Below are 114,279 nucleotides of genomic sequence, written 5' to 3' on the forward strand. Positions count from 1 at the left end.
CCGGATCTCTTGCGTCCGCCTCCGCCGTGCGACCTCCGCATTCTCCCGCGCCGCGCCGGATTTTGGGTACAAATGATCCCAGCAACTTGTATCAATTAAATGCTTTGCTTAGTCTTGGAAACGTCAAAGTGAAACCCCTCCACTGTGGGGATTGTTTCATAAAAGATTTCATTTGAGAGAAGATGGTATAATATTTTGGGTAGCCGTGCAATGACACTAGCCATTGTGACTGGCCTTATCATGTCATCCGACATTAATGGTGGAATGACGTGGTTCCTGTGGAGAATCGTGGGCCATCGTGTACAACGGAATAGGGCGTATGATCTTCCACTTGCCCATGTCGCCCCTAAAAAAGGGTGATGAACGGGTTGCCAGGTGGCACGGCTTTATACCATGCTGCCTGTCCTGGTCCGCTAGTTTATGGTCTTCTACCTAGTCTCAGTGCTTGACAGTTGGGCCCTATGACACCCAGGACACCCTCCTCCATCACGTGCCATGCGTCAGAAGGGAGTAGGTGTTCACATCAAACAGGGCCCTCCAGAAGGGCCAATGCAAGACCAAGGTTACCGGCTCCTGTACGTAGGTGTGTGTCCAGGCACTATGGTATCCCCTTACCTTAATAAAAGGAGGACTAATGCCTCCAAAAAGTGGTTCAAAACCTAAGATAAAGAGAGACTCCCCTCTAGTGGTCACAAAAAAGCTTGAAGAACATTATGTAAACTAAGTAACTAAGCAAGAACATAAAAGCAGGGTGTTACGCTCCCAAGCGACCTAAACCTGTCAATATCACTTGTCCATTGCTTGTACATGCGATTCACATCCAACCTCGAACACTTGCACCCTAACCAAATCTCAAGAGGGGGGGTATCTTTCCTTCCTGCTAGAGGAGCTCGTGCTTCAACAACTAGTGCGCCAGGTTGGGATGAACATGTTTGAGCTTGCGTTCTCACATCCTCCATTATCGCCAAAGGGCCAAAGGGATGCCATGGTTGGAGGGCATCGTCATGTCGATTATGAGGGTGAAGCCAGGGATAAGGAAGCGGCTAGCGAGCCTTTCAGTGTCGCCCAAACTCCGTCTTGCCTGTCGCATTCTTCGTCGAGACGCGTTGTGTGCCCTCGACAGACCAACCATCATCATCACCTCATTGCACGAGCGGTGACGGTCCTCTCGCTCGCCAAGGGGCTAGGGAGTGCCCAACTAGCTCGGCGACGACCGCTTCCATCGTCCCAAGTGAAAGGACACAACGCATTTCGGTGTAGTGCTACCTCAACTTTGATTCTACCACACTGGGGTGTGCTCCTTGCAGCGAAGGCACTCCTTCGTCATCCGCCACATCGGGCCGGCAGTGGCACTCCTGGGGGGCCAATGGATCAAGGATGTGGCCAACCTAGTGGGTGTCACTCACTGCCAAATTGCTGTGCGGAACCCCTGCTCCGGCTCCATGTCGACGTCCCATGTGGCGCCGAGAGTTGCACAGTCGCCCATTCTATCAAAATTAATTTATGAGAAGACATAAATCCAAATCAAGAAATTCATGCTGAATAAAAATCCAATGGATAGAGTATAAAAATACACAATATCACCGATTTGGATGGCGACGTCATTTCTATCTAAATCCAATCTGCAAGATATCAAAACATCAATGAGTACAAATCCAAATGCCAAGACTAATGTAGGATAGAACATATATAAATTAGAATAAATTTAGAAACATACCGATTATTCATTACTAGGATAGCATGGCGTCTATGCCTCTATATAAACACCAGCAAAGAACCATATATATAATGCCAATGAGCAAGACGAAGGAGAGAAAAGGTAAAGAGAAATTCAGAAATACTCGATCGATTTGCAGCCTCCTGTCATGGCACCTGTCAAGATCAACAAGTTTATCACTGCTACTTTCTTCATGGTTCTTGTGATCATGTCTTGCGCCCTCACATCCACACTTGCTTGTCGTAAGTTGCTAGTCTATCCGTTCCAAAACATAACTATCTTGCTAATTTAAACTGAAAATGTAGCTAATTTAAACTAGAAAGTTAACTATATTTTGAGAGATGGGGTACTCTTTACTCTTCTATGTTTTTAATTGTTTTCTCGATCACATAAAAGATGCAAAACACACCACCACTAGATGTGCACACATATAATATCATCTCTTTACTAGCGAGAGATAAATCTGCAAACCCTTATAGAATACTTATTTAATTAATGGGGTTGCTATTGTTATGTGCAGAGGGTGGGACGGAGTGCACCGTTGAAACGCCACACTGCACGATGGATTCGTGCAATGCAAAATGCAAGGCAGAGGCCACCAGCCGCAAGTGCAACAGTCTGACTGTTAGTTGCCACAAATATGCTACACTTGAGAAGTGTTGCTGCACTTTTCATGCAAATTAATATCAACAATGACATCAACATAGTAAAATAGTACTAGTGGTTGATGATAGGATTATTGCCGATGTTTAGATTAATCTCATGTAACCCCTTATCTATCTTTATTGCTTCCCTCTATAAATTGATCCAATAAACATGGCTAGTTTTATCAATCGTATCATGTATTCATGTGTAAGTGTTCGCATCAAGCAGGGCCCTCCAGATGGGCCAATGCAAGACCAAGGTTACCAGCTCCTATACGTTGGGTCCTACTTGTGTATATCCAGGCACTATTGTATCCCCTTAACTTTATAAAAAGAGGATCAATGCCTCCAAAAAGCAGTTCAAAACGTAAGACAAAGAGAGACTCCCTCTGGTAGTCACAAAAAAGCTTCAAGAACATTATGTAAACACTAAGCAAGAACACATAAATAAGGTGTTACGCTCCCAAGTAGTCCAAGCCTATCAATATCACTTGTCCATTGCTTGTACATACGATTCACATCCAAGCTCGAACACCGCACCCTAGCCGAATCTCAAAGGGGGGTATCTTACCATCCCGCTAGAGAAGCTCGTGCTCCGACAGCTAGTGCGCCAGGTAGAGGTGCACCTGTTTGAGCTTGTTTTCCCGCATCCTCCATTATCGCCAAAGGGAGGCCATGGCTGGAGGGCATCGTCATGTCGATTCCAAGGGGAAGGCTGGTGCTGAGGAGGTGACTGGCAAGTCTTTCAGTGCCATTCTATCTTGCCTGCCGCGTTCTCCGTTGAGGCACGTTGTGCGCCCTCGACGAGCTAACCATCATCATCACTAGGCCGCGCGAGCGGCGGCGACCCTCTCGCTTGCCAAGGGCACTGGGAAGTGCCCAGGTGGCTCGATGGTTGTTCCCACCATTTGGAGGGAGCAGGCACAACGCGTTCCAGTGTAGTGCTGCCTCAACTTCAATTTTGCCACACCGGGGGTGCGCTCTTTGTAGTGGAGGCACTCCTTCGTCATCACTCACTTCGGGCCGGCGGTGGCACTCCTAGGGGTTGATGGATCAAGGATGTGGCCGATCTGGTGAGGTGTTGCTCACCGCCAGGTTGCCGTTGGGAACCCTGCTCCGGCTCCATGTTGACATCCCATGTGGTGCCCGAGCTCCGCACAGTCATCTATTCTATCTAAATTAATTTATAAGAAAATATAAATTCAAATCAAGGAATATCATACTTAATAAAAATCCAATGGATAGAGTATAAAATACACAAGATCGCCGATTTGGATAGCGACGTCATTTCTATCTGAATCCAATCCACAAGATATCAAAACATCAATGAATACAAATCCAAATGCCAGAATTAATGTAGGAGAACACATACAAATTTGAATAAATTCAGAAACAGATCAATTATTCATTACTAGGATTGCTTGACGTCTATGCCTCTATATAAACACCAGCAAAGAACCATATATTCCAGTGAGCAAGAGGAAGGAGAAAAGGTAAAGAGAAATTCAGGAATACTCGATCAATTTGCAGCTTCTTATCATGGCACCCTTCAAGATCAACAAGACTATCGCTGCTACTTTCTTCATGGTTCTTATTATGTCCTGCGCCCTCACATCCACATCTGCTTGCCGTATGTTGCTACTCTTGCTCTTTGTTTTTTTTGGGAGCCGTTTTGGATTAAATCTCAAAATATATCCTATCAATTCTAACGCATGTACTCAATTTGGCACAATTATAAATCCTTCTTTATCATAATATAAATTTAGCTTCCAATTATCATCAATCCGGACACACTCATCTATAATGCTACCCTATCAAAACATTGATAAGTCCTAGTACTATGAGTGTCTTTAGGTATTAAACCAAACAAACCATTAATTATTTTCTCAATTATATAAAAGGCACGTAACATAACATGCGCATACCACATACACATGTATTATCACTGATTTAGCAACTAGAGATAAATCCGCAAACCCTCATAAAATACTTACTAATTAATGGAGTTGTTGTTGTCATGTGCAGAGGGTGGTACGGAGTGCACCGTTGAAGAACCACACTGCACAATGGATTCGTGCAGAGAAAAATGCAAAGACATAGGCCACCAACCGCAAGTGCAACCGAATGACAGCTAGTTGCCACAAGTATGCTAGACCTGAGAAGTGTTGCTGCTATTTTTATCCAAAGTAATATTGACCGTGATATCAAAATAATAATAATCTGCGGTTGATGACAGGATTATTACCGATTGTTAGATTAATCTCATGTAACCCCTTATCTATCTTTGTTGCTTCCCCCATATAAATTCATCCAATAAACATGGTTAGTTTTATCAAACTATATCATATGCGCTGCTTGGAGTTCTCTTTCTCCCGTTTCGAATAGTACATGTGGATTTACTTGTGTGCCTGTATAACTATATTGATGTCGATCTTTTTAAAAGATCTATTTATATCTTAGACTTAAAAATATACCATAGATTCGTATCACTTACTAGATTTGTATTACACGACTGCAACATAATTTGTTTTCTTGTTTTGCCTAGTCAAAAGGCTCCTTGATTCATGTTCGATAAAGCGAATAACATTGTGTTTCATCTCCAAACTTCCACGTTTGGACTTATCTTATAATACAAATTCGATGCAAAAAATCGCAATGAGAATGGTGCCACGTGGCAACACCGGTTTCGTGGAAGAGGCTCGACGAAAAGATCTTGCGTGTGCGCGTGCAACGATCTGCTCTTGCGTGCGTGCGTGCACCGGCCACCAGATGGAGTTTCTTCCAGAAGCTTCTTCACGAATGTATCAAGGAGCAATTAGGTCCATGGACCATGGCTCAGCAGGCAGTGCAATGGCACACAAGAAGATGCTGGATGAAACGAGATATTAACCATACATGTAGGATGTAGGAGTAACATATAAATATCCGGTGCTGCGGTGCATGCTGATCAATGCAAACATCCAGTGCATGTTGATCGATGCATGAATTGGTGCATGCTGATCAATGCAAACATCCAGTGCATGTTGATCGATGCATGAATTGGCACATTCAGTAGTCCGTACTCCCTATTTTGTACGCACAGCTTTGATTAATTTTCACTTTCTTTGTACTCTCTTCGTCTCAGAATATAGCAATCTAGTACTTAATGGGACATATCGTAGTATAATGAATATGGACATAAACTACACAAGGATATTTTTAAGCTCTTCAATCTCCCGTCTAGATTCACTAATGTTCATATAAATTTCGACATATATATGAAACACATATATTGATCCATGTATAAATTTATTCAAAACCCAAAACATCTTATACTATGAAATATAAATTTATTCAAAACCTCAAACATTTTATACACATACATTGATCCATCTATGAATTTATTCAAAATCCAATCATTTTATAATGTGAAATAGAAATTTATTTAAAACCCAAAACATCAGAGAAAATAAGCCCATAATTAAGTGGAAGTATATACTCATTTGTTGTATACCGCGTTTTTTCTAGTATACTACCAAAGTATACGAAATAGGCAGCATCTCTTCCATGAGAGAAAAGAAATGCTTCCGGAAAGGAAGCAGCAAAAACGGGACGGAAACGTTAGAATACGACTTCTCCGTGACAGCTCAGCAGCTCATTCTCCCTCTTCTGGTAGGATTCCCCGTCAGCATGTGGGCCCCACCGCACGCCGGTGCGCCACGTCAGCGGATGACAGTTGCAACTGACATAACTGCCCCCACCTGCCGTCTTCTCCTCCCCCCCCGGCCCGTCCTCTCCACGGTGGGCCCCACGTCGGGACAGGGTCAAAGTCCCGCTCTCCCTCGTGTGTGATCTGACGGAAATGCCCCCTGGTGTTTCTCGAAGGAGTAGGGGTAGTACCGTAATTTTCCGTGGACGCTGTCTTGGTCTGGGGAACGTGGGCTGCTCGCCGTCGCAGACTCGCGCCGGGGTCAGCCAGGGTGGGACCCACCTGTCAGAGTCCCGCGTTCCCAGCGCGTCGCGGCCGCGTGGGGTCCCTCTCTTCCCCCCGTTAGCCATTTGTTCCCATTCGGTTTTGGGCTTTTGGCTAATGCGTGATTAGTCAGACTAATTCGTGATTAGTGTGTGTATTATGTAGCTGATGTTACCATTAGTGTTTTTGGATCTAAGCGTGCAATTAATCTCTGTGCCTTGCTTTGTAGAGCAAAAATGCAACTCTTTGAGAAGCCTTACACATTAATGTTCTTTGTCTAATTATTGACTAGAGGAATATGGTTTTTTTTCCCTCAACGATTGCAAGACTTACTACTTCAAAAAGAATAAAACAGTTGCGGGTTTAGGATTTTCTATTCCAATCTGTTAGAGAATTGGATAGCAAAAGTGGTATTTGGAGTAATCAGATGATCAGCTACAAAGCACCACACTTGTACCTTACATGGCTCATGTGTAATTGATCTGTTTGATGGGCTACTATAATTAGTAGCAGAAAATGCAATGTACTTTTATATGAAAGATTTCTTCAATCCTTTCCTCAATTGGTCCATTGGGAATCCTCATGGCCCTTTAGCAGTTGGGACAAACCCACAAACCCATAATAATGGAAACATGTCAATTGTCAAAGCTCACAACTACTAATCACATCCCCCACAAAAAGCAAAAGCATCATTAATCATAACAAAGAAAAAACCTCCAATAAGTTGAGAGCAACTAACTAGTGACAAGTACTAATTAATTACCCACATCTCCCAAGGACCCAAATGCAAAACAACTCAACCCCTCCACACACACACACAGAAAAACGTGTACCAAAAAAACATTCCAAAACCAAAAATAATTATCAGCCTATAAATTTATTATTATTTATGTCCTCCACACACACACACCACCCAAAATCATCCGATTAATTAATTTGATTTAATGTAATGTAATTAGGGTGGTAATCTAAAATTAATCACCCCTCCCCCTCCTAATCTCACGCCCTCATATAAAACTCCCCACCCGCTGTTGCTTCCGCATCACCCATTCCCTTTTTCCTTTCTTGCGCCATTTCCCACCGCCGCCGCCGCCGCCCGCGCGCGCGCGAGATCTCGCCGGCGATCTCGCCGGAGGCGATGCCGGTGACGGAACACCAGGGCTCGTCGTCGTCCCCGTCGACCTTCTCCTTCGGCCGCTCCCTCCTCTCTCTGCGCCGCGACCACGTGGCCATGCCGTCGGGCGAGGAGGCCGACCTGGAGGCGTTCCAGCGCCATTTCGCGGCGAGCCTCGGCGAGCTCCTGCCTGGGGAGGTGGAGGGGGGAGGCGGCGGTGGTGGTGGTGGTGGTGGTGGTGGAGGGGAGGAGATCTTGTCCGTGGCGTGGATCCGGCGGCTTCTTGAGGCGTTTATTCTGTGCCAGGAGGAGTTCCGGGTGTTCGTGGCGCAGGCGCGACGCCGCGGCGCGCTCCCGGCGGCCGGGGAGAAGCTGGTGGTGGAGTTCCATGAGAGGGCGGTCAAGGCGCTCGATGTGTGCAACGCGGCGAGGGATGGCGTTGATCAGGTGAGGCGGTGGGAGCGGCTCGCGGACATCGCGGCGTCCGTGCTGCTCGCGCCGGGGGAGATCCACGAGGGCCAGCTCCGCCGCGCGCGCAAGGCGCTGTCCGATCTCTCTGTGCTGCTCGTGGACGACACCGCGGCGTCCGGGAGCGGTGGCGTCGCGTCGTTCCTCGCGTCCCACCGCAACCGCTCCTTCGGCCGCGCGCGCGCGTCCCCGTCCCGCGCGTCGTTCGCCGGCGCCACCTCCTCGTCCCACTTCCGCTCCCTCTCGTGGAGCGTGTCCCGCGCGTGGTCGGCGTCGCGGCAGCTGCAGGCGATCGGGGCCGGCCTGGCCGCGCCGCGCGCGCACGAGGCGGGCCTCGCGGCGCCCGTCTACGCCATGGGCTGCGTGCTCCACCTCGTCGCGTGGGCGCTCGTCGCCGCCGTCCCGTGCCCCGACCGCTCCACCGCGCTCCAGGCGCACCACCTCCCCGCGGCGCCGGCCCGCGCCGCGTTCCCGTGGGCGCCGCCGCTCCTCACCCTGCAAGAACGCCTCGCCGAGGAGGGAAAGCGCAAGGACAGGCGCAACTCCTGCGGCCTCCTCAAGGAAATCCATGTCCTCGAGAAGTCCACGCAGAAGCTTACCGACGCCATCGACGCGGCGCCGATCCCGCTCTTCGGCGACAGGGAGGCCGACGTGCGGGAGGCCGCGGCGGAGCTCGCCGCCGTGTGCGCCGCCATGAGAGACGGGCTCGAGCCGCTCGAGAGGCAGGTGCGCGAGGTGTTCCACCGCATCGTGCGCAGCCGCGTCGAGGGCCTCGACTCCTCCATGCGCAATGCCGATTGATCCATCCATCGATCGATCGATCGATCAGAATTTCTCGTTTTGATTGGGCAACGTGTTGGTCCTAGGTAGATTTCTTGTTCTTGATCTGCTTTGTTTGAGTTCCAATCGTAATCGAGTATAAATGTGTACTTTCGTGTAAAGAAAAGGGGATTAGAGAGGGCCATCATAATGTAAAGATGGCTGCTTTGTTCCTGTGCTCTTTTTTGTTCTCCTGCATTTGGTATATATATCTCATCAATTTTTTGTTCGTCATTGCGTCTTCGGCTAAACTTTGATGATTCAATTTATGTTCTAGAGCTCATCAAAGTAATTTTTTTTGGAAATTTAGTCCTTGTCATGGTTTCCTGACTGTTGCTGGATGGTGGTGTTGTATGTTCATATGATTTTGCTTTCAGAAGATTGCATGCCGACATTAGCCTGAGGTGTCATTCTGAAAGGGAGGTGTTGATGGAAATGCTGTCAAATATGAATATGTTTTTATTGTTCTTGACAGATTTAGTACTGGTGTTGAGGTACATGTCATGTGATCCATGTTCAATCTTGGAAAGGGTACATGTCATGTGATCTATGTTCAATCTTGTAAAAATCTGTCTTTTCATGAATAGGAAGAAACCTGAACAAGAAAGAGATGACAATTTTTTTTTTCAGTTTTGTGAATTCAATTGAGTCTTTTATGTTGTGGAGCATGAAAATTTGTGGAGTATTGGAGATTATCATCCAGTTCTGTCACCAAGGTGTAGGTGGCTAGCATTAGTTTGATTGTTTCTACAGCCATGTGATCCTGTCCTGTTTTTTTAAGACAAACCTGTTCAATTAGTTAGTTAGCTGTCCATTTCTCCACTTTTATACTCTTACCTGTTTCGAAGCATGTCTTGCCATACCGGTAATAGTCCTCTAGATAGTCAATGCCATGAAAATCACAGCGGCAAAACTGTTCCTGCTTTGAAGGCATCACTAAACTGGGAGGAATGTCTTCATCTTCAAGCAAAAGGTTGTGGATTTCAGCTGAATTAGTACTGCAGCAAAACGGTATCAATTGGGTTGCGCAATTCTTCGTTCCAGTTATATCTTCTGAAAATCTATTTTCTGCAATGTTTAGACTACTTGATGGTCTCCGTCTCTTTGAGCGTGTGTTAAAGACTCGCACCTACAAGTGCGTGCGTATGTTGTGCTTTTGTGGTGGTGCATTTTGTGTGGGGTCTTCCATGTGATTAATTTTTTTTAGAAAAATGAATGGTATTTTCAGAAGCTTCTGTTTTGTTTGAGCATGCATGACAATTCAGCAGCCACAGATCCCTGTGGTCACACAGCATTGTGGGTGCTGTTATACCTGTGACACAGAGTTGTTGATAACTGATACCTACTGCTTATGCTGAGAACCTGTCTGTCTCCAATGTGGTGGTAGGCTCCTCCTCCAGTTGTTGCTGCAATAACAGCAACAGATCACACTGAAACTCCCCTATCAGCAACAGGAGGAAGAAGAAGAAGATGCTTCAAGGAGGTCTCCCCCCTGTCTTCGTCGGCGGCGATGGTCCCGGCTCACCGGCGGTGTCACGTCGCTGGAGGTCGGCACGGCGACTCGGCTCATCCATGGTGTGACCTTGAAAGGCCTTGACCCAGTAGTGGTAGTGGTGGTGATGGAGATGGAAATGGCAGCTGAGCTGAGCTGATGATTCAACGGTCCAACTGAATTGTTCCACACGTTGGTCATCAGGACAGGGTTCAGACGTGCAGCCAACACGGCAGCATGTCTTGCCCACAAGGGACATTGCCCATGAGAGGGACAGGATAGGATCATACAGCTTTCAAGTTTGTGCATAATAAGTGCATCCAGCAATTGACCTGGTACCAGGAAAAAAAAAAGAGTGATTTCACTCGTTCACTCATCAACTTGATGTTTGGAACTTGGAAGGGAGAAAAATAAGGAATTCCATTTTCACCAACCAAACAGTATCATCTACCATGGATATTTGTCAGTTTCACCATGGGATGATGAGTGAAAAAAAAACAAACACATATCATGCTTATTTTGACATAAGCTCTGGCTGGCTGGCTGGCTGGCCATCCTAAACTGCAGTGTTACATACACCAAGAAGGATTATAACTGACGGCAAAAATCTACAGGAACTATATGGTTGAAATGAAATGAAGAAATCAGGACTATTTATACAATCAAATCTAACAGGCTGGAAAAATCGTTACTGCTAGGAACTTTACAGTGCTACCAATCTTGGTGTCGAATTGCGGTGAAAACTTTCCGCTAGGGTAATCTTTCTTGCTTGGTCAGTAGTGCACTATTGGTTTGATAAGGGCCAAAAGTGCAAAGAGGAAAACCCAGTCATCGAAAAAGTTCAGGGAAGGACCACATGATAAACTTGGCGTAGATGTCAGTCTCCAGGAACTCTATGTGCGCTGCTCTGCCAATCATGGTGTTTAGGTTCCGTCCTTGCGCGGACTGATCAAAGTTCACATCACAGCGCATGAAGATCCGGGTTTCAGATGTGGGTGCGCGCATCTGATCTAAGCAATTGTTGAGCATTTCTGTAAAGACTTGGCCCTTCCTTGAGTTATCTGATGATGCAGCCGGGCAGAGCTCGATTCTTGCTGAATGATATGGTACATAACCATCCTGGTATGGCAAGAAAATGTTACAAACTCATGATTTCGAAATAAAGATCATTAGAAATGCTGAAAGATTCAGAGCAGCCACAACTCTGATTCACATGTAAATTAAAGCTGTTAATCACGTGGAAAGGGGATAACCTGTGGTGAAGATAGAAGTATAATATTTTTGAAGTTCTCCAGTGTCTTCAACTGAAAAGGATTATAAAAGGGAACAGCTTATGGCCAATTCTAAGATCTGATATAAATTCGCAACAGATAGGATTACTGAATGCACTACAGAACGAAGCAGAGGGTGATACCATACCTTACAAAGTTTATAAAAGAATGTATTCTGGGGGTCTTGATCATCACTGAAAGTGAGTTGATGGATGCACTGTGCTCCCTTGAGCTTTTTTAGAAGCCAGAGGCCAGAGTTGAATAAAGAGTTTGAGCTGTACCAGTAGCCCAAGTGTGGGCCTGATATTGACATGTACGTGTACAGGTTCTTCAAGTATGGTTGTAATGCGGGTTCTATTCAACATGCAAAGATTGAGTTAGCACCATCGAGATGAACTTGCCTGGAAGGAATTTATTGAGTAAGTTGGATAATACCTGCAAGTGCAGTTCTGATGATAACGTTCCCAATGGAATGGCCAACAAAACTAAGCTTCAATTCTTTGCAGCCTCCGTACTTTGCAAGCTTATCAACTTTCTTTTTCAGGAATGCAACAACTTCCCCAGCAAGCCTACCACCCATTTCTTTAAAATCCCCAGATGTTTTATCTTCGTTAGCCTCAGACATTAAGCACTCAGCTCCAGGATCCAACAGAAGCCATTGATTTCGTACAAGACGTAAATCCAGATGGTGTCCCTGCTTTTTGTACACCATAATAAGTTTCACCCGAACTGCATTGTGACTCTAGTGAAGCTTTAATGAAATAAAGAGTACTTGCCTGAAACCCATGCACAAAAATGACAGCTCGCAATATCCGTCCTTTTTTACCAGCACTGCTTTTCAGTGCCAAAGAATCTCCTTGTAGTTTAGGTAGTACAATCGTATCCTTTTGTTCTGAAGAATTTGTTGCCAAATCCTTGCTAGAGCCATGTTGCGGAACAACCATGACATGTTGTTCTATAAGAACAACAGGAACACGTGAAGGATCTGCATATATTTGCATATCTTGAACGGACAGCGTGTTGATCTGCAGGATGCTTTAAATCAGTAAACGATTCTAAATTAACAAGTTTTTCACTCATAAAGTTATTCCAAAAAAATAACAAGCCGAACCTTCATTTGTGCTATACTTTTCCTGTGCAGTTCAGCCCGTGAGGCAGAATTTTGTACAGGCTGCACGCAAATGCAAAATATCAAGTATATAGAAAAGGAGGGAACACCGTTTTCCTATTGAAAATGGTTGTTATTTAATTTTAAGAATTCAAGAGAAGAAAATTACATCATCATGGAACTTCCTTGAGCCAGAAACTCTCAGAAGGGAATGACGGTGAGATGACTCATCGTCCGTACTACGTAAATAGCGGTGTGGGATCTCAATTTTTGAGTGAACAGTCCATATTGACCATTCTGATTTCCGGTCAAGAGCCCAAATATCACGCAAGTAGTCCAATATCTTGGTTTTATTTATCCTGTAGATGCAATAAATACATTGTTGGACAAATAGTAGATAAAACTCATAAGTCAACATGGACAAACCAAGCGGACAGTCCCTAGGCCCACTGAAGATATGTATGAAGTGAAAATAAGAGAAACAGTGAACTTAACCTATGAAATTTCAAGAAAGCATTCCATAGAAGTGAAAGTTGGCTGCTCACAGTTAGAAACAATTCTAACAACTCTTCCTTAGGAAGTGTATATAGCATAGCATCGTTGGCACCATCAACCGCACTGTTGGGTTTCTGTAGAAGTTGTACAAAAAAATATCAACAATCAGCAAGTCTCGTACAATAAACACATTCATAGATCACTTAAGACGGATAAAGATAGCATACCTCCAGAAAGTCATGTAAAATGCCAGCCAAGTGCCCAACACCCTTGGTAGTTGCCGGGAAAACTTTATTTGAATTAGGTAGACCTGATTTTGCAGGCTGAACTGCCTCATATTTACCAAGACTTAAGTCAGCAACATCTAAATCTTCTACTGTTTTACCAATAGCATCACTGATTTTCTTTAGTTCTTCGAGTAGCATTTCCCTAGAGGTTAATAATGCCTTCACAATGTGATGCGATGTTGGTCCTAAACCTTGGTCTGGTATCTGCATATTAAATGCCATTATTACTTTGCAGTCACCAAATGGAGAAAGAAATCACCATGATAAAGCATACTACATTATCCTTCATGCTGCAAGAACCAATTGATTGAGGAGTAAATGTTGGCTATTTCGTGATAGTAAAATGCTAGCCTCTATATGATCATTGATGCAGCTTAAATAAATTTACAGACAAAAATCCATTAGTATACTTTCTGAGTGATGAACCCTTAGAACCCTATAGTTAAATCTACCCTGCCGAAAATCTCAAGAAAATATTATTTTCCAAAGCAATGCTAGGGGTTGTGCCAGGAATTGGAGTAAAAACATTCTTATTTTCTGAAGTTAAATTTCAGGTGCTGGTTCAGGAATTCACCATCAATGAACACCGCCACATATAAAACTTCACCAGATATGAATACAGTCTGCAGTTACCTAGTTCTATGCTTGCGTCCAAAGGTGTTTAAAAACATTCAGTTATAAACTTAGACATGCTTCCATAGAAGCACCGATTTTTTTTCCCAAATGCCAATTAAGCTAAAGTTCCACAAACCTGTGTACCTTCAATGATGATTTAGTTGCACCAGCTTTGAGGTACACGATATGTAAAGTCAGATCAACAAGCACGGAGTGGAATGCGTCAAAGTGAACTGGACAATATGAGTGTGAACCAAGGAGTGCTCGACGTGGGACTCTAAATTCATGAACAGCAGCCGAAGAAGTGGCACTAGAAGCTTGAATATCAGACCTACAGAAGATAGCAGCATTAGTATTGATGACTTAAAATCCAAATTTCATAATATGAAATTATGAATGCGAACTCGACAATGTGCACTGTATCGAAAGCACTATATATAGGGTTACAAAGTATCTGCTCACCCATTCTCCAGCGTTGGGGCATATATCAGCTCAAATTTCAATATAACAGATGAAGCTGCTGGGCCCTTAAATAAATAAAGCAGATCCGCTGATTAGGCAACAGCAAAATTGATTGAGAAAGGAAAGGGGGTATTAAAGTGCCCAACCTCTTCTTCACTGTTGAATATGTTAAAAGACACCATAACTGATAGATAAATGTCTTGTCTAGCATATTTGATTCGAAATGGCTGCGTGTAGAAGCTGTTATCGGCATCATCTATTTTCCAAATGCCCAATGCATCGTCCGCACCAACATCAGAAGCTGCACAATCCACCTAGCATGTCATTACCTATCAGCTAATGATTGGAAATTTTACACTTTAAAATATGTATGTACTTTTTTTGGACTAAAAATTTCTTCAGCTTTTGAGTGTGTTTTATTCCCTTTGTAATCTGTAAATATTTCTTTAATTCTATAAAATCACACTGTTGGGCAAATGCCTGACAGTAATTTACTTCAAAAAAAAAAGCATAGACAATTTTTGTTGAGTGAGAACACATATTTTACAGTATTATACCGTGTTAAACACTGTAGCACACAGTTTGTCATGGTCAGGGGCTAACGATCATCCTTTAGTTGTACCCTCATTGCCCATCATTGTTTTGCACCAAAAAGGGCAATTATCATAAAGCTAGGTGCCAAACACAATTTGACCAATGAGCTCATCCATAAGGACTATATGTATTTCTCTACAGACATTCTGCATGACATCGTAATTAATAGAAACAAGAAAAATGATGTATGACAAGTCTGTATGGTAACTTTCCGTATACAGCTCAACAACCTCTTTGATGTTATATTAAGCATGATTCAATGGTAACAAAACAGGCTTGGTAATTTAATACCAACGAGATAGCACTGAAAATTGTAACAAATACCCTCCCCCGTTTTACCAGTTAGAATTATTCTCTTTTCACCATCATATGGTATATGATACACACAGTCAATTATTGGCAGTGATCAAGCGGTTCACTTTTATCAATATGGCAGTGGCTGTTACTACTCATCAAGCACATCGGTTGTAAAGGTCCAAGTTTCACCATACATTTCCATCACAAAGCATCTTGAAATCATGAAAGTAGTAGAAGTAGATGATGAAGCCTTCATATTCAACATCAGAAATGATGGACGCACCTTCATATTGCACGACCCTTGCAGGTGAAGCTGGCGTCTTGGAACCACCTTCCTCCCACGTTGCACTAATCTTCATTTGGTACCACCTGAACATAACACAAAACTACCCGTTAGAGAATGAAGCGACAAAACACCTTGGCATAATCAACAATTCCATACAATTACACACAAACATTCAACAGAAGCCAACATTTGCAGTAAACTGTAAAAAAAAATGTGGGCGATGTCAAAATTCAGCAGCTCGGGCACAATGTCCACAGTTCAAAGGAGTGAAGGAGTACAAGAAAGAACTCCAAAACAGCGAGCTGAACTGAAAGAAGACTGCAAATCAGCAAGAAATGTTCGAACAAGCGGAGCCCAAACATTTAGTTAAAAATGCAGTGTGATATAATGAAAAACAGAAGGAAGAATTCACCTAAAACTGCATGCATTTTCTCGATTCGTCACTCTAAAAATGTGACCCTTTAGCACAAGCCGCTCGAACTTTCCATTCTCAACCAAAAAGGAACAGAACCCAAGAACACATTCACGGAAAAGAGAAACCCAAAGAAAGGCCAAAAAGCGAAAAAAAGGATTTCACGCGGCCGTACCCTTGCTGGAACAGATCGAGGTTGTGGAAGCGGTGGATGTAAATGGCCACCTCGTGCACCGTCTCCATCACGTCCGGCGAACGGAAGGGGAGCCCGCTCTTTCCCTCCGCTCCGGCGGCGGCGGCGGCGGAGGCGTTGGCGTTGTGCACCCGCCTCAAAGCCGGCGAGACCCTCCTGACCGCCCCGCGCGGGCTGTCCTCGACGCCGCCGCCGACGAGGCACCTCATGCGGCCGAACATGGCGCGACGTCCCCGCGCCGCCTCGCCCGCCCCGATCCGCGCATCCCTGCCTCGATCCCCTCTCGCCTCTCGCCTCTTCCTCCAACTCTAGTCTCTAGAATCTCCAAACCCCCTACTCCAGACGACGGCGGCGACGGCGGCGGCGGCGGCTAGATGCCAACGCGTAGACCCTTCGCTTCAGCGGCGGAGGAGTGGCCCCCACTCCTCAGTGGGGTTGGCAAAATTCGCAGATCGGGAGGCGACGGCTGCGGCTGCGGCTGCGGCGGCGGCCAGTGGAAGCCCAAGCCAGAGGCGGCAGGAGCAGGCCACGCGGAGGCTGTCACGTGGGGCCCAGCTCACCGGCGGCGGCGGCGGCGGCGGTCGGGATCGGAGGCGGCGGAGTTGGGAGGGAAGCGCGCGGTGGCCGGCGGTGGGGGGGAGCTGGTGAGAAAGGAAGGAGACGTCACGGGGGTGGATTTTAATAGCCCGCCGCACTCACTGACATGTGGGCCCCGGTGGAATCCCGCCACAGTGGAGCCCACGTGTCAGTGGGCCATGGACCAGTATCTGACACGTGGAGCCTAGCGAGTGGACAGGCGATTATGGCCGTAGCTGGACGGGGTACAGCAGGTGGGTGTATTAGGGCGCGCGCTCCTCGGCCCCACTCGTCAGTGGCTCCCCTGGCGCCATCAAGCGCGTTCCCGGAAAGCGCCGTCGTAACGAGCACGCGCGCGCGAAACCCGTTTCCTCCGCGTGGAAGCGGGTTTTACAAATACGCCTTCGCTTTATTTTTAGTACGGGTGGGCCCCAGGGGACGAGGTGACAGCATGATTGGCATGTGCGTATTTTTGCAGCCTGACAGCGACACATCTCTCGTCGTCCAGACAAGAGAAGATGAGAAGATGAGATGAGAACGAAGACGGACACGGAATAAACAAAAGAAAAGAATTTTCGCGCTGGTACTTGGAGCTTACAGTACGGTACCAATCTTTCGAGTTTCGATCAAAAAGAAAAGAAAACGATGAAAAATCCTGCCACCCAATAGATGAGAATAGTGCGTGTACGCCGTACCTTTTTTTTTCCCTGGTGTAGTGTCACTGTCACTAGGGACTTTGAACGGGAAAATTCAGCGTCCGATTGATGACAGGATGAATCTTTCCAAATTTTGATAATATTAACTTTTTGGTAAATTGACAACATTATCAAGTTTAATAGGATTTGCTCAATATAATATTGTCAAAATTTCATAGACATTACCAAAATTTGGTAACAAACTAAATATAACTATATAATTAACAATTTTACTAAATAATGGTATGATTTGAAATAACATCAATCTGAACAAGTCCTGCGCTACTCGAATCATGTGGAGAACACGGAGAAAGGATTCTCGCGTACCAAACATGGGCGCCGAAAAACGAACCACAAAATGTGCCGTTTCAGAAAAGTAAAATAAAAAGCACACGGAGCCACCTGTCATCCATAGCGGTCCCGCATGTCAGACCGTGGCCATTACCGCAGGATAGACGGACGGAAGGATTGGATGCTTCGGCAGCCTACTTGGAAAAAGCGAAGCAAGCTCGTTTTACCACAGTAAGACAGGCTATAAGTAAACTACAAACATATTTTAATAAGATAAAAGAGTAAAGAGAACGGGCTACAGATCTGTAACCAGCTACAGCACGAACTCCGAGATGTAATGTGTGTATACCAGGTGAGACCATATATTAATAGTATAGTAAACATTATTGTATGAATTGGCTAGAACCGATAATGGGTTATAATATTAAACTTGCTCTAACAGCACAAGTACGGGAAAGCATGGTCGAGTGAAGTGGATACTATTGCTGCGTACTCCACTGGACTGAGGAGTGCAGGGAGATCGATCCACAAGGGAAGGGGGAATCTAGGGAAAAGCAGTAGGCATAGCCGTGGGGATCATCCATGATCGCGTCGCGCGCGTCCGGTTGGTTGCTGTCGGCTGCTTTTCTCTTCACGGCATCGCATCGCATCGCATCGATCGGGGCCTCACCTCACATGCGAAGCGGCGCTTGCACAACTGGACATCACGTAGTACTAGTACTACCTCCGTCGCTTACTTGTCTTTTTAAGTTTTTATTTGTTAATGTTTGATCATTCGTCTTATTAAAAAAAATTAGAATTATTATTTATTTTGTTTGTCATTTGCTTTATTATCAAAAGTACTTTACATATGACTTATCTTTTTCTATATTTGCACTAATTTTTCAAATAAAACGAATGGTCAAACGTTGCAAATATAAAGTAAAAAACGTCACCTATTATAGTACCAGGGAGTAATACACATGGTTACTTCTGCGCCATACTATGTTCCAAGAGAGAACACAACCGCAATTTCTGCTCCAACGCAGCATCAGTCGATCACATTCACAGACCAGCCAAACATGACACAACAAAGGTCACCGCTCACGGCTCACGGGCTACGTTGTGCGTGTACAACAAATCGCTGCAGGGAAGTGACACATAATGATAAGGGAACATGTCAACATTACAGTTATAAAAATACTACTACACTAGTGGTAGCACATTCTGATCCAAATCTTTTGTCACCTTGCGCTCTCAACAGAAACAGAGAGCTCTTCTCTTTTTAAAACAGAATCCACAGCACCAAAACCCGCCACTTCTTGCGGGCAAATCAAAATAAACTACACGCATAACAACAGCCCGATGGCGAACATACCGGTTCCCCAAATCCTCAAATTTGGGACCATGCACACTACAACACAGGCAAGCAAGTAATCATTCTAGAACCATTCCTTTATTTTAAGCTTTCACTTCTTGCAAGGCATGGGTCAATAAGGATTTAGGGGACTCCCAAAACAATGCAAAACAGCAAGTAACAGTCCAAGATCAGGATCAAACAGCAAATCGCTGCACGGTTTGATACCTTCCTTACAAATCTTATATGTGTAAACACAAAAAAAGAGAAGGGGAAATTATATCCCATTTAAAGTTTATTTAAGCACCCCAAATCCCTAAATTTACAAGCTTGGTAGCCAGAAGAGATCATTACACCTGTGCTATGGGACACCTCACTAGAGGGCCTGGTGGTAGTTCAACATTCACAGAGAACTTTACAGAGGTAGAATTTTTGCGGTTTCGCTAAGGAGGCACACAAGGGCGAAACGCTTCTGTCTCTAGCGTGATGATAGTTTTCTCTCTAGGTCGTATGGTTATCTTCAACAAGACCTGCTCCGCACTGATTTCCTCAGCTCCTAGGGTGAACATTCGTTTCAAGTTGCAATCATCTTGACTGGACCACTTTGTAGTTAAGAATCAAATCCTCTGGCTTCTTCCAGACATAAGCCCGCACTGTGGCCAAGCTCATTTCGGGTGCCAAAACCTGCTTCATATTAGTAATATTTATCACAGAGGTATAAGAACCTAATGCAAGAAAAGCATAATGATCTCCAAATTGAAATAAACAGGATTCAGCATTTGACCTTTTACTGACTGCTATAAGGAAAACTCAATCATACTTGCTAACAATTTATAGCAAATTTATCTTGAAACATCATTATTACTTGTTAGTCAGATAATGTGAAAAAGAAAATATCCATGAATCAAGCAGAACAGGTTAAAAAAGGTAAATTTACCGCACATAGTCACAACAAAAACTTATTGAAGACTATAATAACAATTAAGCATGGCTAGTTAATGTTGTATAATTTCCCCTTCAGTACACATGTTGTAAACTGCATATAAATATTACAATTTATTGATATAGCACAGTAGGAACCTCTCCTGATATTTTAAATCAGAAAAAAAAAGCCATAATAACAATTGATCAGAGGCTAAAACTCTGTTGAGAATGTGAGAAAAATACATGGTGTCCATAGGTGCACTAGACTTCAAAACATTCGGAGCAACAACAAATATATGCAGGGTTATAGAATTAAATGCATGGTTATAGAATTAAATCTGAATTCAAATCCATTATTGAGGATTATTGGGGATCACAATGGACAAAACAGGAAAACAGTGGGTATTAGTGATGCCTTTTTTGTTAGTGGTAACATTGGCCCTCAGCAAAGGGGAACAGTACATAGAAAGAAAGAAACAACAGTTGAATTTAGAAATACTTGCCTGGCTGTTACACAATATCTCTACAGAAGGTTTCAATTTTTGCCATGGTTTTAGTCCAAGCCGTGAAGAACTATCTAGCGCTGAAAATTGTGATTGGCCAGAAGTCAATCCCATTCCAAATGTGCTGTCAGCATTGCCATCCAGTGGTCTATCAAGTTTCTCGACCACATAGTTAGCTACCTGTACAAAGAAATATAGCTTCAATAGACATAACACGATAGTCTAGCAATAACAAAACAAAATTGCTATAAAAAATGGTAACATTTTTCCTACTCAATCTCAGTTGACTTCTTGTACCAATGTGGCCCTTCTCTGTTCTTTCGGTTTTTGTATTGATTAACTCTCTGCTTGTTTGTTGGTTTGCATTTGCACTAGAATCTCCTTACTAGGAATCAAGAATCATGTTATGACCTGTCCAGAGCTTAGCATGTTTTTGCTAGTAGATTTTTTTCATTCATGATAGTAGCCTTCTGTGATTTCACTTCTACTCCCTGTACCAAAATTTAGCTACCTTAGTACTTCAAATTTGAATTACAAAGGTAGCTATATTTTGGGAAGGAGGGAAGTAATTTGTGAAATTTGCGAATCAGATTTGCTAAAGAGGGCGGCGTCATATCAATCTGCATGGTATTTTTTGGGGGGAATTGAGTAGGTAATCAATCTTGTTAAGTCTTGTATATTGAGTGCTAGACAAACTAAAATCCAGGTTCCTGAAGCATAACTACCTAATATTATCTAGGTAGTAAGTTCGCAACAATGAATCAGGAAGCTAGCTACCAGCACAAAAAAAAAAAGCATGGTTAGGTAGCTATTTTCACTCTTCTGTCCATGCATGCAAGATGCAACAGACTAATGTCCATTTAGCTATTTTCACTCAATTGTTATGCATGGATCGCCAGCAAACGGCTAAATAAATTCTTTTCGTAGAAGAAATTCAGCGTTTGTTAAGGCCCAGGTTACGGAGCAGAGATCATGGATAACATATTCTCAGTTTCCCAAAAACCTTTCTTTTCCGTTTTGAGAGAGGGGGGGGTTTCTATTTATGGATTTCCTAAACTAGTTTCAGGGCTTATACGTTTCAAAGGAATTGTAAAGGACTGTCATTTGTTTCAAAGGAATGCACCAAAGGAAAATTTCCTATCCCTCCACTTTTTAGGGGGAAACGAAGGAAAAACATAATCCACTCCAACACAATGTTTTCAATACTTTGGATTATTTGCTACACAACCATAGGAAAGTTTCCTATGTTTTTCAATCCTTAGGTTTGCACATGTATTCCAATACTATTCCTACGTTTTGAAAATCCTACAAACCGAACGAGCCCTCATATTACACGAGTTTTCTTTTCTTTCCCCAAACAAACAATCAGTGCAGTCAAAATAAACAGAATAACCTAAAACCTAATTTATTAGAAAAACTCCTAAAACCAATTATCCTAAAACATATCAATAATTCTTCGCATCCAAGCACCTACTACCTTATACTCCCTCCGTCCCAATATGTAGCAACCTAGGATGGGATTAATCCTAGGACTACGAATCTGGACATAAGGTATGGTCAGATTCGTAGTCCTAGGATGGGTTCTTATGTCCAGATTCGTTGTCCTAGGAATCCCATCCTAGGTTGCTACATATTGGGAGTATATATCAAGAAATTTCAAAGCAATCTTACTTTGTGAATCCGCAATATCCGTGGAGCACTAAGTTTCCCTTGTGTTATGTTCGGTGCAGGTGACCCTTCAGCAGGATGCAAGTAGAATCCACACCTACATTAAAGAAAAGAAAATAACATCAGTGACTAGTTTGTTCCATGACAGTTATGTCTATGCAAAGGCACCCTGTGTATAACATCAACTTTTGCAGAAAACATCAATCCAAATCTCACTTGCTCGTACTTTCATTATTTTCAGTAAATACCCTAATAAGATCCACTATTAACATGAAAATGGGTCAAATCCAAAAAGGATATGCAGAATCTATTGTTTTACACCCTCAGGAATTTAGCACTGTGCAGACCTTAATAAATAGCAGATAATTTGATGCCTTGCAGAGATCTTAATCAAACCTTGTGGAAAAAAATTACTGGTGGTTCAAATATAGGAAATTGAATATATTTAAATCCTTTAAAAAGAAAGAATAGATTATGCCAGTATCTAATCATCATTGTATAGAACTATTAGCACTGGAACTTTCAAAGAGGGATATCAGCTAACCAAGCTATGCCACAAAATCGTGGCAGAAACCAAATACTCCCCCAGTCCCAAAATAGAACAACTTGTAGCATTCAAAATTTGTCCCAAAATATAACTTCTCAACCTACATTCTCTTCTCAACCAACCACAATCTTCCGCTATTCAAACTCTTCACCTATTGCCTTTTCTCAACCAATCGCAACCCTCCCTCATTTAATTCCACCTACTTTCTTAATTCCCATGTCCAACCCTAAAATTCCTTATACTTTGGAACGGAGGTAGTATATATATAATCACAATATGTTCAACGAAAGAGGCAAAATAGATGTTATAAACAGGCTTTGAGTAAATTAGTATCACAGAGGGGACATTTCATATCAAGTCCAAATTGCTAGAGAGCACAAATTTTGAATTTCTGCAAAGCGAATCTCCAAATTAAGGTATAATGCATCACGATATATGTTCACCAAAATTCGAGGAGGAATATTGAATAATCCACTCAAACAGCCATCCCTGTGTGCCCTCTAGCAAACAACATACCTAACGCTCATATGTTATACAGTTCACAAACAACAGCATCAACGAAATTTGGGCTTACTATTGCAACTAAAATGCCTTGACCTTCTAAAAGCCCGAGATTCCACGAAATACTACCTTCCAAGATAGTGCAGCATCTCGAAAGAACTCAAGCAATGGTCCAAAGATATAAAGAAAAATACCATCTTAGGAGAATAGGAAGTAGAAATGAGCAATTACTTTGTATTCTCTTTTGGAAATCGATTATGCTCAACACAGTCCACAATCCACCATGGGATATCGCTCTCGGTTCCATCTAAATCTGTAATTCTCTTTCTCCAAGGCCCTCCACTTGAACCTTCTGTGATGATTGATGGAGGCGAAACTGTGGAAAACTCAAATGAGGGAAGCATCTGACTTGCATGATTTTCAGCCCCATCATCAACCTCAGATCTTGGATGGGGCAAATTTTTCAAGGATACATCTTTTCCTGTTGAAGTGTCACCATTTGACAAGCCGTGTGAGCCAGATCTCTGCTTTTTTTTACTCCAATGAACTAACAAACCACGGAGAGTCTCCTGAGCCAAATTAATCTGCATTTTTTTAAGAGGGAATTGTTAAGAAGTTGAATCAGGTATGAATCAGATCTCACTTGCAAGTGGCAATCATATCAGGTGAATTTCATCATTAGGTGTCATGGATGGTTTGAACCAAGAATACAAACTAAAATATATCAACAAAAGAAAGAACTTTCTGTCTTAGTAACAGAATGATTGAACTACTGGTGCATCAAAAGTTTGAAGAATGATAAGCAAAACAACCAGTTGACAACATATGATTCTGTGCAAACCTTAAGATCTTCCTGTGCTCCTGCAACGTTTAAGTCAACTGCATATATTTCTGCAGAAAAGCATTGAGGTGTATCCAGGTGGACAGACAGGCATCCCAATCGAGCATCCATGGTAAACCAGGCAGGTATGCTAACCTAAAAGTAAAGACACAAATTACATACTAGTAAGCAGCAGATTTTTACTACACAGAGATCATGAGTTTATCAGTAATACCATCTCAAACAACTCTTTTTTCTTATCCTCAAAAGAAACCTGCACGAACAAAGTGGAGTGGCTTAACATTCTATCAAATATCAAATTCATTCAAAAAAAAATCAAAAGACACACAGTATGAACTACAGAGTGCCCGAAATTGGGACTGAAACTAGAATTGCTGCTGACTCTCAACATACTTAAGGATCTTTTCAGGGAAAGAGCTATTCGCTAAATTGAGCAAAAATAAGAACCTTGCCAAAGTCTTCAATAACAGCTCCTCGAGTAATCTCCCACAATTTGACAGAACCAGCAGTATCCTATGAAATAGGAGCAAGGCATATAAGTGAACTCTTTGTAATCTGCTAATGGTAGAGCACATGATGGAAATAACACTTGTAATCACCTTCGTCAATACATGTCTTCTATTATTCAGGATCTCATGCTGAGTTATTGCTGGAACTCCAGGAATAATTGAAGATGGTTCTTTGTGTATAGGGACCTAAAGTGGTATAATCATGATATAAGCACTCATTAAGCACCAATAAAAATGTTGCCCATAGTTAAACAAACTTTCTATGTTTACTCAGGCAACAGTTATTCTGTCAAAGAAATTGCCTGCTTCAGTGTGGCAAAGCATGGAATGAATTTGTGTCTATGACATGCTGGGTCACTATACTAAGACTTGTATCACGCCAAATATGTAGCAGCAAACCAAACAACAGCCTCCATGTTGTGGCTTGTGTGTTACTTTTAAAGATCAGTCAATCTCAAAGTTAAGTTCACAAGGTTTATACTGCAGAATCCCTTATACCCTATTTTATCTTCAATGTGCGCAAGTATGACAATCGCTATGGCATGTGAAACTGTTATTACTGACTTAAAAGTGTGTCTGCGAAGAAATACAAAATTATTGTTCATGATACAATTAATGAAAGATGGCAAATGTCATGCTTACAGGTGCTGATCCTTCTAAAGAAGCCCTTGCCCTGGAGAATGACAAATTGCCAGCTAAGAATGAAGAACCTTTTTGGAAAAGCTTTAGGGGTTCATGCGCTTCAGCTTTCCATCCATTCACAGAAGAATCAGTTGTTGCAACCCAAATCATATCATCCTGCAAGGACAATTGTAGAATCGGGTGCTCGTTTGTGCAGAGCAAGACACTCTCTCGATTGCTTAAATCTGTCAAGTACACCTGCCATCCAAGAAAACAGGAAGGTTCAGAATTCAGAAAAGAAGCAATTATGCAACATTTGAAACTTGACTCACCGACTGATCTCTTCCACCACTATAAACATGACTAAACGAAGGAGTGCTTGCAAGCGCCCAGACTGAATCAGTATGCACAGCATAAGAATGAATACATCGCTGCTGTCCCAGATCCCATAATCTGCAAAATCCAGAAACATGTGCAGACAAGATGTTACATGACTTCATGATCAGTGTGAAAGTACAGATATTTTAGTGTGCATACACACATACACAAGATCTGGAGTGGGCAAGACTAGAACTGTGAATTACCTTATCATTGAATCAGATGAGCCTGAAAGACAATACCTGTAAACATTTTACAGACCAAATTAAATTACTAGCTCAACAAATTAAATAACCCCAAATAATAATATTAATAATAATAAAATAAAAGGAAAAAACATTTTGTGTTAACCATTTGCAACCAAATATTGCTGTCAAACATGACATGTAAGCTACCACAACCACACCACACCATCTTAGTCACCAGTCAGCTGACCTCACACGATGAAATGAACCCCTCTAAAATCATCAAGCTGCTAGTAAATTATACATGAAAATGGGTTGCATGGCACATAATATGACTACGATGGTAACTAGGACAATCACCAGCAGTTAATGTCAAATCCAACAGGAATCCATTCACGTAAATACTGCTGAAATTTAATGGGGGCTAATTGATAAAAAAAAATGTTCCACAGGGCAAGCTTATCAAATAATACATGGTCCATTGCTAAGATCAACCATCTCAAATTTAAAAAGAGTCAGAGGGTAAGGGGTAAAATCTGATGGTCAAAAAAAGTACTTTTAAGAAGCATGCAGATGCAACTATATCAGGAATATATTTCACATTCCAGAAGATCTAACACCATGACAATCACTCCTTAGCACTCAATGGATTGTATACAATACAACGAAAATCTTCAATATAAGCCCTAAAACTAATACTCTGTGCAATCAAACCCAAAATTCCAATTATTGATTTGAACCCCTGAAATATTGAATTTGATGTAATTAAACCATTCAGGTTTAGGCCTGTTAATTTGAATCCCACTGTGCACCTTTACTACTAAAACTGTAAACTATATCATTCCTACTAATCTACAAGCAAGATGAGCAACTGAAGTTCGATAACTAAACAATTGTGTAGCCTTATTCAAGTTATCTACACAAAAGCCCAACAGCAAATTGTTGAACATGAGTTGCAGAAAATTGATCTCTAAGGTCCTGTTCTTTTCAGCTTATTCACCGGATTGCTGAAACATATTGTTTGTTCTATGCTTCGAAAAATACTTTTTTTTCTAGAAAAAAAGTTTCTGCTACTGTGTTGCTTCGACCACTTATTTTAAGCTATTTATTAAGTTTATTTCTTCAAATATTTAATTTATCACTATAACCTGGTAGATAATCTGTGGCAATAATCCACAATAATCTAAATCAAATCGGGAAGCACGCTAGACAGTTTCAGTAATAGTTTGTGACTGTGTCCCTATTCAGGTTGCCCATGTTGACACATATCTGTAGTTACATCACCAGTCTGTTAATCATGTGAGAAAAGGGTACTAACTAAATATATCCAGATAACAAAGAGCTAAAATGAACAAACAGAATAGTTGAGAGCTCAAACCAACAGAATAGAGCTTAAAGAACTTGATTGCACAGATTTGAATAGTTGGGGACTTCAAATCAACAAAACTGGAGTTGGACTTTAGGGTCTTGATCATACACTTGTAGTGCTATTTTCCCATAATATATCAACAATATTGTGTGCTGAACTAATTCTGAGTTTCAAAAAAAAATAGCACTGCTGACCTAGAGCTCTTTCATGGATGATGAATGCGATAGAAGACCAAAATACTTGACAAACACTAAATTTAGCGAGCGAAGTAATACCATATCCAACTACCAATGCGAAAGCCATCAATTTGGGCATGAACAATGGTGTGATGTCAGTCTGGGAGAAGATGCTACATAGGATGGTGTGGAAGAGAAAGAAAGCGGAGAGAGAAGGATGTTGTATCTTGATTAGCAGAGAGGATAGCTTAATAAAATACAATCGCTATGTATACCATCTATAGAGTCAAATCATTAATTATGCAAATCTATTACAGATAACTACTAAGTAGACAACCTATTGTAGAAGTTGTCTACATATAATCTATTATGACGTAGAACGATAATATAGACAGCGGCTGTCTAAACTACAGTTCATGCTCCGAAGAACATTTGGATATCTCAGAATTATGACAGATTTAGAATTACAGATACTAAAAACAAATGCAGAGCACAAGTAACTGCAGGAGATTGAAAGAAAGAACACCCATAACTTATTATCGTGGAATAAGAGGCTAGGATAGATTTAGATGACAGTATTGAAGTGGGGCAGCAATACGGGAACAGAAGTCAATTTTAAGGGATATTGTCAAGGAAAAGAAACATCATTGTCTAGATGAATCTACAAGAACATTTCACACAAACCTGCCAGTAGGATCAAGAAGTAAAGCCCTGATATTGTCAGTGTGCCCTCTCAATTTCATTTTCTTTGAACCAGTCCTGGGATCCCAAACGCGAACAACCTACACTAAACAGGTACATATAAGGAAATATCACAGGAGAGGTCTCTCAAAAGCAGTCCAAAGAAATTCGCACATTATGGTGCCTCCTAACCCCAAGGAAACTTGCATACTCATTCTCAAAGATGAAGAACATAATACCTTTTCAGTACCACCAGAGACAAGTGTGTTTCCTGTGTCACTCATGGCCAATGCATAAACTGAATCTTTGTGACCTTTGGCAGTGATTGGACTGTACCCATGTGATTGCCCATTGGTGGAAGCAAGGTTGCTGCTAGAATTTACATTGCACAAGGTTGTCAAAGCAGGCCCAGAGTTTCCATTAGGAGCTTCATCCTCTTTTGCATCTACAGATTTGGCCACAGGAGCAAGAGAAGAATCAAGGTCCCATATAAAGACCTCACCGCCAAGGCCACCAGAGGCAACAATATTGCTCTACATTGCAGAGAATAAAAAAAAACATGTAAAACAAAAGGGATAAAATGAGTAGTTCCACAGAAAAGCATAGTGCTGGATAATATACATTTTTTTCAGATGCAGCAAGACAAATCACATAATCGGAATGCTGGCGGAGAGTCCTGGTACAAGCACCATCTGATAAACAATTCCACACCTGTGAAACAATTAGGAATTAAAAAACATGTGGATCCAAAATGAATATATAAAAACTGCTGAAACAACAGACCTTTAGAGTGGTATCTGAGGAACAGGAAACAAGATTTTGGCCAACAATAATGGCATCATTAACCTGCATGATAAATATATCAGCTTAAATCATAGAAAGTACTTCAGAGATAATGAAAGCGTCCATGTTACAAAATTAAGCTCAAATCTCCTCAAGGATGAGTTTCTCCATCAATGATAGAATTCCATCCGAAACTATAATACTTGGATATTGAAAACTATGTAGTCTTCTTTCCATCTGATCCTCTTTTGTTTTGGGGCAAGATGCTTATACATCTTTATTCAAATAAAAGTGGCAATGGATCATCAAAAAACACGATAATGGATAAATGTTGCTATGGTATGCGTCATCATGTAACTTTGGGCTAGTAAAATTTCAAAACGTAATGGTCAAATAACAATATTAAATCGACTGGAGTAAAAACAGAGAAACGCATACCCAATCAACATGTGACTCAAAAGTTGCTGAGAAGCTTGCGACTCCATTTTTTGGTTCCCACCTCTTCAAGGTACCATCCCGACTCCCGGTAAAAAGATAATCACTCGTACCAGAAGTAGAGGCATTTAGGTATGACAAGCAGTTGATCCCAGCACAATGCTGAAAAATAGACACAATGGAATGCATGATGAGACATTTGCACTGAAAATGAATTCTTTTGAATCAACTGGATGCATCCGCGATTCTGAGGATAGCTAGTTCTGGAAGTGGAACTGACCTTTTTGTTATCAGCGTCATTCAGCACATATGTAAAGCGCTTCTCCTTTCTCGGTCGACTTGAACCTGCCGTGTTACCAGCACTTCCAACACGATGCATTGAAAGATGCCTAATTTATCTAAAACCGGAGCAGCTTATAGCCTACAAATCAGTGGCATAGAACTTCAATTTTACTATAGATGAATATATATCAAGCCAAGCTGCAAATATTCAGCTATTGAAAAATTCAGCCTGTATAGTTCACATGCTGATAAAATTCAAAATATTAAGGTAGAAATAATCCTGCCATCATTTTACACAAGGTACCCCCAATCAGGGCCGAACCTAACGTGGGGCATGGGGGTTCAGCCAAACTTTTTTTGGAAACAAACCTAACCTGCAGCTAGTAGTACTACTAAGGTTAATAAGGCAAAGAGAAAAGCCTCCGGATCCAAAAAAGAAGCTAGGATTAAGTCTACGAGAAAAAGGATGCGGGTAGTGGACGAGTAAAGAGGACGTGTCGTCCCACCGGCGAGGATGCGACAGACGAACGGACGCCGGCGACGCTGCTCGCCGGACGAGATCGGAGTTGGTGGGCGCAGGCGGAGGGGCCGAACTCGTCGCAAAGGGGGAGATCGACTAGGGCGCAGTGCCAGTTACGCTTGCCGCTATACGGAGATGGAGGCTTGGATTCGATTCCCCGATATCAAATCAAACCCCCCCGAAAAAAAATCCTCGCAATCCGAGCAGCAAAGTCAAGAGCAATCGGCAGCAGTCCCCGGCTCGAGATGGATCTCAACTCCACGGCGAGGTCGGCAGCACGAGGAAGGGGAAGGATGGGGGAGGAGAGGAGAGTACCGTACCTTCGATTCGACGGCGAGGTGGCGCGCGGCGGCGAGGCAGGGAGGCGGAGGGATCAAGCAATCGCCGGCAGCCGCGCCTGGTAGGGGAAGGGGTTGAGGCTTGAGGGGAGGAAGACGAACTGACGAGACGAGAGAGAGGGCTGAGGGGTGTGGTTATATGCGCACGATAAATTTACAGTGAACGTGCTATCAACGGGTGACATGGCAAATAGCAATGTTATACTCATATCTATTGCTATTGATCTCTTTGTTGTCCACGAAATTTATTGATCTCTCTTTTTCTAATAATTTAATTAGATAATATAAACTACTATTTGTTTGGCTTGGTAATTGCTGACATCATATAATGGATGGATAATATAGCCGTCCATGATGTCAAAGCTAATTGAATATCTTTTTTTTTCTTAGTTTATTTGGCTTGAGCTCTTTGATTGTTCTTGGGAGTTTCATACAATTTTAGCTCCAATATAAAAGTCAAAAATCTTTTTTCCAAGAAATGTCAAAAGTCTATTTAAACTACAAATTTGTCTCATCAAAAAACGTTAATAAGCTAGAGTGGCCTTTATAACTAAAGCGAGTGAAAACCACAATGTTTGTTTTATTTGTTCAAGGAAAAAACCCAGCTTTATAATATAACCAATGTAATATACGGACTTGTAATTCTTCTTTTAGTTAGACTCTTAATGGGTAAGTTTTCAACTAAAATGATCCAAATGGTATTATTAATTCATAATATATAAATGATTTCTAAGCCAAAAACATACATAAGTCCACTGACCACCTCCTCCTTCCTCTTTCCTCTGTTCTGAATAGGTCGGCTAGAGTGTTTCATTTCACTAGCTACCGTATTTCTTAACTTTTTCAAGTTTCTAAATAGGTCGGTTACAGTGTTTCGTTTCACTAGTTTACTATATTTCTTAACCTTTTTCTAGCTTGTAATTTTGTATCAGGACTCACTTCTATATTGGTGTAGACCAAGTATGCATCCCTTCCTCTGTATATAAAAGACGCAGTGTGAATATATTGAGTATATTCATATCACTAGCACTCGGATATGCACACTGTAAACACTGCTTCTAGTTACTATAGCTTCTACCAGAATCAGAACCTCCCATAAACAGTACAGCTTTTGATCCAGATTCTGATAAGCTAATCCAGAAAAATAAACTATAAACCAAAAGATTCTCACCAGCTGTTTCTTGGAATCTTAATCTCCCCTAAGCAGGGCCGCAGTCTAGGACTCCAGGTACACCGAACAGCCCAATAGGGGCACATGCATATACTTGTGTTGCTCAGGCTGAAATACTATCAATCACACGAAAAATCCGTTTTACACAGCACAACAATACGCCACCAAGAAACGAACGCGTAAAGCACACAAAAGACGCCTAACACGTCACACAATTACGTCATGTTCGCGTCGCCGAACTCCGGCGACCGAGCGGAGCAACACCGGCGTCAGTCACTTCACTGCCCGCCCGCCCCGCGCTGCTGCCGCCGCCTCCTGGCCGCCGCCGCGGCGAGCGCGAGCAGGATCACCGCGGGCCCCACCACCATCCCCAGCGGGAACCCGCCGCGCCTCCTGCGCCGCCGCCGCCGCGGCCCCTGCCCCCTGGGCCGGCGACGGCCACCGCCCCGGTTCGCGCCGTCTCCTTCTTCCCCCGACGTGCTGTAATCCTCGCTGTCACTGGACCGTGGTTTTGGCTGCTCCTCCGGTTCGCCGGCGGCTGGTGTCTCGTCCGCCGCCGGTGGCTCTTGCACCGGCGCCTGTTCTTCCGCCGGCGTCTCTGATTCTACTGGCGGCGTCTCCGGTTGAGGCTCTTGCTCCGGCTCGGCGGCGGGTGGTTCCTCCGCCGCCGGTGGCTCTGGCTCTGGCTCTGTCGCCGTCGGCGTCTCTTCAGCTGGTGGTTCTTGCACCGGTGGTTCTACGGCGGCCGGTGGCTTCGGCTGCTCGGGCTCGTCCACGGTGGCCGGCGGCTTGGGCTCCTCGACGACGCAGAGGATGTCGATCGGGTCGGGGACGTCGGAGGGGGGCTCCGGCTCGGCGTGAGGCGGGCCGACCACCTCGATCGGCGTCTCCACCGGCAGCTCCCGGTACGCCGGCTCGAACACGACGTCGCACTCGATGTCGACCACCGACGGCGGCGGCGGCGGCGGCGGCTCCTCGACCGCGACCGGCGTCTCCACCGCCACCTCCTCCTCCACCGCCACCTCCTCCTCCACTGCCACCGGCGTCTCCACCGCCACGTCGCGCGGCGGCTCCGGCTCCGGCTCCGACTCCGACGAGTCGACGTTGATCCAGTCCTCGTACTCCAACTCGAGGCTGGATAGCTCGTCCTCGTCGTCGTCGTCGTCGTCGAGCTCAACCTCCGTCTCGACGGCGACGTCGTCGTCCTGCCGCTCCCTCGGCCCGGACTCGACATCGAAGTCCTCGACGTCGGACGACCCACACTCCGAGTCCGCGCTCTCGACGTCGAGCCGCCGCCCCTCATCGCCGCCGCTCACCGCCGGCGCCGGCCGGAATTTCGGCATGATGACGACGAGCAACTCGTCGTCCTCCTCGAACCCGACGGTGATCCGCCCCACCTCGACGCCTGGCGGCACGTCGAACACCCTGCAGAACCCCTCCACCACCTGCCGGTGCGCCACCCGGAGGCGCCTCCCGACCACCGCCGCCTCCACCGCGAACGCGTCATCCTTCCTCGCGCCGACGACCACGCCCACCTCCCTCCCGCCATCGCCGACGACCACCTCCACCTCCTCCTTGTCATACCCTGCACACACACACAAAAACACAAAAATCTCACACCAATGTCAATTCAACGGCGGCGGCGGAGCATGGGTTACTACCGGGGAGGTGGGCGAGGACGAGGAAGGCGGCGTCGGTGTCGGAGGTGGCGAAGGCGAAGTCCTCGCCGGAGACTGGCCGGCGGGAGACTTGCACGGCGAGGTCCAGGTCCATGGCCTAGTATACTACTAGCATTTTCCGTGGCGAGAGTTGCTGCTGCTGCTGCCATATGCGTGGTTGGTTTTTCTGTTAATTGCTAAATTGGCGCCAAGTTTAATAAACCTCGCTTCTTTCTGCATCTAATCAAGCAATCTGTGTGTGAAAAAAACTGAAAACTGATTAAACCAGCTAATGATGGACAGATAATCAGACGGTGGAGAAACTTTGGTTGCACGTATTCATTTCTTTGGGAATTGGGTTTGGAAGAGATGCTCCTGTTGCTTTGGGCCGTTTGTCATCAAAAGCGTTGAGGTTGTTCCTAGTACTAGCTAACACTAATCGTCAAGCTTGAACATGCTTAAAGAGAACCTGTCCTGTCCTGTCCTAACTGGTAGAAAGTAGAAACAGAGCAAAGTGTTGAAGTGTTCATCAGATTTTTTTTTGTTCTATGTGGGCGTTCAAGTTGTATACTGATTAAGCCCTCACCTTTCCCCTCCTACACATATGTATTTTTGAATAATAGTTAAGTTAACGATATATATTGTCACACAGGTGATACCATGTTAATTTTATGTGTTGATAATATCTTATGAAGGTGTGTTGTGATCAATAAAAGGCTAATACGTCTTATATTTCTCCACGGAGGAAGTACATTGCTTGCTAGATGCTGACCAAAGGATTGGCATTGTCTGAACTCTGAACCTGAAGATCAAAACATGAAAACCTGAAGCACGTTACATGAATGCATCAGCATCACGGACAATAGTTTGCAAACAAAAGCTTTGCAGGCTCACCTGAACCGGAAAGGCTAATGGGCGGGTGATCGCTCCCCCACCCACCCAGTGATCACCCGCCCACCCTCTCCCCTATACTACTAGATGTACTCCTCCCTATTCTCTCTTCCTCCTCTCCTTCTCCTCTTTCTATTACAGTGATCACACAAAATTTTTTGAAAAACAAAAGTTAGAAAAATTTATGTATAGAAATACTATATATAAAAAATTTGAATTCAAATTCAAATTTGAATCGAGTATGTAAACTTTTGACTTATAAACTTTGGGTCAATAAATTTTAGATGTATATAAATACTATATATAGAAAATATTTGAATTTAAATTCAAATTTGAATCAGATATAATTCAAATTCAAATTTGAATCGGGTATATAAACTTTAGGTCTATAAACTTTAGATGTATAGAAATACTATATATGAAAAATATTTCAATTCAAATTCAAATTTAAATCGGATATTTGAATTCAAATTCAAATTTGAAACGGGTATATAAACTTTTGACTTATAAACTTTAGGTCTATAAACTTTAGATGTACATAAATACTATATATAAAAAAAATATTTGAATTCAAATTCAAATTTGAATCGGATACATAAATAAACTTTTGACTTATAAACTTTTGGTATCTAAACTTTAGGTGTATAAACTTTAGGTGTATAAATTTACTAAAATAGGAAAGTAATGCGGTGCCAAAAAAGAAAACCAGGTGGAGGGGGAGGGGGAGGTGGGAAGCGAATCTGATCGCTACCCCATCCCCACGGCGATCAATCGCCCATTAGGGGTACCACACCTGAACTGACAAACGAGCCAGCACAGATTTCTGCAGGCCTGTCCTACTTTTTTAACCAACCCAATCACGCTATCATCACCCAATGTTATCCTAACACCACCATTAATTAGCTTAATCTAATCAATCAAGGACTTGTTCAGAATGGAACACCCATAAAATCCCACTACAGAGAGAGTTACTGCCTCATCGATGACAATATCCTGAACCTGAAGTCCTCAAACTCTGCAGAGAACCAGCGAGCGTAGGATAAAAATGGCCAAGTGTTGCTGGTTACCATGGCTCATCATCATCCTCTTGCCCTTGCCGCCGTGCGACGGGAGCTCCGGCGCTGACGTGGACCCGACCGCCGGCTTCGCCGCCGTCGAGCTCACCGGGGACATGTTCAAGCTGCATAAGCCGTACGACCTGCCGCCGGAGCAGCGGTACGAGTTCCGCGACGGCGTGCGGCGGATGTGGGTGCTCTGCTCCGACCGCCCCTTCAGCCCCGGCAGCACCACCAAGCCACGCTCCGAAATACTCCTAAACGTAATCACACCATTTTTCAAAAATATGTTTTGTTTTAATTTTTTTTAACATAGTACTACTCTTCAATCTAATTTCGCAATGTTGTGACTTTCAGATCGTCTTTCATTTCTTACCAAATTTCAAAATATTCCAAAATAGGTTCTTAAACTTATTTCTGTTTTTTTAAACATGCTACTCTTCAGTCTTTTTTTTTAAAAAAAAGGAATCAATCTTAAATTTCCAATGCTGTGAATTTCGTCATCTTTGATTTCTTGAATTTTCTGTGATAATTTGATATGTATCCTTTTTGTTTGGAGCAGAAGACGTACACTTCTGGGGTGTGGCAATTCGAGTCCTGCAGGTGTTCGGCGCGTCGGGGCGCAACACGACGCTGATGCTGCACGTCTACGGCGGCCGGCTGATGTACTACCACGACGAGGCCCGGGTCGTCGACGGCGACATCTACGACAGGTGGTTCAGGCTCAACGTGGTCCACGATGTCGCCGGCGTGGGGAAGCTTGCCGTGTTCGTCGACGGCGAGCGGAGGCTCGCCGTCCCCGGACACGGCGGCTACAGGCATTACTTCAAGTTCGTGGTGTACGTGCAGAGGGACCCCTCCCACTATATGGAGTCGCGGTGGAGAGATGTCAAGGTGTACACCAAAATTGTAGACTGAAACTATGGCCTGAAATATCACCAAAAATTATTCTGAATTTAATTTCCTTGTAATTTCCCCAATTGATCCAGATGAAGCTGCTTTTCGGTTGTCAAAGTGATTTTTCTAAAGATAATGCACATTTCATTATGTAGTCAACTTACATCTGATTGTCAAAAGTGATTAACTAACAACAAAGAAAAAAAGCTCAATTTCATCGGGTAAAATTAAGTACATGGATTAATAATGGATACATAAACCTATCTGCCCTGAGATAATCCAGTAACAATTAGTAGTACATCACCTGTTCGACCGATCGAATTAACATTCTTAACCAGAAAAAAAGAAGAAGAAAAGAACATAAGAAGAAAAAAACAAAATAATTAACACATGGCTTAAACCAAGAAATTATAATCAGCTCAAATTAATCCTCCTCCTTCTTCTTCCCGCGCATTCTGATCCATCTGCGGTTGCGCTCGCGGCGGCGATTTAGTTGTGTTGCTATGTCCGCCTCCTAGTCATGGAGGTGGCGTTGCCGTCGAAGAGCTCGTCGATGATGGCCTCGACGTCGTCGGCGCTGAGCTTGACGTACTTCTCCGACTGCCTCCCGGCGCTGAACGTCTGCGCGAAGCGGCCGAGGAAGGAGCGGTACGCCGGCACGACGACGGCGGCGATGGACACCCTGAGCTCCGACTGCAGCTGCTCGTCGCTCACCACCCACGCGCCCTGCGTCCTCTGGATCTCGTCCATGGCTGCGTTGAATTGCTTGAACCTCTCCTTGAGCACCGGCTTCTGCACCGACCCCTTCACCGTCAGCACGCCGTCGTCGCGGAGCAGGCCGAGCACGCGGCTCCACGTCTCCCGCTGGTAGTTCTTGTGGTACTGCCTCAGGTTGGTCGACTGCTTCCTCGCCCACGCCTCGCCGAGCATGGCGTTCGTCTCCGGCGAGCCCCTGATCTTCTGCAGCATGTACCTCCCATTGTTCATCAGGAAGATGTTGCTCAGTGATGGGTCCTTGTAGAGCCGCGATTTCCCTTCCAGGTTGCCGTGGAGGAGCTCCATCACCTCCATCAGCTGCGCCGCGAACGGGTTCTCGCCGTCGCCGCCGCCGCCGCCGCCATGGGCGCCGTGCTCCCGGAACACCTGCTCCAGCGTGCTGTTGTACTCGCACGCGTACTTGAGGTAGTTCATGACGTAGCGGGTGAGCGGGTGCACGGCGCCGCCCGGGACGGGCTGCTTGCCGGCGTCGGCGCGGATGGAGCTCTCGAGCTCGCGGAAGATGGCGGCGGCGAACTCGCCGAGGCGGGAGCGGACGGAGTTGAGCTCGTGCTTGAGGTCGGTCAGGGCGGTGCTGTTGTTGCCGTCGTCGGCGGTGAGGAAGGCGTCGATGACCGGGGACGCGTCGCGGGTGGCCTCGTACATGTCGAGCACCTTGAAGAGCTTCTCCGCGGCGCGCTTCGTCATGGTCACCGCCTCCGTGAAGTTGAGCATGTGGAGCATGACGCAGCGGGCGAGGTCGGCGAACATGCCCCGCCCGACGGCGGCGTGGCGGCCGGCGAACACGCGGGCGCAGAGGTCGTGCTCGGTGGAGAGGCCGACGTTGATGGTGTGCCGGAACGCCTTGGTCCACGTCGCGATCTCCGCCTCCAGCGCCTCCCACGTCATCTTCACTACGTCGTCGATGCTCGCCTTCTCGTACCCGAGCGCGCGCAGCGACGCGTCGGACGCGTTCCGGCGAGCCACCAGGAACATCTGGGTGCACTCCGTCACGTACCCGGCGGTGACCATGGCGTCGGCCATGGACCGGAGCCGGTCGACCGTCTCAGGCGGGTACGGCGGCGCGGACTCCCCGACTCCGGCCCCGACGTCCACCGACGCGGGGAGGACGCACCGGTCGACCTCGTGCTGCACCTGGTCGAACGTCGTTGCCTTGGGGACGCGCGGGTCGTCGAGCAGAGCGAGGAACTCGTCCTCGAGGAACGCCATGGCGCGGTGCAGCACGGCGGTGACACGGTGCGCCCCGGCGGTGGCGTGCTTCCCCTCGGGGGCCTTGGCCAGCGCCGCCGCGAGCGCCGCGATGCGGGAGATCGCGGCGAGCAGCGCCCGCGGCTCGCCGTTGGCGCCCGTCGCCCACTTGTCCACCGCCGACTCCGACTGCGCGATCTCCATCTCGACGGCGGCGGCGAACCTCTCCAGCGTGGCGTCGCTCAGCGCCTCGCCGCCGTCCTGCCCCGCCGCGACGAACGCGTCGATCTCCACGGACAGCGCGGCGAGGTCAGGCACGCCGCCGTCCCCACCACCACCATCCCCACCGCCCCCACCGTCACCACCGCCACCGTCGCCGCCACCGCAGGGAGCACCGGCGCCACCACGCTCCTCCTCCTCGTACTCCTCCTTGATGGCGTCGCCGGCGGGAGGCGGGTGGTGCAGGTCGAGCCGCCTGCCGTCGTGGTGGTGGTGGTGGCCGGCGGAGCCGAGGGAGAGGTTGCGGTCGATGGCGTCACGAGGCTTGTCGTCGCGGGCGCTGGGCTGGGAGAAGCTGCTGGACTTGTGCGGCGCGTGGTGGCTGCTCCGGCTGTCGGAGTCTCGTCGGCGCAGCGGCATGGCGACGTCAATGGCGGGGGGGTTCGCTACGGCGAGCGGGGGAGGGAGAGGTGGTGGCGGGAGAGAGAAGGTGGGGGGTGTGTGGGGGGTGGGTAGCCGCGAGTTGAGGCGGGTACGTGCGCGCGCGGTTTGAATTGGTCGTCGGTGTTCTGATTTAGCTTGGATGGGAATGAGAGGCACACAGGTGTCCCTCACCTCCCCGAATTTCGAGTGAAAATCGGAGAATGTTTTTATCCAAGTGAAAACAGGCTAAGCGTTGAAAAACGTGAGAACTATAGTAATATTTTCGTTCTTTATGACGGGTTAGACCCGTACAGTTAAAAATAATCTAAGAGTGGATTGAGAAGCAGCTGCTGAGAAGATAGCTAGCGAGAATCTAGAGAAGCTGTAGCTTCTGGCTTCTAGTTCATTTTCCAGATTCTACAACTACATATTCTCAGAATCTGGGTAAAAATCTAGACTGTTTAGGGGAGCTTCTGGCAACTGAAAATTCTAGTAGAAGCTGCAGCTGCTAGAAGCTCCCTCAAACAGGCTCTAAAGCTCCGGATAAGTTAAGCACACAATATGAAAGAAGACAAGGATTGAGGAGGAGACGGTAGTAGAGATGAAATCCACTTTTTCGTTGATGGAATTCATTTCAGGATCTACATTACAAAAAGTTATTTGGCCTTGTGGCAATCAGCTTTTCGAAAACTTTCATGGTTTCAATGGTTAGGTCAGCTCACCAGCCATGTTTTCTTTTATAATGAAAATCAACCCAGCCTAGAGTTTTGTTGGCTATATCCCCAAATTTTGGCTGGAATTCTGAGTTAGCCTAGAGGGATGGGCACAATGTTTATCTGATGATGGCAAGGACATGCTGCCCATGAAGAGCAGCAGCACGATATCTCCCGTGTTCTTCGGCCAAACCCACTGCTGCAGCAATAAGCCGTTTTGACTACATGATTGCTGCTAAATCTGTTCAAAATGGGGAAGAGGAGAGCACGATCTGACAAACGTGCATGTTGTTTTTTGTCTCGAAAAGAATCAACGCTCATGGTTGACAGTTTTCTACTACATTTTATCATCGGTTCTAAAAGCTCCAAATGTTCTTTCCTAAATTCGTCCATGTGATACCATTGTGTTATATATTAATATCACTTTAATTTGTAACGAACAAATATACAGTCAAATTGATGAGTACATACAATACCTACCTATTAATCGAAAAACGGCAGCAACATTGTAAACAAGCTACATTCAAAATGAAGAAGAAATTACAATAGAAACGAGCACTGTAAGTCTATAAACTTTGCTCTCCTCTTCTTGGTAAGGGAACCCAGACGCATAGCCTCATGTACTAACTGGACAATATTACAGTGAACTGGAAGATGTGAGGCTACGTTAGGGTACCAAATAGGCAATGTAAAAACGATAGTACAATACCCAGAAAACAAATATCAAGCCTTCATTCTTCTTCTTTTATTCTCGTTTCGGCCTTTTTGAAATTACAATTGTAGGTCTGCAGGATAATCACCGGTGCTTTCCAGGGAGGCCGCCTCCGCCCTTGCGGATGAAGGCGTTTCTATTTTTCGGCTTTGGTATGTCGTGGATATCCATCACTTGAATTGTCCTCTGCTTTTTTGCTGCAAAAATAAGATGAGGAAAAAAATGTTAGATACATGGAAACCAGTCTATTACTTTAATATGCCATTTTTATGAAATTAATTACATGCAATGAGCAATCAATCCTTCTATACATGCCTCTATGTCCATGGCACATTGTAGTAAAAACATGAAACAATATGTCATGAAATCGTTACCATTTTGTGCTTCCTGGTAGTTTTCCTGGAGTCTCTTTCTGGCAGAATCAAGCTTCTCAAGATCCATAAGATTATCTTTCTGCTCCCTTACAGTCCTCTGCAAAGAGTATTTATGAATACAAGTCAAAATGTAGGCACTGTTTTGCAAGAGATAAGCAGAGAAGATTTATATTCATGTGTACCCTAACATCTTTTCTCATGGCAAGTGGAACATGGGTAACTTTTTCACTATTTTGTATGATAAGATCAATGTGCAATAAGTGGTGCCTAGCAAGGCATCTTTAGTCAAAAGATGCCCACATCTGGGGTCCATGATGATGGAAGTTGCTCTAACTTTTTGTTCGTGGGAACCTTTCTTAATATATTCTAAACAAAATCAAGAGCATATTCTCTGTACTATTAATAACTAATGGGTTTAACAAAATAAGAGGACGATATGATTAGCCTTACAACTGGAGCAGAGGAGGAAGTAGTAGAATAGCCGATGCTGTTGTTCTGTTTGTTGTTATGATATGTAGGTGCTGGGCTTGTTCTGCGCTTCTCAATCATTGATTCGACGCCATTATTATTGCTAGATCTCTCTGAACTCAAACCATCTAGTGTCCAAACAAAAATTCCATTAGTACAGCATGAGGTCTTCAAAGATAAGAACATTGCGCCTATAAGCTAAAAAGAGTAGGTGTGGGAACTCACTATGTCTCTGTGGGCTGGGAGAATACTTGAAGTCTGAAACCTGCAACGGCATAATAATAACAGAGGTGTTCATGAATAAATTCATGTTTTAGTTAGCACTTCTCATCCTCTCTTTTGTAAGACTTGAGCAAAGAATGGTTATCATGTAACGGAATGTGGTATGTCAGTTAAACAAACAGTTGGATGAACTGGGCTAGGAAATATTCCTCGCACGATAGTGCCTACCAAAACCAAACCTTTCTCCACCAGAATTAAAAATGAAAAACTAAAGGTAGTGTGATGAATTTAATTGTGGGGAATTACTAAGCAAGAGCCACAGTGCTTGTCAGCATTGGATTGTTGAAGAGCAAGTTACCTGAGCATTTTGGTAGCTCCTGCCTTGGATTTTATCAGGAGAGTCACCATCAGCTGCGACCACGAAACAAACGACATCAATCAAAATTATCATCTAAAACAAAAACAAATCTAGAAAACTCTGAAACAAAACACAATGCCGTACTTAGAACCGAGCTACCGCCGTCGCCACCGGAGTTGTGCAGCCGCACCCAGTCATCCACTATCTCCTTCCATTTCCTTCAGAGGAGCACGAGAACCAAACAATTGAACACCAGAAACACAACTAAATCACTACTGGATGCACAAGACATAGACGTGTCAGCAAAAGTTCGCTTGTTTATCACCTGACGAGCAGCTTCACAAGCTGCCGGACCTCGCCGGACGGGTGCTTGCGCAGGCCGTTGACATGGCGGCCGATGTCCGTCTCCTGCACAAGATCAGAAACACAAGCTTTTCACTCTCTTAGCTCAGCTGCTCCAACAAGCAACCACCAATCTCATCTTGTGCAAAGCCGAAGAAAAAGCGAATCGGGGAAAGGAAAATGGACCACAGAAAGGTGTGGTGTTCTTGACCTGGAGAGCCTTGTAGGTGATGTCCATGTCTGCGAGGCTCTGCAGCAAGCTGACCAGCTCGTCCTCCGACTGTGACGAAACCATACAGAAGTACAGTTTGTAACAGAAGAAGTGAGCTAGCAGTAGTAGCAAAATCGTACTCCTACACTGCCAAACCGGGTAAAGATGGGGATCTTTGAAGGGACCTGGTCGGGGTCCTCCAAGAAGTCCCTGATCGCCAGGATCTTGCTCTCCATGCCGCCGCCCTCGTCGTCGTCGAGGCCGTCCACGTCGGCATCCTCATCGGGCGAAGCCGGGGAAGCCGCCGCCGCCGCCGCCGCCTCGGGCTCGGCCGATCTCGGCGCGTCGCAGTTCCCGCAGCGGCCGCCGGCGGCGGTGGCGTAGAGGCGCTCCACGATGCCGTCGCGGCGCGCGCGGAGCTCTGCGGGGCGGTCGCGCGCCGCCGAGGCGAGGGCGGCATCGACGAGGTCCCACACGTCGGCCCCGCCCCCGAACGCCGCCAGCGCGCGGCGGAGGCGCCCGTCGGTGTCCATCCCGGCGATCGCCGGAACCGGGTCTTACCCCCCACGATCCGATAAGGCAGAGCCCCCCCTCCTCCGGAATTCCGCCGCAGCGACAGCGACCGACCGCGCTACGCCGCCGTCGCCCTCGTCGTCGTCGTCAGCCCCACCACCTCCGGTTGGGGCGCGGCCATGCCGGGGATGGATTGGTGCGAGGCGGCGATTTGGATTGGCGCAAGCGAAGCGCAAGTGGGGGTGGAGGTGGGATTGGGGAATCGGAATTCGGACTGGAGTGCGGATTGGGTGATGGTTTGGATCCGATAAGGGAGCTTCAGGACCCGCTAAGGGAGTGGTGGACCTGGTAATGTGTTCATTGGTTGGTTAGGAGTTGGGTGGGGGCCTTGGGAATTGTTTGTTTGGTTATTATGATCAAGAGCTCTTTGGAATGCAATATTTCCACAGAGATTTTGTAGAAAATGGAGTGGTTCAGTTTTTTTTAAAAAAACTGTTAATTAACTCTATTTCAAAGGATGATTATAGAAAATGTTCTGATTATTATGATTTGCTTAGCTTGTTCTTCCTGTTTTCTATCCGCATATATGTGTTGTGTTTTAGAAAGATTTTTTTTCACCTCTCAACTCTTTTAAAAGCCTATAAATCTTTTCAAGCTATAAACTCTTTAAGACTAGGTGAAAACAGGAAAAATAATATACACGTTAATTGTGGTGGATCTCATTATAATGGTATATAACGATTGAATACATATTGAAATGGTTACGTTTGATGAAGAAAACAGTTGTATATTAGACAATAAATGCAAGAGCCTTACAGCTAGGCTCAATGAATTTATGAGGATAGGTTTGGACTTGATATAGTGGGACTTGGGTGCTATTTTTTCATATACTAGGTGAAACCCCGCGCATTGATGTAGGAATTTAGTATGATAACAATAAAAAAATAACGTGTAAGATAGCTAGATAACATCAGATTAAGTAAATTAATGTGGTTTATAATAATATAAATTTAAATAGTATGTAGAATGATGATTCAAACGTAAAAAATAAAGGTGGTATGACTTTATGGAAGAAGAAAAGTAGGGATATAGTTTGGACCGTAGATTAATTATCTAAAGGCTAAAAACAATTGAAGTGATATGACTTAATTAGAGGAAAAAAGGAGAAAGATAATTTGGACCATAGAATATCATAAAACATAATAAAGATACGCATTGAAACATTATATGAATTATGTTGGATGATAATTTAACATGTTTATATTTGAAAAGCTCTTAAATTAGAAAAACTATAAAGATATAGCATGTTTGCATGATGTTTAAATGCGATGATTGTTAATGGATGATGATGTGGCATCTTGTTAATTAGTGGATGATGATGTGGCATCTTGTTAGTGGATGATGATGTGGCATCTTTGCATGTTAAGTTTAAGAAGTTAGTGGAGAATAATTTTATAGTAAGATAGGATGTGACATCAAGCTTGCAAGAGGCTATCACTCTTTAAGTCCACTGCCACTTTGTATGGTTGTGTCACTATCATTGTTGTTGCTCTAGATATCGACGTTTGTAGCAGTGTTAGACTACGTTCTCAAATATGTTTTTCTTTAAGTTGGTAAGCTATGTTTGGTGGGGTTTAAAGGAGGGTTCAAGATTATGGTTGTGCCATGACAAGTTTAGGCAAATAGGTTTTGTTCGATAACATGAATCCTTTTTTTTTGTTTTTTTGGAAATGAAAGCATTGTTGTTATCTACCACCATCAAACAAGAGGGAGATGGTTAGAGGTGGAGTAGATTTTGGCCCATTTAAGTTTGGAAAAAAGTAAAAATTACCCTCCTAAACTATTGCCATAGTTTGAATGGCACCCCTAAACTGTAATACCAAACATTTAACACCCTCAATATTTTACACAGGACAAATAACCCCCTCGAGTACTATTTTGAACGGTTTTGGCATTGGTTAGCACACGTGGCATTCTAGTGTGAATTATAAAAATAAAAAGGTTTGGCTGACTCCATCTTCTTCCTCCTAGGTCCCCCTCCCTCACTCTTTCTCACTTATGGAGGAACCAGTGACGACTAGGGATGGCAATCGAGCACGATGGGCACTGGTAGTGACTACCCATGCATGTGCCTGCGAGGTAATTCTTGCCCGCGAGCAATGCCCATTACTATATGACAGGCAAGGAACAATGCCCATGCACGTCGCTCGCGGGCGCCGTGTGCCGATGGGCATGTCCGTTTACCCACCAGTTTCAACCACAAGTAGTGAGCCGGTGTCACAGTTGAAAGAAAAACATCTGTACAAGTTAAATAGTACAAGCATTATGAATTCATCAATCATACAACTTCAACAATAGAAGCCTGTGAGGCTTGGTCACGATGGTTACTGCTGGCTAGAGTAGCATGATGGTTGTTGCTGCCCGGAGTTGCCATTGGTTCAAATCACTACCAATCAAATCAGAATAATGGATCAAAGTCCGGAGGGACAAGGGGGGAATACCTTGTTAGAGGAAGTCGATGGCTGGAGGGTTAGCGGCAATCGGAGGTAGCAGGCACGCGGGTGGTGACCGGAGGTATGGCAGTCGTCGGCTAGAGGAAGTCGACAGCAGCAACCGGAGGCAGGCGAGCAACAAGCCGACGAGCCGTCGGGGGTAGAGCCAGGCGGCGGTCGATCGGCAGTTTGGGGATGAAGCGCGCCCTACCTCACCCTTTGCACATCGTGGACTCGTGGTCTTGCGTGGTGCCCCTGCCGTGGCTCGTGGTGGCTGTGAAGGAAAGGGAGAAGAGGAAAGAAACCCTAGATGGTGATGAAGAGGTGGATTTTACACTAAGATGACTGAGGGCTCACATGTCAGTTAGTTTTCATGGGTAAACGGGTGAAGCGAGCATGGAAAGTCACTACCTATGCCCGTGCCCGTTTGTCTGATGGGTACAGGTTTTGACTAATAAAAAACCCATGGGTATTAAATGGAGAACAAACCCAACTCTATTAGGGTTTTTACCCTTCGGTAAATGGGTCAAACTGCTATCCCTAGCGACGACAACTTGGAAGGGTTGCAGCGGCGGCTAGGAGGTTCTTGTTAATCTGTTAATACACCGCATGTTTTATTTGGTAAGCATTGCTCTATAGTTGATGCATGTGATGATCCCTTGCACTCCGCACATTGCCATGGGGTTTCTCAGCTCCTCTGACCGTCTCCTCACCAGCTCCCGCTTCAATCTATCTCTCTCCGGCGCGACCAGCTTCGAGGAAGAGACGCGACAAAGCATTCTACTTTGTGCCGCGGAGGCGTAGCCGCCGGCACATGAGCAGACCATCGCCAGGGACGCGAGCATGGGCCCCAAGACATAGCTGGACAAACGCTGACCCCGGACAATTGCTTCTACGTGCGCGGCTGCGCGAGCGAGGGCGGCAAACCGGGAGGGAGAACTTGGCGTGGCTGGAGTACGAGATCACGAAAGCCAGCATGTACCTATTGAAGCGCCGACGGTGAGGTACTATGCAGGTTTTGTGCAAAAGTGCCACAACTTTGCTAATGCCCACTATGTGTTTGTTAATATGCCTGCGTGGATAGGAGGGGGAGGAGAAGGGATCGGATGATGACACGCGGGTCCCATGCTATCTTGTTTTCTTTATTGAAACTTCTATTGACTAGACCGCAACACGTGCACCGCGCGCGACATCTGCTCCCTTCACGGCAAGTCGCCGCTCCGCCGCCTCTTCCACCATGAGAGGCCCATCCGAAATAGGGAACAGTAGATTGCAATGAGTTGAGTCATGGGAAACTTGTCTTTAATCAATATTTCTCTCTCCAATTCCTCTAGAAACGTGAGTGTCCAGTAACTAATTACCAGCTTTTTATAGTGTCCTATAGCAGAAACGAATTCTTGCGGTGTCCCCAGCTAATTACACGTTTTTGGATATCTCGTGGTAAATTTTGCCAAAAATCAAAATGTCTATAATATGAAATGGAGGGAGTAGAATGTTGTGTTTCTTACGGTGAGGCGGACTTTGGTCCTAGCCTCCTAGGGTTGGTGGGGGTGATGGTGTTGAAGGGCTTGTTGGTCTGTACGCTGACGCCGGTGTCATAGCGGCAGCGATGCTCCTGCAGCACGTCGGGGGGGGGGAGAGGGGTTTATACGTGTATATATATATATATATATATATACACACACACACACACACACACACACACACACACACACACACACACACACACTTTATATACATACGCATAAATTTTGTATATATAAAGTTTATACGAATGTATATAAAATATATATATACGTATATATACAATACACATGTATAAATTTTTATGTATAAAAAATATGCGTACCTACGTATACAACATTTGTATACATGTGTATATATATATATATATATATATATATATATATATATATATATATATATTAAAAACCGAAAAAGCCAAAAAAAGCCGGAAGAAAAGCAGAAATAACCGAAGAAAACAAAAAGCCGGAAAAAACCGGCGCCACGTGCGGTTCCGCGCGCAGCCGCCCTCTCCGCGTGTGCCACGTGGCCGCGCCGCGAGGGAGGATGAGCGCGCGACTGTTCACCTATCAGGGCATGTACAATGTAAGCCACGCCAAGATTGTCCTCACTAACTGAAGCCACTGCATGAGTGTCACGCCCAGAAATTTAGCCCAAATTTCCAGACTATTTTGTGTATTAAATCCCTGTCCAGGACCAGCCAGGGTACACAAAACGACAAGTAATACACAGTTCCAAACGTAAATAAAGCGTAAAATACTTACAGAAGAGGCACTTAGTCCTCACACCGAAACAAAAGCAGCAGCAGCGGAAAAAGGCAATCCTAGCGGGGCTTCAGCTCCACTCCACAGGCAAAACTCAACTGGGGTCTGAGCCTTGGTCCTCTAACTCCATCTTCAGCTCAGAAGCACTACACTTCTGAAAAGGGGGAATAATAGCAAGGCTGAGTACAACCACCGTACTCAGCAAGCCACACCAACGATGCAGACGTGCAAGGGGAACACAAGGACGGTTTGTGGCTATTTGCATAAAGGCGGTTGTAAAACATTTTATTGAGCAAAACAGTAAAACTGTTGAGTAATTAAAGTAACATTAAAATCTCCACTGATCAACGCTACACCACGTTGAACAGGCCCAACCAACCCACCTGTACTACAGTGCATTGGGTCGATTTATTAAGTGTGAGACTAATCACGGTGAATCTGGTCGATCGCCCATAACCGCGGGCACGGCTATTCGAATAGTTTTACTCTGGCCAGAGGTGCACAACTGTACCCACAAGACACAACCCACCGACATGTCACCGCGTCATCATGTGCCCATGATGCACACGTCACCATGTCGAGTGATTGTGACGAGACCCTTCGCATAACCCTCCCCTAACCATCCACACCACGCTAAGGTTTCACCCCCACCCCTCAAAAGGCAGTGGGCGGTCCCCTCTTGCGCCGCAGTGAATCCGGCAGCTGGACAACCAGACACCCCGGCCGACCCAACTCCATCACGCCCACCCTCGCCACCGGTGCCTAGGAAAGGGTCGAGCTATACTTCAGATCAAGCAGTTACCCACTCCCGCTTGTGGCAAGCGCTGTAAGTCTTCCAGGGTTTCCCGTGAACCGGTCCTTAATTGCCATGGGTGCGACTCACAAAACCATGCACCCACAGCCCACCATTCAGTCGCATTTTAGTTGGGTAATTACAACCATGAAACATGGCCAGATGTCTCGAGCACGCAGCTCAACAAGATACTAGAATGTCTAATACTGCAATTATCCCATCGACTGAGCTAGTGGTAATTAAGCATGGCTAAGCATATAGTTCTAGCTAGGTCACATAAGTAACACGAGCTAGTCAATTTATTACCCAAGGTTGACAAAGAACAGATATCAAGTAAACATGGCACAAGCGAGCAGATAGGTAAACCCTGACCTCGTGTAATTAGCAAAACATGCATATTTATTTGTAAACGGTAAAACATTTATAAATTGGGATCAACATGCTCAAGGAGAATGTGTGACTTGCCTTGCTTCTTCACTTGGATTTTCCGAACTCTTTTCCTCGCGACCGCGGACTTCCGAAACGACGGAAACTACACGCTGGCACGCAAAACGAGGAAAAACCCTAATAAAAACCAAGGAAACAGTACATAAAAAGTAAACAAACATGTAGAGCTTAATTTTAGATGAATTTTGCAAGTTGAATGGCTCAATTCGGAGTTCGAATGAATTAGATATGAATTTTAGAAGGTTTTGAGCCATTTTAATGAATTTCTAGAATTATTACCGATTTATTGCGCAATTTAAATCAATTATGACGTCATCCGACGGGGAAGAGGTGGCGCCGGCAAGCGGGCCCACCGGTCAGCGGCACAAGGGAGCCGGTCCACCGTGGACCAGGACCACCGAGGCGGTCCACCGCCGGTCCACGGGAACCGACGGCCCGGATTGGCCCAAAGCCGAATCGGACGGCCACGAGGCGGCGCGGCTGGGGCACGGGCACGGCACAGCCGGCCTGGTCGAGCGATAGCGCGCGGCGGCGTGCGGCCAGACGACCGCCGGCGACAGCGGCGCGTCGCGGCAGCGGGCACGGGGAGCGGCGGAGGAGGGAAAAAAAAGGAGAAGGGACGGTGGGGATTCTCACCGAGGACGGCGACGGCGAGACGACCACAGGGAGGCGGCTGGCGGCGGAAAGGATGGCGGCGACTGGCACGAGAGGCGGCGGGAACGGCGTTCCGGCGACACCCGACCATGGCGGAGACGCGGCCGAGGGCCGGCGGGGCCCTCGAGATGACGAAGCCGGAGGAGGTGGCGGCACAAGTCGGCGTCGACCGGAGAGGCGGCGCGACGCGGCTGTACTCGGCGGTGGCGGCGGAGAGAGATGGTGAACGCGGCGGCGGCGTTCCAGGGGCAGGGAGGGGAAACGGAGTAGGGGCCGGGGTGCGGCGAGGAACGGCGATGCCGATGGCGGTGGTAGCGCAGCGCGGCAGCGACGGGAGCGGTGGTGGCGCGCGACTGGAGGTGACGAGAGGCAGCTGTGGCTCGGGTGCACGGTGGAGGTGGTGTTTCGGCGGAGTTTTGTGGAAACGGAGCGGTGGCCGGTGTGCGGCAAAGAGCGGCGGAGCCGACGGTGCAAGCGGTGCGGCGCGGCGGCGGCTACAGCGACGGCGGCGTGCAGCCGGAGCTCGCCGGAAAGCGGCAGAGCGCGGGAGCAACGAGGGGAGAGCGGTTGGGAGTGCAGCGGGTTCGGGAAAATTGGGGAAAAGGGGGAGGATGGCACGGGGACCATTTTTATAGGCTCGGGGAGGAGAAATCGTGGCCGGACGTGGCAGATTTGAAGCGGCAACGGCCGGCGACGTGGGTGACATCGTGGGCGAAGTGGGGCTCGATTCGGCGCCAAAAATTGGGGAAAAACGGGGGAGGAGGTGGAGGAGAGGGATGGCTCCCGGTCCCACGCGAGAGAGGGCTCGAGGAGGCCGGGAATGGTGGCGACGTGGGCGGTTTTCGGCGGCCATGGCAGTTGCCGGCCCGGGCTGGAGGTTGGGGATGACAGGTGGGGCCCACGGGTCCCACCTGTCGGCCTGAGTGAGAGGGGAGGCCGGGAGGGAGGAAAAACAGACTTGCGCCAAAAGGGGAGGCAAGCCGGGCCGCGGGAGGGGAAGGAGAGAGGATTTTGGGCCGAGCCCGAAAGGGAGGAAGGGGAAGATTATTTTCTTTTTATTTAAATTAGTTTAATGAACTTTGTGACTTTAAAAAAATTATTTCTTGAACTCCGAAAATTCACGGAAAAATCCGGAGAGTATTTTAGGGCACAAAGAATATTGCAAAATATTCCCGGCCAATGATTTTTAAGGGAAAATTTCAAATTCTCCCATTATTTTACTTGATTAAATTGATTTAACTTTTATTTAATTTCTAGAAAATGCATTATTTAATGATTTTTAATCCCGAACGAAAATCGGGGCGTTACAATGAGACACCCATCTCCCAATGGGATATACTCGTAGCTGGGTTCTTCGAATCTCAAGCAACCGGGTGGAGGTACTCTAGCCCACAATGGGGTGCCCCAACCCATCTAGCCACATGTATTATTTTCCTCCCTATCCCTAGCCTCTTCTCTCTCTCATTTATACTGTCAGCCCACCCACCAGCCACCAATCGCTTCTTCCCATCCTCTTCTCTTTTTCCTCACGAGAGTGCGAGACGCATCCATCTTCTCATCTCCTCCACCCGCCTATCTCCGTGCAAGTCTCCGGCCCTCCACCCATCATCGCTCGCCCCTCCTCCCGTTCTTCTCTCTCCTCCCACCCGTCACCGCCTCTCTCCCACCGCTCATCGCTGTCCACCACGCCGGCAGGTGGCCCTGCCCCACCGCCACCGCCAACCTCCCCACCTGTTGCGCCATGCCGAGATGGTTCGCCTCGGCGGCGTCCCGGCTGCGGTGCACTGAGTGCCAGGACGCGCTTTGCGAGGACGCAGAGGAGGCCATCTTTCCTCTCTCTCCCTCCGCACGACGAGTGTGCGCGTGGTGCGGTGGCCAGATCTAGTCGGCCGCGTCGTCTCCGGGTCGTCGCCGTCACGGATCCATCTTCGCCGGGACCGTTGACGGCTCCTCCACCACCTCGCCGTGGTGGATCCGTCCATTGCCTCGCCCCTCCACCACCTCACCACGTCGGCTCCTCCACCACCCCGTCCGTCGGCGTCCGAGGTAGAAGGGGCAAGAAGGGAAAAATATGGAGGGAGGAGGTAGGGGAGATGGGGATCTCAGGAAAAGGGAGTGTAGGATGGGGGGCGCTACTCGCGCCTCCTCCTCCAGGGGCATTGCTCGGGGCAGTTGATGGACGCCGTGAACGAGAGTACGCTGTGGGGTTAACCATTGGGCCTGATCGGCTGCCCTTTTTTGCAACCACACGGCAGCGAGCTGCAGCCGCACAACACAAGGTTGCAGCCGCAGCGCTGCCGCAGATAGAACAGCCGAACAGACCCATTGTACATACTCTTTGCAGTTTCGGTCGTAGGGGCTATACAATCTACACCACGAAGTGGGAAATTTAACTATTTGCCACTCTTGTGACATGACAATTAACGATTTGCCACGCTCTGTCAATGACATGTGAGCCCTCATGTGTCTATGATATGTGGGTCTAGTGGCAAATCGTTAAGCACCATTCGTAAGAGTGGCAAATAGTTAAAAGCCCCCGACGAAGTTGCCCTTGCTAAAAACGGGCCATATGAGTAGCACATTTTGTAATGGGCCGTATTATGTTGGCGGAAATTCCAAGCGGGCCCAACAAGTCGGCGTAAATTCCACGCGAGCCGGCCGAAGAAGTAGATGGAATTCGATTTGGGCCCAAAGAAGTTGGCGGAAATTCCACGCAGGCGCGGAAGCAGAAGAGGCAAAAGCCCTCGACGTTGAGCGTTGAAGCCACGCGACGCGGAATAGATCAGCGTCGGTATATATACCTTCTCTTCTTCCCCCTCTCTGCCTCCGCTTCCCTCCGCCTCCTCTCGCCGGTTTCCTTCCCATCCCCGCCGAGTCGCCGTCGCCACCGCCGCCGAATCCCCCGCTCCCCGCCGCGGGAAGTCGCCGCCGACCTCCCACCGCACGCCGCGCGGTCCTCTTCAGATCCTAATCGCCGGCATTGAGCCACCCTACCCGCCGGCGATTCCGCCGACGCAGAGGAGGGGAGGGGGAGGAGGAGCAGGAGGAGGAGGAGGAGGACTAAGAAGTCGCCGCCGCAGCAGCCGCAGCCGCGGCCCTCATTGCCAAGGAAGCAGCCATGTTCGGCTCGAGCAACCGTAAGCGCCCCCCCGCCGCCTCCTCTCCTCTTCTCTGGTTCTCCCGCCCGCCGCATCCGCCACTTGGTCCGATTGTGCCCTAGCGAGATAGGGTTTTCCCGTCTCCTGTTAGTATTTTGGTTTTGATAATTTCCACTGTTGCTACTACTACTTGGTGATTTCTACGGGTGCTCCCCGCCTTATCGTATTGTTCAATGTTCAAAACACGGGATAATAATCTTCCACTGTTGATGCATCGTCAATGAACTTTTCAGCGAATTAATTGCGCGCGATGCATAACATGCTAATCTATTTAGTTTTTGCAATGCAACAAGTTTATATCACCATCTGATGTGATGATTTGTTCGTCCCTTGCAGCATTTGGGCAGTCGTCGACTAGCCCTTTTGGGCAGACCTCAAGCAACCCATTCGGGGCACAGACAGGCGGATTTGGCCAGGCGAACACTACCACCACCAATCCTTTTGCGCCGAAACCCTTTGGCAGCCCGATCACCGCATTCGGGGCACAGACAGGAAATTCACCTTTTGGCACGACGTCCACCGGAGCCTTTGGCCAGCCATCTGCTCCGACGTTTGGCTCGACGTCTACCGGAGCCTTTGGCCAGCCATCCGCTCCGGCGTTTGGCTCAATGTCCACCGGAGCCTTTGGCCAGCCATCCGCTCCGGCGTTTGGCTCAACGTCCACCGGAGCCTTTGGCCAGCCATCCACTCAGGCGTTTGGCACTCCGTCATCCTCTCCATTTGGGAGCTCTACACCAGCTTTTGGTGCATCACCAGCCCCAGTGTTTGGTGCCACATCGTCTACCTTTGGCAGCGGTTTGTACTTCCGGCATTCATTCTCTTCCGTATGTTATTTTATTCAACTTAGAACCATGTATACTATGCACTTTTACTGGATATGCACTAGTCGTGCATATTTGTTCAATATTTCATTGCTATCATAGTAACTCTGGCTATAAAGCCGTTCTGGCTCTCAAATATATTCAGTATATTGTAGATCCTTAGCTCGTTGGACATTTCCTTTTCTGGTACCTACAGTTATGCAATCCCGATTTTATAAACTGATGCTCTCGCGCTTGTTTATTCACAAAAGAAACAATGCTAGAAAATATGTTTTTTATTTGGTTCTCTTGTTGGGCTGGCAGTGCTGGTTGTCCAACTTTGCTGAGAAATTCTACAACAGAATCTGCCTAGACTGTCTAGTGCAACTTTATTGATTGTGCTATCCAGGACAAACAGTTTGCAACCAAGTTTGTGATCTCTATATGACTAGTTCTGTAGAAGAATTTCGGGGCTTGAATTTTGTGAAAGATAAGGTAATATTTGCTTGACCACTAAGTACCAAAATGCGGGAGTAAAAGGTGAGAGAGCCTGAGGATGAAAATGTCAATTCTCCTTAAATTGGCAACTTAACTATCCACTGTGATGAGGCAAGCACACATATGTATTACAGTCTAGCAATATTTTATAATAAAATTTAAAATGGCAATCTTGCCTCATCTAAGTACTACATAAGTGTGCTTGCCTCATCATAATCTTTCAAACTTGCTTAAGGAAAGTAAAAAGGCTAACATATGTATATCTTGTAAGTTCTCCCATAGCAGTAAGTTCCACTGTGAGTATTTTGATCAAACATGCTTATAGGAGAAACTTGAAATATGATATGTGATGTTTTCTACATTTGTTATAGAGATACTCAGTTTCTCAATAATGAGCGATGTTGTTTCATCATCTTGAGTTATGAATTGATCTTTTTGATTTATCATTTTGTAGTACGTGTGACATGATAACCACCAAATTTGCAGGATCATCATTGTTTGGACAAAAGCCAAGCTTTGGCGGTTTTGGTTCTTCTCCTAGCCAGTCTAGTGCTTTTGGAGGTCCATTCCAGCAAGCACAACCAGCATTTGGTGGCAGCACTTTTGGCGCGGCAAGCACGCCGACCTTTGGCACCACAACTACACCATCCTTTGGTGCCACAACTACACCAGCATTCGGCACGACCACCCCAGCATTTGGTTCAACATCTACATCTGTATTCGGTGCTTCAAGTGCCCCAGCATTTGGTTCTACAGGCTTTGGTTCATCCACCACTCCTGGTTTTGGATCTTCAGGTACTACAGCCTTTGGTGCAGGTAGTACTCCAGGATTCGGAGCTTCAAGCTCTGGCATGTCAACTAGTGCTTTTAACTTTGGCTCTTCTCCATCTTTTGGTCAAACAATACCTACATTCGGTAGCACTCCCTTTGGAACAACTTCATCTACTTTTGGCTCACAGACATCTACATTTGGTAAGTTTTTGTCCATGATCTTATTGTCTTCCCCTCCACATGCTATACTTCTTGGTGTTAGATTCTTTTGTTATCCCCTGATGCCTCACCTCTGCAATCCTTTTTTGTCTCTACTTCTATCCCCTGATGCCTTATCTTGAATGTTTTCTTTGAGTTTCAGGATCACAGACAACAGCACCAGCATTTGGGCAAACATCATTTGGGAATCAAGCTGGAGGAACCAGAATACAGCCTTATACTCAAACACCAGATGCGGACAGTGCTACAAGTGGTACTCAGCCTGCTGCAAAATTGAACTCAATATCAGCCATGGAGGCATACAAAGCGAAGAGTCATGAAGAGCTGAGGTGGCAAGATTACCAGCGTGGAGACAAAGGTGAGTCTTTTTTTGGGATTGTGTGTTTTGCACTTCGTTTGTAAACAATCTCTTTAACCATCACATTTAATTGCTTTTGCATGAACTCTTTATCATGTTTTTTCTTTAAAAAAATAAACGAAGTTACTTTTATGTATTAGTTGCTGCGGTGGCGTAGTTCAAGCACTTTTGGTTGATTACAAATTTAAAATGGCAAATTATACTGATAGAGCTAGCCTTTTATGCTTCTGTAGTTCATTCTGCATTATTATATGTTTAGTTCCATATGCCTTCTTTCTGTACAATTTTTGAGTAATTCATTATTTTTTAACCCTCAGGTGGACCAAATCCTTCAGGAACTCCAGCAGTGACCCCTAGCTTCCCATCTCCAGTCAACAACCAATTTTCCCCAAACCCTCCAAATGCATTTCCATCAGCATCTGCGAACAATCCATTTGCTCCCAAGCAGCCTTCAACTGGTTTTGGTTCTATTTCATCCGTGTTCAATTCAATATCCAGTAATACAGCACCAGCAAGCTCAAGCCCATTTGCACCAACTATAAGTAACCCATTTCCTACACAAACAAACTGTTCTCAGTTTGTAAATTCCGCTTCTAGTCCTTCTCTATTTGGCACAATAAACCAAAACTCATTCAGTACGTCTGGGACTAACAGTCAATCAGTTGGGCTATTTGGTCCTTCCCCATCAATTGTGCAACAGCCCAGCCAGGCATCATCAGGGTTCACATCGAGCTTCCCATCTTTTTCTGGGAGCCTATTCAGCCCACCTACTCCTGTGGCGACTGGTGGATTGTTTGGCAGCGGGCCTTCACCCTCAACGGTAAGCTTCTTTTTCTAGCTATTTTGATATTTTGGCCAGAGTGATTTTCTTTATAACTCTGATACATTTATCTTTGTACTACTTATCTTTCCTTTGTAAAAGTATCACTGTTAACAAATTGACTCTGCCCCTTTATGATTAAGCCGACATTGCAACAACCTGTCCCTGCTCAAATGCCCAGCATTTTGTTCCAACCTCCAGCTCAAACAGGTTAGTGTTTTGTGTCCTAATCGATCTCCAGTTCTTCTACTTGGAGAGCAAAGTCGAGTTAACTTACTTTTGTTCATGTACATACATGGTTACTGCAGCTTCTACTGGTGGATTTCCTGGCGTTTCCAATACAAATCAGGCACCTTTTGGACAGCCGTATGATCTCTTCCATCTACTTCTCAAATGCAAAAAAATGTTCTTTTCCGTTATATATATTTCTTGTAGATAGGCAGAGCAACTGATTTGCTTTGGTAAGTTGAATATGAACAACAATGTGATCGTTTATACTGATATGTGATGTAGCGATTAACAGAACAGTGTTTTGAGAAGTATCACAATTCAGTTACCCTCAAATGAACTTTGGCAAGCATTGGGAGTTTTTTTTAATGACAGATTAATATGTCCTCATTTAAGTTGCAATTTCCTGTTTCATATTAAATGCAGAACCCCTAGCCAGTCCAATATGGTCATGCAACCAGCTCTTGTTAAAAATCCATTCGGGATGCTGCCAGCGACTCCTCAGATGTCCATTGGGAATGGTGGATCAGCCCCTTCTGTTCAATATGGAATCTCAAGTTTGCCGGTCAGTGTTATTACTGCCTTAACTATCTTGATTGTCCTATTAGATGGTTTAGATTGTCTGCTGGCAAGTTGCTCTTCTGAGAATTTCAGAAAGGACAGAAAAGTTTGCATGTTTGATTGATTCATTCTGCTGTCTTGCAGGTTGCTGAGAAGCCTCATACGAGCAGGGCGTCATTATCCATGGTGGTTCCTAGGCATTTGTCACAGAGAAGGATAAAATTGCTGCCAAGAAAATATAATCCGATATCTGATGGCAAGGTAAAGACTTGCAAGCTTTTTGTATGTCAAGTTGTTTTATGATTTTTTGTTGGAATGTTCTGCAAGCATTAAGAAAACATTTGACATGATGCTCATCTTTCTTGTTCTTTAGGTTCCATTCTTTGCTGATGATGAAGAATCTCCTGCAACACCAAAAGCTGATGCTTTTTTCATCCCTAGAGAGAACCCAAGAAATCTGGTAATCCGACCAATTGATCAGTGGCCTTCACGTGGCACAATGGACAGGCAACAAATTCCAAAGAATTCAGCTGATATTGATGAACATGAAGGTAATTCTTTCTACTTAAGTTCTACTACTTCACATACATGCAGTTTTGTAGTGTTAAAGATTTTAGCATCCCCTTGTGCCTCTCTTCCATGAGATGTGCAGCAAAGGCAGCATGTGCGGCATTGTAAATCATTGTTAAAACTACTATATTTGTCTCTTCATTTTGCACCTAAATGTGCAATTATCGGATGTTAATTTGAGGATGTTTTGCAGGCTCTTTGGCTGAGAGGGAGTTCAACAAGACTGCCATTTCACCAACCAGGTCTACTTCAATCGAAAATGGCATCCACCGTGATGACCGTGCATCAAATGAGCCTGATACTGTGACAAGGCATGGGAATGGTACTTCTGTTGAGAGGCTTGCGCCTAAGCTAGTGCATGCCGATTATTACACAGAGCCTAGTCTGGAGGAGCTTGCTGCCAAAGAACGTGCTGAACCAGGCTACTGCAGTCGTGTGAGGGATTTTGCTGTGGGACGTCATGATTACGGTAGCATCAAGTTTATTGGAGAAACCAACGTGAGGGGCCTTGATCTGGAGTCCATTGTGGAATTCAATAACCGTGAAGTGATCGTGTACAAGGACGATAGCAAGAAGCCCCCTGTTGGTGAGGGTCTGAATAAAGCTGCCGTGGTGACCCTTCTCAATATCAAGTGCATGAACAAGAAGACGGGGGAGCAGTACACAGAGGGTCCGAGGGTGGGCAAGTACAAGGAGATACTGGTGAAGAAGGCTGAGGAGCAGGGTGCTGAGTTCATCTCATTCGATGCTGCCAAGGGCGAGTGGAAATTCAGGGTCAAGCATTTCAGCTCCTATGGCTTTGGTGAAGCTGAGATCGACTCTTGCTAGTGTTCTTTTTCTTCTTTTTTTTTTGTTTTTTTGTGTTTCCTATCTGTAACTGGTTCTGTAGAGGAGGATGCTGAACTGAATTGGTGATTATATAGTGTAGTAAATAGTGCCTCCTTGTTACATGTTTTTGCTCTAATCTTTTGGGGTAGCTGTTTTCATCCTGCCATGAGTATCATCTCTATTTCTGATTCATGGTGTCTGAAAATTGTGCAAGTCTTAGTTAATGGTAGAAACAGATCCATACGTGCGTTTTTTAAACAATGATTACATTCCAATGAACAAGTGAAATATCTTTTAGTATCAAAGCATTCTCAGTAATGGCCATAACTTTTCCCTTAAATTTCGTGCTCTAAGACTAAGAGTCCTATCATGAGTAAAAATAAAAAGAGGAAATCCAGAGGTTTGGGCCAATGGATTGGCTTTCACAAAAACCCTGTGTTCGTTGCTAATCCCTCGTGTGTTTTTTTTTTCATACGAAAGTTCCTTAAAAAAATCATATTGATCCATTTTGAAAAAAAAAATTAGTTAAATGGTGTGTTTTTTTTTTTTTTTGCAAAAAGTTCATATACGAAAGTTGCTTAAAAAATCATGTTGATCTATTTCTGAAAAAAAAATAGCTAATACTCCCTCCGTCTCATAATATAAGGGATTTGGAGGGATGTGACATATCTTAGTACTACAAATCCTATAATATAAGGGATTTGGAGGGATGTGACATATCGTAGTACTACGAATCTGGACAGTGAGCATGTCCAGATTTATAGTACTAGGATATATCACATCCCTTCAAAATCCCTTATATTCTGGGACATAGGAAGTATTTAATTAATCACATGCTAATAGATCGCTCCATTTTCCATGAGCAAAAGATTTGTTCTCAACCCCCCACAAGGAAATTCCAATGGAATTGATTCTTTTGGTTGGAACTTTAGAGGAAAACTAACATAAGTTAGAGCCTTATGTTTCACCTTATGTCTTGAAGTTCCTGTGATTATTCTTCAGAGTTACCGAACAATTTGTTGTTACACATTCATGTGGATTCATTTCATTTCATATAGGGTTCAACAAGACAAAATCTTGTGGTTCAAACGAACCCATGCAAATGCTTACAGTACTTGAAGCCGAGTTGAAGCCACATTGTCGGGGAAATAAAGGAATGGGCTAGGTTCCGTCCACTTGATGTGAAAAGGAATTTAGTTCACATTTTATTAAAATATTGAAATGCAGTTTTGTTGATTAAAATTATTTTCCGTGCTATGAAAGTTTTGGTAAAATTATTTTGAGGAATGATAATTTATCAAGAAATACTCTTATCCACAAGGCTTTTAATTTTTTTTAATCTCTTTTAAACTAACAAACGATGCATTGTTAAGTAATTTATATTTTTCAGGGTATATTGTACTATTGTAGAGTGTGTCGGTCATCAAGTTAATGACAAGTGAAAAATAATTTTATTCACTCTTATAAAAAAGTGGACATGACCACAAATATAAAAAGGTGAACAAATTAATTCTACTACAAGTGCACATAACATAAACAAATCAATTATACTAAAAGGCACCTAAAATAAAATTAATATGGTTTTTAAAACAACTTAACTATATAAATCTTTTTTTTAAAAAAATATCGTATAGCAGTTCGAAAAGTGTTTGCATATAAAATAAGGGAGTATAAGTAAAAAAAAAAAGAGAGTACTGAACATACCCTTAAATAGCATCACAAACCCATTCATAGTTTGTAAAAAAATATATATATATATATATTCTCTTTCTTTCATAACATCCATAGGACTTGTTGGGATAAGAGTGGGCATCTTTGGCACAGCTACAGTTCTAGCTCCACCTATCTTGGAGTTGAACCTCAACCAAATATTTTTGGCTCCACTAAAATGGTAATGGAGTAAAGCATTCTCACAAAATACTTTGTGTTAGGACATGTTTGGCACAGCTCCAGCTCCAGCTCCATTTAGCTCCAGGAGTTGAGTTTGGAGTGGAGTTGTGGAGCTGCCTAAACCCAGCTCCATCTCTCTAGTTCATTTTGTGAGAGTGCTCAACCCAGCTCCGCTCACATTTTAGGTGGAGCTGAAACTGTTTAACTAGACTTTAGCTCCAGAAAAAATGGAGCTGGAACTAAAGTTGTGCCAAACAGACCTTAAATTTAGGAGTTGGAGTTCTACCAAACATGTTAAGGAATTAGGAATTTTTCGTCCGCTAAAAACTCTATTTCTTTCCGATTTTGCTATATCTCACTCGAAAGATTTTTTTTCTTATATCTCACTCGATTTTCTCACTTAAATTTATAGTGTATTTTCTTTTAATTTACAATGTAATTTATGAAACTTACATTGTAACTTTTGAAGTTATAGTGTAATTTTGAATCTTCGCATGTAAGTTTTGAAATTTATATTAGATTTGGTTTTTGCTTGAAGATATGGTAATTGGTGTCCATTATGGTATTTCTTAGTTGTTCTTTTGTCTTTTACCTGTGTCTATTAGATTTTAATTCAAAGATTAAAAATCTGTGTGATATAATCATAGAAATCTTTCGAAAGATGCATAGATACTCCCATTTCTTTCTTTATTTCTACTCCGGTATTTTATTATTTTTATTAAAAACGGAAAGGGCAAGTAAATTGACATTCCTGCCCCTCCTCTTCCGTCCTACCTCTTCCTTCCTCCTCGCTTCGTCACCCTCCGCCCTCCTCTCCCGTCTCCTCCCTCTCGCTACCCCCATCAACCTCTCCGCGCCGCCGCCGCCGCCGCCGCAAGTCGCCGCCCCGCTCGCCGCTCTCCCTCCTAGATCCTAATCGTCCGCAGCAACCCACAACCCACCGGCGATTCCACCTCCACCCCACTCAGGAGGGGAGGGGGAGGAGAAGAGGGGGACCAAGAGGCCGCCGCCGCCGCCGCCGCCGCCGCGGGCCTCGTCCCCGAGCAAGCAGCCATGTTCGGCTCCAGCAACCGTAAGCGCCTCCCTCACCCCGGATTCTCTCCCCCCGCCGCATCCACCACTTGTTCGGCCGTGCCCTAGCTAGGGTTTTCTCGCTCCTCACTGCTCCGCGCCTCATGTTAGTATCGGCGTTGTTATTTCTGCTAATACTGCTCCACAGATCTCTACGATGATCCGCGCCGCATGCCGAATCGTAGTGTTGATGGCACGGGATGTCTTGTTCCACTGTTAATGGCATTGTGGATCATGTTTTCGGCGAATCGATATCCCGCGATGTGTCGCGTGCTAATTGTTTTCATTCTTGCAATGCTACAAGTGTATATGGACATCTGCTATATAGATAGCATATTGATATATGATTAATGTGATATGATATGTTTGTTCCTCGCAGCATTTGGGCAGTCGTCCACTAGCCCTTTCGGCCAGACCTCAAGCAACCCTTTTGGGGCCCAGACAGGATTTGGCCAGGCCAGCACCTCCACCTCCAATCCGTTCGCGCCGAAACCATTTGGCAGCCCGACCACCACGTTTGGGGCACAGACAGGAGGCTCACCTTTTGGCACGACGTCCACGGGGGCCTTTGGCCAGCCGTCCACTCCAGCGTTTGGCTCCACGTCCACAGGTGCCTTTGGCCAGCCATCCACCCCGGCGTTTGGCGCGACGTCCGCTGGGGCCTTCGGCCAGCCATCCACTCCGGCGTTTGGCACTCCATCATCCTCTCCATTTGGGAGCTCTGCGCCAGCTTTTGGTGCATCACCAGCCCCTGCATTTGGCGCCACATCGTCCACCTTTGGCAGCGGTTTGTACTTCTGGCATTCATTTTCTTTCCACATTATCATTTTCTTCAACTTAGAACTAAGCACTGTTCACTTTTATCGGACATCCACTGGTTGCACATATTTTCTCAGCATTTCATTCGTAGCATAGTAAAACTGTCTGTAAAGCTGTCCTGGCTCTATTCAATATACAGTACTTCCTCCGTTTCATATTATAAGACTTTCATGTGGGCAATGCTAGAAAGTCTTATAATATGAAACGGAGGGAGTAGTTTCTAGCTTGATGGGCATTTCCTTTTCTGTTACGTGCGATTATTGAATCCTGTTTCTATAAATTGATTCTCCCACGATTGTTTATGCAGAAAAAATGCAATGCTAGAAAATATGTTCTTATTTGATTTGATTTTTTACTGCCGCTGCTGGTTGCCTATGTTTGCTGAAAAGTCTAGAATAGAGTTGGTATATACTGTCGAGTGCAACCTCCAATTGTGTATCTAGGACAATAGTTTGAAGCTGAATTTGCAATCTATATTGACTATTTTCAGTTTTTTTTGGTTGTTTGAAGTTCGTGATAGATGACATGACAGTGTTTCTTTGAATCAAAACTAGCGAGAAAAAAAAGTGAGAATCCTGAGAGTACTAGTTCATTTGCCTTAAATTGTCACATACCATCCACTCCCTTTTTGTGAAAGCATAAAATAGCACTAGACTTGATATGTGTGTGCCTGCTGCATCATAGTTAAGAATGGTAAACTTGCTTAATGAAAGTACAAAGGCTGACATGAGTATCTTGTAGGTTCTCTCTTAGTAGTAAGCTCCACTGAGTATTTCGATTAACCATGGTTATATACCAGAACATTGAATCATGGCGTGTTATGATTTCTACATTTGTTATACAGATGCTCAATTGAATTTTCCTGAATAGTGGGCTAGTGGCAGCCCACAATGTTGTTGTTTTAATTGCTCTTCAGAGCTATCATTTTGTATGACATGTGACACAACAATCCGCAAATTTGCAGGATCATCATTATTTGGACAAAAGCCAAGCTTTGGTGGTTTTGGTTCCTCTCCTAGCCAATCCAATGCTTTTGGAGGCACATTCCAGCAAACACAACCAGCATTTGGTAGCAGCACTTTTGGTGCATCAAGCACGCCGGCCTTTGGTGCCACAACTACACCAGCATTTGGCACCACCACCCCAGCATTTGGTTCAACATCGCCATCATTATTCGGTGCTACCAGTGCCCCAGCATTTGGTTCTAGTGGCTTTGGATCTTCAGGTACCCCAGCCTTCGGTGCAAGTAGCACTCCAGGATTTGGAGCTTCAAGCTCAGCTTCATTTGGCACATCAACGAGTGCTTTTAGCTTTGGCTCTTCACCATCTTTTGGTCAAACAGCATCTACATTTGGTAGCACTCCTTTTGGAACATCTACATCTCCTTTTGGTGCACAGACTTCTCCATTTGGTAAGTTTTCATTTTGTTTCTCACTCAGTTATGTTTCACAAGTTGGGTTGCTTAGTTGTGACACACCATGTTAATAGTCTTCCCCTGACATTCTATAACTGCTTTATGTCAGGTTCTTTTGTTATGACTCTATGTCTTGCATCTGTGAACCTTTTCTTTCCCTTCTTTCCCGCTGATAGCTTAGTCCCTTTTTTTTATCATGGCAATCGCATGTTTCATCCATTCCATCTTGAATGTGTCTTTTTGGGGGGAGTTTCAGGCTCACAGACAGCAGCACCGACATTTGGGCAAACATCATTTGGGAACCAAGCAGGAGGAACCAGAATTCAACCCTATACTCAAACTCCAGACGCGGATAGTGCTACAAGTGGTGCTCAGCCCACTGCAAAGTTGGATTCTATATCAGCCATGGAGGCATACAAAGCGAAGAGTCATGAAGAGTTGAGGTGGGAGGATTACCAACGTGGAGACAAAGGTGAGGCATTTTTGGGAGTGAGTTGATTGCTTCATTTACTAACAATCTCTTGAACCATTATAGTTAATTGTATTTGCATGTTTAAAAGAAACGAAGTAATTATCATGTACTAGCTTCTGCTACAGTGTAAGTGTTTTTTGTTGATTAGAATGATAAAATCTAGTGATAAAACAAGGTCCTTTATGCTCCTGTAGCTCATTCTGCATTATTATATGCTTGGTTCCATGTGCCTTTTTTCTTTATCACTTTTGAGTAACTCTTGATTTTTGAACCTTCAGGTGGACCTAATCCTTCAGGAACTCCAGCAGCAACCCCTAGCTTCCCATCCCCACTGAACAATCAATTTCCCCAGAACCCTTCAAATGCATTCCAAACTTCAAATGCATTCCAAACGACATCCGTTAGCAATCCATTTGCTGCCAAGCCTTCCACTGGTTTCGGTTCTACTTCCACAACATTGTTCAATTCACCATTCAATAATACATCAGCAGCAAGCTCAAGTCCATTTGCATCAACTACAAGTATCCCATTATTTACACAAACAAGCAGTTCTCTGTTTGCAAATTCTACTCCTGGTTTTGCTTCTTCTTCTCCGTTTGGCGCATCATTATCAAACCCCAGTTCATTCAGTACTGGCTTGTCCTTGGTTAACACTCAATCAGCTGGGCTATTTAGTTCTTCCCCGGCGTTTGCGCAACAGCCATTTACCCAGGCATCATCAGGGTTCGGATTGAGCACTCCAGCTTTCTCTACTGGAAGCCTATTCAGCACACCTACCCCTGGAATGACTGGTGGACTGTTTGGCAGCATGTCTTCACCCTTTTCATCAGTAAGCATCCGTCTTCTAGCTATTTTCATATTTAGGTTGGATTGATTTTCCTTATAACACTGATACATCTATGATCTATCTTATTCTCTTCTCATGTACTCCTTATATTTACTTGTTAAAAGTATCACTGCTAACAACATTGACTTTGCTCCTTCTGATTCAGACGGCGTTTCAACAATCTGCCCCTACTCCAAGCATGTTCTCCTTCCAACCTCAAACTCAAACAGGTTTGTGTTTTGTCTCCTAATCAATCTCAGATTCTTTTACTTGGTTAAGCAAAATTGGGTTAACTTACTTTTGTGCTTGTGCATGCATGGTTACTGCAGCTCCTACTGGTGGATTTCCTGGCATTTCCAACACTATGAATCAGGCACCTTTTGGACAGCCGTATGATATCTTTCATTTACTTTTTGAATGCAAATAATTGTTCATTTCCTTTTTTATCTATTTCATTTTAGGTGGGGCCACTGGTTTGCTTAGTATGCACTATGTTGAAGTTAAACTACAGTTTGATAGTTCATACTGATATTTAATGCCGAGATTAATAGAACAGGGTTTTGAAAAGTATCACAATTTAGTTGCCTTTACAAATGAGTTCTGGGCAAGCCTATTATGTGGGACCCATTCTTATGACAGGCTAACATCCTCTAATTTGTAACTTCCTATTTCATATTGAATGCAGAACTCCTAGCCAGTCCAATATGGTCATGCAACCAGCTCTTGTTACAAATCCCTTCGGTACTCTGCCAGCAATGCCTCAGATGTCCATTGGGAATGGTGGATCAGCCCCTTCTGTTCAATATGGAATCTCAAGTTTGCCAGTTAGTATTATTACTGTCTTAACTATTTTGATTGTTAAAGTAGAGTGCATGAGCACCTGAGCTTACTATAGAAGGATTGTTAGCAAGTTTGTCTGCTGATTGAGATACAAGAAAAGTGCATAGCAGATTGAGACATTCTACTCTTTTGCAGGTTGCTGATAAGCCTCTTACGAACAGGACATCATTATCCATGGTGGTTCCTAGGCATTTGTCGCAGAGAAGGATAAAAGTGCTGCCCAGAAAATATAATCCGATATCTGATGGCAAGGTATACTTGCAAGTTTGTATCACAATATGTTTTATGATTTTTGTTGTTTGGGGTGTTCTGCAAGCATTAAGAAAAAAACACATTAAACATGATGATCATCTTTTTTATTCCTTTAGGTCCCATTCTTTGCTGATGACGAAGAATCTCCTGCAACACCAAAAGCTGATGCGTTTTTCATTCCTAGAGAGAACCCGAGGAATCTTATAATCCGTCCAATTGATCAGTGGCCTTCACGTGGCACTGTTGACAGGCAGCCAATTCCAAAGAATTTAGTTGATACAGATAAACATAAAGGTAATTCTTGTTAGTGCAGTACTGAAGCCTACCTTGTGGACATGCAGTTTTATAGCATTAAAGATTTATATCATACCCCATTCTGTCTCCCTTCTATGACAGCTTTTGCAGCATTGTAAATCATCATTTAGAATCATTTGTTTCGTTCATTTTGCCTCGACTACCAGCCTACCATGGCATATTTAACTGTTTTACCGTGAACCCTAATGTGCAATTATCAGTTTCTAATTTAACGATGTTTTGCAGGCCCTCTGGCTATTTCACCAACCAGGTCTACTTCAATCGAAAATGGCATCCAGCGTGATGACCGTGCATCAAATGAGCCTGATACTGTGACAAGGCATGGGAATGGTACTTCTGTTGAGAGGCTTGTGCCTAAGCTAGTGCATGCCGATTATTATACAGAGCCTAGTCTGGAGGAGCTTGCTGCCAAAGAACGTGCTGAACCAGGCTACTGCAGTCGTGTGAGGGATTTTGCTGTGGGACGTCATGATTACGGTAGCATCAAGTTTATTGGAGAAACGGACGTGAGGGGCCTTGATCTGGAGTCCATTGTGGAATTCAATAACCGTGAAGTGATCGTGTACAAGGACGATAGCAAGAAGCCCCCTGTTGGTGAGGGTCTGAATAAAGCTGCCGTGGTGACCCTTCTCAATATCAAGTGCATGAACAAGAAGACGGGGGATCAGTACACAGAGGGTCCGAGGGTGGACAAGTACAAGGAGATGCTGGTGAAGAAAGCTGAGGAGCAGGGTGCTGAGTTCATCTCTTTCGATGCCGTCAATGGCGAGTGGAAATTCAGGGTCAAGCATTTCAGCTCCTATGGCTTTGGTGAAGCTGAAATCGTCTCTTGCTAGTGCTCTTTCCTTCGTGTTTTTTATATTCCTTCTGTAACTGTGTAGGGGAGGATGCTCAACTGGTGATGAAGTAGTGCCTCCTTATTTTCGTCCTGGCATGGGTTTTGCGTTTGTACTTCTGTACAGTTCATGGTGTCTGCAAATTGTGCCTTGATAGCTGAGGTAATGTGAAACAATAGATCCATGGATGAGTACTTTTTTTAATGCCAGTTCAGCCCAAAGCGACGATGCTGTGCAAGCGCAATCGTTCGACAATTAATTGATTTTTAACCAACGAAAATATTGTTAAGCTGTCTCGAAAAAGAAGGCTTTTCAGACAATGGTTCATATCTGCATCCTTTTCCCTAACGGACCATCAATCCCTGTTGTCAAAAGATCAATACACAGAAGTTCAAAAAAAAAAAGATCAATACACAGAGTCACTGACCATGTAATGTGGTGACAAATGTTTGTGCAGGAAATCACGCCAATTGCAACTAGTGGCTGACCAGTGAAGCCTTGAAATTGTGTGTCAAAATTCCTGCTTCTGTTAACCCGATCCATTATTTCTTGCCTGCACTGCAATGCTGCTGGCCATCGAATTAGTGAACTCACTATGCACATCAAAAGAAGATGAAGTGTGCAGTGACCTGGAGAGGGGCTGATTGTCACAGCCCACAAAGACACGGTCACGAAATCTCTTTCTCATGAAGGCAATCTCATGATGGCAATGGCAAGCGAAGCAGCATCCTGCAAATAATATGCGTAGATAGTAAAAGATCATAGGATGCAGACAGCATACCAAGGAAATCTCTGATCATAAGAAATGCAGAAGTTCTCCTAAATGTTCTCATCCCATTTAAACGTAAAGACAATAACCAAGCACTCCGGGACCAACAACCAGCAAATCATTCTGGTCAACACTCTGATATAGACATTTCGGCCACTGCGTCATGAGATACTCCTTCGGTCAAGAAACGAAAAAGGGTGTAAAAAGGGGAGTAAAACAAGAGCTAGTCAATCAGGAGTACAACATAACCATATATACTATTACATCATGTAACAAAAATGTGCAACATAGACAAAAAAAAAAGATGGGTTATCAGCGTTACAAGAAAGGATGAATCTGCTTGAAAAAAGATACAAGAACAGATCACAATGACCCATTAGAGGTCCAGAACTCGGGAACTTGTCAGTAATGTTGATAGCGAAAAAGGCTTCAACAGTGAGGAAACCCAAAAAAGCCTGAACCCTCGCCTCGGCTCTGCACATAATCATGCCACATTATCCTGTCAAATTTTCTTTTCCAAAACTATCATCGAAATCCACTCAGCATTTCCCGGCATCAAATCATCCAGTTGTGTTTGCAAGTAAACAACCAATAAATCAAACAGATTGCATTCCCTCGCCCAAAAAAAAAAAAAACAGATTGCATTCCCTTGCGTCCGGCCAGCCTTACAGTTTCAGGTTCCGACACAATGCTCAAGTCGTCAACTTCAGATCAAGGCCATCGCGTTTCACCCCGGGAAATTGGCAATTGCGAGGAGAAGAAGCAGCTCGAATATCAAATTTGACGAGTTAGTAGCAGGGTTCACCAAACCGTTTTGGGTGGGGTTACCATCACCCCATGGTTTGGCGGTTACCATAAAGATTGTGTGGTTACCGCGAGGTATACCGAGGTTTCAAAAACCGAAAAGGTTACCATACGTGATAACCACGATAAGTGCATGATTTTTTAAACCCTGTTCAGTAGTCGGACCCGCACTAGGAGAGGAGGCCGGCGACGGCGGGAAGCGGAAGCAGGTGCCGGAGGAGCCAAGGTGAGGAGAGGATGGGATCGCTGCTGGTGCTGGAGCGCAGGAGAGGGTGGTGGGAGAGGCCGTGGCAAGCGGACGCCACCATCACCATGGCTGGAAAGCGATCCATTAGTTCTTGTTCGATACGCTGATCTGGAAAGCTTGAGCCCCACTTAAGTGCAAGTCCTTCATCTGGTTGGTCATGTAGATAAGAGTCTAAACATCTAAAAGGCTATCAATGAGAGGTTGATTAAATGACACATACTATCCACTTACATACAAGTCCCGGAGACAACTTTCTACCTCGGAATACAGATACACTATAAGGATATGGAACATGATTGTAACGTAAACGTCATAGGAGCAACCCAAACCGACATCATGGAAGCCAATGACCACAATTCATGACTGGTGAGAAGCATTGGCCACGTGTAAAGGACTGCCCAAGCAAGAGATGAGAACCCTCGTATCGCTAATGACCTGAGAAATTTGAAAAAAAAAAAGAAACCTAGCATTAAGAACAGGGGCGGGCCCACTATTGATTCAAGGGTATTCAGACGTATACCCAAGATTTTTAGACAAAAAAAATAAGTATATGTACTCTATACCTCGTATATGTATTCAAGAAATTAAAGAAAAAGGCTAAAACTACTCATTTTGGGCCCTGTTTCATCGTTTCTTCTCTATTGGGCCTAAATTTCCCACTTCCCTCCCCTTTCATCTCAGCCCACAATCAGTTTGGGCCACAACTAGTTCATTTCCCCTCCTCGCCTAGGCACAGCAAACCAAAGCCCTAATTCCCAAATCGGCCAAACCCTAACCAGAGGACCGAGGACGTGCGCGGTGTGGCGGCGAGGACGTGCGGCAGTGCGGCGGCGGCGACTTCCTGCTGCGTCGGCGGAAGGCGGCGCCAAGGTGGGTAGGAGCCTAGGCAGCGCGTCGGGCGGCGGCGACTGCAGTCTAGTCTGCAGCGTGCTCGTCGGCGGCTGCGGCAGAGGCTTCCGGCTGCGGCGTACGCGGCTGCGTCGGCGGCAGGAGGCGCCGAGGCGTGCAGGCGGCGCGTCGACGGCTGCGGCCGTGCGGCGTTGGGGCTCGGCCAGGCGTGCAGGCCGCCAGTCCACCAGGCCACCACACAGGTTGACAGGTACGCGATGCGGCAACCGAACGACCACGGCTCGCCGGCCTGGCATGGATTGCGTGAGGGGCTTGATTCATTGATTCATTGCATTGATTTGTTCTAGGTAGTTCAATAGTAGTTATGTTTTCCGGTGGCGACGGCTTGTTTCATTGATTTGTTCTATAGTAGTTCAATAGTTCACTAGCACCGAAGGATTCAACTTCCTCAGTTCCTGTCTTCTTTATTTTTCAGAGTGTTAACTGTTAAGTGTATATTTATTGACAGATTGATAGTATAAAGCTGTAAATATTAGGAATTTAGATAACTTAGAACCATAATATTTAATTTTCAGTGTGTTAAATTTATATATATGATGATAGTATGAGGCTATATATGAGCTGTTGTTAGGAATTTAGAGAATTTAGAGAGGGTGTTTTCTTCGATGAACTATATAAAAACAAGAAGCAAGATGAGCAACAATCTACATTTATTGGAAGAGAATTTTTTGTACAAGTTAAAGGATGAGGACATCATCACTCATTTTTAAAATATCAAGCATTGAAAAGTTCTCCTCTAAATTGTAAGTTTTTTTTATCATTTTACCATTTTCTATCCTTTACATGTTATATATGTTGCCACTTTCATATGTCGAACAATTAGTACTTATATATGTTAAAGAATTTGGACTTATGATCAATTCTATCAATTTATAAAGTTATGGCCATATGCTATAATATTATACAATTAGTAATGTGTAATATTATACCAATTAATTATTGGACTTCTAGAAGTAAAAACAATTTTGTTTTACCCCTACCTATTTCGAATACCCAACCTCTAAATCCTGGGCCCGCCACTGATTAAGAACTCCTGATAACATCACTTCTCACCAAAGATTAGAGATGAGGGGATAATTTGGGTGTGTACAAGAGCAAAGCTTTAGCGGAGATTTTTTTCTTAAGCTTGTATAGTTTGTTTTAGGTTTTATGTGTGTAAATACTTTTACTCATTCTCTATTCAATAAAATTGGCACCATCTTGTGCCGGTTCGTTAGAAGAAAAAAAGAATGTGGATAGGTTATGGTTACGTTGCGATGAGCCAACGAACACGTCCTCACAGTCGCTTGATGTGACACGTGGCAATCCGTCTGGTACACTGACATGTGGAGACAACCAGCTAGCAGTTGAAACAAGAAGTGATGTATGATTTCACGTGTTTTTTTAAGAAGATATAATATCTCTTTTTGAAAGTTTTAACCCTGGTTTAAGTTCTCTGTGTTGAAAGATTTGATCTGAGAGTTCTATCCTCGCCTAAAGAGTTTTAGTTTGGATCATGGTATGGAAACCGAGTGCATTATCGAGGTTGGTCGTAGTGATAGAAACATTCCGATCATTCGAGTTCTAGGTAAAAACGACTTACGAATCACTTTTATATTGGGATATATTGACTTGTAAGGAACTCCCACATCATGTTTTAGGATTGAAACGGTTTTGAAATCTTTTTTATTACTTTGTGTGTGAGACAACCAAGATAGGTGTAAACTTTATTCATCTCTCTTGATACATAATTACATGTACAAACTAATGTTGATATATACCATGGCAACAACGGTGATACCTATATAGCAAACTAATAAGACTTTGTGTAGACCGTGACATTGGTCCATTGGGACTCCATGCAATTGGACCAATCACGGTGCTGCATGTACACTCCAAACTTAAAATAATACGACTCGCTAGGGATCACATTGGTGGAGAACTTTTGCTTGCCGTCGATGTACACAGCCACCGTCGATGCTTTAACATCATGTACCACATTAAGCCGGAACCACCGGTTGTAGATGTTGCTCTCAATGGCCGGACCATCATAGAAGCGCAACACACCATCGTAGACGTGCAACATTAGTATAGTCGCATGCTCTGCACCTTCCTCATTGTGGATCTGCATCACCGATACCCCTGATGTTCCTGATGGCACGTATCCATATCCTTCAAATTGCCACACTCCCGATGAATAGTCATGTCCCTACAACAACGAAATTTTCAGCTCTCAATCGGTACTTGTTTTATCGGTCACAACCGAATTATAAAATTTGAAATTTCATTTTGGAGTTAATTTTAAGGTTTTTTTCTTCTTAGGCTTAGTTGGAATGTGCGTTTAGCTTTAGCTTTTGGTTTGTACATAAAACGAGACAAACTATCCGCGTATGATTACGTGGGTATTAAATTATTATAAACTCGAAAAATTGGTTTATTTAATTTTTTAAAAACTTATATCAATTTTTTTAAGAGAAAAACATCGTTTAATAGTTTGGGAAGCGTGCTCATGTTAAACGTGAAAGTTGCAAAAGACTTTAGAACACATCCTTATTCTTTTTTTTTACTTTGTCTTTTAAACCGTTAATAATACGGATAAACTTTTACCAATAAATTATTTTCATTTGTTTCGTACACTTTTTTATGTCTTATCGGTTGTAAATCAAACGATCACAACGATTAACTAGAGTAGCAATTTCACAACAATATGTAGAGACTAATTATACACTTGACGTCAATTTTTTTAAAAAATGTCAGGTGTAAATATAATATACTTGTAATATCTTATATGTAACTTTTAAAGATCTATTGATAACATACTATTTCTATGAAGTAGAGGTAATGGGACCGAATCCCCTCACATGTGCGGCTTTGTGATTTTCTCATTTCTTGCTCATAGGAATTTTAAAGCAAATTAAATGGTTAGTTATATTGTAATTACATATGCAAGTTATAATATAGTTATTATACTACGATTGTAGTATATTTTACATCGATTAATTTCTTAGAGAAAATTTATCGATAAAATATGTAGCAAAATCGAATTTTGCAGCGATGTATTTATTACCCTGAGCCTGACTTCGGTGCGAGGGTTGGTGTGGGTGGCGGTGTTGAAGGGCTTGTCGGAGTCGTACACCCAGAACGTCCATACGCCGTCACGGTACCGGAACCGCCGGCTCTCCGGCACGTCGTACGGTCTCTGCACCTGGAAGTCGCCGCCGGTGAGGTCCACCTTCGCGAACCCGGCCGTGGGATTATTCCCTCCTCCGCCACCGGCGGCGGCGGCGGCCGAGGCACGCATGGCCGCCGGCGACGACAGCGATGCCGCCACGATGAAGGCAGCAGCAATGGCAGGCCATGACACCATCATGGCCATGAAACCCATGGTTTGTGATGAGATTCTTCAGAGCTAAGTTTTAGTCGTCGAATTTGGAAGATGAAGAAATTTGGAGAAAGTGTTTGGGGTGCAGTTCATGGCTACTGAAGAACCGATTATATAGTACCTCGAGGGATTAATTAGCAATAATCACTAACGTGAGGAGACATCAGTTTAATATAATCCACTAGTACTAATTTAATTTAGAAGTAGATTCTGTTCACTCGTGCAGCGAGGAAGTGAAGAACAAGAATGAAAACAATCGAAAGCAGCTTACACGCCACGAACATGACAGTGATATAATTAAGGGTTTCATCGACAAAAAAAGTTGATATAACTAAGGCGACGACAGCGTACGTCACTGCATCCCGTGCTTGATCAGTTGATCACTCATTTTCTTGGCCGATTTTCCTAGAACGATGATGTAGAAGAGCACAATGCTAATAAAATTTTGCTATATATTCTTCTTTTGATCAGATTATCACGGGGGAAAAATGTTTACACCGCCAGTTGTATCAGCCATGTCGCTCTCTTTTTTTTTCTCAGCTCAAACAGTTGTATCAGCCAAGAGTGCTATGCTTTTGAATTTCTCAGCCTGTCAGATGTTTGAACCTTTTGAATTTCTTTTTTGCAGGGGCCTTTTGGCAATCGGAATGCAGTGAGCAAGCCATTTGTTCTGCAATTCTGCTTTAGTAAATTAATTTTTGTTGGTTTCAGGCAAGTTAGAATCATTTCCAACTCTAGCGTGTGAGATGAGCTAGATATGCAGGCAAGTTGAATACAGTGACTTTATTTCCAGAACCTCATATATTGGTGCGGAATATTGCAGTAGATATGCTGGTGTTTATGACTTTATGTATGAAATGTAAAGTAAAACTAAGAGAGTGAAACAGAGAAGAAATATTTGAAAAAAAATGAAAAATATATAAATTTCGCGCCAGGTAGGGGTCGAACCTACGGCCTTCTGCTTAGGAAACAGACGCTCTATCCACTGAGCTACAGGCGCTATTGTTGGTATGAGGTGATTGAAATTAAATAGATTAACACAAACATGAACCCAACATGACCAAACTGATTTGGAAAAATGCATCATTGTCCAACCAAATCATTATAAATCCGTGGTATTGATTATGAAATTAGTACCATATGCTCTTCTACATGGCCTATGTGCTGTTGTGATTATTGCCTGTTTCTCCACATCGGCTTGAAGAACTAACCACGCAGTGCGTATGAGATGCTTTTCGCTTAGCTAAAAAAAATTAAATTTTTAATTTTAAATTTGGAGTTGATTTTTTAGATTATCCATCATTGTTTATTTTTTAACCTTTGCTTTTAAATTGTTAAAAGTTTTATTTATAAATTATTTTTCATTTAACTATGCCGTTTTTGATTTTTCCTCCTCCTAGCCAAACGATGGGGCCGAGATGCCTACCGGACACGGGACAACTCATTCTCAATCCACCATTTAGAATTTTATATACTAGAGGAGTTGAATCACCTAAGGTGAATTTGGTGCCTATATCCCTTCTTGTCACTTGTCAGTAAGGGGAGTAATAATCTAAAAACAAATCAAATCTTGTGCAAAAAAAACAAAAAAAACGAGGCTTGAATCCCCAAGGGATTTTATATTAAAAAAATTGCCTACCCAAATAAATTTGCTAGCTAAAATAACAAAGAAAGCAAGAAATGCAAATATTCAGGTGGGCCTAAATTGGGCCCGGCCCAAAAAATATTCGTTTAAGCACACGCCATTTTTTACCCTTTTCTCCTCTTCCTCCTCCGAGCTCAAGCTAAACCCTAAACCCCCGCACGCTCTCGCCTTCCCGCCGCCGGCGGCCACCTCGAATCCAACCATGGCCGCCGCCATCGCCGCCGCAGCCGATGACTCCATCGTCTACAAGCTCTCCGCTCTCCTCGAGGAGGTGCGGCCGAGCGCCGCCGCACTCCGCGCCGCGAGCGAGGCCGCGGATGCCGTCGCGGGCCTCGTCAAGAGGATCCCGACGCAGCAGGCGACTCACGAGGCTGTCGCTGGGTTCGTGAGGGACCTGGGGCTCGCGGGGGAGAAGCTCGCGTTCACGTTCCGGCCGCCGGAGGTCGTTCGGGTCGCTGGGAGCCACGCGGCCGGCGGCGCCGTCGCGAGGCCCGACGTCTCCGCTGACCTCCTCGTGCGCTTGCCTAAGGTATGAAATGGATGGAGTAAGTCGCTGTGCGATTGGACTCGTTGAGTATTGTAGTGAATCGACGAAAGGTTGGATTTCCTTTTTGACGAGAACCGTAGGCGTTGTTACTTGTTCTCTGCTGCAACTGTTGTTAGATGCGTCGTACCTTCAAAATTGCGAGATAATATGGCTTGTTCGTTAGCGATGACATTATGCCGCAAAGTTTTCTTCGTTCAGAAGTATTTCGTGTTAATTAATTGACAGACAGTACAGAGGCTACTCACTGCTCAGTATGTAATATAGTTCTATGAGTTCTGTCCACTTAATGCGAAAATTCCATAAAACACATGCAGTTTGCCCCCTATATGGCTATATCTCAGTTTCGTTTACTTTGTTTCCCATTAGTTAAATCATTGTGCAACCTGCCATACATTAAGATACACATGTTTTATTTTAGAGGAATTCTACAGGTACATAAATGTCTTGTACTATCTATGGTAATGATCCCGCTTCTTGATTTTGTACCAGACACATAACTTTCTGGCACCTTTACAACTTAGTGCACTGTATGTGGATGTTTGAAATACTTATCCTATTGCTAAAATTTAACATATCATTTATCATGGAATGATATTTGATTATTTATTTTCTGATGGTTCTCTTCAGGAATGCTTCCATGAAAAAGATTTTCTAAACCACAGATACCATGCAAAGAGGTGTCTTTACCTCCATGTCATTGAGAAAAGCTTGAGGTCTTCTCCATTAATTCAGAAGATTTCATGGTCTACCTTCCTAGACGAGGCACGGAAACCTATCCTTCATGTATACCCAGGTTGTTCTTTTCTTTTTTTCCCCATTCGACCCATTCAAAGAATCAAATTTGATGCATCTGCATGCACACAGTTTCTTCTCTTCCTTTTTCTTTCTCATTTTTCAGTACTTTACTGTTGCAGCAAAAGAAATCGCAGAACTTCCTGGGTTCTATGTCAGGATAATACCAACTGCAAGCTTTTTGTTCAATGTTTCAAAGATGAATTTATCAACAAGAAACAATGTTCGTGCATACACAAAAGGTGAGATATGGATACCTGTTTTAGAATTGTCGAATTGCTGTGATGTTGATAAGATTGTTCAATCAATATAACTATTACCATCACATATAGCTTTGATCGCTAATGTTGGAACTTTCTTTTTTCCGAAAAAAAAAATTCTGACTGGATTTGCATTTCAGATGGCATAAACCTGCCCACACCAAAGTACAATTGTAGCATATTGGAGGATATGTTCTTGGAGGAAAATGTAGAATTTATCAGCAGTTCAGTTGCAGATTGGAAAGCCTTGCAAGAGGCATTGGTTTTGCTAAAAGTATGCAGTTCATTCTTAATTCTTGTTCGTTTACTTATCAATAGTAAAAACTTAAACGTCCACTCATTTGGAATCTATTTCTACTGTGTTCACTTATTGTCTATTGTTAAGCGGTATTTCTTGAAATGAGCAGAAGCACTTTTAGTAGTCATCTGACAAGGGAACTTTTATGCTCAATAAGTAGGACTGTTATACTATTTATTTTATCTGGAAGGAATTCTAATACTTAGTTTCAAATGTAGGTTTGGGCACGTCAGAGAACTTCAATATATACACATGATTGCCTCAATGGATACTTAATATCTGCCATCCTTGTGTTCCTTACTGTGGACTCGGCAGGAAGCATGATTAATAGATCAATGACATCGAGACAAATTTTTCGCGTTGTGATGAAGTTCTTGGGTACATCTGAGCAACAGAAATTTATTGAATTAAAACCATTTACCAATGTTATTATATTGAATCACTTCTATTTTCTTGTAGCAACTTCGAAGATGTGGACGAAGGGCTTGGTGATTCAGCCAACTAAGAAGCGTACAATCACCAAAGAGGTCTGTGAAGTATTTCTATAAAGTATAAAGTAGCTACATTGTATAGCATAAACACTCATGTTTCTCAGCTGGTTAGCGTGTGATCGTTGCATCCAGTAGGTCTAGAATTCGATTCCCTTGATTCCCTTTTCTCTTTCATAACCTGATTATATTTTTTTAAAAAATCTTGCGCCCTCCACGGTGTAAATCTTGAATACACACACTGAAAATCCTGCGTCCACCACTATTTCTGTACATTTGTTCTTTTCCTTACTGCAAACATCATGACAAAATTGGCATCATTTGCTTGCATACGCTTATCTTGCTATACATTTATAACACCATGGGGGGCCTGTGCATCTGTGTCTGGAGTACTCTGGAGTCTGGAGCCCTAGAATTGAGTAATGATAATGGCTTATATAGTTCCACAGTGCATAATGCAATATTGTATTCAACTTCTGCATGCAGTGTGATTAAATAGTTCAGCCTTTTTCCATTTTATGACCTTGTGGTTACCTATTTTGTTCAGGATATGGTTTGTTTCCTGAAAACATTTGATGTTGTCATCTGTGATGTATCTGGACATGTAAACTTGGCATCTCGAATGACGAAGTCAGCATTCATAGAGGTACCATTTCTTTATTGTTCATCTCATTTATCTATGCTCACTTACAAAATCTTGTAGTATATGACCCACAACCTATAGTAGAAACTTACTTTAGTTTTTTGACTCTTTTAACTCTTTTTGTTCACAACAATGCACACTCTACGCCTGTTTTTCAGCTTGCAAATTTATTTTGAGCTGCACTGTGATAGCTTCTGCCTTAGATTAATGGTGTCATATTTCCAGCTTCAAGATGAGGCAGCTTGTGCGCTTAATTGCCTTGATAAATGCAAAGATGGTGGATTTGAAGAGCTTTTTATGACCAAGGTTGATTTAGGTGCTAAATTCGATTCATGCTTGAGGTATGTTGAATAAAGCAAATGCGGTGCATCACTTTCATGCATACTGTGCTTTGCACTTTTCTGGAGCCTTTATATCAGAAAACAACAGCACATGTTAAGCCCACATACGTGCTCATGATTCCTTAGCAAGCACGATTATTATTCGTAATGCTCAGTCAATTTGGTGGACAACACTAGTGTTACATTGAAAAGTGTCCCCAGGGGTTTGGTCACAATAGGCCCCTTATCAGCCCCCTACTTTGGATTTATTTTCCAACTTGAACATCTTCAGAGTCTCATTGAGCTGTTTCCCTTCACTAGTATATTTCATATATTCAGAGTTTTCCATCAGTTTGCAAGTTGTGAAATTTAGATAGCTTTCCAATCATCAATAAAGATCAAAGTGAATAGCTGATCAAGTTATCACATATATTGCTTTCTGTCAGGATAAACTTGAAGGGAAACTTGAAAATTACTACATCAAGCTTTTGCTTGGATGATTTGGCTTGGAGAAAACTTGAGAAGGATGTCCAGTCTTTGCTGCAACAAGGTCTTACAGATAGAACAAAGATGATCCGTGTCCTGTGGAGAAGCACACCTTCTGAATGGAATATAATGGATGTATGTAGTATTACCTTTTTAGCAACTTTTTATTTGCATTTCAAGCCAGTGACATGCAAGAGTTTATAGGGTTTTTCAGAATTTGGTAGCAGTCCTCTGCTTGTTGGCATAATGCTTAGCTCGTTGGAGAAGAGTTTCCGTCTAGTTGATATTGGTCCAAACCCTGAGAATCGAGATGAGGTACTTGCATGTTTCCTTTAAAGCTATGCAGCAGTAATCAATTGTAACTCTTGTAGCATAAAACACTAATATGCATTACTCTGTAAATCCCAAGGCTATCAAATTTAGGAAATTTTGGGGAGAGAAAGCTGAACTTAGGAGATTTAAAGATGGAACTATTGCTGAAAGCACAGGTATTGTTGTATTATATATAATATTATCATTCATTATTTCCTGTGAAGAGCATACAAAATTTTAAAAACATGCTTGTAATGGATCCTACCATCTAAACTGCAGTGTGGGAATCTGAATCTTGGGAGAAGCACACGATTATCAAAAAAATTGCTGATCATGTGCTTACCAAGCATTTGTCGTTGCAGAAGGAAGACTTGATTCATGTTGTTGATCAGTTAGACTTTTGCCTCCTGGTTGGTGGCCAAGGTAAGTTTCTGTCTGAGCTTTCTACTTGGTGGTCTACATGTCCATGGTTGTGAACTTGATTTCAAATATGCAGATCCGGTCTCGTCGTCTGGAGCTTTGTTCGAAGCCTTTGATTCTTTAGCGAAGAAATTGCGCCTATTGGGTGATGTTCCTCTTAAAATATCAACCGTGCAACCTCTAGATCCAGGTTTGACATATAATTTTGTATGTTTCATATTCACTCTTATCATTATTTTCCGTGATATGACACTTGCTTCTGCTTCACTTCTATTATTATACCAGCTTTTAGACACACGTCTGTGTTTCCTCCTGAGCCTCATCCTTTGGCATATGAAAAAAGGTCTTCTCAGAGGCTGCCAAATTTTACAGCTACTTGCATGCGATCATTAGAAGTAATGATTCAGGTAGTCTCACTTGATATATTCTGAGAGGATACTATTGCACTTTGTTTCCTTTGTGCCTTTGTGGTTTTCGACTACTGAGTAGTTTAGCGGTTAGTTAGCCAGGCCTCATTGTGTCCTTATTTCATACTACCTCCGTTTTTTGATAGATGACGCCGTTGACTTTTTCTCACATGTTTGACCATTCGTCTTATTCAAAAAATTTACGTAATTATAATTTATTTTGTTATGAGTTGTTTTATCACTCATAGTACTTTAAGTGTGATTTATATCTTATACATTTGCATAAAATTTTTGAATAAGACGAATGGTCAAACATGTGAGAAAAAGTCAACAATGTTTAAAATACGGAGGGAGTAGTTCTCTTCCTTCTTTTCTAATCATTTCAAAAACAGCTAGAGGGATCTGGTAACTGGCCCTTGGATCCTATAGCCATGGAGAAGACGAAGTCTGCATTTCTTTTAAAAATGGGTGAAAGGTATTTGAGAGGCTTTAATAAATTTTAGATTACTTAAATTATCTCTCTCCTTTGTTGACTCAATCTGCTATTATTTCAGTCTGGAGGATCAAGGAATGTTTGTTACTGCCAGTGAAGATGAGGTCAATGTTCTTACATCTGGATATTCATTCTTGCTTAAGATATTTCACGAAAGAGGTTTGCTGTTACAAAAACGAGGTTAGCTTCTCAATGTATGTGCAAGTAGTTTTTTTTAATGTCTTTTAACTTGTTTTGTGGAAGTTTATATTTGTATTCATCGCCTTGCAGATGGAGACGGTAAAGCTCAAAATGTTCCATCAGAAGACAAGGAACTCTTTCTTCGGAGCCAGCACTCAAGTATGATCAATGGTCTGCATGGTCGTTACCAGGTGTATGGGCCGGTAGTAAGGTAATTGTCAAGGTTCTGATGGTGGTTAATCAAACAGCTCATACCTTGAAATAAATGTCACTTACCATGCACATGCATATGTTGTATCTGTTTCAAAGGCTAGCAAAAAGATGGATTTCGGCACATCTATTTTCTTCATTTATCTCAGAGGAGGCAGTTGAATTGTTGGTTGCATACCTATTCTTGAAGCCATATCCATTCAACGTCCCTTCTTCACGGGTTGCTGGGTTTCTTAGGTACTATTCTGGACCTTTCATATGATCTCCTATCTACTATTGGTATTAGTGTAACCTTTCTTCAGCTCCATGTTTTGGTTATGTAAGAACTGATAGTTACCAGTAATCCTACCATCTAGCTTAATCATGTCTTATTGCAGCAAAAAAAAAAAAGTAATGATAGTGTTTATCACTTCTGAATAAATATGGAAGATGAAGAAGACAATACTCATAAGATCCCATATTCATCCAAGGAAAAAAGCATATGAATTTTGTTCCAAACCATGTCTTCAGCACTTAGTCCCAATGTTTTGTAGTATGAATTATATGCATGTTTGGAGAGGAACAACTTCTGTTTCATCAATAATATAGATGTGGTAAAATTCATCTATTGAGATATACATTAAAAGAGATGTCCTGCTGTTTATTATAGTAACAACTGCTCCAGAATGACCAGGACCTTGTATCAATAGTTTCTTGTACTTAAATATCAAGCTTATAGGCTCATTAAGTTTTCTTGTTAAGCTTCCCATTTCCCTAGTTGCTTACAAGTCCATGAAAGTTGTACAAGTCCTCTGACCAATCATTACAAAATTGACAGGTTTTTGCGATTACTGTCTAGTTTTGACTGGACCTTTTCACCTATGATCATAGACATAAACAATGACTTCAACCTGAAGGATGAGAAGGAGATAAATGTTAGTTCTCTTTTTAGTTTTTTCTATTATCTCTTAGGCTGATGCCATATTGAGTAACTGATGGATGCAAGTACAGGAAAACTTTATGCTGTGTAGAAAATCTTATGAACAAAATCCTCATGATATAGAGCCTGCAATGTTTCTTGCTACATCGTATGATAAGGCATCTGAAGCTTGGACGAGACATTCACCAAGCAAGCCGGTAGGTAATTTATTTTTCATACAGTTGAAATGATAATTACTGTTCTGGAATTGAAGTGAATCAAAGATATCCTAAGGAAGCAGAAATGTACAAAAAATGTAATATATTGCCTTTCTGTACAATAAAGGCAATAAGGCATACTTCTCCCTGTCATAGTAATAGTATTCAAGATTTCCACTAGTTTCGGATGGAGTTGGAGTTTCTCTATTTTGTTTGTTCACCTACTGTTTATTTTATAAATCATAGGTTCTTAAACGGATGGCTTCTTACGCTAAAAGCAGTGCAGAGCTTTTAACAAATCTTATAATCCAAGGTCAATCAGGCCAATATACATGGGAGGTAATCCTTTTTTGTGCCATTTCTTGATTTCTTTTTTCTCATTTAGTCCTGACTAGGTATGCCTTTTGTTTAGTGTGTCTTCCGAACACCTTTAAGCAATTATGATGCTGTTGTTCTCCTCCACCAAGAGAAGCTTTGTCGTCCTCACCAAGTACTTTTCCCTGCTGAGACCCCTAATGGTTAGTTCACTCATTCTGGTTTGTGGTTCATCAAGTGAGATCAGTATGATCCTCTTTTTAAGTTAATGCATGGATATCTTTTCTGTGGACTTGGAGTGCATCAAACTGAAAAATGTTTTGCCCTGTTTTCATAGTTTACTTTTTACAAAACTCTATTTTTTCTGTGAGCTGTACTACTAAGCACAAACACAAATTTGATATCACTTCTGTAATTAGTACTAGGAAATAGCTGTGCATTTCCTGTTAAAACAGAACCCTGTTGTTTTTCTGTATAAACATTTTATACAATGCCCTGCCTTCCTCTTATCTGGATGCAAATAACTTCTGTAATGGCCTTGTAGGCAAGCTGGTAATTTGTGGCAAACCATGTAAAGATTTCCACCCTTATATGCCACTCAATAAAGGAGTTGTGAAAAGCTTGCATGATTCAAGAGAGAAAATTTTGGTAAATTTTGACCCAACCACATACTTTCTGCGGGATTTGAAGGTAAGATTGAAGCTCTTGACTCCATGAAAGCATGTAACACCCATTCAGAAGGGAAATAAATTTATATATTTTACAGAGTGCATTTCCTAAAACTTTCAAGCTGTGGTATGATTCAATCGGAGGAGACGCAATCGGTCTTACATGGGAGAACTCAAAGGTATTACTCCCACAATTTAAGTTGTAAAAGATTGGCTCTGCTTTTTATCCTTAGAAAAAAAAGGTTGCTTTGGTTCCAACTTTGCAAATTGGTTGCAATAAACTGTTTAACTAAACTGACTCAATATTTTTGTACTACAGAAGCGTGGCAGAGACGAGGCCGATGAAACCATGCTGGATCCAGCTTCTATCCTAAAGGAGGTTGGAAATGTTGGCAAAGGTTTGGTAAGGGGCGTGTATCTCCTCAAAGCACCAAAGCTTCAGTAAACTATTGAAAACTCGCTGAAAGTTGTGTGGAAGAGAGAGGCTTGTGCTGTTTGTGCAATTAACACAACTTCTAACCGATATTCTTACACTGGCAAGAGCAAGACGGTGGTTTCCATGGCACTGATTGGACATGGTAAGGGATCAACATCTGGCAATGTACTGATTAGAAGTAAGCAAGGAATGTTGTGTTTAGACTCAAGTTGATTAGGGTATAAAAGTTTGTATCCAAATTTTGATTCTGAGGTACAGAAAAGTATAGCAATGTAATTTTGATCCTTCCATCTGATGATATTTTTGCTCAAATGGTCATCTGAGAACCACAGCTAATGTGAAAAATGTTCCATTGGTTGACTTTTGGAATCAAGTATAGGCAGATTAGGTACTGAAATAAGAGTAGGGCATTTGCCTGACTTCACTAGTATGAGCGTCTATGCGAGGTAAACTCTAGGTATCGATATAATTGGGTATGGATAAACTAAGCATATTTGAATCTGACATACATTAATTACATTGGCCTGTATTATAATCATTTTACTTTCATCTAGAAGTACAAAAGAAATGTGAGACAGACCACAAACATTATGGCTTTGCTCAAGGGACCTGTAGCATGCATTCTCATCTAGAAGTACGAAAGAAATGTGAGACAGACCACAAACGTTGTGGCTTTTCTCAAGGGACCTGTAGCATTTGAAAGATACTACCTCCGTTTCAGGTTATAAGACTTTCTAGCATTGTCCATATTTATATAGATATTATATGTCTAGATTTATTAACACATATATATATATATGAATATGGACAATGCTAGAAAGTCTAATAACATGAAACGGAGAAAGTAGTAGGTGGAGTAGCTTCTTAGGCCATTCATGGCATGTGGACTCGCTCAGTCACGTAGGACACAGGTTGTTGTGAAGAAAAAAAAGTAGGTGAAGCTCATGACTTTAAGTTTGCTTATCGTGTATTCTTTTGGCTGCGATAGCGTCGCCTGCAAAGCATCTGATACAGGACCCATTAGGTGTGAAGACAAAGTGGTGGCATCGTGGTCACTGTCGCCGTCCTTGAAGGCCGCCAGGAGCAGATCAGCCGCCAAGTCCACCACCCAAGAAGATCCGGTGATGCCGCTGTTGCGAGCAGATTGACCACCGAGAGGATAACGAGGCGGCCGTGCTCATAGAGCACGAGGCATCGTGAGCACTTGGGCCGCGCCATCTATGTCGCGGCTGTGGACGAAGAGGATGAGCACGAGCTTGATCTGTCGCCGCCGGTGTCACCATAGCTCGATTCGCGGCCTCAGAGCTCGGTTTGCACCACCGGAGCTCGATTCGCCACTGCCAGAGCTCGATCCGCGGAGAGGAAGAGGGAGGTCTTTGCCATTGTCGCCTCCGGCCACCCTTTCCGCCTTCTACTGGGCTGTCGGCGCCAATGGGGAGGGGAGAAAGGAACGATGACTGTGGAGGGGAGAGACGCCAGCGGAGGGGAGAAGTTGCGGCGATAGAGAGGAGAGATGCTGATGGAGGGAGAAGCGGCGGCGCTGTGCGAGAAGGGGATCGGGGTGAGAGAGGGGGGTGGAAGGAGAAAAAGTATATGGAAGAGCTGACTGACATGTGGACCCGTAGTAGGTTAAGGGTATATATGTATTTTTTATTGTTACTGGGTGTAAAATATAAAATTTCTAACCGATTACAATTACATAGAAATAACTAGGGTCTGAAATAAAAAGAACATTATGTGTGACCTCTGGTCCTCTGCTGGGGGTTGTGTGGCCTAAATAAATTTTGTGCTTACGTGGCATCTAGGATTTCTCAAATGAGCAAACCGCACCTTACTAGCTGTGGAACCAGCGCTTCACATTTCAGGATTCGCTTCTTCTCAGCAAGAATTCAGATGATGGTCCATCCATATCTGACTGGATTGTGCATCGGTACATTGTCAAGCCAAGCGCACATGTATTCATCAAATCGTTTTGGACTGCATCTGCTGACTGCATGCAGTACCGTTAATTACAGCGTCCTTTTCTTTTTAATCCTGCTTGGGAACCAGTATATTAAAATGCTGTTAGCTCCATCTTTCAATCTGTCTTCTTCCTGACCAATTTTTTGGGCAGAGTTCCAAACAGTATACACTCGTCTGAACAATTCCTAGAGCGAAGGGAAATGTTGATAACAGTCATTTATGCGAAATTTGAAAGCATTGCAATGACTGCTTGATGGGTGTAAAGTTGAAGCTAATGCCAAATATCTTTTGATATCCGAGTAGAGCTGCCGCCCTGCTACTAAAAATTACTACATCCGTTCCAAAATATAATAACTTTTGGTTACGAATCTGGACACACAGTTATCCAGATTCATAACTAAAAATGCTTATATTATAGAATGGAGGGAGTACACAAATAGAATGAAACGACATTTCCACTCCTCAACTCAACTCCACCTTTGGAGTAGGAGCTGTACCAAACGTTGAGGTGGTTTTGACAACCGTGTCCACAGAGAGTAGTTTGCGGTGTGTTAAGTACCGTGTCTTCTGGGTAAAGATGTTAAAACTATTTGAATAGCCGCGTCTTTGATTATAAGTAAGCCTAGTAATGTATCTAAGTTAGTGTTTTTTCTAAGTAATGGATGGAATTCATGGCACTTTGGACAGGTGATTAACCTAGGTTTATGGCTAGTATGTATGGGTTCGTAACCATGATAATATTGTTTAGCAATATGACCGAGTTTAAACTATACTTTAAAAAAGTAAAATATTACAACTTTAGCTTTACGCAAAAATGAACCCTCATGCCAACTCTATGTTCCCCTTTGTATTATACTCTGTAATTCATTTCCTGGCATGACTTGCTGAATACAGTGGTTGCACTCGTTCTTGTTTAATCTTTCCTCCTTCGGTCAAAGAAGATTTTTGAAAAAGTGTTAGGTAGAGTCCTGGCTTATATTCCAATTGAGCGCATGTGAAGATGAAGCCGTAGGCCCACTAATCCATTGCTAATTTTCTTTTGTTGTCAAGCATAATGTACCTTTGTAATAATATATTCCCTCCGTACTCGTAAAGGAAGTCGTTTTGGACAGTGGCACGGTCTCCAAAATACAACTTTGAGTTCTTGTTTCTATAAATATATTTATTGAAAAATGATATATATATATATATATATATACTTTTATTAAAGTATTTTTCAAGACAAATCTATTCATATAATTTTTACATTTTTAAACTCAACAACTTGGTAGTTATTCATGATTTATATTATCAAGTTTTGACTTAAACATTATCCTAAACGACTTCCTTTACTGGTACGGAGAGAGTAAATATTATCATGATAATAATAAAATTGTGTTTTTTATATAAGTTTATTATGGTGTATTTTTTTTGGAACGGGGATTAATTCACCGACGCTGGGGAAAAGTATTTTTTTTGGGCGTGGCACGAACGCCCGCGCATGCACGCATATATAGAGTATATATACTACTCCGATTAAAATACTACACGGTTACCTAGCGCGACACCCATCACACCCTTCGGTGTTTCTCGTTTTCGTCACTTTCGCACATGACTAGAGGCAACTAAAAAAATTAGTATCAGTTTAATCCATGTAGAAAAATACTGCCACACGCACACGGTGGACAAAATTTTATGCTGTTCTGTCACCCGTCAAATTAATACTCCCACGGTTCCCACACAACCAAACCTCTCACCAGTAAATTAATTACCTTTAATTAATTTGTACTAATAGTATTTTTCATTTTTTGCTAACTGTATTTTTCAGGGACTAATTATTTTGTACTAACTGTATTATTTTTCTAATCTTATTTGTAAGGATAAACAAATATTTCAATACTGTAGTATAATTACTCATTGATCCTTGGGTAAAAACAAGCAGTAATTCTTTTCCTTAATAAAAAATAGTAGTAATTTTTATTCGATTATAATAAACAAATATTGCCGTACCGTAGTATAATTACTTAATGATCTTTGGGTAAAAATCAGTAGTATTTTTTTTTCATAGAGTATGAAATAGTAGTACTTATTTTACTCGATTATGATACATGGATTGTACAGTGAATCACATGTATACAAATACACCCGGTAAAAAAAATGGGATGTTGATCTTTTTACAACAAGTAGACTACTCGATTCAGCTTGGTAATAATCGAATCATGGTAAAAAGCAGAAGCTGTAGTAATTATTTTTGCTCCACCCACGAATCACATGAGTTCACACGGTGGAAAAGAAAAAAAAAAAGAAGAGAAGACATGGCCATATGGGTGACTGTCGGCGGCGTCCAGATCAAGAAAAGGAACCGGCGGGCGGCAGCCGGCGGCCGTGGATTTGCCGTGTAAAAATCATATTTATAAAGTTGGGGGTCTGGTTGCAGTAAAAAAAATCATTGTGGTAGAGAGAGAGCGCGCGTGTTTGCGGACAGCCTAAACGGGTGAGAACGCTTGGGAATTGGGATATCCATTTTTTTTAGAACATTGGGATATCCACCTAATAATTGCTGAAAATGTAGGCCGGTTGAGATAACTTACTCCTCCAGTTTCATTTTAATTAACGTTTTGGACAAATGACACGATCTACAAAATATATCTTTGATCTTATTTTTCTATTATAATATACATAATAAATAAATGTATGTTTATTTTTATTATACTGTTTTAAAAGACAAATATATATATATATATATGTTGTTCTAGTTTCTTTAAACTAAATATTTTTAAAGTTATTGATGGTCAAAGTTATTAAAGTTTGACATCAAACTTATTCAAAACACTAATTATTATAGAAACGTACTCCCTTAGCTGGTTTTATTAGTCGTTTCGGACACAATATCAAAAACCAAAAAAGCCATTGGATTCGCATCATCCGACATTAGGGAGGAAACGGTGGAGACGCGCAGTAAACTGTGAGAGGAGCAACAATGGTCTGCCATAAGCACAATATTTTTTACTGTGAAAAATAGTAAAATACTGTTCATTAGTATAGGCTATGTTTAGATCTGGAGTGTAAAGTTTTAGCGTGATACTCCCTCAATACTCATAAAGGAAGTCGTTTAGAACAGCGACACGGTCTCCAAAACACAACTTTGACTTCTTATTTCTATAAAAATATTTATTGAAAAGTGATATATGTATACTTTTATGAAAGTATTTTTCAAGACAAATCTATTCATATAAGTTTTACATTTTCAAACTCAACAACTTGAGAGTTATTTATGATTTATATTCCCAAGGTTTGACTTAAAGATTGTCCTAAATGACTTCCTTTATGAGTACGGAGGAGTACATCGGATATACAGACACACATTTGAAGTATTAAATGTAGACACAGAATTCACATGCAAACCACGAGACAAATTTATTAAGCCTAATTAATCCGCCATTAACAAATAAATGTTTACTGTAGCACCACATTGTCAGATCATGGAGCAATTAGGCTTAAAAGATTCGTCTTGCAATTTACAAGTAATTTATGTAATTAGTTATTTTTTTTATATTTAATACTCCATGCATGTATCCAAACATTCGATATAACATGGTAAAAATTTTTACCAGGGGATCTAAACAGGGCCATAGTATTGATTTACTTTTGAGTGCTGTAGCGCCTAATCTCGTTCCTCCACGTTTAATCTAACGGCTAAAAATAAAGAATGGCAGAGAGTAATGCAGCTCTCGGCCATTCTATAGTACAATTGAATATTTCCAGCTAAAGGAAGCTGTGACCTCATTAATAATAGAGAAAATTTCATACATATCCACGAAAAAAGTTTTGCAATTTCTTATATACTTCTGAATTTTGCCTCATTCTGTATATGCCCTTGAGTTTCCATTTGATTCTCCTCTATCCCTATCCTTTTAGTTGACTGTGAAATTTTTCTAAAATGACTATATCACCCATATTCCATTCTTACAGTTGCATGCTATCTACTCTACTTCATAATTCACACTTCATAATTCACAATGTGAAAAATTATAACTCATGATAAAATCAAATGGGACATAATTATTTATTGAAAAGAAAATTTAAACGGTTGAACAAATTTATTTTTTTTGGACAAAATCCATATAAGAGTTTTAGCTAGAAATTGTGAACCAAAATTATTTATTTGTTGGGTTCAAATTTTGATAAAAACAATGTACGAATATCATAAAAGTTAATTTAAAATTTATTTTAAAATTTTTGATTTATTTTTAAAATTTGTTGTCAAATAATTATATTCCCTTTGTTTATTTATAAATAGATTTTTTTTTCATATAAGAATTGTGTTTTTATCATTAGACTCGCACATAAGTATAAGAGCGGGTAATGTAGTCAATTTCAAAAACATTTAACGGTCTCATGTTCAACTAACGGAATAGACATAGATCTTCTCTGTGCCGATAAGGGATGAGGTAAAATTCATAGGTATATAAGGGATTGGACGAATTATTCTCGAAGGGTACATGGAGGATTTTCTCAATTATATATAATTATATATATATATATATATATATATATATATATATATATATTTATATATATATATATATATATATATATATATATATATATATATATATATATATATATATATATATATGAAAGTTATGGGTTGAGAAGCATGCAAATTAAGCAAGAGATCGAGATCGATTGAGAAGCAGTAGTTCCATGGAGAGCGCGGCGCAGAGCCTCGTAAGCAATGTGGGGACACTGGTGGGGCAGGAGTTCAACCAGCTGCGCGGCGTCGGCGTGGAGGTGGCTCGCCTTCGGAACGAGCTGGCCACCATCCACGCCCTCCTCCGGATGCAGTCGGAGGCCGACGAGGCCGCCGTGGACCACTTCGCCCGCGAGTGGCTGAAGCAGCTGCGCGAGGTGGCCTACGACGCCGAGGACTGCGTCCACCTCTACCACTTCCGCATCCGGTGCCGCTCCGGCCAGCTATCCGTCTGGACCAATTGCAAGCGCCTCCTCACCACCCTCCTCGCTCGCCGCCAGCTCGCCGGCGACATCAGGGCGCTCCGTGCGCTCGCCTCCTCCATCAACGAGCAGCATTGCAGCTACGGGTTCAGCCTCGACTCGCTGCGGCGCAGCACGGCCGATGCAGCAGCTTTAGGCACCATGCCGGCATCGGCGCGTGTCGTCGTCGTCGACGCCGATGATCATGATGAGTTCGTCGACAACAATGGCCAAGCTACGGAGCTAGCCAACAAGGTGAGTGCACTAAGAGAGGGAGTTGACGATGACAAGAAGCGCAGGGTGTTCTCCATCGTGGGGTTCGGAGGGCTCGGGAAGACGATGCTGGCGAGGGAGGTGTGTCGGCGGCTGGAGACGGTGTTTCACTTCCAAGCGCAGGTGGCCGTGTCGCAGACATTCAGCGGCAAGGACCTTCAGGGATTGCTCAGGCGCGTTCTTCGGCAGATCACGCAGCCTATCGTCGACCGAGAGACTGTAGACGACGCAGAGATCACCCAGCTGCAAGCGGCTGCGGCTAGCTCGCAGCCTAATGTTAATATCGACACCATGGATGTCGACGACCTGGCAACCGAGCTCAAAAAGAGGCTCGACAACAAGAGGTACGTGTAACACACACCTAGGGTTACTAGTTTTTTTGTGTGCATATATTCTTTTAGTCGGTATATGATGATTTCTTTTTCTTATTTATTTCAAGCTACCGTACGTTGGAAATTGATACTCCCTGTCATTAATTAGCTAGCTAGTTAGTACTCCCTCTGTCCCATTATATAAAGAATTTTGGTGGTATGTGACACATCATAGTACTGCGTTAGTACTGGATGTGTCACATCCCACCAAAATCCCTTATATTATGGGATAAAGCTTGCACTTTTTTTTAACTCAATTTGACATTAATTATGTAATACATGCCTTGTCTTTTACACTACTAATCTCTTTTTTTATTTTACTTTAAAGATTAATTAATACTATGTAGTTCTTTAAAAGTAAATGCAACAATGTATATATAGAAGTAATTTAAACAAATATTAGAAGTAACTATACAATGTTTAGATGTGATAGTTAGATAAACATTTGCTTCAAGTAATTACACATGTATTATTGTATACTCAGAAACATATATAATTATATTTCATATAGGAACCATGTTGAGAAGTTTAGAGTGACTCACAATATTAGTGTTTTTATGTAAAACAATACAAGTGCTTTATTAGCTATTAAGTCGCCACGGGATATTATTACGAGTGAATTGCTCAATGGGCTAGGCGCGCTTTTTTACCTAATTTGCATACCACATGTCTTATTTCAAGTTTTCTCTTAGGACTAGGTTTTCTTATAAATTTCTTCACATTAGATTAGGTCGGACTTGGACCTTTTCTCACCATTGCCGGCCATTGAAGCCACCACCATTAATTCCAGAGCTAAAGCTTGACCTAGGGATGAAAACAGCCAGAAATGATCGGAAAATAGCCTCAACAATTTTCATAACCATATTTTTCTCGAAAACGAAATCGAAACGGTAAAGTTGGAAACGAAAACGATATCAGAAATATTGGAAAACCAGAAACATGTTGGTACGATCGAAAACGGGCCGTTGCGCATGAAATTATCCCCCAACAATACAGGTCCTTATCAAATCGTGTTGTTTCTGTACTAGTGTTGTCCTTACGCATGAAATTATCCCCCAACAACTATCTTTCTGGCCAATCAGGAGCTGGACCGGCTACTTTCGTTTTTGCTAGATATCCGTCACGTGATTTTTTTATCAGGTATTTCAGTTTTTTTGGCCGCACGATATGTGCGCCAATTAAGAGCATCACCAACAGTCTATTATTTTTTAGGATTTTGGTTAAAAAAGTTGGTCCAACAGATTCCCAAAAGAGCTCCGAACGTTTTGGAGTTCCCATCTCCAGTTTTCTCGGTACGTGTATTTGAGGGCGAGAGACCGACTCCCAATCCTCTTCCCATGCATTTCTCCTCTCCTTCCCTGCGCTCCTTTTGCGCACGGGAAAGAAAAAAAACTAGAATTTCTGTTGGTAGTTTAATAGAAGGGCCCATTTTTAGTTTGTTTGGAATTGAATTTAGGCTATCTCTTGGAGGGAAGGGTTTTTTCACCACCTATTTTCAGTTTAGGAAACTCAAAAATCAATTTTTGAGGATAGATTATTGGTGGACTGTTGGTGATGCTCTAAGATTTGTGCAAGAATTGGTGGTGGATGCTGCATGCGTCGATAAGGCCGTGTGTTGGATGCTTAGGCCCGGTTATTTTCTAAATAAAAATTAATTTCTTTAACGGTTGAAAAATTAAGACATTGGAAACTAAAATAAAATATAAAATATAAAATTATAGTCCTATATAACTAAAATTACATTTGTAAATTCAGTTGACATGACATGTAAGTGCACTGTATTTTTTTTCGATAAAAATATTGTGTAAGTAAATATGTATTAGTTATTTTATTTAAAAATATAAAATTACAGTCCTATATAACAAAAATTACATTTGTAAATTCAGTTGATATGACATGTAAGTGCATTGTTTTTTATAAAAATGTTGTGTAAGTAAATATGTATTTGTTATTTTCTTTCGTAGTCCGTTAGATGTAAATCTAAGGGTAAAAAATCTGGTTGATTTTTTTTTTAGAAATCACCCGACAAATGGATAGACAGTTCCGGCTACTTTTCCTTTCTCCTTAATATGTGCTAAAAAAGCAGAGTAGTTTACACAATGCATATCGATAGTAAGCTTAACTAGTTAAGTGGTCCACTGTAGATTACAAGTGTGTTACTACCGTACGTATACGTATAGATCTCCCAACTCTTGAATCAGATAGTTTTCCTTCCCTCATGCCCCTCCATGCAACTATATATTAATGTTGTATACTTTTTGGTGCATGTTTTATCTTTTTGCAGTACATGTACGATTATACTTTGGTACAAAATTCTGCATGTAAACTTACTTTGTTATCGTGTACATGAACTTATATAATATGCTTATCTTAAAATTTGTCATGACATTTCCTATGGTATATTTTCACCTTATCGATTTAATAAACATGAAAGAGAAGTTTAATAAACATCAACTAAAAGTGATTTACATTTTTCTAATGTAAGAATTATTAATTATTCCCTCGGTATCATATTATAAGTTGTTTGACTTTTTACTAGTCAAACTTCGTTAAGTTTAACCAAATTTATAGTAAAATTTAGCAACATCTAAAACATCAAATTAGTTTCATTAAATCTAACATTGAATATATTTTCATAATATGTTTGTTTTGTGTTGAAAATACTACTATATTTTTCTATAAACTTGAACAATCTTAAAGAAGTTTGACTAGGAAAAAATCAAACAATTTTGCCATATATGGCATCTAACTAATATATATATATATATATATATATATATATATATATATATATATATATATATATATATATATATATATATATATATATATATATATATATATATATATATATATATATATATATATATATATATATATATATATATATATATATATATATATATATATATATATATATATATATATATATATATATATATATATATATATATATATATATATATATATATATATATATATATATATATATATATATATATAAAACAGAGGGAGTACTAATTTGGGCGGACAAAACCTTCTAACTATTGCATATCTACAAATCTAGGTACCTCATTTTGATCGATGATGTATGGAGCATAGCAGCTTGGGATGCGATCCGGTCCAAGTTACCAGTCACAGACAGCAATTGCGGCAGCAGAATCATAGTTACCACTCGTATACATACCGTGGCAAAAGCATGCAGTGCTGCTAGTGATTACATCCATCATATGAAGAAGCTAGACGATACAGAATCCAAGCAGTTGTTCATCAGCAAAGCATTTGGCTCTAAAAGTCCTTGCCCTGATGATTTGAAAGATGCAATGGAAAGTATCCTAAAAAAATGTAGTGGGCTACCATTGGCCATTGTTAGCATTGCCAGCCTATTGGCAAACTATAAACCTCCAGAAGGCAAAGAAATGTGGGAAACAATTAAGAACTCAATTGGTTCACAGATGGAAAACAACCCTACCCTCGAGGGGATGAGGCAAATACTCACACTGAGTTATAACCACCTACCTCATCACCTCAAGGCTTGCATGATGTATCTTAGCATTTTCCCGGAGGATTATATGATCGCCAAGGATCGACTGTTGAAGAGATGGATCTCCGAAGGATTGATTGTTGAGAAGCGGGGATTGTGCCAGATGGATCTTGCGGAAGGCTACTTTAATGAGCTAGTGAGTAGGAATATGGTTGACATGGTGATCAGTAAGGCCACTTTTAATTTGCATCAAGGGATCAGAGAAGACCAGTTCCGAGTGCATGATATGATGCTTGAGATACTGGTGTCCAAATCCCTAGAGTCTAACTTTGTTAGCCTAGTAGGTGGGCAGTATGAAGGGATGTCTTATACTGATCACACAATTCGCCGTCTCTCCATACATGGTGGAGTAGAGGCAGGAAAGGACCCTTCTTCATCATCTAAAAAGATGGCAGCGCATCGTGGCACGGGGGGAGATAGCATAAAGGGAATGATGATGCAACATGTCCGATCACTAAGCATATTTGATCCTGAAGCGCACAACATTCTTTCTCGGCTAGGCGAGTTCACCCTGCTAAGGGTACTTGATCTAGAAGACTGCACTGGCCTAACAAACAAGCATATGAGTTGTATCTGCCGGATGTACCTTCTAAGGTTCTTGAGCTTGAGAGGTACAGATGTCAAGGTGATGCCATCAAGAATTGGTGATCTCGAGCATTTGCAGATGCTTGATGTACGTCAAACACAGCTCAAGGATCTGCCAAAATCAGTTACAAAGCTAGAGAAGCTGGAGCACCTGCTATTCTTTGACCAGGGTGATTCTGGTTGGATGCTGCCCCAAGGGATCAACAAAATGAAGGCACTACGCCAGTTAAAAAAAGCAGCTGTGGTATTTGATGCCAAGGTCGCTGAGGAGATTGGTGCACTGGGTCAATTGCAAGAGCTAGCTATCTTTGTCGACACGGGAAAGAAAATGAATAATGGTGTCGTCAAAAAGCTTGCCAGCTCCCTGAGCAAGATGTACTCCCTGCGATGGCTCGACATCGGCAATCTTGATGCCGGTAAATGGCCTTTTGCTCCAATAATGGAATTTCTACATGATATAGAGCCACCACCACAACTGCTCCGGTACCTTAGGATCTGTGGGCACATGGACAGGTTGCCTGACTGGGTAGAGTCACTCCATGATCTTGTTGAATTGCAGTTACGGTGGACGCACGTTGATGGTTTCCAACTATTCAACGTCCTCTGTAAGTTGCCCAACCTGAAGAGGCTATTCCTGGGAATTTACTTTATTCACGGAAAACATATGGTTGTGCACAGTAGCCAGCACTTTCGGGAGCTCAAGGAACTGATTCTGGGTTATACTCCTAGTAGTTGTGATGTTTACGAATTTGAGGAAGGATCCATGCCAAATGTGGAGAGGCTAGTTGTGTATTTCGGCGACCAAACTAAAAAAATTGTTGGCATTGAGCACTTCAAGAAACTTAAAGAGGTTGAATATATTGGTTCGAAAGACAATTTGAGACCTGTACTAGAGCCGGTAGAGCAGATGAATAACAAGCGAGACGTGTCCCAACGGATAACAATTAAAGTGAGGTATGACTGGTAATGTATATTTCTCTTTTCCAGATTAAACGCTTTAGTGAGCCTATGTCTCCACTCTAGACCCAGTGCATTTACGGGTCTGTGATTGATCCACGCCAACCCGTTAAAGGGCCACATGTCAATTTGCACAACTTGTTACATACATATCTATTTGGGTTTTTTTGAGGCAATCTATTTGGGTTTCCCACGATAGCTATTTGCACATCTTTGTATAGTCGTTTAAAGGCTATATATTTGGGTGGGTAGTGAGTATCAACATGTAAGTATTCAAATTTATTATATATATATATATATATATATATATATATATATATATATATATATATTACGTTGTAATATTGTACGTGTCACCCTAAGGCTGAGTTTGAGAGGATGGGAAAAGAGGAGATTGAGAAAATATGCAAAACAAGGTGAGTCATTAGCGCATGATTAGCTGAGTATTAACTATTTTAAATTTTAAAAATGGATTAACATGATTTTTTAAAGCAACTTTTCTATAGAAATTTTTTTGTAAAAAACAAATCGTTTTGTAGTTTGGGACAGGGTTTTAAATTTCGAAACTAGCATTTCTGCCGCAAGTGGGCGATAGAACCGAAATTTCCAAAATTTTGGAAAAATTTCATACGAAGTTTTTGAATTTTTGACAGATTTTGAATAATTTGATCAAATTCACAAAAAATTGCAAAAAAACCAAAATTTTCGGGCGAGATGTCAACATTTTGGTGGGGGGGGGGTGAAATTTCCGAAATTTCGGAAATTTTGAACCAAAATTTCAAACCCTGGTTTGGGAAGCGTGCGCACAAAAAACGAGGTGCTTTCTCCTCAATCTCCCAGGAATCTCTCCTACTCGCCATCTGTTAGTGTACTTTCACACACATTTTATATTAAGTATTACATGTGACTTTTGTTTCTTGTAATATAAGATAGTCCCTCTTATCACAGGATTGTACTCCCTCCGTTCCAAATTGATCTACATATTTCATAGGTACACCAAGACCAAGAAAAGCTAATAACTCTCTCGTACTATATTTACTCTAGCAACAAACTCAATGCATGCACCATCCCCACTATTTCCTAGCCAATAGCAAATCAAGAAATTGCATGTGGGTTATAAATGCTTGTGTGCATAGATGCATGCATCATCAATGTCCATTTACTCCAATGCACAAATAACGAATAGACCTAATGAATTAACATAAATATATAGATAATTTAGAAATAACCTAAAAAACTATATATATAGATTAATTTGGAATGGAGGGAGTACCAAAGTACTGCCTGCACTTACATAGTACTACACGTTGAATATAAGTACATGTGGTTTTAATTTACTTCATAAATAAATCATGACGTTGACATGTAAAGTGACAAGATCATCTCATATGGAATAATCTAAACGTTTATTGTTGTTGCCGAAAACAACAGTGTAGTCCAAAGGACTAGCAGTGGTTAAGTCCAAGAGACTACCTAGAAATGAATGGATTGACGATTGAATAATAAAGCAGCAAATTGTATTGATTGTTGAAAAATTCTCCCCTGTTACAAACTATAGTAGAAAAACCGGACCGGGCACTGAACCGCATGAGCTCTTGGTTCACTGGGTCACCGGTTGGACTGGCGGGTCAATCGGTTCAATTATTGAACCGGAAAGTATGTATATCATACATAATTTTACTTAAACAAGGTCACCAACCTAGTTTGGTGGTGTGGTTGATGCTCTTCTATCCCATCAGCCAAGTATCGATCCCCATGTGACGCCGCAAAGGGCCTTAGAAGCCAGCCCATCTGCTCCGCGAACCAGCGGTTCCGGGTCGCTGGTTTTTCTCAAAAACCGTCCGGTTCATCCGGTTTACTCCGGGTCGATTGCATGAGCGGTCCTTAAAGAAAAAAACCGTCCGGTTCATCCGGTTCACTCTGGGTTGATTGCATGAGCGGTCCTTAAAGCAAACCGAACCGGTTAGAGTGCTGGTTCTGGTTTTTTTACTATGTTACAAACTACTCTCTCCATCTAAAAAAAGCCAACCTAGGAGGGGACAACGAATCTAGACAACCTAGGAGGGGTCGAATCTAGACAACCTAGACCCTTCCTAGTACAACGAATGGAATCTAGACAACCTAGACCCCTCTTAGTACAACGAATCTAGACAGCTCTGCCTAGACTTGTTGTGTCCCCTCCTAGGTTGGCGGTTTTTTTACTATGTTACAAACTACTATCTCCATCTAAAGTTACAAACTACTATCTCCATCTAAAAAAAGCCAACCTAGGAGAGGACAACGAATCTAGACAACCTAGGAGGGGGCGAATCTAGACAACCTAGACCCCTCATAGTACAACGAATCTGGAATCTAGACAACCTAGACCCCTCCTAGTACAACGAATCTGGACAGCTCTGCCTAGACTTGTTGTGTCCCCTCCTAGGTTGGCTTTTTTGGGACGGAGAGAGTATATGGGATCCCTTTTATAGGCTAACAATGTCTAGGGTTTCCCCTTTTGTTTAGGGTTTCTCTCTCATAGGAGATTACAACATTGTCCTCGTAATGATGAAAATTGGAGGGGTATTATGATCTTTTCATAGCTTTACCCTGAATTAGGCCCTAGGTGGGTCAATTCCTGTAGCTGGGCTTTTGAGCAGGAGTTGCTTCGGACCGGTGGTCCTTCACCCAGGTATTCAGCTTTGTCCCGCACCTTGCCTGCTTCACTCCTAGCTTCATTTGAACGACTCGCACGAGACGGGGCGAAGTTTTATTGATAGAACAGGAAAAAATTACAAGATTACAACCCTGGAGGGTCGTAACCAGGAAAAAGGAAAAATATACCACCATCCACACACCGACAGCTCCAACACACAAGACCGGAAGAAGGCTAACACCGGACCGGCCGCCGCTAAGCGTGAGCGACCGCCGCTAGACCAACAAAGGAACACATATGAGATCGCCCAAAAGAACACCCTCACAACCAATACAAAGCCAACTCCTAGAGTGTGCTTGCACCAATCGATCGAGAGGCTTCGGCTAGGGGATACCAAAACGATGTCTTCAAGAAGAGAAGCGACGGTAAACCGCCGCCGCCATCTGTCGGGGCTCAAAGGAGTCAGGACTGGGCTTTCGCCAGGCAACCACCCTTGAGGGATGAGACAGCACGACAACGCCCTCAGGAAGGGGAATTAACCATCGTTGTCGGTCCGGCCATGGCCGGGCTGGGTTTTCACCCGCTGTTCACCACCTGCGAATCTACGACTAACGCACCAATGCTCCCACCACCCCTCAACCTCTGCTGACATGTGGGACCCCTGCACCGGCGCCCCTCGCCGGCCAGCCTTCGAGCGCCGAAGACCGCGCCACATCCACCAGCAGCTCCTCCTCGTACCGAGATCGCCTTCTCCACCGTCGGCCGCACCTCTCGCGCCAAGCCGGCCTCCTCCACCGGATGCGTCTCTCGCGCCAATCCGGCCTCCCTCCATCGGCCGTGCCTCTTGCGCCAAGCCGGCCTCCATCTCCGCCGCCTGCGCCTCTCGCGCCGAGCCAGCCTCCGCTGCCATCGGCTGCGTCTCTCTGCGCCAAGCCGGTCTCCGACCCCTCCTCCAAACGCTGCCGCGCCGGCAAGATACAGTCGTCTCCTACGCCCTCGGCTAGCCGTCCAAGGCCGCCATGCATCCTCCCACCTCAGCCACGGTGGTCACCGCCGTGCCTCCTCCCACCGCAGCCACGGTCACCACCCTGCCTCCACATTCACAGCCGCCGCAAGCCTGCCGCTGTCGCCGCTGCTGTCATCAGCCGCTGTCGCCAGCCGCCGCCACCGCCAACGTGGCTGCTGCCTCATCGCCCTCCGCCACCACCGCATCTGCAGTCCTCCGCTGCCGCCATCGCGGCCGTGGACCGCCGCTGCCGCCGTCGCCGTCGCCGCCACCGGGGCTGTGGACCTCCGCCACCGCCGTCGCCCTGGGAGGACCGGAACCAGCCTCACCCTCGAGCCTTCGCCTTCGCCACATCCGTCCACAGCGGCGCGCATCTGTCGCCTCCTTCCGGCCGCCGTCGCCGCGAGGCTCGCCGTCACTCGGCCCCTGGATGCGGGGAGACCGGATCCGCCGCCGGGGGAGGCGGATCCACCTCCGGTGTGGCCGGATTCGCCGCGACGACCCCCCGGCGCCGCCTCCCGCGCCGCTGACCTCCGCTCGCCGTTGCTCGGCCCCTGGACACGGAGAGGCCAGATCCGCCGCCGAGGAGACGGATCCGCCACGCCAACCCCCCGGTGCCGCCTCCCGCGCCGCGGACCGCCGCTCCCGAGCAGCCCCGGTGTCCCCGCTGCTGGCTTCCTCGAGGAGGGGAGAGGGCCCCACCGCCGCCGTCCTTGTGGCCGGCCGGCTTTGCCGACGCGCCGCTCAGGCGGCGGCGAGGCGAAGGGGAGGAGGCGGCGGAGGAGGATGAGGCGCCGTCCGTGCCGCCCCTCGGACGGGAGCAACGCGGACGGGAGCGTGGCAGTTTTACTTTTACTACTCCTAGCTTCATTTGCTCCGCCAACTTCGTCTTCGGTTTCGCTGACCTCGCTTGCTTCGCCCGGCGCTGAGTTGGTGGTCCATTAGCCTCTGGTTTCGTCAATGGAGGCCGAAGGGAGGTATCGGGACCTGTCTCCAATATACGGAGTATATTTTAGAATTACATATGAATAGATCAAATAAATATAACATATACTGAGTATACTTGAGGAATGGTTTTGATATAGGGCATTCGCAGTACTGGGTACCACTGGATGACACGTGGCAGTGGACGTTGACAGCGACGCGCCATAGTTGAGTGATAAGGATGATGTGCCGTGGTGGACACCAATGATCTACCATGCATAGCGCTTCGAAAAAAAGAATATTATTTGCCCTTTCCCAATGTAGGATCGTTGACGAGAATATGCCCACGGTGTCCGAATTTTGTCTCGATCTTTCACGGGACAAAACAATGAGAAATAATCTTCTCAAGTTGATGTTTCAAGAAACTAACTCAAGTATAGCATATTTCCAAAATATTCGGATATAGCACAAGTCTTGACTTAATAAAGAAACAGAAAAATTAGCCTTCACGTTCTTTCGTTTTCATACCCTCTAATTACCACATTGATCAAAAGAAAATATTAACTTAAAAAGTAATAGAAAAAAGGAGCCTCCATATTCGTTCCTATAACATAAAAATTACCACGAAAATAAAAATTGAAAAGACCTATATGTTTTGGTAGAGATTATACGATATAAGATCCTATTCCTATAGAAAGTTGGAACTGGACATGCAAGGTCTGAAAACGGACAAGGTCAATTGAAACCATGTGAATGTTAAATTTATAAGCACATAATAATTTAATTTATTCCATAAATAAATTATGACATTGTAGATATAAACTATCATAAATGTATCATGATTTACACATGTAAACTAGACAACATAAACAAATCGAATATGCATAACATGGTGAACATGTACCGAGGGTATCGGAAAACCGGCTACTCAGCAGGAAGGACTCGCGGTTGCGGGCGTTGATGATGGCGCGTAGCACGCGAGTGAAGAGGAAGACGAGCCGTTGTGGTCGAACAGGGAGCAGTCGTGCAAAGCTCTTCCCAAAAACTTTATTGTCGCCTTCTCCCGGTGCACGCCGACGAGCGGGATGGAGTAGACTATAAGCGACGGCAGTACGGAGGAAGAGGCAAAACCTATATTGATTTCGCATGTGTTGCGTGGAGGCGGCAGCTCGGCTTTTATAGAGACATTAGGACGCTTGATCAGGACGCGTGCACGATCTCCACTCCGTGTAACCGAACCGAATAAGTCGTGCGTAATTTATCCGAACTCCACGCCGTTTCACGCACCGGATTATTCAGAGTGTTTTCAAAAAAACAAATCCGAATTTCCCGTAACAAAACAAAACTGCAGAAGTAAACTGCATCTGCGCAAGGGTGAGGAGCCAATTTTGGCGGACCATTCGACGCGTACATCGTGCACGTGCACGCCGCCAGGCCAGGCCAAGGGTGAGGAGCCAATTTTGGCGGACCATTCGACGCGTACATCGTGCACGTGCACGCCGCCAGGCCAGGCAAGCGAGAAAGTGTGTTCGCCATTTTCACTCTACCTCACATGCCTCAAGTGGCTAGGAGAGCATCTTCCCTTATAAGGAGGTCTCCCTCTTCTAGAATAGGCAATGTGGTACTAAACTCCCCATGCATACCATCCCATGAGGCGAGCTTTTGTAATTTTCTAAAGAATTAATTTTCGAATGAGCTAAGGCCTATCTATTAATTCCAATGGTGAACACTAAGGACGCCATCGTTTGGTTGATTTTAAGCATAAGCGAAACGATATATTTGCAAATGAAAAATAATTTGTGAATAAAACTTTTATGTACGTATTCTTAGCGATCTAAAAGCAAATGATGAAAAATAAACTTTTGATAAAAAAAACCTCAAAATGAACTCCAAATTTAAGGTTGAAAATTCAAATTATGGCTGATAAAAAGCATAAGCGAAAAGATGAGGCCGTAATTAAAAGCAGAGTCATTCTGTCATGCTTGGTCATGGTAGGAACCTACATTTATTATTTTTTGTTTCGAGTGAGAAACGGACATGGTTTTAACAAGGTTATAGCGTGAGACATCAAAATTGTCTGAGAAACTGATCGTAATTAGACTCAAGCAGCAAGTCTAAATTTCAGAAGCAAATCAATAAATATTATTGAAAAAAAGAACCTACGTAGAAATATAATTTAGAAATATCTAAAACTCAGATTAATAAAAAATAATATTAAAATAAGATACCATAAAGAAATATTATTTAGGAATGTTTAAAATTGGGGTTCAAAATAAATAATTTTGAAATAAGTGTCTATGTAGATAACACAATTTAGCAATATCTAAATTGAAATTTGTTATGAATAAATCGTATCGAAATATGACTCCATGTAAAAATGCAATCTAAAATTTGGTTTGATAATAAAATAAATAAGAGTACATGTAGAACAACAAAGTCAGAAATCATATATAACATTGAACCGGGTTGTGCGTGCTTCACGCGCCATCATACGAAGAATTCCTTATGTACACATTTCCATAGCGTACCTCACAAATCAATCGGGTGGCCATTTGATAAGTTGACACATGTGCATTACTATATATCATCAACTAAACATTGAAATTTTGATTATTCAATCAATAAAAGCTTTTTACTGTAGACGGAAAGCATTTGCAAAGTAACAAACTTGCAACATACACATAAACAATAATAAATTCAAAAGGAAAATATTTATGAGGAGAGAAATTTGGAAGAGAAAAAGGAGGAAGAAAGAGAAAAGGAGAAGAAAAGAGAGGGAGAGGATCATGATTATTGGAAGAAAAAAAAAGAAGAAAAAGGGGAGGGGCGTGCACAGCACCGAATGGAGGCGCGTAGGGTGGTGGTTGGGTTGGGATAGGATATGCTGTTTTTTTTACATTTTGGTCCTTTTAGAAAACTTATTTTACAAATGAACCATGGAAAAACTTATTCCAGGAATGGTAGTGCGGTAGAGAGGCTACGTCCTCCAACATGGCGGTGACAGAGTATCTGGCTCCGTCCCCGTGTCACCATGGCACCACGTAGGCAAGCAAAGTTGATGTGGCAGGAAGGGCGGCACCAGTGTGACAGGTGCCGTCCCTCATACCACGGCGCCAGCCGTCCTAGCACGCTCCCCCTGGGTGGGCAACGCACTTAACCCGCGCGAGCCCCACCCACTTTCTCCTTCCCCACCCATTTTCGCATTCTTCCCAGCCCGAGCACACGCATAGGTGCCTCTCCCCCCCTATACACCTCTCCTCCTCAAATCTACTCAATTTGGAGGCGTTATTCGCGGGATTTGTTTATGGAAATCGAAGAGCAAGGTATAGTCCCCACCCCCTCTTTTTTTGTTTTAATCGGTGGAATTTGTAAATCAGAGGGTAACCCTAGAACCTCTTTTTTGCTCAAATTTGTGATTTTCAACAATCAATTTGGGGATTTGCTAATTATAGTGCTACACGTGTGCAATGTACTCGTTGGTGCCACAAGTTTTTGAACTACATATGTAATTTGGATTTTTTTTAGGTGGTTTGGTTGGTTGGATGGATGGAAAAATTGATTTGAGACTTGAAAAAGTTAGGTAGATTTGAGGTGGAGAGGTGGGGGGGGGAGAGAGAGATGGAGAAGAGCTGACTCGGGCTCGGGTTGGGAAATAGGGCGAATGAGTGGGGAGGAGGATGGGGTGGGGCCTACGTGGATTAAGTGGGCGCAGGCGCCCCAGGGGGACTGGGGGAGCACGCCAAGATGGCTGGCGCCGTGGTACGAGGCACGACGCCAGTGTGACTGGCGCCCCACCCTACTGCCACGTCAGCTCGGTCGCCTACATGGTGCCACGGTGGCACGAGGACGGCGCCAGAGTATCTAGCGCAGCCATGTTAGAGGACAGCGCCAGCCTCTCTGGCGCACAAAAAAGACCATTCCTGAAATAAGTTTTTCTAGGGGTTTATTTGTAAAATAAGTTTTCTAAAAGGACCAAAATGTAAAAAAAATCAGTTGGTATATGGGTGTATAACTGGATACAGACGACGTATAACCAACTCAAAAATTCCTACGAAAACATTTTCAATCTTTATAATAAGTAGAGATAGGAAATTAGGTTTAAAAAGAAAACAATATTAAAGGAAGATTCCACATAGAAATATGATCTAGAAATATCTAAAATTTTTGAAAGAAAAACCCATGTAGAATACAATATGTATATATCTAAAAAAATATTTTTAAAATAAATAATTTTGAAATTTTAAAATGTAATAAATATATCATATTAAAACAAGGATCATAAATAGTTTTGAAATTTGAATTTGTAATAATTATATAAATTAAAATAAGGCTCAAGAACAAAAAAATAATATGAAAAAATATGAAATTAGGATTAGAAATTATATTTCCACTTTAACCTAAGAAAAGGAAAAATCCTAAGCCATTGATTAGAGTCCATATAGAACTCAACTAGAAATTTCAATGTGATAACTTTTTATGAAACAAAAGTTACAAGGGGATTACAAGGTGCTAAATCCATGCACACAAAATATCTCTATCAGTCTCTCTAAGACGAAATTGTACAAGGTCATTACAATGCCCTACTTTGTAGGACAAACAACAGGGTTCTGTTGAGAAGGAAATACATGGTTATTTCGTACTAATTGCAGAATTAGTAAATAAAATTTGCTTGTGCTTAGTAGTGCAGCTGACAAAAAAATTAGTTTTGTAGTAACAACTAACAAGTAGCCTATGGAAACAGGGAGACAACTCTCATTCAGAATATGTGCATGCTGCTATTAACTTCAAAACAGGGGCGGATCCAGGAAAAAATAGTAGTGGGGGCTGAACAAATTACGCCAGCATAAATCGAAACATGTCTCACATGTAAATTGGCTAAATGTCAGTTCAAGGTATACATTGAATTAATGATATGTCGAGAATTTTGTCCATACCAAACCAATATCGAATAGATGACGTGTCACACCCAATCGTCTATTATTCTTCATGAGTAGTAATTTATACAAAGAAAAAGGCAAATTAACGAATAATCGAAACATACTTATTTTGGATTCAAATAATTTAGAGATTTAGGGAGGAATGGAGGCATAGAGCATACCACTAATTTCTGTTGAGGTACTAACATCTGACGCGCTTTCATATCTTCAAATTGTTGGATGATTTTTTCATCCGATTGAAAAAACCCTGACTTGGGTTTCTTTGGCTAACTTAAACACTCATTACTGGATGGAGGATCACTTTACTGGATGGAGGATCACTGCCATTTGTGTTGCTTAAACTAAAATAATACGTGAGCAATGTTCTTTTTGACATGTTGACAATCTAAAAATGTATAGAAAATAATTATAAGTTTCAAGCACAAGTGCACAACCTCATTAAGACACAATTTTAGACTATCTATTAGTATTAGAGGTTACTAGTTTACCGATTTCTAACTTCAAATCTTCAATCACAGTCACAGTAGGCTGCGACTGCGTCGTTGACTCGTTGCTGCCTTGCCGGCCACTGTGCCGCTGACCTGCTGCCTGCCTGCCTCGGCGCCTTGCGCCCTCGCGGCACCTCGCCAGCGAGCGGCTCGCCACCTTCCCGGCGGCGTGGCGGCGCAGGCGCTGGAGTGCTGGACCACCGCCTCCGCCTGGCCTGCCTCCTGTCTGGCCCATCGCCGGCTCACTGGACGCCGCCACGGCACCTTGCCGCTCGGCGCTCGCCAGCTTGCAGCTCACTGGAGGTCGCCACCTGCTCCGGGCATGCACTGGACCACCGGGGCACCGCCTGGCACGCCTCCCGTCTGGCCCCTCGCCGGACGCCACCGCCTGCTCGGCCGCCGCCCGCCGCCCGCGCCTATTCGCCTAGGGTTAGGGATTTAGGAGAGGAGGAGGTGGCCAGTGGGATTGGGGAATTGGGGAGGCGGGAGGCCGGGAGGGGGAGTAGCCAAATGGGCCGGCTGGAATCTGCCACCGTGGGCCTTTGCTTGGAGTGGGCTAGACAAAACTTGAAGACTGCGCTCGTGGTCGTGGGCTGCTCTTCGAAACAAGCCCAAATCGCGAAATAACATCGTCTTCAACCTCCAGCCTTCCCTCCAGCCAACCTGACGAAGCTCCAGCCACCACATCTCGTGAAAAATTTTAGTGGGGGCTTAGGGGGGTCTCCATGGACCCTGGGGCGGTAGTGGGGTCTCAAGACCCCCCCCCCCCCCCCCCCCCGCCCCCATGGCAAATCCGCCCCTGCTTCAAAAGTCAACTAACCAGTATGGGTCGCAGCTGGGAAAAGTACATGGTGAGGACAACAAAGCTTCTCTTGGTGAAGGAGAATAACAGCATCATATAACTCCTCCAAGGTTTTCAGAAGACACACTAGAGTAATCAAAAGTCAAAACTAGTCAGAAAACTAAGTAAGAAAGAATAAACGATCAAGCTAGGAAGAAAAAAACAATTATCTCCCAGGCATATTGGCCTGATTGGTCATGTTCTTCTGCTTTTGCACTGATAGCATAAAACGCCACCCCTGTTTAACAACCTATAGCTTTACAAAATGGAGAGGAAGTGAACAAACATAATAAACGAATTCCATCTGAAACTTAAGGATATGCTTAATATTATAAGGAGGCACAGTTGCCATCTAATAATCTAAAGCTGGCTTTTTGTTAACTTTCGATTGGTCCACATGGCGCCTCTTACTTTGAAGAAAAATCATAAATTTATACTAAAGAAAAAGCACCTAACAATCATATGTGAGGAAAAATCTGGAGTAAAATATCACATATGGATTCTAGAGGCTTCCAAAACTATCTTTTCTTTCCAATTACACGAACTTTTACTCATTTGCCTTCTATAAATATACCATGTCTACTCGGTACTACTCTATAACTCTAGAATACTCCCTCTATCCCTGAAAGATTCAAACACTAGCATCCGAATAAAACTTTAAGGATAGAACGAAAAGACTATAACACCCTTAATTAATGTGAAAGTTATATTGGTCGATGAGTAGGTGAGGGGTATTGAAGTAATAAAATTTCTCGATTTGCGGATTGATGGTAGGTAAGAAGGTAGGAGTTGGTTTATTTTGGAACAGAGGGAGTATATATAAACCCAAAATTATTAAGGAAAAAACAAATCTAAAACAACGAATTTACATTCATTTTTCTTCTTTAAACATACTACGTCTACTCGGTACTACTCCAATAATATAGCAAATCCAAAATTATTATGCAAAAAACATAAATAATGATTTACAATTTTATTTCTAAAATATTTTATGAAAATTCTAAAATTTCAAATAAAAAAAGAAGTATATACATGTTTTAAATTAGTTAACACATCAATTTTATCATGTACTATTTTTGATAAGTATATATAGACTGACTAACAAGCGTGCCAACGGCACGCCGATTTTCTAGTGAGTTTAATTAAGCATAAACATCCTAATTAAAGAGTCGGGGTTGCCATAGTTTTAATTTATCACAAACACCCAATTAACATAGTTTTAATTCCCGCAGAAGTTCATTTCACAGTATCCTTTACAACAAACAAGACCACAACAATTTATTAACACTTACCAACATCAAATAGTATAGTACCTATATTAAACCAAAAAAGTGAAAAAAATGCAACACCATTATAATCAGCAGCTCACACATAACCCTAATGACATCATGCTATCTAGTAAAAAACGGAAGCACATGCGATTTTACCTTGTTTAGGTAGGAACTGAAGTTGCTCTGGAAGATGCGAGGAAGAGTGAAAAGGTCTGTCTACACCGCACGTTGATACCGACAATATATCGTTTTGTGTTTCGAGCATATGTGAACATAGACATGGTGTCGGCCAAGTATAAGAAGACAACATCGTCTTGGATAATGCTCCGGATAGGCCAGGTCGGTGTGAGCAGTGGGCGGTGGCAGCTTCAGGTATGTTGTGTCAGACCAGAGGTCTCCGATGCAGGACACCGCTTCTTGCTTCCACTCCTTGAGGTTAGGAGTGACAGACCATGTCCTAAGGAATACATTCTCATTGTTGTTGATAGAGCGGCTCTGGTGGTAGCCATCAATGTAGACAAACCTGATGAGGCTGTCGTTGCCACAGCACATGGAACGGCACTCCTCTTGTACCTGCCGCCCATGTTGAAGGCGAGGAGGGTGCCATTTGGCGCGCTTTGTAGTTAGCCCATTTGTGTAAGTGAAGAAAATTAAATATTTTTAACCCCTAGTAGATAATTATAAATTCATTTTTTTCAACATTATTTAGGGCATGACAGAATTTTGAGAACATGCAAAGGCATGGCTCAGTTCATAGAGCACACAACCATCTCTATAAATTGTAAAAGATTGTCTTTCTATTTTGATATCAATATTGATTTGTGATTAAAATTTGTTTTTATTGTCATTTGGTTTATTTATTTCATTATTTATTCTAGTAGCATTTTTGTATGGATAAATCTTTTCAGTTGGTTCAATTATCTGCCACCAATATTTGATAATGCCAAAGCTCATAGAGCACATCATCATCTGTCTAAATGGTAAAAAAAAATATCTCTCTATATTGATTTGTGAAATTTCTTTAGTATGGTCATTTGACTTGTTTTTTTTTCTTGGTTGAGTAGTAGCAATTTTTCATCAATAAATATTTTCCCTATTTTAACGCTAAAATTTTGAAGGAAATAAAAGTCACGTGATGTTTTCTTTGATGCCAAAATTTTACGGTTGGATTTGTGACGTAATCTAGTACATCATGGAGGCATATGGAATCTATATATGGTGCCTAAATCTATTTTTGCTTTTTTTTTTCAGAAATGATTCCTTGGTTTGCTATCCATCTGTACATTTTTCATTTTAACATGGTCTAATTTCCATTTTCTGATACAATAGATCTACTACTACATGTTAGGAAACATACCCTCCTCCCCGGCGCGTAAAACGAAGCACATACTATTGCGTGATTAATTAAGTATCGACTAATTCTTTTTTAAAAAATAGATTAATATGATTTTTTGAAAACAACTTTCCTATAGAATTTTTTTCAAAAAAACATGTCGTTTAGTTGTTTGAAAAACGTACGCACAAAAAAACGAGAGTGATGAGTTGAAAAAACCGGGGCAAGAACAGAACCTACTTGTATTTGTATTTCTTTGAAGGAAAAAGTCCAATTTGACTCCCTTAAATGTACACTGAATCTAATTCGTACCCCTCAAACAGAAAACCCGGTTAGGACGACTCCCCCAATTACTAAAACCGGTACAAATTGACTCCCTCGGTGGTTTTGGAAGGTAGTTTTGCTGATGTGGCATGCTGACTTGGTCTATTATGCCGATGTGTCAGCCCAGTCACCAAAATACAGAAGAGACTCACATGTAAGTGATAGGAGAAAATATAAAAAGCGTAGGGCCCACTTGTCCGTCGGTTCGGCGAGTTCTCCGTGCCACCGGGACTCGCCATGCGCGGCCAAGCCTCGCACCTGCTTGTCGTGCGCGCTAACCTGGGCAACCTCTCGTCCTTGTTCGACGAGTACGCGGCGAACGGCGGATACCGCGTCACGTCACGTTCAACGGCCTGGCGCGGCGGGTGGCATGGCCAGGCTGGAGGTGCTCGTCACGGCCGCGCCATCCGTGTTATTAAGTTGCATGCACCAGCCAGTTGCACCTAAAAGCCTAAGCTGATAGGGAAAGGCGGGCAATACACTCCCCCTCACGCGAGACCCCCTCAAGTCTCAAGCGTAGAATATTGGAGTGGACTGCAATTATTTTATTTAATTGCCCCCTCACGCAAGACCCCCTCAAGTCTCAAGCGTGGAATATTGGAGTGGACTACAATTATTTTATTTAATTGCGTGCCAGCCAGGATTTGCGAGACCCCCTCAAGTCTCAAGCGTGGAATATTGGATCAAGTCTCAAGCGTGGAATATTAGAGTGGACTGCAATTATTTTATTTAATTGCGCGCCAGCCAGGATTCGCGAGACCCCCTCAAGTCTCAAGCGTGGAATATTGGAGTGGACTACAATTATTTTATTTAATTACGCGCCAGCCAGGATTCGCGAGACCCTCTCAAGTCTCAAGCGTGGAATATTGGATAAGTCTCAAGCGTGGAACATTGGAGTGGACTGCAATTATTTTATTTAATTGCGCGCTAGCCAGGATTCGCGAGACCCCCTCAAGTCTCAAGCGTGGAATATTGGAGTGGGCTGTAATTATTTTATTTAATTGCGCGCCAGCCAGGATTCGAACTCGAGACCTCTGGCTCTTATACCAGGGAAAGACGGGCAATTCACTCTATACACTCCAACATGTGTCAACTTCTCGATGGCGGCTCCAACGCTGCAGCCAGGGGCCGTGCCGCTCTGCAAGGCCGTGCCGCTGAAGGGCAGCGTCACCGTGACCGACGTGCAGGCCGGGAGCAACACCTGCCACGTGTGGGACCAGGGCCACTTCGCGCTCGTCCTGGGCGGAGCAGGCAATGGCGGTGTGGTGGCGGAGGCCGGTGTGGAAGCTGGCGCTCTTCGGGGGGGCGCTCGGCGCGGGCGGCACGGTGCTCCTGGGGCTAGTCCTGGTGGCGGTGCTGAGCATCCCGCGGCGCAAGTCGAAGGTGGCGGAGATGGCGCGGCGGGCGTACGAGGAGGCGGTGCTCGGAGGCGGTGTCCTTCGCCTCCTCCGGTCCTCCCTACCGCCGGCACAGACGGCGGCGGAGGTGGAGCTGTACCGCCGCGGCAGCCGCACCCGGCACCCAAACTTCCCACCGCTGCCTCCGCCGTCGCCTCGCTGCAGGATAACAGCGACCGTGGCGACTGGCAGCTCTCGACGCCGCCGCTCCGCCCGGCCTTCTCCACCCACCGCCACCCATGGCTTCGCGCACTCCCTTGCCGGCCTCCACTCCGCCATCCGTGGCCTCGGCAAGCTCTCCGCGCTGCTCGCCGACAGGAAGAGAAAGAGAGAGATAAGGGAGAGAGAGGGGGAGGAAGAAAGGTTGGGAAGAGAATGACATGTGGACCCCACATGTCAGTGGATCCTATTATAATTTTTGTGTGTGAATGACAAATGGGTCCCACATGTATATTTTTAAATCTAATCTTACATCAGTGCCACGTGGGATGAAGACCAAGTCAACACCGCCACATCAGCGCCACGTCTGCAAAACTGCTCTCCAAAACCACCGAGTGAGTCAATTTATACCGGTTTTAATAATTGGGGGAGTCGTCCTAACCGGTTTTCTAGTTGAGAGGTGCGAATTAGATTCAGTGTATATTTAAGGGAGTCAAAGTGAACTTTTTCCTTCTTTGGAAGGTTACAGGCCCAGACACCCGTTTCGGACATCAGCTTGGGCCATCACCTCCCTAGTCAATGTGCAGCTCAGCATGGCCCAGGCGCCCAGCTGCCTTGCGGGCACAAGCACGCGCGCGCGGAGGCAACTCGTACGACGCATTGGCTGGTGTGAATCAAATCCAGGAATCCGGAAGTGCCACGTGTCGGGGCTAACCGTTCGAGAAGTCGCCCTGAATTCGGTATAAGAGATTCGCGTCCGTTTTTTATCTGCCTCTGCATCCAATGGTTTGTTTTGTTTTACTGTTATATCATCCAACGGCCTATATTTTTGTGATGACGTGGATCATCCTGGTTATGTTGTGGGATTAACTTTTCACTTGGTAAGATTTTGTGTTGCCGACCGATTCGGTTCCCTCGCCTCTATCTGCTTCGGATTCGGATTCGGATTCCTTTCCCCTTGCAAACAAAAAATGAAATCCAGAGCTTTGATCTGGATGAGCAAGATCAATCTCCTCCCCTCTCTCAAGCCATGGATGCAGCGGCGGCGGCCATGGTGCTGCTCGACCGCAGCGTCCGCTTCATCGACGAGGTGGCCGACGTGATGAAGGAGCGCGGGATTTCTCACCTGGACGGCGACGCGGCGATCTCGGCGGCGTGCGCCGGGATCACGGACTGGGAAGAGAGGAAGGCGTCTGAGGAGAGGGCCATCGAGGCGGAGTCCTTGCACTACCGCGCCGAGAGGGACGCCGCGGCGGAGGCCGTCATCCGCCGCCGCAAGGCCGGCGGCGGCGGCGTCACGAAGATGTCTTTCCTCTCTCCCGGCGATCTCTTCGAACGCGACGGGGACATCCTTGAAGGCATCGACCCGGACCCTCCGGTCGTCGCCGACGTCCCCGGCGTGTCCTCCCTCGTGTTCCGCCTCTCGTCGGCGCGGACGCCCGCAGATTTTGAGCGCGCCACCTACGTCGCCGGCGCCGACCACAACGTCGTCGTCGTCGGCGCCGGCCATGGTCACCGGTTCTACCTTGTCTACGACGCCTGGGCCAACTCGCTCTCCACCAAGTCGACGGAGGCTCGACATCATCGTTACGGTGGAGCGCGGCTACCGGAGGAGCGCCGGTCCATGTGCAGCGGCGGCGACGGCGTCATTAGGTTCGTCTCCATCGACGACGGCGAGCATCCGAACGATCTGACACTCACCACATGGTCCCTGACGATGGCGCCCGAGCTCAAGCAGTGGAAGCAAGAAGCGGCACTGGTGGACAAACCCTTTTTAGTCCCGGTTCATAACCCCCTTATAGTCCCGGTTATGCAACTGGGACTACGAATCCAGGACTAAAAATACACATTTTTTGTCCCGATTGAAATAATCGGGACTAAAAAAGATCTTTAGTCCCGGTTTTAGTTACTAACCGGGACTAAAGATTTAATCCCGGTTATAGTTACCAACCGGGACTAATGTTCTTTTTTTCTTTTTCTTTTACTGCTGCTTGCATGATTTCGAGCCCCACAAATCATTCATATTATCCACAAATCATTCCAACACCACAGATCATTCACAAAATCCCCAAATACATCAAGCTGCATTTTCTATCTCCAAATACATCACAAATCATTCACAAAATCACAAAATCATCCCTACAAATTCATTCACACATCACACAGATCAGGAAAAGAAATCACATCGCACAGATCGGCCGCACAAATCAGAAAAAGAAATCCACATCGCCCAGATCGGCCGCACACATCGTACAGATCAGGAAAAAAAAACCACATCACAGAGATCGGGTGCCGGCCGTCCGCCGCCTCGCCGGCCTCCGGCCCGGCCGCCTGGGGAGCATCGCCGCCCGCCGCCTCGGCGGCCGGTGCCCGCCCGCTGCCACCTCGGGCTCTGCCGCCCGCCCGGGGAGCGCCGCCGCCTCGCTAGCCACCTGCTCAACCGCCCGCCGCCGGCCTCGTCGCCCACCCGCCTCGCCTGCCTCGCGGGCCGCTGCCTCGGCCGGTCGCCTGCCCGGCCGCCCGCCGCTCCGCACCCTCCCTACTGCCGTGCGCCGCCCGGCCTCACGTGGGAGGAGGAGGAGGAGGAGGAGGAGGAGGAAGAGAAGAGAAGGGAGAGGAATGTGAGAGGAGAAGGGATGGAGGAGGATAAGGATGGAGAAGGGATTAATGAGAGGGGAGGGGAAAGAAAGGGGGAGAGACCGAGGCGGCCGGGCGGGGCAGTGGCGCCAGCTCGGTTGATTTTTTTTTTGTCCCGGTTGGTATAAACAACCGGGACTAAAGATCTATCTTACAACCGAGACTAAAAAAGAATTGGGGTCTAACTCGGTCCGATAACTTTTTGAGCCGGGACTAAAAATGATCTTTAGTCCTGGTTGGTGTTACCAATCGGGGCTAGATCAAAAAAATTTTAACCGGGACTAAAAATAATCTTTAGTCCCAGTTCATATTCAAACCGGGACTACTGTGTATTTTAGGCGACTGAGTAAAGATGGTTTCTCCACCAGTGCGGCGTTCTCCATCGGAGACCTCGTCTACTCAGATGAGCTGATCAAGAAGACGCCGCCGCAGCAGCTGCCGCCGCTGAAGGCGCCGACATCGCCGGTGCATAGCATCGTCGACGACGAAGTCGTGTTATCTGGCCGAGGTTAAGTCGATTCATCCTACTAGTATAAACATGGAGCGTCACATGGTCAGCGTCAACGTGAGGAGGAGAGAGGTTTTCGCGATCTTCGAGTATCCTTCAGATAGATTACCTCCTCCTCCCCTTCCTCCTCGCATCATTCCGAGCAATCTGAGTTTTTATTTAAACAAAACATTATGATCAACAACCTGATTGCTAGCATCACCGTCCAAGTAGCTAGAGCTGCTAGATTT

General features: G+C 43.7%; 11 protein-coding genes, 1 long non-coding RNA gene, 1 other non-coding gene and 1 pseudogene across 14 annotated transcripts; 7 read left to right on the plus strand and 7 right to left on the minus strand.

The window, feature by feature from the left end:
• Window positions 1-1,793: 1,793 nt before the first annotated feature.
• On the plus strand, window positions 1,794-2,550 carry LOC136354872 (uncharacterized). The gene is made up of 2 exons (XR_010738742.1): window positions 1,794-1,959; window positions 2,238-2,550. It is a non-coding gene; the product is annotated as an uncharacterized lncRNA (long non-coding RNA).
• A 4,779-nt stretch (window positions 2,551-7,329) lies between these two features.
• Window positions 7,330-8,948, plus strand: LOC4351588 (protein BYPASS1-LIKE). Its single transcript, XM_015764806.3, has one exon. It carries the CDS (start codon window positions 7,452-7,454, stop codon window positions 8,694-8,696), a length of 1,245 nt encoding a protein of 414 aa, XP_015620292.1. The 5' UTR covers window positions 7,330-7,451; the 3' UTR covers window positions 8,697-8,948.
• Window positions 8,949-10,608: 1,660 nt separating this feature from the next.
• LOC4351589 (uncharacterized) lies at window positions 10,609-16,675 on the minus strand. 2 transcript variants are annotated; one of them, XM_015764803.3, is made up of 14 exons: window positions 16,209-16,675; window positions 15,619-15,704; window positions 14,591-14,745; window positions 14,445-14,509; window positions 14,127-14,313; window positions 13,308-13,571; window positions 13,081-13,214; window positions 12,755-12,944; window positions 12,589-12,648; window positions 12,254-12,502; window positions 11,913-12,171; window positions 11,626-11,831; window positions 11,460-11,510; window positions 10,609-11,325 (listed from the first exon to the last, which is right to left on the minus strand). In XM_015764803.3, the coding sequence occupies exons 1-14, from the start codon at window positions 16,445-16,447 to the stop codon at window positions 11,035-11,037; spliced, it is 2,436 nt and encodes an 811-aa protein (XP_015620289.1). In that variant the 5' UTR covers window positions 16,448-16,675; the 3' UTR covers window positions 10,609-11,034. The 2 variants fall into 2 exon arrangements, with proteins under 2 accessions (XP_015620289.1, XP_015620291.1); XM_015764805.3 differs by having other exon boundaries at window positions 14,591-14,758.
• Window positions 16,676-19,302: 2,627 nt separating this feature from the next.
• LOC4351590 (uncharacterized) lies at window positions 19,303-30,491 on the minus strand. Its single transcript, XM_015764683.3, has 18 exons — window positions 30,368-30,491; window positions 29,526-29,666; window positions 29,249-29,407; window positions 28,811-28,873; window positions 28,649-28,738; window positions 28,267-28,560; window positions 28,031-28,128; window positions 25,823-25,858; window positions 25,571-25,691; window positions 25,260-25,496; window positions 24,708-24,803; window positions 24,556-24,621; window positions 24,323-24,361; window positions 24,109-24,243; window positions 23,499-23,851; window positions 22,223-22,316; window positions 20,552-20,731; window positions 19,303-19,808 (listed from the first exon to the last, which is right to left on the minus strand). The coding sequence occupies exons 2-18, from the start codon at window positions 29,622-29,624 to the stop codon at window positions 19,710-19,712; spliced, it is 2,259 nt and encodes a 752-aa protein (XP_015620169.1). The 5' UTR covers window positions 29,625-29,666; window positions 30,368-30,491; the 3' UTR covers window positions 19,303-19,709.
• An 871-nt stretch (window positions 30,492-31,362) lies between these two features.
• LOC4351591 (uncharacterized) lies at window positions 31,363-33,355 on the minus strand. Its single transcript, XM_015763917.3, has 2 exons — window positions 33,218-33,355; window positions 31,363-33,141 (listed from the first exon to the last, which is right to left on the minus strand). The coding sequence occupies exons 1-2, from the start codon at window positions 33,327-33,329 to the stop codon at window positions 31,835-31,837; spliced, it is 1,419 nt and encodes a 472-aa protein (XP_015619403.1). The 5' UTR covers window positions 33,330-33,355; the 3' UTR covers window positions 31,363-31,834.
• A 1,795-nt stretch (window positions 33,356-35,150) lies between these two features.
• Window positions 35,151-36,078, plus strand: LOC4351593 (citrate-binding protein-like; annotated as a pseudogene).
• A 162-nt stretch (window positions 36,079-36,240) lies between these two features.
• Window positions 36,241-38,744, minus strand: LOC9269266 (exocyst complex component EXO70C1). Its single transcript, XM_015763872.2, has one exon. The coding sequence runs from the start codon at window positions 38,659-38,661 to the stop codon at window positions 36,559-36,561; it is 2,103 nt and encodes a 700-aa protein (XP_015619358.1). The 5' UTR covers window positions 38,662-38,744; the 3' UTR covers window positions 36,241-36,558.
• A 1,139-nt stretch (window positions 38,745-39,883) lies between these two features.
• On the minus strand, window positions 39,884-42,804 carry LOC4351596 (probable mediator of RNA polymerase II transcription subunit 26c). The gene is made up of 9 exons (XM_015765302.3): window positions 42,250-42,804; window positions 42,065-42,133; window positions 41,837-41,919; window positions 41,656-41,729; window positions 41,512-41,564; window positions 41,157-41,196; window positions 40,914-41,059; window positions 40,464-40,560; window positions 39,884-40,286 (listed from the first exon to the last, which is right to left on the minus strand). The coding sequence occupies exons 1-9, from the start codon at window positions 42,595-42,597 to the stop codon at window positions 40,174-40,176; spliced, it is 1,023 nt and encodes a 340-aa protein (XP_015620788.1). The 5' UTR covers window positions 42,598-42,804; the 3' UTR covers window positions 39,884-40,173.
• A 9,206-nt stretch (window positions 42,805-52,010) lies between these two features.
• LOC4351597 (nuclear pore complex protein NUP98A) lies at window positions 52,011-58,184 on the plus strand. Its single transcript, XM_015762965.3, has 11 exons — window positions 52,011-52,388; window positions 52,746-53,204; window positions 54,194-54,679; window positions 54,840-55,055; window positions 55,373-55,875; window positions 56,019-56,085; window positions 56,184-56,241; window positions 56,530-56,668; window positions 56,809-56,925; window positions 57,038-57,215; window positions 57,428-58,184. Exons 1-11 carry the CDS (start codon window positions 52,370-52,372, stop codon window positions 58,060-58,062), a joined length of 2,877 nt encoding a protein of 958 aa, XP_015618451.1. The 5' UTR covers window positions 52,011-52,369; the 3' UTR covers window positions 58,063-58,184.
• Window positions 58,185-60,757: 2,573 nt separating this feature from the next.
• Window positions 60,758-67,006, plus strand: LOC4351598 (nuclear pore complex protein NUP98A). Its single transcript, XM_015764725.3, has 11 exons — window positions 60,758-61,024; window positions 61,403-61,810; window positions 62,807-63,253; window positions 63,513-63,728; window positions 64,007-64,557; window positions 64,721-64,784; window positions 64,884-64,944; window positions 65,240-65,378; window positions 65,530-65,646; window positions 65,763-65,940; window positions 66,187-67,006. Exons 1-11 carry the CDS (start codon window positions 61,006-61,008, stop codon window positions 66,795-66,797), a joined length of 2,811 nt encoding a protein of 936 aa, XP_015620211.1. The 5' UTR covers window positions 60,758-61,005; the 3' UTR covers window positions 66,798-67,006.
• A 4,225-nt stretch (window positions 67,007-71,231) lies between these two features.
• LOC107276322 (citrate-binding protein) lies at window positions 71,232-73,009 on the minus strand. Its single transcript, XM_015765048.3, has 2 exons — window positions 72,573-73,009; window positions 71,232-71,714 (listed from the first exon to the last, which is right to left on the minus strand). The coding sequence occupies exons 1-2, from the start codon at window positions 72,888-72,890 to the stop codon at window positions 71,319-71,321; spliced, it is 714 nt and encodes a 237-aa protein (XP_015620534.1). The 5' UTR covers window positions 72,891-73,009; the 3' UTR covers window positions 71,232-71,318.
• An 805-nt stretch (window positions 73,010-73,814) lies between these two features.
• Window positions 73,815-73,887, minus strand: TRNAR-CCU (transfer RNA arginine (anticodon CCU)). Its single transcript has one exon. It is a non-coding gene; the product is annotated as a tRNA-Arg (tRNA).
• Window positions 73,888-74,616: 729 nt separating this feature from the next.
• On the plus strand, window positions 74,617-83,235 carry LOC4351600 (uncharacterized). The gene is made up of 25 exons (XM_015765047.3): window positions 74,617-75,061; window positions 75,707-75,872; window positions 75,994-76,113; window positions 76,272-76,405; window positions 76,648-76,807; window positions 76,889-76,956; window positions 77,465-77,563; window positions 77,786-77,901; window positions 78,327-78,501; window positions 78,571-78,681; window positions 78,776-78,854; window positions 78,958-79,101; window positions 79,175-79,288; window positions 79,384-79,505; window positions 79,898-79,980; window positions 80,060-80,178; window positions 80,269-80,389; window positions 80,488-80,625; window positions 81,206-81,302; window positions 81,379-81,504; window positions 81,751-81,843; window positions 81,917-82,022; window positions 82,364-82,509; window positions 82,586-82,666; window positions 82,807-83,235. The coding sequence occupies exons 1-25, from the start codon at window positions 74,735-74,737 to the stop codon at window positions 82,930-82,932; spliced, it is 3,171 nt and encodes a 1,056-aa protein (XP_015620533.1). The 5' UTR covers window positions 74,617-74,734; the 3' UTR covers window positions 82,933-83,235.
• Window positions 83,236-89,571: 6,336 nt separating this feature from the next.
• On the plus strand, window positions 89,572-95,698 carry LOC107277167 (disease resistance protein Pik-2). Its single transcript, XM_015763666.3, has 2 exons — window positions 89,572-90,476; window positions 93,571-95,698. Exons 1-2 carry the CDS (start codon window positions 89,572-89,574, stop codon window positions 95,597-95,599), a joined length of 2,934 nt encoding a protein of 977 aa, XP_015619152.1. The 3' UTR covers window positions 95,600-95,698.
• The last annotated feature ends 18,581 nt before the right edge of the window (window positions 95,699-114,279 follow it).

The sequence above is a fragment of the Oryza sativa genome, chromosome 12 (assembly GCF_034140825.1).
Source record: "Oryza sativa Japonica Group chromosome 12, ASM3414082v1".
NCBI lineage: Eukaryota > Viridiplantae > Streptophyta > Magnoliopsida > Poales > Poaceae > Oryza > Oryza sativa.

What these genes read in the sequence shown, in the direction of transcription:
- LOC4351597 (XM_015762965.3), top strand. An exon ending in GCGGGCCTTCACCCTCAACG is followed by an intron (nt 55,876 to 56,018) that starts GTAAGCTTCTTT and finishes TTTATGATTAAG; the next exon opens with CCGACATTGCAACAACCTGT. An exon ending in ATCCGATATCTGATGGCAAG is followed by an intron (nt 56,926 to 57,037) that starts GTAAAGACTTGC and finishes CTTGTTCTTTAG; the next exon opens with GTTCCATTCTTTGCTGATGA.
- LOC107276322 (XM_015765048.3), bottom strand. Translation starts at nt 72,890, where the DNA reads ATGGGTTTCATGGCCATGATGGTGTCATGGCCTGCCATTGCTGCTGCC. An exon ending in GCACCGAAGTCAGGCTCAGG is followed by an intron (nt 71,715 to 72,572) that starts GTAATAAATACA and finishes TCGTTGTTGTAG; the next exon opens with GGACATGACTATTCATCGGG.
- LOC4351589 (XM_015764803.3), bottom strand. Translation starts at nt 16,447, where the DNA reads ATGTTCGGCCGCATGAGGTGCCTCGTCGGCGGCGGCGTCGAGGACAGC. An exon ending in TTTTACATGACTTTCTGGAG is followed by an intron (nt 13,215 to 13,307) that starts GTATGCTATCTT and finishes CAACTTCTACAG; the next exon opens with AAACCCAACAGTGCGGTTGA. An exon ending in TTTTTGTGCATGGGTTTCAG is followed by an intron (nt 12,172 to 12,253) that starts GCAAGTACTCTT and finishes TACAAAAAGCAG; the next exon opens with GGACACCATCTGGATTTACG.
- LOC4351596 (XM_015765302.3), bottom strand. Translation starts at nt 42,597, where the DNA reads ATGGACACCGACGGGCGCCTCCGCCGCGCGCTGGCGGCGTTCGGGGGC. An exon ending in CGGCGGTAGCTCGGTTCTAA is followed by an intron (nt 41,565 to 41,655) that starts GTACGGCATTGT and finishes TCGTGGTCGCAG; the next exon opens with CTGATGGTGACTCTCCTGAT. An exon ending in GGAGCTACCAAAATGCTCAG is followed by an intron (nt 41,197 to 41,511) that starts GTAACTTGCTCT and finishes ATGCCGTTGCAG; the next exon opens with GTTTCAGACTTCAAGTATTC.
- LOC4351591 (XM_015763917.3), bottom strand. Translation starts at nt 33,329, where the DNA reads ATGGACCTGGACCTCGCCGTGCAAGTCTCCCGCCGGCCAGTCTCCGGC. An exon ending in CGTCCTCGCCCACCTCCCCG is followed by an intron (nt 33,142 to 33,217) that starts GTAGTAACCCAT and finishes GTGTGTGTGCAG; the next exon opens with GGTATGACAAGGAGGAGGTG.
- LOC4351588 (XM_015764806.3), top strand. Translation starts at nt 7,452, where the DNA reads ATGCCGGTGACGGAACACCAGGGCTCGTCGTCGTCCCCGTCGACCTTC.
- LOC107277167 (XM_015763666.3), top strand. Translation starts at nt 89,572, where the DNA reads ATGGAGAGCGCGGCGCAGAGCCTCGTAAGCAATGTGGGGACACTGGTG. An exon ending in AAGAGGCTCGACAACAAGAG is followed by an intron (nt 90,477 to 93,570) that starts GTACGTGTAACA and finishes CTACAAATCTAG; the next exon opens with GTACCTCATTTTGATCGATG.
- LOC4351598 (XM_015764725.3), top strand. An exon ending in CCAACCTCAAACTCAAACAG is followed by an intron (nt 64,785 to 64,883) that starts GTTTGTGTTTTG and finishes TGGTTACTGCAG; the next exon opens with CTCCTACTGGTGGATTTCCT. An exon ending in ATGGAATCTCAAGTTTGCCA is followed by an intron (nt 65,379 to 65,529) that starts GTTAGTATTATT and finishes ACTCTTTTGCAG; the next exon opens with GTTGCTGATAAGCCTCTTAC.
- LOC4351600 (XM_015765047.3), top strand. Translation starts at nt 74,735, where the DNA reads ATGGCCGCCGCCATCGCCGCCGCAGCCGATGACTCCATCGTCTACAAG. An exon ending in GTGTATGGGCCGGTAGTAAG is followed by an intron (nt 80,390 to 80,487) that starts GTAATTGTCAAG and finishes TCTGTTTCAAAG; the next exon opens with GCTAGCAAAAAGATGGATTT. An exon ending in CGGGTTGCTGGGTTTCTTAG is followed by an intron (nt 80,626 to 81,205) that starts GTACTATTCTGG and finishes CAAAATTGACAG; the next exon opens with GTTTTTGCGATTACTGTCTA.
- LOC9269266 (XM_015763872.2), bottom strand. Translation starts at nt 38,661, where the DNA reads ATGCCGCTGCGCCGACGAGACTCCGACAGCCGGAGCAGCCACCACGCG.
- LOC4351590 (XM_015764683.3), bottom strand. Translation starts at nt 29,624, where the DNA reads ATGCATCGTGTTGGAAGTGCTGGTAACACGGCAGGTTCAAGTCGACCG. An exon ending in GAAGACATGTATTGACGAAG is followed by an intron (nt 24,622 to 24,707) that starts GTGATTACAAGT and finishes CCTATTTCATAG; the next exon opens with GATACTGCTGGTTCTGTCAA. An exon ending in GAGCACAGGAAGATCTTAAG is followed by an intron (nt 23,852 to 24,108) that starts GTTTGCACAGAA and finishes AAAAAAATGCAG; the next exon opens with ATTAATTTGGCTCAGGAGAC.